At 39.8% G+C, this 126765-nt stretch overlaps 3 protein-coding genes across 7 annotated transcripts; all 3 read left to right on the forward strand.

The window, feature by feature from the left end:
* Positions 1–1175: 1175 nt before the first annotated feature.
* On the forward strand, positions 1176–60587 carry ANKRD12 (ankyrin repeat domain 12). 2 transcript variants are annotated; one of them, XM_056483653.1, is made up of 12 exons: positions 1176–2061; positions 21004–21141; positions 27441–27588; positions 34580–34726; positions 35683–35883; positions 39038–39180; positions 40802–40949; positions 43340–48027; positions 54036–54134; positions 56267–56410; positions 58903–58998; positions 59322–60587. In XM_056483653.1, exons 2-12 carry the CDS (start codon positions 21055–21057, stop codon positions 59505–59507), a joined length of 6087 nt encoding a protein of 2028 aa, XP_056339628.1. In that variant the 5' UTR covers positions 1176–2061; positions 21004–21054; the 3' UTR covers positions 59508–60587. The 2 variants fall into 2 exon arrangements, with proteins under 2 accessions (XP_056339628.1, XP_056339629.1); XM_056483654.1 differs by lacking the exons at positions 1176–2061; positions 27441–27588 and having other exon boundaries at positions 21053–21141.
* Positions 60588–62603: 2016 nt separating this feature from the next.
* Positions 62604–85131, forward strand: TWSG1 (twisted gastrulation BMP signaling modulator 1). Of its 2 annotated transcripts, none has more exons than XM_056483665.1 (5): positions 62604–62748; positions 64652–64779; positions 71624–71723; positions 74929–75195; positions 82678–85131. In XM_056483665.1, the coding sequence occupies exons 1-5, from the start codon at positions 62604–62606 to the stop codon at positions 82857–82859; spliced, it is 822 nt and encodes a 273-aa protein (XP_056339640.1). In that variant the 3' UTR covers positions 82860–85131. The 2 variants fall into 2 exon arrangements, with proteins under 2 accessions (XP_056339640.1, XP_056339641.1); XM_056483666.1 differs by lacking the exon at positions 62604–62748 and adding an exon at positions 62937–63210 and having other exon boundaries at positions 64614–64779.
* A 4208-nt stretch (positions 85132–89339) lies between these two features.
* On the forward strand, positions 89340–121956 carry RALBP1 (ralA binding protein 1). Of its 3 annotated transcripts, none has more exons than XM_056483668.1 (10): positions 89340–89507; positions 105846–106139; positions 113197–113655; positions 115457–115806; positions 117238–117399; positions 117869–118000; positions 118486–118593; positions 119315–119436; positions 119814–119937; positions 120153–121956. In XM_056483668.1, the coding sequence occupies exons 2-10, from the start codon at positions 105896–105898 to the stop codon at positions 120414–120416; spliced, it is 1965 nt and encodes a 654-aa protein (XP_056339643.1). In that variant the 5' UTR covers positions 89340–89507; positions 105846–105895; the 3' UTR covers positions 120417–121956. The 3 variants fall into 3 exon arrangements, with proteins under 3 accessions (XP_056339643.1, XP_056339644.1, XP_056339645.1); XM_056483669.1 differs by lacking the exon at positions 89340–89507 and adding an exon at positions 102203–102251; XM_056483670.1 differs by lacking the exon at positions 89340–89507 and adding an exon at positions 112841–112935 and having other exon boundaries at positions 106049–106139.
* Positions 121957–126765: the final 4809 nt, after the last annotated feature.

Below are 126765 nucleotides of genomic sequence, written 5' to 3' on the forward strand. Positions count from 1 at the left end.
ACTCCACACTACTCGTGCACAAGGACCAAAATGCAGTATCAAGAGTGCAGGCCACACCTGTAGCCTGTCACGTTTTACAGTGTGGATCCCTGTATAATACCATGAGAAGAAAAATTATTCTGCCTTTGGAAACTGGTCTTACTCCACTTATGCTGACATTCCATATGCTGTCTGCTATTCAATGAGCTTGCCACTGCTAGAGATAGTCTCTGCCATCAACCAAATACAAAATAGGAAGGCAACTCCCTTTGTTACATGGTCACTCATGCTGACAGTGCTGTTCCTGGCCTCCAGACACTAAAAGAATCAAATGGAAGTGAAGGCAAGTTGCTTTACAACACAAATTATCTGTACCAGCATTTGTACAGGAAGATTGTGAAAGCAAATGAGAGAAGTTTGTCTGAACAGTAAGCCGTGGAGCATGGGAATATGAGGGATTTTTTGATGCCATCCTTTATCCATGCTTTATCCATGCATTACTTTATCCAAAGTAATCTTTTAATTCTGGGGAAAAAAAAAAAAAAAAAAAACACAACAAAACAAAACAAAACACTTTTCCGATGAATAGGAAATATTAAGGAATTTCTACCCAGTAACAGACTAAAGTAATCCAGCAGCAGAGTGGCCACGGCAATTGTGACTATGCTAAAGGGCTTTGTTTAGCTGCCATGTTAAAATACTACACCTGGCAGCCTTTCAGCTCCTCCCAAAAGCGATCTGGAGAGCATTACTCGAAAACCCACGAGTACAGCACCAGTGTTCCTTAAGTCCTACCACATACTACTACTGTTACAAGCAGATGCAAAACCTTCCACGAGAGCAGATGAATGACCCCTTTCCAAGGCTGCCAACTAGGGCTACATCACCAGTCAATTCCGTAACCCCTCAGATGTGAGTATCTGACGTCTGGCTCATTGGTGCAATCAGGGCACCCCCAAAAAACTAGTCCGGAAACTCAGAAGCTGTCTTGTCCTGCTGCGGCGGGCGGATGGGAATTGTGTCTGAGCGGGGCGGAAGGGGGATGCAGCAAGGACCAGACCCCCAGCGCGGCGGGATCGGCATCCCACAGCCTTTCGCGAAAGCGAGTGGCCACCCCGGGCTTTCCGGCACCGCGCCACACGCACCTGCGTCCGGGGCCGTTAGCCGCAGCCCCTCCGTACCCGCTAGTGCCCGGCCATGGGATGGAAAAGGACGGGACGGAACGGGATGGGCTGCGCCCGGCGCGCACGCGCACTACGCCGGATAGTTAAAACTCACTGCGCCATCACCGCCGGAAAAACCCCTCCCCGGGGAGGGGGCGGCAGCGGCAGGACGGGGCGAGGCAAAGCGGGGCGCTCTGGTGCCTGTAGGTCGGCTCCCGTCCCGCGGCAGGGACCGGAAAAGCTCTCGTCCGCCACCTCGCCCCGTGACCAGCCGGGGCCGCCGCCGCCATTTCCAGAAGGTTCCAGCGGCCGCAGCCCAAGAGGATGCGCGGCTGCCCCGCAACCCCCCCCTCGCGCATGCGCACTGCTCGCGCCTATTCCCCGTCCCAGCCCCGTCCGTCCGTGGCGTCCCGCGAGCCTGTTATTTCCCGTCGCCCTGCGGGCGTCCGCGCCCGTCTCCTTCGGGATGGGGACGGCGCCGGGAACGGAGAGAAGCGGTGCGGTGCCCACCCCGCCCCGAGCGCTCTGTCGTTGGCAGCGGCACCGCTCGCCCGCGTCCCGAGCCGTGCGCGAGGCCCACGTGGGCGGCGCGCGGCCAATGGGAGCGCCGCTGGGAGGGGGGCGGGGGGAGCCGAGCGGCGGCGCGGGGTGTGAGGGAAGGAGGGAGGGAGAGAGGGATAGGGAGGGAGAGAAGGAAGGCGGCAGTGAAGGAAGGAAGGAAGGAAAGAAAGAAGAAGGGCGGGCGAGGTGTTTGCAATCCCCGACAGCCCCAGCGCTCGGAGCCGCGGCTGAGCCTCAGCCCCTGGGCACTGCGGGCGGCACTCGCTGCCCTGCCCGATTCCCCGCGGCCGCGCCGTCCACAGACACAGGAGCAGCAGCAGGAGGAGGACGCGTCCCGCTGCCCCGCTCCCGGCAGAAGGTAAGGACTGGAGCGCACCTTCGGGGACCCCAGCCCCACCCGGTGCCCGCGGGGTGCCGCCCCCTCGTCCCTGAGCCCGGGGAGCGCCCACCCGGTGCCCGCCTCAGCGGTGTCACCGCTGCCGCCGTGTCCCCCCGGGCAGCGGGCACCGCGCCTCACGCCCGGCTCCGTCCGGCCGCACTGTCAGCCCGTCAGCGCCGCGGCGGGAGCCATGGCCGCCGCTGTCACCGCCTGGCCCGCCGAGCCCGGCCGCTGCCCCGCCGCCCGGCGTGAGGGGCCCGCCGCCTGCGGGAGGTTCCCGCGGGAGGCCGGGCCGGGAATGTGCGGGGAAGCTGGGGAGGCGGCACGGCGAGCGGCGCGCGGTGCCGAGCGCGGCATGGCAGTGTACACACACGGGGCACACACAGCGCACAGACACACACGCACATAACACACACGCCCCGCCTCCGTGTCGGGAATTTCGGCTGCTCCCTGCAGCCTCGGGAGTTGCTCCGCCGGTGCCGGCCCCGCCGGGGCTGCCTGGCTGCTCGGCAGGAGAACGCGTTCCCTGCCTTCGCTGCCAGCGCCTGGCAGCCGCCGATGGGGATGGAGCGCGGCAACTCGCGCTGCACAGGTGACAGCAGGCAACAAAGGAAGGGCAGGGAATGAGAGGATGCCAGGCTCACTTGCTCAGTTCTTCATTCTAGTTCCTGTCAGACTCTCGAGGTACCATTGATAATGTTCAGGCTTGTTTGGTTGGGTTTTTTGTTTTAATTTGGAGGGTTTTTTGGGGTGCTTTTTTTTGGTCTTTTTTTTTTTCCCCTAAAGACTGTGTATGCAATAATAAATGAAAGGGTTTTTTTCCTTTTACTTTAAACTCCCAAATAAAATAAATATTTTGCAGAATCATAGAATCAATTAGCTTGTAAAAGACCTCTGAGGTCGTTGAGTCCAACCTGTGACCAAACACTGTCATGTCAAGTAGATTGTGGCACTTCTGTGTCCTGTCTTTCCTTAAACACCTTCAGGGGTGTTGATTCCACCACCTCCCTAAGCAGCACATTCCAATATCAGTATTATTATTTAATATCAGTATTATTAGCTAGAGCTCCTGTGGAAGTTGTGTTCCATGGCTTTCTTCCGTGGCCCATATGATATGGAAGAAAGGGAGTCTTATGTCTCTGAATTACAAGGTAGCTCATGGGATCAAACAAATCTTTAATAGAGAAAAGTGAGTGAGTGGTGATGCTTATAGGAACAAAAAGCTATTGGACAGATGTGGAGCCATCCAAACGTACTTATGTTCCAGGAAAAAACTGTCTAATCTTGGAATGCTAGGAAAGGGTGAGATCATTATGTCTATAAGAAATCATTAACTATTATTAAAATAATTGTTTATTGACAAGCCATGATTTGGGGGCACTTCTTTCTCTCTAATTTTGAAACAACAAGGGTATGGGTGTTTTTCAATATACAAGTTGATGGTAGTTTGGTTGTCCTCAAGTATTGGTTGCTGTAGTTAAGGGACATGGGTGAGCTACTGTGCAGATGCTGTGAAGCTGCAAGGAACCTGTGCTTTCTTTCCTTCTTTTGCTGTAATCCTTTGCAATAGTTTGCTGGGTAAAAGTCCCCAGAGCAACAGATCTTCAGCATTATCTGAGATGTCAAGGTATTTCAGCTGTTCTTACTGTTTGAGGTCTGTGCAGCTGTTTTTCTTCATTCTTTGAGATGGAAATTCAGACTCCCTCCTGACCTTGTGACTTGATCACCTGGGGACCTTAATCTTGCCCTCTGTGAATTTAGTAGGTTTCTGTGCAAGCTTGAGAAACAGTCTGTTCAAATAAAATTGTAGGGTTTGAGGTACAGCAGAATATTTCTTTGGGAAGATCATGGTGAAACCATTGACTGTCTGTGTCTTTTTACACTCCACCTCCCCCCTTAATAGTTCTACCTTTCTGTATGTGTTGTGCAAGCTAAAATGTCAAGGAGTACCAGTGTTTTTCTTGGCACCCAGAGGACCATGATGGCTTTCTTGTGGCAATGTCAGTTTTTCAGTGTGGTGTGTGAGTCCCTTTTCCTACTTCCTGGCTTTTCTGTAGCAATCACTGAGTGTGGGCAGTTGATCACAGAGTCTTTGATTCTTTCAGAAAGATGACAGCTCAGTCTTTCAAATATAAATATTTCTGCCTTTCTATTGCCATCACTCTGTGTGTTCTTCTCCCACCCAGAGGATTATTCAAAATCGTTTGTGAACTTGGAATACTACAGACATTAAAGCTTAGGACAGATGTTGTGTAAGAAAGCAAGCTCCATGCCACAAACTGAAGTCTGTGTGCAGTTTCTTCCAACAGGCTTGCACAATAGGTGACTTCTTAGAGGAAAAGGCCTTTTAATAAGCAGGCTGAATGAGTGCTTGTGTGAAGCTTCTGTGTTTGCTTGTCACTAGATGCAGGAGGTACTGCTATGTAGCCACTTAACCATATGATTAAAAGCATACACTGAAAGTTGAATATCTATGTTTATAAATCAGTGGTCACCAGTCATTCTCAACAAATTTGAGGGTTTCTTTGCACCCTTAGATGTCTGTTTAAATTGCTAGTAACTCCATAAGCTGTTGCAGCTTTAACTTAAGTAGGTGGAAGGTCCTGGGTATCCTTTTTAGTGCCTTTATAGGCACCTAGAAATGACAGTTATAACTTCTTCCTTGGTATTCAGAACTTCTTCCTCAGTTTTGGGCATACAGGCAGGAAAACTGATATTTGTTGAACTGATTGACCATGTTTAGACAATCTTAGGCCAATGAAATTGCCTGAGAGTCTAGTGGAGTTGGTCCTCTTTAAATCTGGAAAAAACTATTGATCACAAAATATGTAATGATTAACCTGCTCCCACACTGTTAATATAAACACTCAGAACAACCTACTTCTTATATTTTTTGGATCCTATTTACAAAGTGATGGGCTGGGCATGGCTGGTGTTTCTTCTTTTCCGTGTTCTATTGCAGATGGAATATTACAAATGTTGATTGGTCATTTAGTCTCCAAATCAAACTATTTTTTAACTACATCATTAGACTCTAGTGACAGATGGTATGAAATAAATATTAGCACAAACTAAGTCTTGCATTTTGTGTTATTACACTGAATGATTTTATTAACAGAATTCAGAGCTCTGCTAACATCTAGTTTTTTTTCTTGTCAGTTCATTATTATTCCAGAACCTAGAAAAGTCTTGAAAGTTCTTCTCTAAGCTTATGGAGACAGTTGAGGACCTTTATTGCCACCTTGCTTAAAGACTAAATATTCATAGAGACATGACACCCTTGAGAGTATGACTTTGCCTTAGTTTATTTTAGATTATTTCCCTGGATCTGGTGAAGCGTCCTTATGTCTGCTGCAACTGCTTTTGTCTTTTGCAAGCAATAGATGAATAAATACTCATCATTTTCTTGGCTTCTACATTGAGTGCTCTAGGTAGTGTTAGTGTCACAAGAGGGTTGATTTTACACTGGTTTGTGTTAAGAAAAGCCATTAGCAACATTGGAGACAGAATTACGGGCTATATTAGAGGTAAAAACTAAAAATGTACTCTGAGGAGGGAAACTTTATATATTTTCTTCTCTGGTCCTGTCATCTGCTTTCTACTCATGAGTAGCCTGCTGGAGTTAGAGAGTAGTGGAACAGCTCTTTCCTTGCATTATGTCTTACATTCATGAGGCTGGAAAGCATCAGAGGTAGAAAACACTTTTCCTTCTCCTCTCTGGGCTTCATAATGTATTCAGTGCAACAAACCCCAAATAACTCTTACATATTTCCAAGTGTTCTGTGGTAGATCTTAAAAAGTTCCATTGTTTGATGACAGCAGAAATGAGCTTGTGTATAAAGACATTTCCTATGGGTTCCTTTTCTTTCCAAGCCTTTTTTATCAGTTCTTTTAAAGAGGTATCTGGCTATCAAACCTTTCTAGCTCTGTTGGCCAGGTAACTATCTTAGCTGGTTTGTGGAAATGTCTTCCTCTTGCTTGCTTCCTTCAATGGTCTGTGCAACAAAGAGAGAAGTCAACTTTCTGTGGTGCTTTGTGCTCTTCAGCAACCTGCTAATATGGGTTCATACTACTAGTTTAATTATTAAGGAAAAATGGGCCTTTCATTTAGTGTTATTCTCTTTCATGTGTGGGTAATGCTAATCTATTAATCTTTTGACTTCAAGAAGAAACAGGTGTTTTGACACATTTTATCATTTTAAAGCAAATTTAAAAAATAATTCTGTTTTTTATCTTGAAAATAACTGGTTGTTTGCTTTCCAGTTCCTTCTATTCTCCAGATGACACAGTAAAACTTCAATGAAAGTTAACTGCAGTACTCACTGTAGTTTTACAGCCCTAAATAGTTATACTTGTCTTCAAACAGTATTCTGCTTGTTCTGTTTCCTCTCCATCTGTTCCCTCGCTATCTCTTTTTCCCCAAAGAAAGATTATTTCTATAGGAGCTGACAGATGATTTTGTTGTTATTTTTGTGAGATTTGGTGATGGCCAAGAGGTGGCAATAAAGCATGTTGAATATGTTGCATGTCTTCACAATTTAGCCCAGACAGAAACCTCTGTTATCCAGTTGGTAACCCACGAGTAAGCCAAGATTTCTTTCTGTCCTGCATCTTCTGCTTTAGATTCTTCTTATGAATGGTGGCACTCCAGCTACCTGTTTTGCCTGTCCTGAATCCTGCTATAGCTGAAGGACTGTGAGTAGGTGTTGGCAGTTCATCTGTTCTTAGCCTGTGAAGGGCTTTTTGTGTGTTTTAAATAATGCTCTTTGTGGCAGTGCTGCAGATAAGTTGTGGGTTTTCTTGGGTTTAGATTGACAAATTGTCATTAGTTTATGAAGATTTAAACAGAAATTACTGAGGTCCTAGTAATGGCATATGTCATAGTTGTGAAATCTCTTGTCTTGGAGATCTGTAGGTTTCCAGAGAGAAAGTATATTCCTGTGGCAGGAGTTGAAAATTGCTTAGCAGTCGGTTTGCTTATCTTATGTTTGTCTAAGTACTAAGTACTGATAAAAAGGCTTTTAAGTTTTATTCTGGTTGATTCTGCATATGCAATAGTCTTTCTTGATTGAAAAATACTTATTTAGCTACATCTTTAAGTAATAACCAGTAGATCAAACCTGACGTTTACAACTCCACTTCTCCAAGTAGTTTAAAGAGTGTGTCGTATTAAGCTAAACTGTGCAGGTGTTTCCTTTGAACCCATAGCTCATCCTAAAAAAGACTCAAGAGGAAGCACCTGTGAACATTCAAGTTTATAGACTTGTAGCTTTAAAGGGAGAGCTAATGGATTTTGCAATAAGTGGCTTTGGCTTCTAAGAGCCAGAGTTCTTGGGCTAGCATATTTTTATTTCCTTGGGATAGAATTCCTCTTTGTAGAATCAAGGATCTCCTTTCTTTTGAGAGACTATTGAGAATAAATGGCGATCCCTTTAGGCACTCCAGAGACTTATCCGTGTCTGGTTCTAAGAGGTGAGGTTGTTTTTCCATGTGAAAGTTTATTTTGACACCTAGGTCTTTCCCTCAGTAGGAATATAATGTTTGCATTCTACACAGTTGTCCTGATACAGTTGGAGTGTGACACCCATAGTCACATGATGCACCGGTTCTTCTGGCCACCTATGTGAGGATTTAGAATAAAATTAGAATAAAAGCTGTCCTGACTACATAGCAGAAGTTTCTGGAGAATACAGAAGGCACAGACCTTGTCCTGTGCTGAATGTGTCAGCAGGAGGAGAGAACAACCTGTAGCCATCCTGTTGCTGAGGTGAAGACCATCTGCATTTCTGATTCATGGGGCAGAATCACAGACTGGCTGAGGTCAGAAGGCCCATCTGACCCCCTCATCTATTCCCTCCCAGGCTCCCTGCAGGCTCAGCTAGAGCAATGTGCTTATGGTCATGACCAGTTGAACCTGGAATTTGGCCCAACAGTGCAAGTGAAATATTATGTTCTAATTTTACTTAGTCTTAGTTGGGATTCTTTGCTGAACTTATTGTTGAAGGCTTGATAAATTATAAAACTGTCAAACTTTTTTCTTATTCAAATATGTAATACAACTTTTTTTTCAGCTGTTGTAGTAATGTGTTTTTCGTGACTAATTTAATTTTTAATAGTCAAAGGATGCATTCTTCCTGTACTGCCTCTGTGTGGTAGTCTTGTAAAGCTGTGGTACGTTCTACTATAGTTCTGTTATACAGATTCTTAATTAAGTAATTTTTGAAAAATTATTTTAATTACTAATTAGCTGGTTGCCTAAGTAAAACTTCTTTGCACTTCATTTCTCCTGTTAAAAATGCAGTTTCTGATATTTCTTTTTGAAGAAAGACAAATCCATCTATGTCTTCTGTACATTACTTATGCTATAACTTAATGGAAAAAGTCTTTTCCGGTGCTTGACTCTGAGTAAGCTTGTGAGTGAGAAACTGAAAGTGAAACAATCTTCTGTTGCCGAAGGAGAAACATGAAAAGTAGCTGAATTATAATTAGCAATAAGAGAATTAATTCAGAAATTATTATTTGAATATTGAGGCCATCTGCAAAGGAACTTAGGCTTATTTTATGATCCTTTGGAATTCTTTAAAGAAGAAAAACATTTATTCAAGCTGTTCTGTTTGTACTGGTTCTTTCTCTTTGTTTCTTTCCAGTGATTCCTTGCAGAGCCAGACTGTGTAAGAACAATAATGCTAGTATCCTCCTTGAAAAGACAAAGGTTTAATCTGAGAATAGAGAAATGCACTTGAGAATAATACAATACTGACAAGTGTCCTTCAGATTCATCTTGAATTCTGGCACCGGTTCAGTTCCTTACTGGCTCACATGAGGGAATGCTGTAGAAATAACATAAGTGGTTCAGAAGGAATGATGCCCCTTGTCACTATGTAGGAGCCACTCCTGCCACACTGTAATGAGGGTTGATGTCTGACTTCTGAATGGAAGATTTGTCACCATTCTGGGAGAAGCAGTGCTTTTTTTTTGGTTGTTTGTTTCTGTTTGTTGATAATGCCAGGAGATTACCAGAGATAACCCTATTCCTAAACATTAATTTCTTACATCTTATCCTTCCCATTTTGTGGTAGGGTATGTGTATCTATATGCATAAAGAGAAGCTTCAACACAAGTCTCTGAATCAGGGAGGAGTTTCTGCTTAAATAGTTCCTAAGCATTCTTTAATGAAAATATCATCTGGTTTATGTTATGCAAGTTCCACAAACTTGCAGCTTTTGTGCTTTAAGCTGTTCAGTTTAAAATCAGTGTTTTCATAAAATGTAAATGCTTTCAGTGCAGCACTTTTCTTGGTTATTGAGAGGAAATTATATGAATGGATAGTGGTAGTAGAATGGTCTGCCTTTTTTTTTGCAAGATAATACTAGCTTATTGATAAAGATTATGCCATTCCTGTGCAATCTGGGATGCCATTGTGATATCAAACGTCCTACTGTTTTATGCTTTTCTAGAAAGTCTCCTTTTTCCAAGCCTGTTGCGAAAGTTATTAATTACTTAAGACTATGAGTTTGCAAGTTCACTTGTAATATGTGTCCAGTCTACATGCTTCACTATTAAGCAATCCCACAGCCCTTCAAAAACTTCTCTGAAATATTGGAGGATTCCATAATCTTAAACTGGTAGAACTGCTGTTCTGAAGGTCTGTCCTGAATATAGACATCTGTACTATTTCTGCATAAATCAGAGGGTACTTACTGTAAAGAGAGTTCCTTGGCCCTATATGTTCCTTTTACTAAACAACTAACAAACAACTAATATTTAGGATTTCAGACTTGTGACACTACTTCTGATCAAAAACTTAAAAAATAACTCATAGTATTTGATACCTGTTCCTTCAGGTACCTTCTCAACTCTGCTTATATCAAATATTTTTTAGGGATCCCTGTTGCAAAGCACCATCCTCCCTACTCACCTGTTTTCAGACTTGTGCCATTCTGCCTGTCCAGGTCATATTTGTCAACATTGTTTTTTCACCCTAAATAACATTATGTAAACAGATTAATTCCTAAGGCTTTTTTTTTTTTTTTTTTTTTCAAGTGTGGAAGAGAGAGAGCCGTCTGGGAAAAGAATTCATCTTTTCCCTCCTTCTTTTGCTTTTTACCTTTTCTCAGCACCTTACTGGGCTTTGCTGGCAGTTTCTTGGTGTCTTCTTTTGGATGGATCTTGATCCAGATGGGTTTACACGGGTTTAGGTCCATTAATCTAAATAATTATTTGAGAGTGTCTTATCCTTTAAAAATGATCTTTTTGGATACTTGGTCTTCAATAATCAGTACATTGCTGTGAGATGTTAAAGTAAAGCCTACCACACTTTGTTGGTTTTTTTAAAGTTCTTCCCTGTTCAGTTATCCATGTGGAAGAACTTTAAAGGCCATTTATAGATACCTGAGATCCTCCTTCTTTTCCTCTGTCATGCTCTGCTGGTAATTTTTAAATCTTACATGCCAAACAATATTTAATTGGTTGACATAGCACCTGCAAGGATATTTTGACAAAATGTTAGTTTTTATGCATTTTTTGCAGTGCCTTGGAAAGACATAAGCAGTAATTAATTCCATATGAGTTTACAAGTGTGATACCAACAAACTGCTTTCATTTTTTTTTTTTTTTCATAATCTTGATGTGTGGAGTGACATTTGCAGTGGGAGGATCTCAGAATCTGTTTGATACTGGAAACTTCAGAGAAAGTAGAGGAAGGAAATGGGAGGAGTGTGTTGCAAAAGAAGTGAAACAAGTGCTTCTTGTCTGTATTTGCATGACTTCTTGCTGTGTTCTACAGTGTGGCTAGCCTTCACCTTCTACTGTACCAGAAATGCTGTCTGCTCTATATTAGAGCAGCACTGCTCATTTGACCTGCTGCATACAGCAGAATTGCATGATGAGTTGATTCCACTTTAAATGATAAACTGTGTGAATCTCTGGGGTTAAATGCATTTGTGCAGTCTAGGTTACTGCTTCTAGAAGAGTCCTGTGGCAGCAGCTGGAATAAGTTCTCTAACTTAGGAGAAGGTTATGGGAATAGAGAGTCCATGTTGAAGGAAGCTGAACACTGACCCTGAAAATTACCTATTTTTTCAGTCTGTTTTGGAATTTGTGTGAACTGTGGGCTTTTTATGAGCACATGCTAAGTGCTTTCCTCACATGAAGATACCTGCTTTGAGACTGACCTTTTTCCTTCTGCAGTGGAAGGACTCGTTGCTTGCAGAAGCTGAAAATTAAGTCAATAGTAGCTATGGTCTAACCAAGTATTAACTACTGTCTAATGCAAAATAATCTGAAAAATAAAATCTTTCATGTTACAAGTGTGGCAAATTGGTCAAACTCCTCACTTAATTTTTTCTTCCCTTCATTATTCTGTCAACCTAATTTGCCATCTGTAAAATGAAGGAAGTAATGTATTTTCATCTTCCAGCAATATTGTGAAAATAATATTTGTGAAGGGAGGTGGAGTTTTGATTTATGAGTAGTAATTTCTTTGGAGTAGTCTGGGATAGGTACTGCTCTTTATTTAGGATGTTGTTGGGGTTTTTTAAAAACAAAAGGTGTGGTAGACATTTTCTTCCCTTTAAGAAGGTAGAAATCAAGACAAGCTGAAATAGCAGGAATCATGTTAAGAGTGAGAAATAGACTTTCTTTCTCTAGGAGCAGGTGAAGCCACTTGCTGCAGCTTTTTGTGGTCATTGGTTCCTCAGAATCTTCACCAGGTTGTCGGCATGTTGGTTTCATGCTGACAGGTAGATTTTGGAATTTTAGTTGAGAATTTGTGAGGCAGGAAATGTCCAACTTACTCCAGTAAAAGTTTAAGTTAAAGTTTGACTGACATTTAATGTAGTTGCAAGAAAACCTTGGAAGATGCTCAGGGGTATTTCTAATACCAAGCTGTGACATGGAAGAGGAGCTCTCTTGCTCAGCTACCGCTGTTACTGCAGCATCGTCTCTCTAATGAGCCATATGCATGAACCCATAGTATCTTTAAACTTCAAGTCATTCTATGTAACACATCTCAAAGACATACTGGGTTGTGGTGCTTTCAATCAGTGAATAGGATTTTGTAGATTAAATCTTGGGCCAAGGCTTTTTCTTCTTACACGGTGTGCTGCTTGAGAAGTGTTGCTGCATGATTTATAGGTGCCTACAGTTAGGAAGTTTTGTACTTTCCTTATTTCTTTTACTATGTTTTCCTGCTGAAGTAACAAACCCAGCCTGGTCTGTGTAAAGTTCAACTAAAGCTGAAAATGTCTAACTGGCTGTATAACTGAGAGACTTAAATGGACCTCTGAATGTCTCTTCACCTCAACTATTCTTTAATTCTATGTACAATGAAGTTCTTGTATTCTCTGATAAGCATGTGTTTAGTTAAAATAAAAGGAGAAACATCTTACTAAAGGTTAATCAGAATGCTGTAGATTCAGTCATGCTCTTTAATAGAGAATATTTGTTACAAAGAATTTGAGAAGACTAGGTGCTTCTACTACCACAGAAATCAATTGAAGAGTGTTGTGAAATCTGTGGAACTTGACACTTCAAGCACAGGTAAACTCAGGCTCTTAAAATAGGGATTATCAGTAGGAGCCCAAGTTGCTATATCGGCAAGTGCAACAAAACCACTGCAAAGGTTTTGTTTGTTTTTTGCATAGGAGAGAGTTGCATGTCCTCTCATTTTTTTCTCTTCCTAGTAGAAATTCCTAGACTATGAGATACGTTCCTTTTTTTGGTAGGAAGTAGTGGTAAGTTCCAGCTGAAGTATTGGAAAATCTCTCTTGCTGCCTGAGTGTTGGCTGTTTTTTAGGGACTTCATCCTATCCCTGTATAGTGTAGTCTGGCATGCAATGAGTCGGTACTTCAGAGTATATTAAAAGCTGTTCTGGAGATTGTGAGTAGTCAATGCCCATGCCTTTTTTACTGTTATACTTTATTTTATAAAGGATACCTTTATAAAATGGAATTCAAAGAAGTAGTTTATTTTGCTTATTGCGGAAGGATTTGTACAATTCTTACATTTGGATCTCGGTATCTGAACATTTCAAATTCAAATGTTGGAATGCTCTCTGACAGGACAATAAATCTGTTCCATATGTTAACTAGTATCTGAGGAGTCTCCAGAGTAATTATGTATATATATCCAATTTATCTCATGGTGCATATTTCTGATATGTATGTTTATTAGGCTGATGCATTGTTTTCTTCAATCTTTTTGATATATCTGCTAAAATTTGGTAGGGCAAACTGCTGCAGGGGAGAGGTAACGTACTGTTTCTGAGATTGCACAATAGGTATAGCAAAGGAGTAGAACTAATCCCAGCATTGCATGTTCTAGGCACAAAGTTTTCTCAAGTATTGTGCAAATCTTAAAGAAAAATTGTAATAAAAAAGAATTTCTCACTTCTGGACCAAGAATGTTTTGTCATATTTTTATCGTCAAATGCTGTAAAATCTGCCAAATTTGTGACTCATGTCTGTGATGGGTACTGCATTTGCACTTAATACAGCAACAGACTGTTGCCTTAGGCACATTAGTTTGAGGCTGTGTTGGAGCTTAGTTCTTTCATCATAACCCTGACACTGGAATGTGCATGCACTGAACCGTCGCGATTGTGTGAAAAGACCTTGTGAATATTTTCCAAATAAAAATGTTCTTGTCACCTTTCATCTGCAAAAGCCACTGCATGTATCATTCAGACAGTGTTCTCTCTAACATACTAAATTGCTAAATACTAAAGTCAGTAGTGGTTAGTAATTTATTTGCTGGTTACTTCCAGAGAACTGAATTGGGAGTACAATGAGACACCATGGAGTGCAGGGCAAAAAGAGTCTGGTAGATTGTTCTGTTCATTGTATTTGAAGGTATTATAGTGTGTACCACGTTGAGGAAGTGGTAATGGTAAAAAACCAATCTCAAATAGTACAGTGTACACAAATAGCCTTTTATTTAATGTTTTCTTATGCAGAGTGTGTTTTTCCCTGAGCTTGTAAAGAATAATATGGTTCTAGCCTGCAGCATGAGGCAGGCTTGCCAGAAGGGATGTACTGTGGTGTATATTTAGTCCATTATAGCTGCATATATCTAATGTATTATCAGGTTTTTAGAAAAAATGTTCTACTATCTAGATTTCATACCTTTTAAACTTTAGCACCTAGGGAGTTAAAATGTTCCCTAATCCTACTTAGCAGTAATATGTACTGGACTACAGCAGCATCCTCAGTTGCTAAATGATTGAGAGGAAGTCTTTTTTGGGGATCCATGTAATATTGCTTTCCTAGGACTTTGTGCAAGAAATCTAGAACTATTTCTGCTCAAATAAAGCCTTTAATGACCTTTTCAATGTGTTCATTGTAAAGTCAAATAAACTACTCTAATGATTATGGAATAGCTGTGTTGATAGAGTTTTCTGCAGTGAAGACCTTGGTACAAATATTTTTCTGTCTGCAGTCATTGAAATTTTGACCTTTCAGAACAGTATTTTGTATGATATTCAGATGAGATTAAGTACTTGCTCTCAGCAGATCTTTTACCATCATTTTGACATTTTCATGAGACATCAGCAATGTTTGAGACTTCATTTCTTCAAGTATGTCTGTCCAAGGAGGTGGTGGCAAATGGACCACAGGGATAAGCTGGTCATTCTCCATTTAAGCAAAAAGGATATGAAATCCTGATGCTTTTTTACAAGGGGTAGGAGTGGCAAGACTAGAGGTTTTTGTAACACAGAAAAAAAAAAGTATTCTGGGGAAAAATATTTGTGTGTTGATCATGGAGTCCCCTGTGCTTTCCTCCCAGAGACAATCCCTTCTTGGCATTGTCCTCTCAAGTCTCTCTCTCTGCTGCCTCCTTGTCACAGCTGCATTGTCATTTGGCTAATCTGAAGCTTTAGACATATTTCTGTGTGGGAGATACCCGGATAAGATACAGACAGATGTTCTTTTTGTAGATATCATGTTTAAATTGCAACCCAGAAGAGTCTGGCCCTGTACTACTGGACTTCACTGCCCTCTTACTATGTGTTGTAACCCGAATGGTCTCTTTACAAACATCCCTAGCCTCTAACTGAAATACCCTGAATAATCTCTTGTTCTGTCTCAAGCCCTTTTTTCTTACTGGACACTGTAGGTGAAAAGGTAGATGCTGGTCTGATAGCATGTTCATTTACCAGGAGGCATTTCATTGCATAGCTGTTGGCTCTGGTTGGGTAACTGTGTGTAGAAGCATTGAGTTCCATAAGAAGAAAATAATTGGCAGTGCTGTTACATCTCCCATCACACATTTCATGTAGCATTAATAATTAGTTAACCTCTCTTTTGGAAAGAAATCACTTCTCTGAGCTGTTAGCTGAAGGATGCTTTTGTTGTAAAATAAAATACTGAAGTCATTTGCACTTTCCTGATAAGAAGAAGAAAAAAGAACACAGTGTGTTAAACTTAGTTAAATGAACATCTTTTTGCTAAAGCTCTGCTTCTTACAGGATTTAAAAATACCAATTTTCTGTAGCTTTTTGGTCCTTTGTACTATACCCATTCCCTTTCTCCCAGTGTGTTAACCTCATCTGTCTTTGACACACTCCCACCAGAATGCAGATAACATTTGGTATGGCTAGGCGTGAGCTACCTACATACTTCTTAATTAGCCAATGTGTACATACGGGTTGGCCAGCTGGCTTTCTCTGAACAGAATATGTAATGTTGGCTTTTGCCTGCCTTTCCCTCACTTCAGCTGTTCTTAGACATCTCTTTTGTACTCATCCGCTAACTTTTTTTCCTTTTGGTAGACTCTTAATAGCTTTGAGATCTAGATCATACCAGTCATTTCAAGATAAACTTGGAAGAGACTTTTTTCTAGGGTTGGGAAGGAGGAGATTGCGAAGAGAAAATCAGGTCAGTCTTAGTTTAAATCACTGACTATCCTCTCTTGTCACTGTAGTTTAGTTTGCTATGTGTAGTGTTTTCAGAGTTTGATTCCTCCGGGTTTAAGCTGAGAGATGTATTTAGGAATTTGTTTAATGTGCATTTAGTACATGGAACTGCAGTAGAAATAGTCCAGAGCAAATCTGCTAAATGTGACTAGTGTATATTTGGGATTTTTGTTACCAGCTGTTCCACTCTACAGATCCGCTCTTGATAATTCTTTACTTCTTGCTAATTTAGATGTAGCCATAGTTGTGATTTTCAGTAGTTTAATTTTATTAAAACATTCTGAAGCATTCCTGTCAACTATTTATAGCAGAAACTTGGTATAATTGTTTCCCAGTCTGGAGTAAATCCTTATTGAGAGATTTTTTTTTTATTTATTTTTATTTTTGGTTGGTTTTTGGTTTTGTTTTTCTTCTTCCCTGCAGATGAAGAAATGGGAAGTACAGGAAAACAGAGGTAGTTGAGAAAATTGCTTTACTCTAGACCCCTTCTTTTTTAAATGTAAATGCTTTCTAGAGCAGGAGAGTAGATGCAGTGTCTTGGAAATCAACTCATCTCCTACTGGTATTCTCATAAAAGGTTAAAGTTTGTGCCCCCTTGCTTTGATGGAGTACTAGCAGTTAGCTAACCTTCAAGATCAGCTATACAACAGGGCTACCAAAGAAAACCTTCCAGAAGCATCCTGTAACATTTTGCAGTAGGTGTTACAGGGAAGACACTGAACCAGAAAGGAAATAAGTAATTCTGTGAGCAGCAGAACTAATGTTGCTTAATTTCTTAACAATTTGTGTCTTGGCTGACTCTAGTAATGCGCTTGTCTCAGCTGAAACTTCCCCCCCATAACTAAGAGAAAAAAGGAAAATGGTTCTCATGTAGATGAGGCAGTATGAAATGAAGCTGATATTGAAGCCTTCCCATGCAAAAAACAGTGATGGATTTTATTGTAATTCTTATTATCCATTGGCCATCTTTTCCCATGAAATTTGTGAGTGCTTAATATATTTGAAAATTTCTGCTGCTGTCAAATTCAGAGGAAATCCATCTACAGTCTTGGAAGTCTAATTAGTGAATCATACGTATGCATCTAACACAAACACATGGGCCTTAATTTTTCAGAAGACCAGGCTGAAAGATGTAAAGGGGTGAATGACAGTGACAGCAGCACCGTTGTTGTACTGCATGAATTCCCTGTTTTTTTACATAGGTAAAGATAAGCTTTTTCATCAGTGCTAGATGTAAGCTTATACAAATTAATGCAGTAACTTGTTGGCTTTAGAGATTTATTATATTGCTGTTTTTCTGTAGCTAATTATATCCGAAATTCTGGTGGTTGGTGGATTTTTTTGGGATTGGTTTTTGTGTCTAGGCTTATTTATATGAAATAATCCTGGCATTTTATGTCACTGCCCATAGATCTGTCTAAATGCTTGCTTTTGTTACTTGAAGCAGAGTTTTTAGTTCCTTAGTTGAAAAATGACTGAGAGAAGAGTTCAACAGTATTTCTAGTAGTATGCCTCATGATTGGTAGTGAATGTGCAGAAAAGATGTCCAAACATAATAATATCTGATTTTGTTACATACAGAGAAGTGTCTTTAGTAGGAAGCAGATTCTATTGTATTGGAAAGCTTGAAATCTGTTTGAGGGAAAGCACAGCTGTGCCTGTGTGTCACATGAAAAGCAAGGACACTGCTTGTTGTGACAGAGGAGAATAATTTGAATGTAAAGAGTTTAACTTTTAATTTAGGATTCTGGTGATTTAAAATGTTGCCATCAAGGTTGCCTAATAAACCAGCAATTGCATTAAGAAATGGCACTGAGGAAAGCTGGAAGACCCTGTTAATATTCTACATTTTCACTATGGATGTGAACACTTGTGTTTAGACCTTGAGTTGAAATGACATTGAACTCCAGACAAGTGGAAATAAAAGTTAAAATGTCAGTAAAATCACTTCTTCCACAGAAAATTTTATTGTTATGCATACTGTGTAATCACTGGCTAAATAGTTTGCCTAATTTCTGGGCCACCATAGTGATATTTTACTACTTTTTTAAAATCTACCCTTTATGAAAAGTATTTTTTCTCCAATATGTGAAGCATTTATGTCTGTTTTAAATTTTGCACAGAGATTGTGCAACAGCAATCAGGTACTTGAAACACTTTATGGAAATAGTGCTATTGGTTAGTCTTAGTATGGTGGTTCTGCTTTGATAATCCAGTATGTGACACTCAGTTTTAGTGAAGTTCCAAAGCAGGTTTTTTTCCAAATCATATTTGGCTTGGGTCAAGAATTTAACGAATTCACATTTACTTTTGATCACAGAATCACAGAATGGGTCAGGTTGGCAGGTACCACAGTGAGTCGTGCTCCAACCTCCTGCTCAAGCAGGGCCATCCCAGAGCCCACAGCACAGGATTGTGTCCAGAGGGTCTTTGAATGCCTCCAGTGAGGGAGATGCCATGGCCTCTCTGGGTGATCTGTCCCAGTACTCACCTGCACAGTAAAGTTCTTCTCATATTCAGGTGGAGCTTCCTGCACATCTGCTTCTGCCTGTCGATCATTCGATGAAGAAAATAGAAACATCCTATGCTTTCTGTTTTCATTTACTTCTATTTGTATTTTAAGCTAACTGTATTATTAAAAATACCTTTAATTGAAATCTATTTTGAAAGTGTTTTCATAATCCTCTTGCCCCTATGCAATACTTGAGGCTGGGTTTTTTTGGTTCTACCATTTTGAAAAATAAACTGTTGCTCTCCAGGTAAGATATGCAGGGAGACTGGGCCTTTTGTGAAGGGCAACTCTTGCTCATGTGGTGTAGCCCCTGCTGGTGAGGCAAATGAGATCAAGGGAGCCAAGCCTAAGCTAATAAATCTTACTAAGCTCATGAGGTTTGGCTTCTTGCTGTCATATACCAGGGAATGGCATATGAAGCCGGGAAAGGAAAAGAAACAAAGCAGGAATGGAGGTAGTTTCAGGGAGCCAGGTAGCAGTAAAAAAGGAAGGAAAGGGAATAGCAGCATATGCAATGTGAAATATTCTGATTAAAATAATAAAGAAAACTTTGACCTGATGATTTTTAAAAGTAGTTGTAATCATGATATATACAATGGGAATTGTTACAAATGAAACTTAATGAAGATTTGAGAGGCTAAATGAGCAAAAGCAGATTTATGACTTGTCACTTTTTAAACCCATGGAGACAGATATTTGCTGCTATGATAATACACTATGTTTGATCTAATCAGCACAGTAGTATTCTGTAAAGATAGTAATTTGTTGCTTCTTTTAGGATTAAGGAAAGTATTGGTTTTTTTAATTACAGGAAATGCAGTGTAGTGTTTCTATATCTTCTTTGAACTGATAACCATTTTTTGTTCCTGCAGCTGTTATAAAAAGCTACTAAAAACAAAAGGCTGGTAACTGTGTGCTTTGATGTTCATTAAAATTGAGCAATTACTCTCTGTATCAGTAGGACTGCATAAATTCTGTTAACACTCCATAAATGAAGGGAATATACTAATGTTTCTTTTGTCTTAGGTAAGAGCAGAACCAAGAGTTTCACAATATTGTATAATGTATCATAGTGGAGACAAGATCCTGGTTATACAATGTGAGATGGTTTCTAATTAGTCTCTTCCTGTTTTTCATAAGCTTGTGGTTAGTGTTAAACCCCAGCAAAACAAAAAAACTCCATCAAGTGTAGGGGAAAGAAAGGAAAATCAGCAGACCTTAGTGCAACATTTCCTACTTCTGTGTCTCAAGGATTTAGCCTTTTCAACTTTTCTTCCACTCCTATCTGGAAGATTAAGAAAATAGCATGTTAAATTATTGTATACAACAGTGTTAATCTTAGACAGATATTCCTATTTTCCTTAGTTTAAGCCTTGGGGGGGATGGATGTGTGGGCAGGATGTAGAAATTTGTTTGAATATCAACGTCTCATGTGTCAAGTGTAGTGTACAAAATGATTTTCTCAAAGTCATCTGCACCAGATTTGTTGTCAGTTAACTGTATCAAACCACTACAGTGGCCATGGTCCTAAAACAGCAACAAATTCTTTACATGATCATCCCAAAATCTTAATGGTAAAGCAACTGTAGAAATGTTGCACCTGAAATGATGACTTGATCAGGCATAAAATTATGACAACTCAGTAGGATTGTGATCACATAAATACTTGTAACAAAATACATCAATTCAAAAAGACCCGTAAAAAGTCACCAGCTCTAAAGTGCTGTCAAATGCAGTTTTGCCTTTTGTGTGACCTTTCCTCTCAGCCATTCTTACAAAAAGGGTGGCTTTTCCTTCTGTGGAATAGGCAAGTTGGACCTCTTCCATTATGTGAATCTGGAATGACACTTGTTTGGTATACTGTGGAGATGAAACACCACACAGCTCTTGGAGCTTTATATAGATATAAATATATATCTGTCTCTAGTGGTGGCTTATGTAATTGATTTGATAGACAGTGGAAATTAAGGTTTCTAGTTCCAAGTTTAAGCTTTAGAAGATTTTTCTTCTAGCAGGCATCTCTTGATCCAACAGAAAGCATAATAAATCACAAGACTTGATTTCTTCTCCATACTACTTTGAATATACAATATTTCAGTTTCCCAGGCTAGGAAGCTTAATTTCTTTTCTCAGTGTTGCTAGAAATCTTGTTCATTTTTCTAAGCCTTAGGACGTTTAATATGAAGTGAGATATTGAACCTATTAAAATAGCCAAAAATGTTCAGTCTTCCAAAAAGGTAAACTAGAGGGATGAGGTAGTTTAGCAACTGACTTGGTGCTTTTTTCATGGCACTGTCCCCAGCAACAGCCATGTTAGACCTTTTGGGGTTTTGCCCCAAGATTTGAGCTGCATGAGGAAGATGCATGAAGCCAGGTGTCATTATTAGTCATCTTTTTTGGGGTACTATTCAGCTGTGCTACCATCTGCAGTAACATTTGTCCTGAAATGACACTGCAGTGTATATATTTATGTAATGCTGTTTGTTTGTTTTTCAGACACAGGATGAACCCACTGATACAAGATACAACTAGCTAAACAGCTATAAAATGCCCAAATTTGGGTCTACAAAAACAGTTCAAGTTGAAAATTCTGACAGCAATAGCACCATGGTGGAAAAAACAACTGCAAGAAAGGTAAAATTATAATAATCTCCATTTAATTTCAGTAAAAGAAAGCATATTTCATGATTTTTGCTTCTCTAATTGGAAGAAATAAATATGAATCTGTGGTCTGGTATCTTCAGTATTAAAAAACATTGATTTAACTGTAAGTTCAACTGTGGGACAGAATTTGACTTTTATTGTTAACCTGCCAGTAAATTTAAAAGGAAGCTGGATACTTTGGTTTTATTTGATGTAAGTTAGCATATAGTCTCCATATCTTAGCTAATATGAAGTCTTCATATACTCACAAGACCAACAATCCATATTTTATTTTTTTTTACAGTATTACTCTAGCAAACACGCAAAATGTTTGTGAAGGCCTATGACAGAGCACAGACCAAAGAAATATACCTGTTTCCAATATTCCTTTATTACACAGGGACTTGTTCCCTCTGAATTAAAAGCTAAATGCTGTACAAAGCTTAAGAGTAGCCCCTGTACAAGGGAGGCCCATCTAAAAATTGTACAGTCCACTTTTGAGTGTTGGAGAATGAAGGAATATGGGAAGTGCAGTCATGCTGAAGGGTGGTTTGTTGTTTATGAATGTGAAGTATCCCATGATTTTCAGGGTTCTGGAGACAAGTTTCAAATCACGCAGTTCTCCAATTTGTCTGCCTAGTACACTTGTACAATAGACCACGGGTTTATCTGTGCTACTAATGAATAACAGAAGCTGGAATAATACTCTGCATTGAGAATGATGAGTGACATGTATATTGCCCTAAGGTGAGAGAGTCTGTTTGTTTCCCAGCAATCTTTAGAACAGTCTTCTCTAGAAAAGGATTTTGTGTGTGTGGTCATACTCTTTCTTTTATTGAAATTTTTATTCTCTGCAAGGCCATTTGATGAATGGATATAAGACAGGAAGAGGTTAAAAAAAGAAAGATTAGAAGATTCAGAATCTACGTGTAACTTTTTGTCTTCCTAAAACATTCATAGAAAACTTTAGACCTTTTAGTCTTTCTAGTTTGTCTCATTGGTCCCAGTAAACTGAGGCAAAGGTAATTCTTTCTGCTCACTCTGATGAACTACTTAGATAAGAAGAGGAAGATAACAGAGTAAAATGGGGAAAGGAAATTGGCTTACTAGTAAAGGGATGAAATAATGTTAGGGTTTTTTTTCCTGTTTATTCTGATCCTTGTTTGGGATAGGGTCAAGTTAATTGTAGTGTCATTCAGTAATTTAGGGAAAGAGTAGAGAATGGAAGTCTGGCAAAGGCTGTGAATGTGGAATCCCAGTGATGGACTGATTAAGCTGATACCAAAAAGTAAGCTGATAAACTGCTAGCACTGTTCTGTCCAGAGTTGCTCACTGTCCATCCTCATACAGTGTACAGTTTGAGATTAGAATAATGTAGGGTTTGGTTTGAATTGTATGATATAAAACAATGTATAATATAAGATCCTAAATAAAAATTGTGTACTACTACTACTTCTACTACTACTACTACTATTATTATTATTATTATTATTATTATTATTATTATTATTATTTATTAATTATTATTTATTTATTATTATTATTATTATTATTGGAGAGTATAAGTAGTTCAGTTAATGTTCCTGTATTCAGGTTTTAGCATAATAGATAGAGTTGTCAAATTTTGAGAAGAACTGGATATGTGGTTATGTTAAATAGTCACTTAAACTGTCACATACCTGTTCTCTAACACATGGACGATTGTCAGAAGTGTTCAGCTGGCCTAATCTGCACTCTTCAGAGTGAATTAGAAAAGATAGAGGAAATATTCCCAAAGTGTCATAATTTAGATTCAGCCAAGAAAATTGCTGTAAATTTGGCAGGCAATAGGCTAAGAGTAAAGTGTTGAGTTTGAACAACACAAGGTCATGAGGGCGAATCTGTACTACATACACAGACATAGAACTCTGAAGTAAAGATTGACCAGGCCAAATCAACAGTGATAATTTTAATGAACTACCTTTAAAAGGCAATGAAAATATCTATAAAGTAAATAAGGATTTTTCTCAATGCATAAAATGCATTAATTTTAAGGTAATAGTTCTTAAAGCATTAGAAGTATGAAAAATGTTAGTGATTCATTAGCTAATGTAATTGATGTTAGGAAGTGCTAAGCCCTGGTGTGAAATAATGTTTATAAAAAACAGTGCCTCTTACAAGTGAACAGTAATGCTAAAGGATACCACTCTATTAAAAAAAAATCATCATTATTCTTCACAAAATAAAGACTAATGATCTAAATGGCATAAGACTATTCCAATGGTTAACATAAGGTAAAAGAAAAAAACACTTGTAGGATTTTATTTCCATTTCATAGTTTTTACACTGTTTAGCTAGTTCTGATTGTGCACTCTTAGCTGTTGACAGAGAAATGTAGTGAAGTTACTATTGTTATTACTAGACATAATCTTTCATATTTGTCCAGAAATTAATGCTTATTATGCAGCTCTAACAACTAGTGAATAGCTGTGTGAATCAGCTATGTGTTCAGGTCTTCTGAGAACTCAAAAAAACCCCATTAGAAATAACATTGCTGTTAATAAGCTGAATTTATATAATGTATGCATTAGAGTACATATATTTTTACTTCAGTTGCTCATCTGGCAAGCATAAAAAAATATTACAAGTGTATACAAGAGCTAGACCATCTAATGTTTGCATGAGATATTTTGTAAACATGTGAACATAATGAAATTTTAATTTATCTGAATTTATACTTCATATGGCCAAACTCAGGAAGTAAGCTATGGATGTGTCATCCAAAGGAGAAACACATTTGGATTTTGTAAGAATTCTCGCCTTGGAAGACTCCAACAATAGTGCCCAAAACCATTTAATACCATACAGAACACGCTTCAGTATGTAATTATCTTTGATAGGCAGAAAAAGAATGCTTGTTCTTCCAGGGCTTAGTACATCTGCTAGATTATATAGCTCTCTGTTGTCTCCTTTTGTGTCTTGTCATTGATTGTAGCAGTACCAGACAATAGAGCTGGAATGGAATATCAAGAAATTGTCCAGACTGCTGTTTGTTAGCCTTCTGAGACAGTTCCCGTTGCACAGATTAAAAATGTGTTCCTCATCATAGCACACTAGTAGGGTTTTGTTGACAGAGAAAATTCTTCCTTGTTACTACATCCTCCAGTGAGGCATGCATTAAATGTCGAGACGTACAGATCCAGTTCATCCATTTGCCCCAGAGTAGAATAAGCTGTACTCAGTTCCTGACAGATGTTTGCCAGACCTTTTCTTTAAAGGCTTGCCTGCTGGAAATTCCTGTCTCCTTGGGCAGTTTATTCTGAATGTTAATTATGCTGACTGGCATAGAGTTAGATACTTAGTAAAGGATAAATAACCTTTGCTAGTCTGTTGCAGTCTAAAGCCATTAAACGTTCTCTAGCTGTAGTGGAAATGCAAAGTATGTAATGCTTTTCACTTTGCAGTAGTACTTGAGTTTTCTGAACATCAGCATGTCTTCAGTGTTTTATCTGGTTAGCAGTTTTCACTTCAGGTTAATCAACCTCTTTAAAAAGACCACAGGATTTACAGGTTATTTTATAAAAAATGTCAACTTGTTTTAGATTGCTTCCATGGGTCACGTTAAAGTAACGTAGCAGACCTGTTGATGCTGAGTTGTGAACCTTGTCTTGGACCCTAAGAAAGAGATGTTCTTGCCATTGCAGTGACCAGGAACAATTGGAACAGTGAATGCTCACTCCTTAGAATGGAATGCCTGGTCTAGCCTGCAGGGTTTCTACTTCCTGCTTCTTCCTTTACTTGAAGTTGAACCCAGAATGCCATTAAGAGTTGTCTATCTTTTAACACAGCATTTTGTAACTGTACAGTTAATTAATCCGTTTGTAGGATCTTGGTTTTATCCTGGCTTTTCCTATTCTGTTTTGTATTAATACTGCTTTTCAAATCAGTCAGTTATTTTACATTCCCGGTGCCAGGGCTCTTTGCTTCTCCCTCTCTTTCAGTTGTGATGATGTCTGCATGTCTGATTGTATCTCTGTTTCAGTATTGTCACTGAAAATAATAAATAGCATCAACTTTGTACAGACTTCTCAGACACCCTGTTCATTGCATCTTTTGTATTGGAAAGTCCACCAGTGAATGCTGAATGCTTATTTCCACAGTAGCTAAGGAACAAAATAGTCTCTTTTTTTTTTTTTTTTTTTTTTTTCAGTTTCTGTGTATTCTCTATGTAGCCTTCCTTATTTTTATTTTCAATGTGCTTTTATTTATCTGAAAGTGTGCATTTTGAAATGTCTTTCCAAATCAGATTATCACAAAATTAATTATCAGTCATTATTCAAAAACTAGTGCATCAACATTATACATATAAGCAATTTAAGAATAAATGTAAAACTATCACATTACTTAAGTAGCTTGTGCCTCTTTGTGAGCACCTACTGATGTATTTTAATAAGGAGTGCCCCCAAAAAAGGAATTACTTTTAAAGATTACCAACTGCAAAAAGTTGTGGGTTTGGGTTTTTTTTCTACAGAACAGAGATGAAACCAATGTTTTCTGTTTATTTTAGTTCCTTTCTATCGCAGTGTCCCTAATATAAGATAATATTCTAGAAAAGGAAATAAAATTTTGATGCCACTTCATCATATTATAGGAAATTCATACATAGATAGGAGGAATAATTGACTTGTTAGAAACAAGGGATGAGAAGGCTTTTGGTGAGGTTGGGCTCAAGTGGGTAACTTGTGTGTGTGTGTGGTGGAAGAGATGGGAAAAGGCTTAATGGAGTCTGGATCTGCTCTTGCCAGCTTAGAGATGCGTTTGGAAATGATGACTTGTATACTTTTGTAACTAATACCACAGGCACTGTATATTCCAAGAGCTTGGGGGAGTCTTAAGGGGTTTGGATTTTTCGATTTTCATGTTTGAGCATGAGGAGGGAAAAAAAAAAAAGGCGTTTCTTCTGGGATGTTGAAGGAGAGTTGGCTTTGGTTTTGGTATGTGGGTTTTATGCTGCATTTTGTTTTGGAATTTTGGGTTTCTAAACTTGCAGTGAGCAAGATAGGTGTTCTCTGAGGGCAGCAACTTTTAAACTTCAGGAATTTCATTGACACAGACTAATGCCTTCTTTGTAATTTCCCTTGTACAGATATTTGTCTTCTGAAGGTTGTAGGGTTTGTTTACAGGTTCTTTTTCTAATCAGTTCTGCTTAACTTTTTGTCAACATTTTAAACTCAGCATGTCAGATGCTATCTTCCTACCTGAGTTTGAATTTCTTTTAAGAAAAAGAAAAGGTGCCTTTGAGAACAGGACATTTACTGTTTTTACATTTTTTAGTTTTGCTCCAATCAATAAATCTTCAGATGTACTAAGGACCAGCCTTTTGGTTTTCAGTGATTGGCAGGGCTGTGTATGTTCTATCTTTAGGAAGTTAATCTATTAGTAATTTCATCTGATCATGTGTTAGCAATGATACAAAGCTGTGGAATTGTGATAACTGACTGAGCTGGATAATGTGTTTGTGTAGCATGCAATGAACAGAGAACATGATGTCTCTGCATTGCTTCTCAATTGGTAGGCTAATATACTGCAGTTTGCAGAGGGTTCTCTCAAGCAGTTTTTACACTGGTATCTTTTACATTCTTTCCTCCTGTATTAGAGAATAATCAAGTATAAGTTAATAGTGAGCCTGTTCAGGTTTTTCTCTGTCTATTTGAAATATGGCTTATAAGGCAAAATATCTAGATTTATACATCTCAAGAATCCAAATAGATTGTACCTGTTTTTTCTAAATTTGATATCAGTTTGAAAAGTTTCTTTATAGATTTTTCTCAAATGAAACATTGCACTGTTGAAATAGAAAGGGACTTCAATATTGATGGATTACTGGGTGGGAGTGAAAGCAGGGGAGGGTAATTAGAGGGGTTTTGGGGGGTGTACAATTTACAGTCTGAATTGCAGTGTGGGCTTTTATTGTGCTTTTAGTGGGATTGTTATGGGCAGGGAAGGAAATTGGGGTGGTCATTAAGGCTTGGCAAATTCTTGTTCGGTTTGTGTTGTTCCTTTGCTAATTAAGCCTAGAATAGTGAACAGCATTTCTACAGTGATGTATCTGAAAGTAGAAATAACATAGAAGTTAGTAATTTAAAAAAGAAATGACAATTTATTATTTTGTTTATTCAAAAAATTTTGTAATACACTTACATATACACAAGCACATACATGCTCACATATCAGTCTTCTCAGTCTGTGTACATTATAAGACTATCCTGCTTTATGCAAAAGTTACTTAGTATACTTTTTATTTATATTAGAGCAAGGACAAGATTGCATCCTACAGCAAAACTCCAAAAGTGGATAGGAGTGATGTGGGGAAGGAGATGAAAGAAAAGTCTTCCATGAAACGTAAACTTCCTTTTACTATTAGTCCATCCAGAAATGAAGATCGCAATTCAGACACAGGTAGAACCTTTTTATTTTCTTAACTAATTATTTGTTGGTAAAATATGTCCTAACTTAATTAATATTCTATGTTTTTACATTGATTTTTTTTTTCTCTCTTTAAAAAGAATACTAAGTATAAAAGTTGCTTGCTTGCTTCTGATTGTTGCATCTCAGTCTGATAGGCTTTCATCCTGTCATTAGCAATGGCCAGTGTGTCACCATAGTTGATCTGTATTCTCCAGTTGTTTCCTAACCTCATTCCTTCCTTCTGTTTCAGTAACAAATCTTTCTTTGTATTGTCATCTCTAGAGGTCCATTTGTTTAAACAAGTAAACAGATGAAAAACCATGTGAACGCCTTGATTTGAGACACAGCTGTCAGCCTTTTGTAGCCTTTTTTGGGAGGGAGCATCGGATAGATTGGTAGATACACTGTCCTTCATAGAAAAGGTTCCTAAGGTGACAGAGCTAACTAAACTAACCATGGAGAGCACACTTCCCTTTCAGTTTAAGTTCCTATGATCTCTACCTTTTCTGCACAGGCTAAGTAGTTCTTCCCAGCTTAAACTTATTTATATTGGAACTGATTTCAAGGCTTCAAACTGCCCTTCTTAACAATGTTCTTTTCAAATCAAGATGGAGGGAGCTGGATACATTCCAAGAGGTACAGTTATCTCTCGGTTTAGGTAATTAATTAATGTGTCATTGTGCAATAGTAATCCAGTAATAGTTCACTTGATAACCAAACAGTATGCATGGCCAGCTGAATGCATTGAAATTCCCCAAATTTCTCAAATGATCAGTGCTACAGTTTTTTATACATTGCTTATTTTCATGACTAGGTAGTTCTCTTAATATGCTTAGATTTAAATGCAAGGTAGAAGTGTATACCTCAGTGTGTGTTTTAATTTTTGTTCAGGATTGATTTCATGCAGGAGATATGACTCCTTGGTAATACATATTTTTATTACTGTAAAGAAACTGTAGTATGAAATCCATATTTGAAGCCGTCACATTACGAAACAATGCTCTTGGCTTTAGTTCTGTTTCCAGTGGCTTTACAGCATTCTTGAGTCTTACACTATTCAAAATACCATTTGATTCTGAACAGGCTGTGTCTAAATTAGAAGAATGTCCCACCAACTGCTTTATTAAAATTTTTGCTTGATATTAAACCATAACTGTTTTTTCATAATGGAAGTAAATTTATTTAGGTGCAATATTTGGTATTTATCAAAAGTTTTCTGTGTTGAAAATCTTTTTTCATGTCTCCCCACCCCCATCATCTTTAAGTAAGTCATAGTCCCAAGCATCTTGTAAAATAGCAGACCTTTTTGTGTGTTTTTTGCTATAGCATCTGTTGTCACAGTTGCCACAAACAAGATTGATTACTTCAGAAACTTAGACATTTACAACAAGAAAATGCTCACACTACAAAATTTTTTTGTCAGAAGTTGTAGTAGGGAGGTGAAATAGACAGTTCAAGTAGGGGCAAGAAATATTTAACATAAAAGTAGAAAGCACATGTTTTTTAACTATGGTAGCAAACATCAGAGCTTGGTGAACATTTCATCTTGCTGAGGTAAGGAGGTTAGAGCAACTGCCCTTTTGCAGGTGGGAAACTTGTACATAAACCTGCCAGAAACTTTAGAACAGGAGCATTACTAGGATGAAACAACTGTTCCTGTAATGCAGGTTCTGTGCCTAACCACTTAGATTATACCACTGGGAATTAGACACTTACAGTGGTGCCAAGTTTGACATGGATTAGGACTGACATCAGTGATCATGAAATGCAGTGCTGCTTCTGACACAGATTTGGCATTATTACATGGAAAAGGTTTGCTCTCACTGAGCTAAGTGGTTACTTCTGACAGAAGTGTCTCCCTGCTAGCTGTGTACAGAGAATGGCAAATGTTCAGAAGGAAGAAAGTAAGTTTTTGGGAATAAGAGTGTAATTGGACACAGAGGGGGGGGAAAAGAAAAGGTAATGAAAAGCTTCTTATCAGCTTCAAGGTCTTTAAAAATACAGAGTTAAAAAATGGCCAAAACGTTAAAGTAGCTAGAGGTACTTTAAAAATTTAATGGTTTCATAAATGGTTATCCCCAAGATACATTATAGGGTCACTAGCTGATTGTAGAAACTCCATGATAATTGGACTTCATCCTGTTTAGGCATGTAAATGAGTCAAAGAATGGGAATACCTAATTTTTATGAGTTTTTCATCATTAGAGCTTTCTTGGTTCTAGCTCCAGGGTCTTCTATAAACTAAAATTCTGTCATTTTTTTACTGATTTTTGTAAAGATTGATCCTTTGTTCCTTTTCCTGGTGGGCTTTTTTGTTTTTTTTCAGGTATTGTCTAAGTATTGCAAGTGATAATGAACATAGACAGTCAAAATGAATGTTGACATAACACAGAAATGTTTTGGAGGATTTTTTCATTTGATTTCTGCAACACTATACACAAAGAGCATTCTACACCCAGTTAGTTTTGGCAAGATTGAAACCAAACAACATTTGTAGAGTACTATAAGAATGTAGAACAATTATAGCCCAACTCTTTATTTAAGTTAAATCTTTTTTTTTTTCCCTTAAGATAATGCTGCAATAAATTTGTATTCAGTATTTTAGGACTGAGCCTTTTAGCTACTTTCTTAATAATTTAATATCCATGAAGATTGCATCCAGTTGCATAAAGGCAGTCCTGCAATGGCTGTTGAGATGGCTGCAGGAGCTGTAAAGATAATGTGAGTCCCAGGAGAGCTGTGGCCTTCTGAAGAGGCCCCTGGGAACAGGACACACCTGGAAGGACACTCTATCCCTGTCTTTATCAGCAGCATCCTGTTGTGTTTTTTCTGATGTTCTTCTTCAGCTGTGCCACTCCACTGGCTGTGGTGGCTTCCCGAAACTGAGGGCTCTGTTGTGACATCCCCATTCTTGGTCAGAGCAACTACAAAACAATAATACAATGCATACATTCTGCAGACAAATTCATTTATACTGCAGTGTAGCTAATTTATAAGTAAATCTTAGGGAGGAGTCTACGTGCAAGCTTTGATTCATACTGCTGGATTGGATGGCCAAAGCAGCCAAAGCAGAATGGTTTTTCATCTTTTGAAATAAATTTTAAGTCTCCCAATCCAAACCCATAATTTGATTGAAAAGCCATCAGTTATTTAGACTACTTAAATAGAATTATTTAAATTTTCTTTATTTATTTAAGTAATCTGGTTAGTTTTAAGTAACCTCTGATGTGGTTATTGCAATAAGAACAATAGACAAGTGTTGATTTTGCAGAGCTCAGATTTATTTGCTTTCTCCAGCTTATTAGTCTGAAGAGAGAAATTTGAATTTTTCATAATAATTAAATATAACTGCAGATCGGAAAAATCTTTTCATTGTAAAGAGGGTCTTGTTACAGAGTTGATTATTCAGGAACAACAGTGAGTTACGATTACACTGAATGTGGTAATTTGTTGATCTTTCTTGGAAATCACCTTCTCCAGATTTACTGTTAATAGCAAGATCTTGGTTTTGTTTTGTGACCCCTTCAATTTCAGTCTTTAAAGTTGTCCAGACATGGCACAGTCATATTTCTTTTAGCACTTAGTTGACATCCAGAAGAGAAAAACAGCTGACCTCTTCATGTTGCATGGGTACATCACAGTAACACAATTCCTGTGCTCGTGATTTCTGTAGTTAGTGAGGATGTTGGAGGGACTGTTCACACACTGCTTACTGGATTTGGGCTTATTGTTCAAATATAACAAGTTTATTTAACTGCTTGGGCTACAGGCAGGAAAGTGGAGTTGGTTTTGTGTGTTGATTTCGTTAAATAAATATGTCATAAACTTGATTAATTAGGTATCACAATAGTACCTTGAAATCTCTGCATTGTTAAATGCACTGTGGGGTCTCTACATCACATTCTAAGCTTTCTCTTTCCCTGAGGCTAGGAAACAGCCACTCATGATTTGTTTCTCTTGGAAATAACTTCAGGTTGCAGTGATAGCAGAGCTCAGTGAACTCTGCCTCTGAACTGCATCATCAGCAGAGTTGGTCTTGACCTAGCAATGAACATATCATTCTTTGGTTGTATATCATTCAATCTTATGACTTTGTAACATTCATTTCAAGCAGTTCATATTCTAATTTTGCATAGTCCTATATTTTGATCCTCTTATTCTTTAGAATTTGGACTATAATGGGAGCCTTTTGCAAGAAAACAGACTATCATGAACCCTGAAATTTGAATTTGAGGGGTTTTTTTTGCTTAATTTCCTTTATTCTGTGAGGTGATTATTTTACCAAATTAAATACTTTGTTCGTTTGGCATGATTTGTTTTGAGAAATTCACGTATTACATAACTTAGTAATTTAATTTTACAAAACATTAAAAATTACTTGAGTGGATATTTGTAAGTTATCCAATTGGACAAAAAAGCAAGCAAACAAAAAACCAGATACATTATTGGTTGCCTTGGGACAAAATCTGTCATGTGTAAATTATCCTAAATAATCACCAGTGTCTCAGATGTTCCTCTTGCCAGTAGGTTTTAAGTATTGTGAGTGGATCTCATTGATCTCTTTTACAAATAAGTGCTCAGATGCTCCTGAATTCCAGTTTCACATAACTTGACTATTTCAAAATAATTTTTTAAGTGTTTGGTAATAAGCTTGTGTTGCCGGGGGAAAATCTTAGAGATGTTGTCCTAAGGCATTGTCTACCTTCAGTCAATAAAAGTGGTTGAACGTGAAGCCACTTGAAGAGTTCTGGTTTTTATTTTTTTATTAAAAGTGAAAAAAATCTCTTGTGTTTTATTTCTAACCCTTATGTTTATTTCTAACTGCTGAAGAACAGCAGAAAGTGATGAGAATATGAATGTAAAAGAAGATATTTGTATTCCATAGAAGCTGAAAACAAAAGGCTCAAAATGTAAAAAAAACAAAAAAAAACCCCTCCAACTGATTGAGTTTAATAGTTAATTTTATACCTTAAATTCTACCTAAACTTAATATCTTAAATTTTCTTTCACCCCTCTTGTCAGAACTTGGGGAGATTATCAGGTGCACCTACTATAATTTGGGACTTTTCTAGGGTTGTTTTTCATCATACTGATTTTTGTTTATTGAACTGTTCAGATTTACTGAAAACATATATGAAGTCTAATATCCATTTTAATAAAATTGTCTCTTTTTGAGCAGTAAGTGCGTAATTACAGTATAACTTGGTGAGAACAGTTGTGTTCTTATTTGATGATTTTAATTGGTAAGATCTAGAAATGCTTTGCAAACACTGCGTTAATGAAATGTAATAGAATAATAATTTACCTCACCAGTAAAAACAGCACTGAACATGAGGCAGAAATAATTTGTGCTGATTAAAATAAAAAGATGAAACCCAAAAAATCAGAAAACCCAATGTATAAAAAAGTAAAACCTAGATAATCAAAAACTTTATTTCATTTTTTTGATATATTATTTTCTCAAGCTAAAAATAGCTATAAAATAGTAAGGAATAATTCAGAATGAAAAGAAATATGTTTTTCAAAGAAAGAACCATGAGCAGCAAACAGTATATGCTAAGAAATAGCTGATTTTGCTGGTCAATCTGAAATGTGTTATTTTGATGGAAGTACTAAATTAGTCAGTAAACAGTACGCTGTATATTATCTTTGCAGAGAAAACAGCATGCTGCAGTGAAGAGTTGAAAGTACAATTTTATTGTAAAGGGTTTTTAAAGGGTTCTTTAAATTTTCCTATGCAGATGTTTTTACCAATAGGGCACAACATAAATAGTGTTGATATGGATATTGAATTATTTTTTTTAGATATCCAAGACTGTGCTTGCCGTTTAGGAAAAAACCCATCATTATTCTGTAAAAGGGATCCTGTTTCCTTTTTAAATATGATGGATAAATTTATAGAGGTTTTTAAAATCTATACATGGGTGTAGCTTTCCATTCTTAAATACTCTTGCTGGCAATTGTTTAGCCCGTAAAATCATGCATTTCTTATGGGTCAGTATGGAATTCAAGATAGGAACTGTTGCTGTACCTTCCTGTGCCTCAAGAGCATTGCATTACTAGAGCTTGTGTCTGTAATCAGGCCTAGAAAATGAGATTTAGAGAAGGCTAGGAAGGCATAAAATGAACTGAGAGGAAACAAATGGAACAAGAAGGCAGAATTTTAGAAAGTGAAAAGATAACTAGGAACCTCAAAGGCACTTAAACTTCTAATTTTTACCTCTCTCAAAGTTCAGTGAAGTCTTCCTCAGTGTAGTCCTCTGTTTTAATTTTTTCTGCTTTTGCAGATGACAGGGTTTCGTGGTTTTGGTGGGAGTTTGTTTTGTTTTGTTTTTGATGTGTTTACTCAGATGTGTAATTTTAGCTCCTGGTTTAAAACTTGGAGATGAAATATTAAACAGCTTCCGTAAATATTGATAAAAGGAAAGAAGTTATGTATATAAAACAGCTGTATGTTTTTGAAGGATATGAATTATGGAGAAGAAATTGCTTTAAGATAACATAACAGGATGAGTTTGAGAGAAACAATCTTTTAACCAATTACTTAGCAGATACCAATATTAAATAGTCTTTTCCTAATTTTTAACATGATGTCTTGAGAGATGTAGAAGAGAGCATAATCTCAGATCTGTATTCAACATTGAAAGCTGACCAGCTGATTTTACAGAAATTTTAAGTTCCTGACTTTGAGAATTAAAGTTGTAATACAGCATTCCTTCTATGACACGGGTTTTTCATCTGTTAGAATTTTTTGTTAATCCTGCTTGCAGCTTTAAGTGCTTTATCTCAGTGGCTTATTATCCTAATGTGATTAGAACAGGTAACCAACACTAATGCAAATGCAGTAAGTTAGAGGTGTAATTTCTGGTTTTCATCATCTACCACTAATCACGAGTTTACAGACCTTAAGAGGATGGTTTTATTTTTAGAAAAATATATTGATGGAACTGCAGTATGAGTCTTGAAATGTTCCTATTTCTAGAGAAGGAAGGTCCAGAGAAAAAGAAAATGAAGAAGGATGCTGGGAATAAGAAGTCAGCACCTGTTAGCATTCTTTTTGGTTACCCTCTGTCAGAGCGCAAACAGATGGCACTTCTCATGCAGATGACAGCAAGAGACAACAGTCCAGGTGATCTTAGAGTTAACGGTTTTGTTCCTTCTGCCTGTTTAATTCTGTCCTAGTCAGAATATTCTGAACACTGATGTTTTTCAACAGTCTTTGATTTTTTTTTCCCCCCATATTTTAAATCATTCATACTTCTGTTAAAATTTATTTCATGTGGATGATTAATCTTGTGAAAATTTCTTGATTTTCTATATTTATGTGCAAAGCTCTGCACTGTTACATCTGTAAAAATTAAAAGTTTAATTTCTTCCTTTGTTTATTTTTGCCTCTCAGACGCTGTTCTGTATGGATTATTTAAAGCCTGAAATACTTTCTTTTTTTTTTTTTTTTTTGTTCTTATTGAAGCTTAACTGTTATCTCATTGTCTTACTTTGGAGCAGGATTTTAATTTAGAGGAAATGGGACCATTTCCTTCTGATTTAATGGGAGAGGGAAGACATCTTGTTTTTAATTTACCATTTCAAACTGTTCTATGTCCAGCTGCATTTAAAAAAAGCTTTATGTATGTGTATGTTCTACAGGTGTAAAGTTTTTACAAAATTGCTATTTAGAAGCAAATGACTGGGTTTCCTAAAGGAACCATCCAGTCCACCCAGCTGTGTTGGTACAGCTGAGGATTTGTATGTAGTACAATACAGAGACTGTCATTCATTAAACTAGCATCCCACTACATAAAAATATAGTGGAATTTTGCTGGAGGAAGGGGAAGCAGGGTAGATACTGATCTGCATGATCTCACCTTGTCATGATTCGGGTGAATTTATACGAGAGTATATAGACTTTATAGTTTGGGTAGACTTCATCTGTCCTAGAAACTTGCTTAAAATAGTAAGATTTTGCGAAGTGTCCCTTTTCACATTGAAAATCAGCATTGTGCTGACATGTGTGAGAGGTGAAATGTCTTTTATTTAAATATAATTATTCACTGGTCAGTGATAATTTAAAAACTTGTTTTGTAGATGGTACCTTAAATCATTCCTTACAAACAACACCAACACAAAAGAAAACTCCAACCTCTTCTTCAAGACAAAAAGACAAAGTTAACAAGAGAAATGAACGAGGGGAAACTCCTCTACATATGGCAGCAATTCGAGGGGATGTTAAACAGGTCAAGGAGCTAATCAGATTAGGTGCAAATGTAAATGTAAAAGATTTTGCAGGTAAGTTAATTGAAGTACTCTTTACTTTATAAACTAAAAGTAATACTGAAGTTGTTAACAGGTTTCCTTTCAGTCATGTTGTATGCAAATGAAAAAGTATAGCTTCATAGGAATTCCCAAAATTGTGTTTTTCATTTCCAGTGGCAGTGGTAGTACTGGGATGCTGGTGTACATAGCATGTTATTATACCAGTGTTTTAATACCTGGAGGTTTCAGTTGTATCCAGGGCCTTTGTGCAGTAGGTATTTACAGAAATCAGTGCACACTTGCTGAACTTGATAGGGTTGTGCTGGGTAGAGTTAAATGGTGAGCCTGTGAGCTGTGTGAGGAGATGCAGAGTTCAGTAATGGTGGAGGTGGTGATGTGCACTGTCTTCACTGGGACAGCTGATAAGCACCAAGGCAGATGAGAGTGGTATGGTTGCAGTTGTCATCTAGTCCTGCTGGATTAATGACAGCTTTGACATGTCAGTATTTGCTGTGATTTAAGCAATGATTGATGAGCTTTGTTAAGTTGTAACATATACGATATTTTTAGGTTTATGGGTTTTCGTTTATGGGTGTGAATTGTGTTGTCAGTGGGAATGTCAGAGAGGAGTTGAGGTAGCAGGCCCCTGTGGGAGAAACTAAGAACTATATAGCACAGTAAGTTGTCAGTTCAAACTTGACATCAAGAGAATATATTAATGAGATTAACTGAAATCTTGACTTTAGGTAAGAAATAGATTGGTAATTTCTTGGTTTGAAGAGGGTAGCTGAATTTGTATTTGAACGTGAAGCTGCCCTGGACTGGCATGTAGAGGAAGAGAAGACAAGCAGAAGTAGAACACTCTGAGATCTTCAAAGAAGTTGAGAGGGGAGATGAGAAGAACTTGTTGACAAGAGCAATTTTAGAAAAAGAGGGGGAGGTTCAGGGGAAGACAGGCCCATAGAAATCACTGGGAGAATAATAGAAACACTTGAAGAAGAGATGTAGTGGGTTGACCTTGGCAGGCTGCCAGACATCCACCCAGCTGCTCTCTTACTTCCCTTTCTCAATGAGGTATGGGGAGAAAATAAGATAGAAAAAAGGCCTTATGGGTCATGTTAAAGACCATTTAATAAGAATAGCAGAAGCTGTATGTGCAAGCAAAGGAAAAGAGGAATTCATTCCCTGCTTCCCATCGTCAGGCAAATGTTCAGTCCCTTCCCAGGAAGCAGGATCTCAGCTTGGAAAGACAAATGCCATTATGTACAAACTACCCTCGTTCCTTCTTCTTTCAATAAGCTCTTAGTGCATGGCATGCTATGGTACATTTTGGTCAGCTGTCGTGGGTGTGTCCTCTCCCAGTCTCTTGTGAAGTAGGAGGGAAAGAGAAGACCATGACACTTCACGAGCCCTGTTCAACAGCAGCCAAACACCAGTATGCTGTGAGTACTGGTGTAGCTCCAAATGCAATGCATATTACTATATGGGTTGCCCTGAAGGAAGTTAACTTGACAGCTTCATCCCAGTCTGACCTAGGGCAGATACTTAGTTTTAAAGGCAGATGAAAGGAAAAGGACAATGGATGAGAGCAGATTCTGAGAATCAATTGGAAACAAGTATGTTGGAGACTTCATTCAAAATTCTGGAGGAGATGTTTGGGATCAAGAGAGATTTTTTTTATTGGTAATCTGAAGTGAGAAGCAGACATGGCTGAACTTCAAAACACTGTGCAAAAGGAGAAGTCAAGAAGAAGGGGAGGATTGAAGCCGTGAGTCAAGAGTGGAAAAAAGTAGGAATTTAGGATGCAGTGTAGTTTAGAGAATTAGAGGTTTTTTAGCTAAGGATTTGGCAGAACTAAAGGAGCAGAAAATGAATTAGTAATGGAGGAAGTAACCCTGCTCATGGGATATATGCCAGAATGATACTGCCATGTGAGAACAAGAGTAAAGGAAACAGACATTGACAGCAAGCCAACTCTAGAGTTGAAGCAAAGCAGCACAACATGGAGAAAAATAAATTGTGGAGATAATACAGAGAATAAAAGACAGGGATCAGAGGGCTAAGAGCAGAAGAGTGCTATTATGTTGGGTGAGTGTGAAAAGGGCAAATGGCAAGAAAATTGAAAGAAGGAGGTGGTAGCCAGACAGTGCCGGAAGTGAGTAACTCAAGCAATGATTGAAGAGGAAATTTAGTGTATGAAGAACAGAAAGAAGTGTTTTGCTTTAGAGTAACTTAGATGTTTTTTTCTTTTTTTCCCTTTTTTTCTTTCTTAAAATATTTTTTAACTTATTTTAAAATTTAAATGAGTGGCAGCTTAGAATTTGAGTGAAAGATGAAGGTGAGAAATCCCATAACTGATGGATTAGATAAGTTAGGGGTTTCTTGTACCTCCTCTTCATGGATGTACAAGGCTGCTACTTATTAGACACAGAGTTCATGTGATTAAACTCTTTTACTGTTTATGTTGGAAACAAAAGTTGAATGCCTCCCCAGAACTGGGCTTTGAGAAGGCATCAACAGCAGTTCAGGTCAGGTATGAAGTGGAAGTCATCAAGCTGGAGAGAGGAAATTGAGGTAAGGAATATAGCGTGTGGGTTGCCATCTTCAGTTGGCACTCTGCTACAGAAAATGAGCAGGGAGCTTGTGGAAATCAAAATTGCAAACAATAACTAGTGGTCTTGGAAATACCAGAATAAATTCTCTGCCATTATTAATAGCTTATTATCAAGCTGCTAATGTTGTTAATGATTGCTTGTACATGTTCAGTAACTTAAAAGGAGCACTGGTTATGGTAATTTGCCACACTTACTGTTTCCAATAATGTGGTTTTCAAATGGTTTCCATATATTATAATATTATTTATATCTACACCTAACATGGTTCAAATGTTTACTAGTCAAAGAATCTCTAGCATGTTTAGCCTGGGGATTTTTTGCCAGAAATTGTCTTCAACTATTTGATTTGTGATCCCAGCGTTCAGTTTAATCTCAGAAAAACTTGGAATTTCCTGGGAGGTTTGAAGTTGATTAAGCACGTGTTGTTTATCAGACAGGTGGCATTGCTGTTCTGCCAAATACTTTGTGTGAGAGCATGTTTTGAAATGTTTGGAGGCAATAGAGATCTATAGCACAGGAATGAAGAACCAAATCTTTGCTCTTTGCCGTAAACCTACCATTCTTCATTCTAGGTTGGACACCACTGCATGAAGCTTGTAATGTTGGTTACTACGATGTTGCTAAAGTTCTGATAGCAGCGGGAGCAGATGTGAACACGCAGGGCTTGGATGATGATACCCCACTTCATGATTCTGCTAGTAGTGGACATAGAAACGTGAGTGTTCTGGGAGAGTGGGAGGGGGATAAATATGTGGTTTGAAAAGCTGAAGCTTCAGAGCAAATCCTGTCTTCATTGCAGTTGTATGGTCTTGTAGTTCTGCTTCAGCTGTTTCAGGAGCATCTTAATTTTTCTGATTGTCTTTGTTTCATCTGACTTCTATTGCCAAATGCTTTCTACCAATATCTGTTTTCTTAAATATTTTAAAGTTTCACCTTTTCTTTCTTAGTAAATAATCACTTAAGTGACTTTTTTTGAGAAACTTTTACTGTATAGAATTCTCAAAAGAAAATTGTCTCCTAACAGTATACTATGACTTTGTATATATTATGCATTTATGTTTATAAATATTTAATGTTATATATCCTCTATTTCTTTTTAAAGATTATTTATGGCATTGAAATAGAGAATATATATATATATATATATATATATATATATATATATATATATTCTAATTATTTTTTTAATTTACCAATCAATACTTAGTGGAGAAGATAAATGGAGCTCTGTAGGTACTTTATATTAACTTATAAATTTGTTCTTGATTACAAGTAAGATGCAGAAATAACTCTGGTTTCCCTTTATGTCTTTTATTTAATTACTCTGTGTGTGGTCTGTTGTATAAAGCAGAAGATAGAATGAATGCATCCTTAAATCAAGTACACCTTGCAAGCAAGATGTTGAGTTTGAAAGGGTGTTTTTTGGAAAAACTAGAGAAATTAGTTATGATAAGTCTGTTGGGAATTTTTTTTAGCTGTTTGCTAACTGCTTTTTATAGGTATGTGGACAAAGATCCTAGGTCTTTAGGTCAAGCTTTCATAGAGTTGTAGTAGAGTCTTGGAGAACGGGACCTCTTGCTTATCTGGTATCAGTACAGGTACCTGTGGCCATCTCAATGACATTATGTACCAGAATAATTCTGAAGCTTCCTTCAGGAATTAAGGAATCACTGTCTGCTGAATTTCCACATTCTTTACACATAGGGGAAAAAAGTAATTAATACTGGACACTGTGCTGAAAATGCAGTGGCCTTCGTATCACTATAACATTAGCAAATTATTGACCTTGATGATGGAGAAGTTGATGATTTTGATTTATTGTGTGCAGTTGCAGGTGGGGCTGGTTTATTCCTCCTGTAAGATACTTGGATCTCTCTCAGGGCTTTTTGGAACTGCTGGGGAAACCAGTAATACTGTGACTTGTAAAACTTGAGCTGTTCCTTATTTAAGGGTAATAAAATTTGGAGCAAGAGGGTAGATAAAGTGCAGAGGAGTAGAGAGCCTGGTAGGTGGAGAACTAGATAAATTGTGTGAAGAAATGCTAGAACAGCAAGAACAAAAGGCCCCTGTTTCTTTCTTATATAATGGTGCTGTGTCTGTGTAGCAGAGAGCAGCTGTCTCTAGTCTTCCCCTTCGCTTCCTTTACAGAACAGACTATGTGTATACAACCTGGACGTTGCGTTTTAGTTGCTGAAGTCTTGCTTTCCAGTCTCAGTATCATAGATAGGATTTAGAATTGCATATCATGTTACTCATATTTCGTATGCAGCAGCAGATTTTTATGCTGGTCAATTATGTTGTGGATAAACTAAAAGTTACTTTATTTAATGCTGCAGATTGTGAAGCTGTTGCTTCGACACGGTGGAAATCCATTTCAAGCTAATAAACACGGGGAAAGACCTGTTGATGTTGCTGAAACTGAAGAACTAGAAATGCTGTTGAAAAGAGAGGTGCCCATCTCTGATGATGAGGACAGTTGCTCAGGTAAAAGTAGCTATTTAACTGCATACTTAAATGCATCATTTCATCTAAGGTTAAGTGGTCTTAATCTTTTGTGGAGTGTTAGCTATTAAGACTTCCTGCAGGTAACAATTGATACTGCTAAGGTTGTTTTCCACTTTTATTTTTAGAGGTAGTTTGTTAAATTTTCAATTGAATTATCTGAAATGTGAATTTATTTATTTTTTATTTTTCTCTCTGTCTTTAATAAGCCATTCCCACTTTGCAAATCAGCTTTATATTGGAAGGATGGTTTTACCAGAGACAGATATAGAGGAAAACACTTTATTTGTTATGATACAGCATGTTTCTGAGATGGTTTGTTTCATGGTGAAAATTATCTCCAAAGTCACTTACTTCCCACCTTTAGTAGATGAATCAGGAGTCAGTGTTTCACATGGGTGTAACTTAGTTACTTAGTGTAGAAAATTTCCTGCCAGTGGGGGAACCACTGGTTTCTGTAGGTGACCAGGTGAGTAACTTGCTGAAGTGGAGGCAGTAATTCTTGGTTCCTCCTGTGTTTCTGCTGATTGATGAGTATGTAACACCTCTTGGAGCAGAGAAAGAATTGTTGCCTCCTCAGAAGCAAAAGATTCTTGACCATGAGTAACTTACTTGAGTGCCAGGCAAGAACTTTTCATTTGGCTTCATTTGACAGAATCTTCAACAATTCAGAATCTTTTAGGTAAAAGAAATGAGGTGGATTGAAAACAGGCTGAACACCTAGGCCAGAAGGGTGGTGGTTAGTGGCACAGAGTTTATTTGGAGGCCAGTAACTGCCTGTGTAGCTTGGATCAATACTGCATCCACTCCTGTTTAACACCTTCATTAATAATTGGGGTGGAGTGTACCATCGAGAAGTTTCCTAATAGCACAGAACTGGGGGTTCTGAGGAGGAGTGAGTAGTGCATCAGAGTTGTGCTGCCATCCAGAGGAACCTCACTGTGTTGGAGAAATGGGCTTGTGGGAATCTCATGTAGTTCAACAAGGAGAAGTGCGAAGTCCTGCAGCGGGGGAGGAACAACCATGCAAGCAGCAGTGCAGGCTGGGATCTGTCCAGCTGGGAAAATAGCTTTGCCGAAAGGACCCTGGGTCATGGTGAGCAACACGAGCTTAACCATGAGCTGGTAACGTGCCCTTGCTACAAAGGCCAGTGGTGTCCCAGGCTGCATTAGGAGGAATGTTGTCAGCAGGCTGAGGGAGGTGATCCTTTGCCTCTGCTCAGCACTGGTGAGGCCACAGCTGGAGTGCTGGGTCCAGTTCTGGGCTCCCCAGTGCAGGAGAGACATTGACATAATGGAAAGAGTCCAGAAAAGGGCCAGGAAGATGATAAAAAGCCTGGAAAAGCTAAGGCGTGGGGGAATCTTGTTGATGTGTAAAAATACTCAAGGGGAGGTTGTGAAGAGGACAGAGCTGGGCTCTTGTCAATTGTACACAGTGACAGGACCAGAGGCAATGGGCATACAGTGAAACACAGGAAGTTCCCTCTGAACAGCAGGAAACATTTTTTTCACTGTGAGAATGACCAAGCAGTGGCATAGGTTGGCCAGGGAGGCTGTGGAGTCTCCCACCTTGGAGATAATTTTAAAGCTTTCTGAGCAGAGTCCGGGGCAGCTGGCTCTTGGTGTCCCTGCTTGAGCAGGGCAGGTTGAACTAGATTATCTCCAAAGATCCCTTCCAGCCTCAACCATTCTGTGATCAGCACATGAAAAAGACCATCATGTCACATGATTATAAAAATTGGTTTCTCTTTTCCAAACAAATAAATAAAACCCATCCCCCAGGAATGTTTTCTATTCAAAATTTCACTATACTTCAAGGAAAAAAAGTCATATTGCTATATGTTCTGATATAATGTAACTCTTCTGGCATTAGAATAACCTGAGATACATTGTGTGGCCCTTCTGTTCTAAGGGTCAGTTGTGGCATCACTTCACAGAATCACCTTCAGCTTAGTTGAAAACACTAATCTTAAGACAAATATTTTTACATATGTGTAATAGAAACTTGTTGCTATTTAGTAATTGATTCCTCAACAGTCTCTCTGTACAGGTATTTTAAGAGTCAGGTTATACAGGAATTATGTACAATAGGTGAGATTTTCAATGTTTAAAGTGTGTTAGTTTTATTAGATATAAATGTTAATTGGTATTTATACATGCCTAAGTAAGAGCTGTAAAGGGAGGGGAAAACTTTGATTTCATTACCATTTTTCTGTTTTCTCTTAAAAGGTTAATTCAAGTGAGAAGTTTTGTTGTGTATTTAAAGTAGGTTTTATTATTTTTTCATTTGTTAAGAGGTGACAGCTCTTTTGTCCTGAAGTGTGACAAGTGTCCCATGGGTCTTCAATTAATTTTTGGTTTTCCTTACTCTAGATTCTGAAGAAGCTCCATCTGTAAATCCTTCCAGTGTAGATGGGAATGTTGATTCAGAAGCAGAAAAGGACTCTGTAGCCAACAAGAGCAAACAAACAGTCTCTAGCAAGGCACCACTTCCATCTGCTCTAGATGAGTATGAGTTCAAAGATGATGATGAAGACGAAATGAAAAAAATGATTGATGACAAGCATATTCTTAGAAAAGACCCAAGGAAAGAAGAGGAGACTGAAGTGGAAAAGACCAGCTTATTTGTGAAACAAGAAAAAGTTGTCCTTTCAAAATCATTCAAAAACAAAAAGCAGAAACCCTCTAGAGTTCTGTATTCAAGTTCTGAAAGTTCAGATGAAGAAATACTTCAGGACAAGAAAATGGTCTCTCCTTGCTCTGTTTCAGACACACCAAATTCTGATGTCAGAGTGAAGAAAGAATATATGGTTACAAATGAACACAAGCAAAAGGGCAAAGTTAAAAGGAAAGTAAAAAATCAAAGCAAAAATAAAGAGAATCAAGAAGTAAAGCAAGAAAAAGAAAATGCTAGAGTAACAAATATAGCTACTTCTGGGTTAGATTCTTTAGATAAAGCTAGAGAGGAAGAAACCTTTAAGAAGTCTTTCACCTCAAAAGAGGATTCTTCTTTACAGCTGTTTCATATCACTGCTGGAAAATCTCCAAAGCATCCCTGTGGGTTAAGTGAAAAGCAGTCAACACCATTAAAGCAAGAAAACACCAAAACTTGCTTATCACCAGGAGGTTCTGAAGTAACATTGCAGCCCGAATTAGTTCGGTATGATCACAACACTGACTCTGATTATCTGGTAGAAAGTTCTAGTGGCAAATCGTGCAAGCACAAAGAAAAAAGTAAGCATCATCAAAAGGATTTTCACTTGGAATTTGGTGAAAAATCTAGTCCTAAAATTAAGGAGGAAGATAATAGCTCAGCATTTGAGAATTCAGAATATTCTTTGAGAAAAATTGACAAGGAAGGTAAAACACTTAAAAAGCATAAATTAAAGCACAAAGAAAGAGAAAAGGAAAAGCACAAAAAGGAACAGGATGGGGAGAGGGAGAAACACAAACATAAAGATAATGTTAAAGAGGTTCAAAGAAGTATTGAGTTTGACAGAGAATTTTGGAAAGAAAACTTTTTCAAAAGTGATGAAAATGATGATACATTGATAAATACAGAACATGAATCTCTTTCTTCAGACAGAAAATCAAAGCTAGAAAAAACTGTGGCAAAAGAAGATAAGTTAGTTAAGGAGAAACAGTTCCAGAAAGAGAGAAGTATTAAAGATGAGAGAGAAAAAGAGAAGAACAAAAAGGAAAATGAGAAGCTTCTCAAGGATGAAAAAACAAAAGATACAAAAGAAGAAAAAGAAGTTACCCTTGCAGATAAAGAAATAGAATTGTTCTGTTTTGGTGTTAAAGATGAGGCAGCCACCGTTCATATAGTAGAAACAGATACTGAAAAGCAGGAAAAGAATTTAAAGGAAAATAAAGAAAAGACAGAAAAGCGATTCTCAATTAAAGAAAAAGATGTTGAAAAGGTAGAAAGAAAACATGGAGAAAAAGAGAAAAAGTTAAAGCATGAATACAAAGTGGAGAAAGAAAAAGCAGAAGTAAATGGAAATACAGAGAAAGTAAAGGAGAAGTCCAGTTTTCAGCAAGCAGAAAGGTGCCATAAGGAAAATGATAAAGTAAAAAGCATGAGTGCTCTTAAAAAAGTTGATGACAAGGAAAGAAATAAAGAAAAAACTGATAAAAAGCATGATAAAGAAAAGGCCGATAAAGACAGACATTGGGCTGAAAGCAAAGAAAAACACTGTACTGAAAGAAAAGTCAAACAGTCTGAGAAAGAATCTGAATATACTAAATCAGAAAAAAATAGAAATAAAGAAAAGGAATTTGAAAAAAAAGACAAATCCAAAGACAAGGAGACCTCATCATTAGCAAGCTCAAAACATGTGCAAGAGGAAAGGAGATGCACTATTACTGAAAGTAATAAAACAGTTCATGACAAACTGTCATCTTTGAAAGAAAAACCAAAAGATGATTTGTTGAAAATTCCAGATGGTAGAGAGAAAGATAAAAAAGATAAAGATATAGACAGATACAAAGAGAGAGACAAGCACAAAGATAAACTGCATCAGAGTGGTTTGCTTAAACTAAAACTTGAACATGAAAAACTAAAGCCTAAACCAGCTCCTGCACTGAAGGATGCTCGGCCTAAAGAAAAAAGATTAGTCAACGATGATTTAATGCAAACTAGTTTCGAAAGAATGCTTAGCCTTAAAGATCTGGAAATAGAGCAGTGGCATAGAAAGCATAAAGAAAAAATAAAACAGAAAGAGAAGGAACGTTTGAGAAACCGCACTTGTTCAGAGCATAACAAAATGAAGGAAAAACCCAAACACTCAATAGCTGAAGTAAAAGGCAAAGAACTGATTCGTTCAAAAAGTTCAGAGTTGCCAGATGTTTGTATGAAGGAAAAACAGCAGAAAGAAGCTACAAGTAATAGATCACAGTCAGTAGATACGAGAAGTGTCAGTGTTCCAAAGCCTTCCTTGGCTCTAGATAATTCAAATAGATCCCCCAAATCTGAAAGTGAAAAGATAGGGCTGAGCTCCAGGTCAGTGTCTATGGTTTCTGTTGCGAGCTCTGAGGATTCTTGCCATACCACAGTAACTACTCCAAGGCCTGTAATCGAATATGATTCAGACTTTATGCCAGAAGGTTCTGATTCCCAAATGTCTTTTTCACAGTCACCATTTTTGGCAAGTGCCAAATCACCAGCCCTTGTGGAAAAAGAGGCCGATGGTCTTGCTGAGTTGCCAGATCGCATTAAGCCACCTTTCATCAACAGGCTCCCACAAATGTATGTTAGATCAGCATCTGCTGAAGATGTTAAGTTGGTTTTAAATGAGTGTAGGCCTGTCATAGAGGTTCGAAGATGCAGCATGCCTGCTGCAGTTTCTGAACACAGCAAACAGCCTCAAACATCAGAAGAAAACAGCCAGAACGCTCTGCCATCAGCTCAGACTCATGGTAGCACTTCTCCTAAACCAGAACTACTGTGCAGCACACTTGAAAGAGATTTTCAAAGCAGTGTGACTGTTCTGCAGTCAAACTTCACATCATCTCCAAATAGAGCTGTTAGCAACAAGCAGGCAACAATGGGGATAAGTACCATTAAAGATGCTGCTCAGATGAGCCCTTCAGATGACTCTGACATGCATTTAGAGCCATGTAGTCAAAGTGGTGTGACTCAGCAAACCAAACCATGGGATGTGCCTTTTGACAGACTTAATTCGTTAAACAGTGACTTTAACAGCTCAGGTTGTGGTGTATCAGAGCAAGATCCTAAAAGCATTATAGCAGTGCATAGTTCTGAGAGCAGGACATTAAATGAGCAGCAAGTATCTGAATTTTTGCCTCAGCACCCTGAAATTAAGGGAGGTTCCAGTTCTCAAGACTCTGCATCATTTTTGCCTTCACAGTCGCCTTGTTCTTTATCTGTCCAGCCACTTCCAGTTGTGTCAAAACACGTTTCTTTACCAGGCATGGTGAGTCAAGATTCAGCATTGGTACAGCAGCAAAATGTTATTCAGACTGCAACTTCTGCTTTGGATACAGATGCTGTTAGTACCAGAGAGCTGGAAAATGCTTTCTTCCCTTCAAACATTAAGACAACTGATGCATCCATGGCTGTATATTCTGAGAGCTCTGTAAAAGATATTTCACAGAGCTATGAAAGAGTGAATGATTTTCCAGTGGTACCATTAGAGAAAGATAGTCCTGAAAGTGATAGCAGTTCACAGTTAAATGTGAATTCATACTCATCCAGTAAAGTTTGTAAGAATGCCGTGGGTGAAGTGGATGGTAACACAGCAGATACTTCAGATATTAGGAATGAAAAAGACCAACGAGAAAAGTTGGTCTCTGTGCATGTTGTTGATAGTAGAGCCAATGCTGATCTTTGTGAGCCTAGTTCAGGAATGTCAAAGGGAATTACAAATGAATTGGTTAATAAAAGCCCCTGTACTGCAGACAGAGAAAATGTGTTGGCAGGTGATCCACCGCAGTACTCCTCTCTGTCCAATTTGGAAAATAGTTCACAGAAGATTGCACAGGAAGAGGTGCATAAATACAGCCAGATAGTTAAAGTAGAAGAAGAAGTTGCTGAGGATCAGAAGATGGAACAGCAAGAAGTACCTCAAAGAATCACGAGGAACAGAGCAAATTTGCTTGCTAACCAGGGCAAGCAGAATCCTCTTGGCTGTACACAAACATCAGAAAAAGAGTCTGAATCATCAGCATCTATGAAAGCAAGAATTAGATTAACTGAAGATGATGATGCTCAGGTTCATCATCCACGTAAAAGGAAGGTGTCACGAGTGCCTCAGCCTGTGCAAGCGAACCCTTCTTTGCTGCAGGCCAAGGAGAAGACCCAGCAGTCACTGGCAGCTATTGTTGATTCTTTGAAACTTGAAGAGATTCAGCCATACAGTTCTGAGAGAGCAAACCCCTATTTTGAATACTTGCACATAAGGAAGAAAATAGAAGAGAAGCGTAAATTGCTGTGCAGTGTTATTCCTCAGGCACCTCAATATTATGATGAGTATGTGACCTTCAATGGTTCCTACCTGCTGGATGGCAATCCCCTGAGCAAGATATGCATCCCAACTGTAAGTAACATGGTCTTTCAATATGCAGTGCAATGAAGGGCATGTTTTGGTTTTATTTTTGTGACTTCCATATTCTTACTAACTTATCTGAATATTCTGCTTTAAGCAGTAAGTTGACATATGTCAAATTAATATTGGTTAATAGCATCGTGTTTAAAAGCCCCATTGACTGGAAATACAAACAGTGATTTCACAGTCACTATAAGACAAACCAAGTATGACACCTGTCAAGGGCATACAGACAAACACTATATTTCAAAGTATGTAAAGCCTACTCTTTCAGAAGTGAAGTCAATTATTGAGAGCTTCTCTGAATTTCTGCTGTCAGTAATTTCATTAAAACTATGTACTCAAAGCTGTTTCATTTGCAGGGGGGTAAAAGTGCAGTGCTTCAAAATACTAAGTCCATTGCCAAATGTTCTAAGGAGGAGAGTGCCTCCCAGCTATCTCAAAAGCAGCAAATACAATCTGCCGTGTCCTGGCATTTATAATCCATCCATCTCAAGTGTTCATAATTTCATTAAATAATGTCAAGATTTTTCTCCTTTTTACTGAAGCACGTCTGTAGTTCAGAGACATTAGTTTAGGTCTAAGTTCTATATTTCTGAATAGATAAATTATTATGTCAGCTCATCTAAGATAACTCACTCACCCTTACTTGAGAGTAAAAAAGCTTTAGCTTTTTCCATTAGTTGAGGATTTTTTTGATGAAGCAATGAATAGAAGTTTAATGTGTAAATTAAAACTGCTTTGTTACGCAGCTAGTCTTAGTTCCCTGTACAAGCTGTTTATTCTCAGTTTTTTAGAAATAGTAGGCCAGTTATAGTCTGAGGAAAGATTGACCCTTTTACAAGGTCTGTAAGTGAACCAGGGTGTATGGTAAGCTTGACCACAGTGTATCAGGCTGTCAGTCTTCCCAAGTCTACAAATCTTTCTCAGTAGCTGTTGCAGCTTCTGTAACATCTTTATCACTGGAGGCATTTTTTTTTTTATTTTTTTTTTTTTAAGCTGCTGCTAGTCAAGTACATACTGTTTCCAAGCTACAGCTTACTGCTTTGGCATCACACTTCAGTGCTTAATGTGGGATAAGTGGAAAGTAGAGAAGCATGGCATATATTTTTCCCTGGCCCATCTCCTACCTGAGCAATAGAATTCAATTCCCAATCATAAATGGCAATGTGTGTAGACACCATAAGGAGGGCAGAGTTTTTGACTTGATATTAAACACTGCCTTAGAATTCCTTCCTGTCTCTGTTGCTTTTTATAATAGGGTCTCTGCAGTTAATGAAAATAAATGTAGGTGTTGGAGAACAAAATCTCAGGGAACAGGTTCAGAAAATGCCAGAGATGAATGTGCGGTTCCTGTTCTCAATGATTTTTAATTAATTATTGAGAAGAAAAATTGATAAAAATGTAAATATGTAATCGAAGGATTACAGTTACTGATTTTGTCTAATTTAGATTTCTGGTTTGCTTCCTTATGCATACATGTTCTGATGGTAATGATGTTTCAAACAGTTGATTGTTTTGTGTATATACTTGGGTGGTCCTGGTAGTACTCCACAGATGTAGAGAGAACAGATGGAATTTCTTATTTCAAGCTCCTAGAAGCAAAAAGGAAGAATATAAATTTTGAGAACCCGAAGTGAATTATTAAGAAATTGGTGGCTCTTTTCATCAGAGCTAAAGTGTAAGAAAAAGCACGAGTTTTGTTCTAAATAAGAAGATACTCTAAGCAACTCAGTTTTGTTTGTGTGAAAAATCTCCCATGTGGCTAAGTGCTTTATTTAATTACTATCACTTGTGTAGGTGTAAAATTTTGATTAAACTTTTCATGTTTCCTTTCAGAAAAAAAATAAATGGTTAAAAAAATTGGCAATAGTTCAGATTTAATATATCGGCAGAATTTGCTTGTGTACACAGTTTAATAATTTTATTTTGTCACCATCGAAAAATCACAATCATAATAATTCCTTTTAGAAATATCATAAAAAGGAGTATTGCTAAACCAAGGATCATTTCATTCTCAGAAAGGAGTGTTTGTTTATTGTAGACATTGTCCAACAAAGTGAAAATAAAGGCTAAGCCTAGTCTGTCTGGAATAGAGAAATATTAATAGCATGTTGTTATGCCTATAATGCAGAATTTAGTAAGCAATTATAAAATTATGTTTTTGTCGAGTTTGTTTTACCTTTTTTTTCCTTTGATTTTCTAGTGATTCTCTGTTAACCAAATTTTTGCCTCATCAATTTACATAGAGGGAAAGTAGATACTCTTTCTTTAATTATTGCTGTGTTACAGATATCCTTTGTGTAGGCCTATGTGAAGACCATATATTTAGCTCTGATACTCAGACTCAGAATGGTTGGTGTAACATACTGTTCTCTGCATTGGAATTTTAATGATGCACTGTAGTTTATCTGATGAACTTCAAATGTGCTGTAGGTGGGAACCAGGAGATGGTGTGCTAAAACCTTTTTTCCACTCCCTTGTTTATATATTGTAATTTACAGCCCTGATCACCTAAGGCTGTGAGAGTATTCACATATGAATTATGGCTTCCCTCTCACCAGTACAAATACAAAACATAAGGTACGAGACATCAGGTCAGTTCAAAATAGAAGGAAACAAATCTGAATCTTCTAACAGAGTAAATTTCAATTGTACTTGGCTCTGTTGCCTTTCAGATTGTTCTATGTTCTACAGGGTTCAGTCACCTTTATCTGTATTGTTTCCTGAGAGGAGATACCAGAATGATTCACTGCCAGCCTCCAGTGGCTGTCTAGCAGATGTGTTTCTAATAAAGTCTAGTCTCCCTGGCATTGCTGTAGAAACTCAAGTGGTAAAATCTAATTTTAGGGTTATTACCAGAAACTTGATTTCAAAATGCATGAAATAGAGCATTAGAGCAGGCCAGTTGTTTGGATGACATAGAAGAGTAGAGGTTTGTAGCAGGCACAAATGGGGATTGAAGTTTTATAGAGTGAAGAGTTGATGCTGTTACTGCAGTTGTTTTGAAGCATGAAAGGCCTGCAGGAAAGTTGCTGATGGATTTTGGAGATGGGGAGGGCATGTCTTGAATATGAGCTCTTGCCAATCAAACCTGCTCTAATGGCTGGCTCCAGGTGAGGTGGAGCAGAGGCACAAGGCCAAGTTATGTCTGGCTTTTCTGGGTCGTTTCTCAGACTGGGAACAGAAAATTCTCTGAAGCAGGCAGGGCCCCTTTATTTCCCTCTCTTCTGTATGGAGTGTGGGCCCTTAAGAAAACAGCTTGATGTTTTGTTTATGCAAAAAAAGAGGGCACCTTTTTTTGTGGTGTTTAGTTTCATGCTCTGTTCTCGCAAGTCCCACCTATGTGTTTGTATTTTCCCTACGCAATTTTTTTGTATTCTCTTTAGCAGCGGTTTCCTTGACTAGAAGGTCCCAGAGGCTCCTCTGGCTGTTGCTCTCTCAAAACCTTTAAGTTAGACTTTCTCAGAGAAACCAATTTCCTTTGTCTGAGTCCAGTGCTGGTTCACAAGCTGGGATTTCCAGCAGGTGGTGTGCGCCTGCCTGAATCCTGTGTTCAGGCCCTTAAGGATCTGAGGCTCACTCTTCCCAAGTTTCCAAGAAGAGAGGAAAAACCAGATCATTCCATAAATTACTGTAACCAAATCTAGTATTTAGCTGTACGTTTTGGCAGGTGGTGCTGGGCTGGGCGAAAGTCAAGAGTTTATGGATGTATCCACTGGCAATAGGGATTCTGGGGTCATGGAGACTTGTCAGTGTCACACAAGTCTGAACATGATCTGTGTTCAGGGCTGAACATAATCTGCTAAAACAGAGTTCTACATATTTAAATAAAAGTCCACACAGTTCTGCTGTCTAGGTGATCAGCTCCTTGTCAGGTTATTTCTATGGTGTTGATCCTCATTTTTCTTGTGCAATTAAACTGTAAATTTAAGGGAATAACATTTTACAATATTTGTCACAGGACAAGGGTGAATGGTGTCAGACTGAGAGCAGATTTAGATTACATACTAGGAAAAAATTCACCACTGTGAGAGTGGTGAGACACTGGAGCAGGTTGCCATGAGAAACTGGATGCCTCATCCCTGGAAGTGTTCAGTGGATGGGGCCTTGAGTAACCTGGTCTAGTGGGTGGCATCCCTGCACATGGCAGGGGGCTTGGAACTCGATGACCCATAAGGTCCCTTCCTACCCAGACCATTCTGTGATTCTGTGAAATTGTTCAGATGATATGGATGCTTGCCAGCTCTGAAATTTTTATTTCCAGAAAATTTAGGTCCATAAACCCAAAGCTTATCTATAGACAGTGTCTTAATCTTGCTTCTTATCTGTGTGTTTTTCTGTAAGCAAAGGAACAGAGATTTTTGGAGATGTTTTGGGTTTATTAAAATTAAAGCTTGATATTACTTACAAGCATCTTGACTTTTTCAATTGAAAGATTGTGACAGCACTACTGTACTGTACCATGAATGCAAAGTTTTCAGGTAAAACTAGACTATATGGGGTATATTTGTTTTAATACTGATGTTTTACACAAAATGGTATATGCCATAAACATTACTGTTTAGAGCCAGACTGTTTTTACTGAGAAAAATTAAGTGTATCTTATTCTGTAGTTTGAAATGTGAAGGAGTTGAATGTCATTTTATACCATATAACAATTTAATAAAAGAAATGCAATTGGTTATTCATATTTATGTTCTATAATTCCAGAGACACTGGCTAACTTCCAGTTGGGGAAAAAAATTGTCCCGAAATAATTTTCCAATGTAATAATAATTCAAGCATTTCTGGTAGATAAATCACTACTGGAATGTATAGGTGCAAGATTGATACCAATAATCTAGTTTAATCTAAATGTGTCTGTATTTCCATAATGGATTTATTACTTCTTGACAGTTGAAGGATCTGTTTTGTTGAAAAGAGTTATTTATCTTCCTGTTTGTGTTAGGTACGAGGTAGAGTATAGTTACTGTAGTTACCTATAGCAGGTATGTATTTGAGCTGTAGTTTTTGAGTGTCAGACATAGTAGGTACTGTTTCACCTAGTTTGAATGGGTCTTTCCAAAGCAGTGCCAGTTGTTAAAATCCATGCTGAACTGTCGGATAAAGCTGGCATAAAGGAAAGTAAACTTTGGATGGAGCCTTAAAACTCCCAAGATGTTGATTAGGTGCTTCTCAAAAAGCATCTGATTTCTGCAGTTGCCAGGAGGGTTCCAGGTCAGCCTTGTCAGTGTTTTTCATACAGCTCAGACCAGACTAATTCTGGTTCCTTGCTATAATTGACTGAAGATGCAGAATGTTTATAGTATAGCAACTCAGCAACAACGTTGGTATGTCACTCAAGTCTATTTGATTTTTTAAAATTATTTTCTTTCTTAAGGAGTAAGCTTTTTTAAAAACTTATTTGAATAACTGACAGGAAGAAACACTTTTTCAAGCTACTGTCTGGGTCTCTAGTCTACTTTTTTGTGCTTGCCTGTGTTCTGCATGATTGCAAGATCAGGAGTATGGTTGATTATCTTTTGTGCAGTATAAAATGCTCTTGCCGTTGTATGAATATATCGAGTATTTTGGGGGTTTTTTAAGCAATTTTTTTTTTTGCTTTGCTCTTGCATTTTGCTAATTAGTTTTTATCTTCTCACAATGAACAGCTGTGCTTTAAAAAGTCTTTAAAACTGAAAGCAAGTTGTATTCTTACTATATTCTACAGTATAGTGTTTTAAAAAGAACAGCTATGGAATGCTCTTAATGACTGGTTAAAAACACTGAACAGCTTGAAGCGCCATTTTCACTTGGGTTTATTAATTTTATGGTATGGAATCCTTAAAACATTTTACTGCAAACACATTGAATTCACATAATTAATGGAAAGTGAAAAGGTCATATTTTTCTTTTTTGCTTTTTGTTTCTTGGGATTTTTTTCGATAGATCACATAAGTAACGCTAAATACGTTACATACATATTCACTATACTATTTTTAAAACTTTTCCCACAGATTACACCACCTCCATCACTGTCAGACCCACTTAAGGAACTATTTAAACAACAGGAGGTTGTAAGGATGAAACTACGTTTACAGCACAGTATTGAAAGGGTAAGACTAATTAAATTTTATGTCCTGGATATAAGCTTTAGGAGTCTTTGCCTTTTCACTGAACAGACTACATTTTTATCAGTTAAGCAATGTTTAGAAGTAATCTTCTTTCTATCCAAGTTTATTAATTTGAGAAACTTCTAAGCAGAGGGGGTTTGAACAGCTGTTAGCAGAACCCTCAAGTTAGTAAGAGAGCAGCTTTTTCCTGTTAATTGCTCTTGTTGTCCCTTAATAGTTGTGTCCTAGAGGCAATGGGAAGGAAGCTTCACACTATAGTTTTGAAAGCTAATGATAGTTGTAGACTTCAGAACCAAATTGACTGAGTTAGAAGAATTGAAGACATAGTAAATTCTGTATTGAGAGGATACACGTGTGGCTATAAGACTAAAATATGTTTGGCAATATTCTGCTTAGAAACTGCCTAAAATTATACTAGAACTGTATCTGTAGGCACCACTGATTTTTTGAGCACAGAAATACAGAAAATATTCCTGGTTTAGGCGTATTCTTTATTTTTAGGTTGCCCTTTTTCCTTGGTAACCTAGCTTTAGATGCCATATAGCTTGTTGGGCACAGGCAGAACCCCTTTCTGGGACAGATGTATAAGGATTTCCACATAGTTATACAAGGAGCTGCCACATCAAACCTAGTGTGATGCTTTTTCAATTGACAGTTTCAATGTGGCTTAACAAACCCAGCTGAGGGAGGGCTTTTACTTGAATTTAGTATTTCAGTGAGAAGTATAAAATAAGAAGCACCAAGACTGTAAACATGGTTCAAGTTTTGACTGAAATCAGTTGCAACTAAAAACATTGTGGCCAGCAGAGCAAGGGAGGTGATTCTGTCCCTCTACTCTGCTCTGGTGAGAGCCCTTGTCCCCCAGAGTGCTGCATCCTAGCTCTGGGATCCCCAGTAGAAGGAGGACATGGAGCTGTTGGAGAGAGTCCAGAGAAGAGCAATGAAACTGATGAGAGGGCTGGAGCACTTCTCCTATGGGAAACAGACTGAGAGAGCTGGGGGTGTTCAGCCTGGAAAAGAGAAGGGTCCAGGGAAACTCCATTGGGGCATTTCAGTATGTAAAGGGGCTTATATAAAAGAGGGAAAGTGACTTTTAACACAGTTAAAAGTGATAAGTGATAAGACATGGTGAGATAGTTGTAAATCAAAAGAAGAGATTTAGATTAGAATATTAAGAAGAAATTCTTCATTGTGAGGGTGGTGAGGCACTGGAACAGGTTGCCCAGAGAAGCTGTGGATGCCCCATTCCTGGCAGTGTTCAAGGCCAGGCTGTGTGGAGCCCTGAGCAAACTGGTCTAGTGGAAGGTTCTTGCCCATGGCTGAGGGGTTGTAACTAGATAATCTTTAAGATCCCTTCCAACCCAGATTCTATGGTTCTAATCAAAGGAAAGGTGCTTCTTTTCCTGTTTTCTGAAAAATGGGAAATACATTATAATATTATGATCCACCTTATTTTATTTTGATAAAAATTAGAGCCATTTTATTGTAGAGCAGTAAACACATACAAACATTCTTCTATGTCTTAAAAAATTGTGCATATTCATAGTTATTTTGCTCATATGGGCTGTTCTTCAAATGAAATCCACTTTATACCACTGTAAGTCAAGCTTTGTCAAGTGAGTTGTATTTTTCTTATCTCAGTTTAGGAAAGAATATTTATGCAGCTGTGAATTTGGGGAGTTAATTTTTTTAAACAACATGCAGTATCCTGCAAATTATATTTTTGCTTCAGTTTGCTTGGCCACTGTGCCTGGAGTAAAAGGCTTCACACAGTTAACATTCACAAATCTGTATCCCAACCCTATGCTCCTCCTACCTTTCATCTTTCATCACCCTCATTGACCAGAACTTGCCTCAGTAAGTGGAAACATTCAGCCATCAGTGGAGGCTGGGGCTAAGGAGAAGGTGTTTTCAGTTCTGACATCAGGGACACTCTTTGCATCATTAAATTGAAATTTTGCATTTGATTAGAAGAACAACCCCTCCTACCTTAGCTGGCCATTTCTCACACTGTTCAAAAGCATGAGCCCTAAAAAGAAATGTTTAAATTAGTGGACATTTTTATAAATGCTTAACTTACTCAATGTATATTTATATGTTGGTATCTTACTTAGGAAAAGCTTATTGTCTCTAATGAGCAAGAGGTTCTACGTGTTCACTACCGAGCAGCCAGGACCTTGGCTAATCAAACTCTGCCCTTCAGTGCCTGCACTGTGCTGCTGGATGCTGAGGTGTACAACGTGCCTCTGGATGCTCAGGTAAAGATTTGTCCTCCACAGCTTCAGACAAAAAGGTCTGGCTAGCCTGGCTCAAGCACTTGGTGACAGTTCTGTACCCATAGAAAAATTGTCATTGATTTGCCTGGAGTTAAAATTATGCCCACTGCAGGTTGTTACTTATATTGGGACTCAATTTGGTGTACAGTAATAGGAAGATACGGGTGTGTGTACATGGTTTTTCTGTTTTGTACCATGTCTGGTTTTGTTTTACCTCCTGGAATTATGGGATGGATAGAATAAGAAAATTCCTCTGCTGATTTTTTTATAGAAAACAGATTTCAGTCATAAACAGAACATGTTTTTGAAGCTTACAAATACAGTTTAAACAAGAGCAAAGAAATTATCAGCATCGAAGATCACATCGATCAGTAATCCAGATAACTGGAATGCAGTAGTGTGTGAAGTGATGAAATTTGTTTATGAAACTTGGAAATGTTTTCTGGACGTATCTACATTATACTTTCCTCTTCTGTACAAGGCAGTCACTAGAACTGTACCATAAAAAAAAAGATGACCAACAGTGAAATGTTGAATGCTACTAGATTAAATAACCTCTTTCAAAATTATGTCAGGCTGCATATGACTGACTTGTGCTATGTTATTTACATGTTCAGTGTGGGTATTTAGTCCTGATTAAAACATAATATAAGCAGTGTGCTTCACAGTCTATGTGTGTTTTATGCACTGCCACTCAAAGTTGGCTGCAGCTGTATCTTTAAGAGAAAATAATATTGTGGGATTGGTATTTTGTAGACAGTTTTTTCAACTAACAAACATGGAACCAGCATTTGACACCTGTCACAGTGACTGTAAGAAGCACATCATGCAAGGAGGAAATGTTGATGTTTTGGGTGGAGTAAAAGTATTGATGCATTGATTGTTGGGCATTTTAAAATGAAACACATACATTTCCAACATATGGGAGATTTTTGCATTAGTTTTGGAGCCCTTTTTAGAATTATTACAGCTTCCAGTGTTTCTTCAGTCTGTTACTATGTTTTCCCCCAATCTTTAAAGAACTAGAGCTATGCCCAACAAGGTGATTCAGCAGGAGATAGCAGTTTATGGAGACTATATTGTTATCTCATTTTAAGCTTCATATTGATAAATTTTTAAAACATCATTTACTTAGTACTTCTAACTGATAGGGCAAAAATTCTTCTCTTCCAAAATTCTGAATATCCTTTGCTTTATTTCTGCTCCAATTCATAGGCCTTCAGCTTTTTAGAGATAAAGAACACATGAGTTGTGTACATAACTGCATTTTTGTAGTTAATATTTTACAGTTCTTTTTAGGTGAGATGATTCTGTATTTAAATTTTGTGAAGCAAAAGGAATCTTTGTTCAGGGAAAAGTTGAGGTGTTGTGTGTGCCCCCCAAGTATTGCCATTTTTTTTACCATCTATAAAATAAAAAGAGCAGTAATAAAATGCCTCTCCTTCCCCCTCACTGCTTCAACAGCTTTCTATTTCAGTCTGTGGTAATTTTTCATAGAAAATTACTTTGCATATAATGTTCAGCAAATTATGAAATATTTTATGTAATGGAAATAAATGTTTTATAGTACCAACTTGATGGTTTGATTTAAATTTGTTTAATGAGAAGAATGTAGATACATAAGAAAACATTGTCTTGTAATGCATTTTTCTGTTTTCCTGTTAGCCCATTAGCAAATACTAATTTTCTTCTCTAGAAAGGTCAGTCTTTGCACATTTGGTTGGACTTCTTTTTGTTCTTGTGCTGCAGTGTACAAATTCCTGCAGTGTCTTCTTCCAGAACAGCAGCTTGTTATATTTAGTGGTTATTGTTTAAATGTTAGATTGGCATAGTCTGGCTTTAGCACTATGTATAGGGTATATCTAGTTTCTCACAGTGGGCAGATGTGACATTCTAATCCTTATGAAATAATTTGAATTAAAAAAAACCAAAAAGACAACTATTTCATTAAGCATGATGTAAGACAGGTCTGCTCAATTTTTTTAATCTCCTTTTGGGGATTGTAATGGCAAAAATATTTTTTAAATTGCATTCAATACTTGTGTAGTCAGTTAAATCAGGCTGTTTAAGTTTTCCTTTATTAAAGTTTTTGCTGTTCCCTGAGGGATATTGATTTGATTTTTTATAGAATTTTAAAGAGAAGAAAGAGACACAGTAGTTTTTGTGGAAGGATCTGCCTTTTATTAGTTAAGACTTTAGGGTATAAATCTTTATGCCTCCCACTCTAAATTTCAAAACCAGAGCACAGTAAATAGCTTGAGGGAATCTGAAAACACCCATTTTTAGTGAGTAGCTGGCTTACAGTGGAAGTGTTGGTCAACATTTATATGCCTTTATACTTTGAATCTTTTTTTTCCATGGGAAGCAGTATTTGTGGGATTGTTTATTGTTTATGTCCCACAGAGTAGGTTCTGTGTTTTAAAGTATGTTTAAGATTGAATCATTATGTTTGATTAATTTTTTTTTTTTTGCAGACTGATGACAGCAAAACATCGGTGAGGGATCGATTTAATGCAAGACAGTTCATGTCATGGCTGCAGGATGTTGATGACAAGTTTGACAAATTAAAGGTACACTCCTTGGTTTTTCCACTTGAAATAAAAAAACAAACGAAAATTAATGTCATTATGAAGATGAGATGAATAAACAGCAGATTTTTGTGCAGTATCATGGGCTTTTGTGGAGGCAGCACGAAGGAAGGTCTATCAGTATAGAAAAAACTAACTTTTGTTGCTGTGTAGTGTAATGGAATATTTTGTAAATTTCTAAATACATACTGAGGGAATTATTTACAATCACCAGAGAGGCTCCTAGAGATATTTCCTGTGTTCAAACTTGTTGCAGTTGTATTTTTTCAAATATTTCAATAACTTGTTTCTTGATTTTAAACCAGACGTGCCTTTTGATGAGGCAGCAGCACGAAGCAGCAGCACTGAACGCAGTGCAGAGACTGGAGTGGCAGCTGAAACTGCAAGAGCTTGATCCTGCTACATACAAATCTATCAGCATTTATGAAATTCAGGAGTTTTATGTTCCTCTTGTTGATGTTAATGATGACTTTGAATTGACACCCATATGACAACCAGTCTGGCTTGCCCCTCCCCGTGGACAGCTAGAGACTGAGGTGCAGTGATGCACAAAGGTATTTTTCTTTTGAGACAGAGCACTTAATTCTGTGGAATACTACCTTTCTCAGTAATTCAGGTGTTTCTACAGAGAAGTGTGGCACAGACACTTGTTCAGACACAGAAGATGGATGCTAACTTCAAATTCAGATTCCCTGTAACTGCTGTTATCTGTATTTTAAAATTGCCTGTAGCTTTAGAGCTTGTTGCTGAAAAGTATGACAAAAACCTGGTGAGTTTACAGCGCTGGAAGCTGTTAATAACTAAAACATCCACCAAAAAGCAAATGATACTTAAAATCTGCTATAAAGCTTTGTATTATGAAACTTCAGTAACAGTTGAACTCCCACAGAAAAATGAAGAAAGCCTGTGGAAGAAAGTGGAAGACTTGGAGGAAAATAATCAGTCTTATTATGTTTTGTAAATTACTGTACAGATTTCTTTTTGGAAAAAGATGTAATATTGTCTTCATTTTTAAATAATTTATTTTATACATATTGTGCAAATGTAAATAGTCTTGTAATTAATGTTCAAACCTGTATAAAATAGATATTTTAACTGTAAAACTGTTTTTGTCTAATGTTTTATTGGACCAAAGTTGTCGTTTTTATTAAGTGTAGTGTGTTCCTGGTTGGCAGTTCCTCTTTGTATGGCATGCGTTTGATTTAGCTGCTTGTTTCATCACCATAACTGTAAAAGGATTGAACTGTATTGCATGCTCCACAGGACTCTGAACTCCTTCCCTTCAATAACTGATACCTAAACTGTTGTAATATGTACAAAATCATACTTCATGTTAGTCTGCTGTTGTAATGCCATACCTATGACTTCCTATACTGAAAATATTTTTGTGTAAAACAAAAAAACCCTTTTGCTCTTATATGGTGGTCTCGTAATAGAGCCTATTTTTTCCAACAAAATGCCTTTGAATTAAAATTCTTAAATTGTATATTGTCTATTTTAATATTAATCTATGGAAGGGATATGTAAATAGTTGTAAATATAATACTTAATAAATTTTATTGGTCATGTTATTAGTTGAATTTCTTAATATCAGAACACTTGATACATCAAACCTTAGCATTCCTGGAATATATAAGAAGACTCAGTGGAAAAGTTAAACTATCCATGTTGTGAAATTTAATGCTTTTTTATTCTTAGTACTGTTAATGAGCAGACATTTAATTATTTATTAGTAGGAGGTTACAGATATTCATGAAAAAGATTTGTTACCCTCCGGGCCATAAATTATTCAAGAGTGCTTGGGATCTGATGTCTGTGAAATTATTTCTGAAGGAAATGAGGCTTGGACAGGACAGCTGGTTACTCAGAATAAGAGATTTAAAATCCTTGGTTTGAACTGATTTTTAATGACTAGGTGAGCTACCACAGAGAATTTATTCCTTGTGCTTGTGTGAATGTCCAGGGGGCATTTCCTGGGGCAGAGGGCAAACAGGCAGTGAACAAGACTCTCTGGATAGCAGGCTCCTTCCATCTGCACATCACTGCTAGTAGAACAAATAGTAATTCAAGCACAGTAAACCCAATTAATATGCAGTTCCTGCCCTATAACTTTTTTTTTTCACTTTTGTGAGGTACCTGTGGAAGGAGAAGTTGTTCCTGCTTTTATTACAGGAATATCTTCCTGGCCTCATTCAGAATTGAAACTATTGAGGAAGAAGCAAATTTCTTCTCAAAGTTAAATAATCTTCTGAACATAGCTGTAAAATCTTAACATACTGCAGAAATCTGTATTATCTGCTTGAAAAGATGAGGAAAAATGGACAAAGCTGCAAGGTGTTAACTAGTAAGTGGGTACAAGTTACTTCTATGAGATACTACAGTAGTAAAAAGTAACAGACATGACTGGAAGTGGCAGAAATATGAGACCGGAGTAATTAAGAGGCTAGCAAAAAGAACAGAAAAGAAACTGGGTTGCAGGAATCTTGGCTGTGTTAGAAAAGAAGTGTGTGACAAAAATACTTGGTATGCAGGAGACAAGAAAAAATATTTTGGCACTATCTTGTAAAAAGATCTGAAGACAGATGTTTCTTAGCATTAGCCTGTGTCTTCTTTATAATGAGAAACGATTTCCTAGTATCAGGGTCTGTGCAATAGTTTTTACAATCGCGGCTTCTTCCTAAGTTTTATTGCTCCAAATGTTTCAATCGGATAGATAATGATCTCTTGGCTTCTCTGATTTGAATCCAGGGTTAGTTCCGGTGTTTTTCTTTTTCCGCGAGCTTACTTTGTGGGACGATACCTCATGTGTTGTTTAAGGACACCGGGTTTGGATTTCCCTCAACAGAGTGGCAGGAACTGGGAAGAAAGGATGAGACGAAATACGGTATTAACTCGATGGCGTGATGGCCCTATTTCCCCTCGCCAGGGTCTAGCTGCCTCCTGCGAAGCCCGAGTAAGTTTCTGGGTACCCAGTCAGGATCCTCTTGTTTTTCTTCTAGGGACCAAACTTGTTCCCTTGGTCTCCCGGAGCCTGGCACGTGGGAGGATAAAGCCGCCGCCCAGCAGTGTTTAGGGGTCCTGGGAGAGGCGGTCCGGAAGGCTAGGATCCCTTTCCCGTGCAGGCGGCCCCTGCCCTCCCCGGGCACCTGCAGCTCCTCAGCCTTCGGGGAAGCTCATCGCGTTCCCCGCTGGCTCTTCCAGCGGCGCTGCCCCCCGGTTCCTTTTCTCCCAGCTCTCCCGGCACGGCATTGCTGGGCCGGCCGCCCTGTGCTCCCCGCAGCCCCGCTCCTCCCGCCCCGGCTTCCCCGGGCTGCCCTTCCTGCCCGCAGAACCCCCGAGTGTCTCCCTGCTCGCACTCGGGCTGAGGGGGATATTCCCTCTTCCTCCCCTGAGGAAGCCCCTCTGGAGGCAGTGGCCCGGCCGTGTCCCGTCCCGTCCCGCTAGGCACGGTCCGGCGGCAGCTCCCACCCCTCAGCCCTTCCTCCTCCTTCTCCTCCTCGCGGCCCGCTCCGCGCAGCCGCCGCCCGCCGGGGCGGAGGGTCCCGGGGGGAGGGTCCCGGCGCCTGACGGTGCCCCGAGGCGGGGCGATGATGCGAGGCCGCCGCCTCCGCGCTGCCTGCGGCCGAGGGGGGAGCAGTGGGACGAGGCGCGGGGTTGCTGCCGCCGCCGTCGCCGCCTCCGGAGCAGCGAGAGCCGCCGGCGGAGCGCGGGGTGCCCGGCCCGGGGCCGCCGGTGAGCGCCGCGGGGAGAGCGGGTGGGGGGCGCAGGGATGGAGCCGGTGCCCGGCCAGGAGGAGGCGGCGGAGCCGCGGCTGCTTCTTTGTGGCAAGAAAGTTTCGGTGCGGCTCGGCTCGGCGCGGCCGCCCCGCTGCCTGCGTGCCTGCCGGGGGAGGAGGAGGAGGAGACCCGCTCCCCGTGCGGGCCCCGCCTGCCCCGGGCCACTTCGGCGAGGGGTGTTCTCCCACATCGCCCTCCCTGTCACCGGCCTCCCGGCCCCTGGCAGTGCCATCTTTGGGGCCCGGGCCTCTCGGGAGCTGCGGCGGGTCGATCGGCCGGAGCGGGTTTTGGGGTGTTTTCCCCCGCGGGAGCGATGCTGAGCCGGTGCCGCCGGCGTGGGCTGTGGGAGAGGAGAGCGGCGGGCCGGGGTCCTGCTCCGGGGGGACGCCACGCCGGATAAAAGCCTGGGAAAGCAGCGGTCGGTGGCTATGAACGGGAGTGGCGGGGGGAGGCCGGGAGGGGCGCCCCCTCATGAGGGGCAGCCCCGCGGCCGGGCCGGGCCGCAGGGAGCCCGGATCGCTCCCCTCGCAGGCACCGTGCTCGCCTCGGCTCCCGGCCCGGGATGCGGCTCCCGCCGGGTCCGGCCGGCAGCCGGGGCTCTGAGGGGAGCGCTCCGGGCTCCGGAGAGCGGGGAGGGGGAGCGCTGAGGGAAGGGATCCCGCGTTCTCCGTGCGTGCCCCCGGGCCGTGCAGAGGGGTCTCCCCAGCCCTGCTGGGTACCGATGGCGGCGTGCCCAGCACAGCCAGATTCCGAGGCATTTAACAACCATTGTGAGAAGGACTAATCGGTCGCAGACTTTCCATGTCCAGATCGTGCCTTCTTTACCACTTTGCTCATTGAGGGTGTTGGGTTTTGTAGTTCATAAAACAGAAAAACATTTCTAGATACCAAAAGAAAGCAATCTACTGCTCCATTAGCATTCTTTCTCTCTTAGGAGAACAATACAGGCTCACTGTAAGCTTGCCCAAACATGGGCTGCCTTTTATTATATATTGGTACAGTGCCTGGTGCAATAGATCCTCTTTTGGCCGGGTTCATACGCAAACACCAGTAAAAACTGAGCGGCACCCTGCTAATCGTGATATATTTATTGCAAATACCACCTGCCGACAGGCTGGGTTTTCACAAAGGGAGAAAGGTGGAATGCTTTGAACAAACCCGGATCCCCTGTGTGTTTGATGTAGCAGATGCTTGTCGTCTCTGGTTGACCTCAGACACTTGCTTGGCTCTTGGAAGTTCTGTTGTTCAAAGTGTCTGGTGCTATTTTTTTTTTTTTTTAATGTTGTTGTCTATATATTTTTAAAAAGAAGTTAAGAACTTTGTGTTTGGGTTGAAAGCTTGTGTGACATCTAAGAGTCCATGCGAAACAGCTGCTTGTCTGCATTAAAGATTAAAGGACAACTTATCTTGTTGTCAAACGCTGCTGTATGACCTTGGTCCTACAGACCTGTGTGTACCTTAGCCTGAGGAGATACTACACAAAACCCATGTGTCTACTTTGGGCGTTTACAAGACTAGATCTCCTTTGGTGCGTTTTCTCATCCGAGGCATTTTTTTATCATCGCTGCTTATAGGATGTCATATTTGATACTGCAAACTTGAGATTGCTCATCTCAAGTTTATTGCAGCTTTAATCCAAAGGTGCAATAGCAGAAGGCTTTGTATAAACATGTTAGCTGGAGGAGGAGGGGTTGGGTTTTTGAATTTTGAATTTGAATTTTTTAAAAAATGTTTGTATTATTGAAGGAATTGCAAGAGAGGAATGGAATAGAATTTAACTTGTGTTCCAATAGCCTGTTCAGTCGCTGGTTCTTGTTTCAGTGCTGGTTGAAGTCCTTGTGAAAATTGCTCACCTGCAGGAAACATGAGGTCACAGTACATCACAGCTCCCACGTTGACTGTCCTTCTGTTCCTGCTGTGGATCCCACCATCAACAGGCTGCAACAAGGCTCTCTGTGCCAGCGACGTCAGCAAGTGCCTGATACAGGTACGAGTCCTGTGCCCTCTGTCTGCTTTGCAGTGTTCAAAAACCTTGAAACGATACAAATAATAATACTGGTATTTTGTGTTAAGTAGTGTCCCTTTAGATAGGTTGATTTGGTCTCCTACCCGTGTAAGTGCAGATTAGCAACCGTTTTCTAGACAAAGAAGACCAGGTGCATATTTATATGGGCATGTTTCTTTTTTTTTAATTGAAACTTTTTCAAGCCAAAGATTATGTCTGTCTGAGATGTCCCCCTTAACTTTTAATTTGTCCAGTTCCTTAAATCTCAAGCAGAGGATCGGAAGTTGACACCTGATGCTCTCTGTTATACTGGGTTTGTACAGTAAATTAAAAGATGCCTAAAAACCAGCCCAAGTACTTATGAGCTGAACTGGTGGGAAATGGATGTTAAATTCAGATGTTTTTACTTACTCCCTGTCTGTACAGTGAAAGATACAGAGTGAGACCACTCTCTTAGTGAAACTTCTTAGAGCAGGAGTTAAGAGGTGTGGTGTGCAGCAGAATGAAAGCAAAATTTCTAGCAAAACAACATGCAGTTCTGGTAGCTTGTATTTTTTTTCATAATGGTAAACAGAGCATGCTTCTTGTCTCCAGACTGAAAAAGGAGGCATCATGTGGTCAGCTGCAGCTTCTTTAAAAGTAACTGTTTCCTGCTGACTCTTTGTAGATTGCAAATGCAATAACAGAGAGCACCAACATCATAAGGCAGTAACATGCGTGCTTACTGTAAATGCATGGTCACTGCCTGAAAGAGTCATCTCTTTCAGAGAAGTGGCCTCAAGCATTTCCATGTTTACTTCATTTTGTTGCCTTCTGTTTAAAATTTGTCTGGGTTGCAAATAAAAACACTTGCCAGATTCACAAATCCATCCTGTGGAAGGAAGACTGACTGTAGGCTGAACCATCTTCTTTCTGGGTTCTGCATTACCTTTGCTTTAAATGTAAAAAAAAGAAATTGCTGCTTCTTCCAGCCCCACCACAGTCTTTGGAGTTGTTAAATAGGGGTGCAAGAATGAGGTTTCTGATTTTTACCTTTTCAAACAGAACTCCAGTAGTTTTGCTGGCACGTTGGACATTGTGCACTGTGACAAACTGATGCACTTATAAGCCCCTTCTCTAATTGTGGCATTGGATGTACGTGGCACTTAAATAGTAAATCCAGTGGTACAGATTTGTTCATTCAGCAGAAAGTTGTTGGTCCGGGTGCTGGATTTGAGTCCAGGAAGCTGTTGGTCTGCTGCTTGTTTTTCTGTAAGCAAAGGGGAGAACAGGGAAGATGTCTCCTTTTCTGGTGCCACTGATAGAATCCACCATCTATGAAAGAACAGATATCTCCTCCTTGAGTAATCATCTCTTATCGAGTCAAGCTGGAGACAGCAAGCATTTAAACTTTATTTTTGTGGGCTAGTCTGAATAGAGCACAGCCCAGTAGGGGTGGAGTTAATGCTACTGGAGTCCTTACTCAGCTGGCAATAAATGGCTGAGGTTCAGCAGTGGGAAATGGCTCATACAGCTGTGCTTTCCTTGGACTATGTTGGCATCTCTGTAGCAAGACAGCCCTGTGCATGCAGAGAAGCCACTGAACTGCTTTGCTTGTGGTAGGTATGTTCTCTCTCTCTTTGTACAGGTGATGTGGAGTCCCTTTTTAATTCATTTCCTGAAATCAAAATCATATGCAATTCTCTGAGACCCTAAAGTAGCTTAGGCTGTGAGTTGTGTGCAGTTGCAGGGGAATTACACTGTTCGTTTCCACCATCTGGCTGCTGCCTTCCTGCACATGGGCCTGACTTACCAGTCAGTATTCATTCTTTATAGAAGAACAGATCAGGTCAGACTAGTCTGATTGTGGATAGGAAGTATCCTAAAACTTTGACTTAAAGCAATTGTCATCTTTCTTTTTGGCTTTTTCGTTTGTTGTGGCAGAAGTGCTGCACTGGTGTATGAAATGCATATTCTTTCCTGGATAGGTATGCAAGTAGAGTATATCCATGTAGTTTTTTTCCCCTCTAAACTCTTCTGGAGAATTCTGAATTTAAAAATAAAATACCATGTTGAGGGAGGTTGCTTGACTATCGCATGACATTTTTCCCTCACCGACTCTTACTGCTGTTCAAGTTTGGTGAAATCTGTATCTTGAAGCCAAGATAATGTCACTGGGAGACAACTGAGGGAGCAAACAGATTGTGAATGTTTGTCATCTGCATCTGTGTGCAGAAAGCGAGGCTGCCTGTCCTGAAGGCAAAGAGACAAGAGACCTGCTCTCTCAAAAAGCATATGGTTAACATAAATATTTTTGCCAGCATGGCTAGAAGTCAGTACAGTCATTGCTGCCACTCCTTAGGAGCTGCTCTGCTTAAGGGTGGTCCCTGCATAAATATTTATTTTGTTAGATCCAGAACAGTGCATGAGATCAACAACTCACATGGATTCAGCTTTCCCTTTGCATCTTGAGCTCTAGCTTCATTGGTGCTCCTCTTTTTTCCATAAGCAAAGGCCTGTAAGAAAATAGCTTGAGGCATCTCTACATAATCTCAGCCTTTGCTAAGAAGCTTTGTGACTTCCTGTAGTTGTTGAGAGAGTTGTGGGTAAGACTTGGGAGTGTAGAGAGTGAGTCCACAAAATTAGTCCCCTCCAAGGCTCTGGCCATAGCTCCTCCCCCTGTCCCTGGGACTGGGGAATAGGAGTCCATGAGCCGTGCATTCCAGGTGGAGCCCTGGGTGCACACAGAGCATGTGCTGCAGTGTTTATTGCAGCACATCTGCTGTCGACTTGGCCGTGTGGGTTGTTTTGATGTTTCCATGTGTGGAGGAGATGAAAAGGCCAGGCTGGGTGGAGGGGAGGCACATATTGTGTCCTTGCAGCATGGAGGAAATCCTTGAAGGCAGAAACCTCGAGGATGAGACATTCCCACAATTGTTCCTAGCAAACGGGTTTGAGGCAAGTCCCAGGTTGGCTCTTGAGGTGCAGCGCTCCCGGCAGGAATCAGGCTTGGGAGGAATGTTGGTGTTGAGCTGGAAGCTGAGCTTTGCTGCCTCATCTGCAACACTGCTTTAAACTGTTGCTCTGCATAGGAAATAAATGCTGTTACAATTCAGGCATGGTTTTATAATCCTTCTAAAGAGAGATTGTTTTGTGAATAAAACAGGATTTTCTCTTCCGACCTTTACAGACCTGCAGCCACCTCAGCTGGTGTGATATCATTCCAATTAAAATATCTTTTCATGTCTTTTTTTGCCTCCTGTTCATCTTGTGTACAAGCTTGTCAGCCTGAAAGGATTTCCAAGACATTTTAGCCCTGTGGTATGAAATAAATGCCACTCCTTAACTTCAGGGCTTCAGCATCTAAAAATTACTTCCAGTCTGTGTGTTGTAGCTGCAGTACATAACCCAGTTGGGTTAACAAAACAGTTCTGGTTGGTTCACTTCCAGGAGATTTTCTGTTATTAAACTGTTCTAGGAAAAAAGCTCTCTTTCTTTCACTCCCCCTTCCAGTTTGCAGAGAGGTTTCCAATGCCTTCAGGTCCTGCTTCTTCCTGCACCAAGAAAATACTTTCTGGAATTTCAAGAAAACTTTGGAAAAAACTCAGATATTAAATATCTTCCAAACATTTTTGTTTGCTCTCTGGAGCAGGAGTATCTTTATTGTACAAACATGCCTACTTCCTATTTAATACTGTATTTTTAAACTGTGAGGCTTATTTCTTGCCTAGCAAAATACATTCTCCAATTCACCTTCAGTAGTTCAGCTTGGGAAGTTGCCAAGTTGACTTATGAGTAATATTTTCTTCCACTGACGCCTCACCACCCCCAGCTATCAACAAGGAACGTTCCTTATTCTGCCTTCCTTCACCCACGTCTCATGTAAGCATTCTTTTAAAAAGATGTATCCTGTACCAGTATCCAGTGTGGATGAGTCAGGCAGGAGAACTAAAAACATGGTTAAGGAAACCATGGATGTGCAAAGAGATATATGGGAAAAAAATGCAGTTATTGTCCTGAAGTGGCAGAAGACCAATTAATTAGGTTGTTCTTCCTTCCTTCTTCCTCCAACTTTAAAATAAAGAAATAATAATTCAAACAAACAAACAAAAAACCAAACAGCAACCAAAAGAACCCCTAAAATATTGCATTGCTCATAAGCCCTTCCTGTAAAAACAGACTTGTTACAATACAGATGGGTGTAATGATGCTGTCCCCAAGTCAGTGCTTACACACATAGATGCTAAGCAGAATTTTTTTAACAGATTGCAAGTGTAGAATTTAAGGTTACATTTAATTCTATGAGAATACTCGTCCATAAAACTGAAACAGCTTTAGTTTAGTGAACTTTCTGGCTTCTATTCATGTATTACATGTAATAGTTTAGTGAGAATTGCCTCCTTCCACATGATGGCCTGTTGGTGGCTTTAAAATGTAGAAGTTTTTTACCTGGTTTTACTGTTGAAGAATAAATTGGATATTTTTAATGCTAATATGTGTTAATATTATTCTCTGGCCAAATAACAGTACTCGTAGTTATTTTTAAAATTGTTTTTTTCAGGCTTTTTTTATTCTAAAGGCTGACAAAATCTGTTTATCAAATGGTAAGATAAATATTTTAGAAATGCATCATTAATTCAAATAAGTCATCTTTCTAAGTTTGTGGTGTCTCCTCTTATGGAAAAATTTACATATTTTGTTAATCAGCCTGTTTTTCATCTTTTACTTGGAAAGAGCACAGTTTGTATGGAAACAGTGATAGGTGCCATTCATAAGTTTTGAGGATGTAAAAGTAATAAATCTTAGTAGTTTTCCACTGTGTAAGTAAAAATTCATTACTTATGAGGGCTGCCTATTGCAGAAATGTGTGTGGAGCAGGGGTTCCCTCTCAATCAGTCAGCAGGCCAAACAGGTCACAGTAAACTCTGCAGGCCACAGTATCTCTCACCATTTTGTATCACAAGCAGTAGTTGGTGAATTTTGTTTCTTTGCTGGATTCAAGACGACTTGTGATCTGGGATGATGTGGATGGAAAAAATAAGGAATCACTGGATTTATACTGCATTAGTACATTGTAGCTTGTCTGCAGCACATTCAAGGGTTTCTTCAGTGTTAGTCCAGATCGGGAGCCTTGCAGCTCCCGTCCCCAAACAGATTTTGATCTGGCCTCCATATATGAGGTGCACTCCTTGATCTTCTGTGTGCCCACGTGAGTTGGTGTGAGTGAGGGGTGGCCTCTGTGCAGCTCAGCAGGCTGTGGATATTTGCAGTTGCCACTTTTGCAGAGTAAAGAGAGAACAGGAGTCATACACAATCAGGTGCAAAACTGTACCTTGCCTTGCCTTGCAAACGTGCTCCTGACATTTGGTATAAAAATGCCTCCTTTCTCCCCTACCTTGTGCTTCTTAACAATAGCAAGCAAAGAATTATTTAAAAAGTGGAATTTTACCCCATGAGCTTCTTCCCAGGGTGCTTCAGAAAGAAACCTCTCTTTGCAGGTGACATTGGTGCCTGCCTGTAAAGAGAGGTGTCCCTGACCCAGCTGGGCTGGAACCATGGGTGGAGACTCCAGGATAGGAGAATTTCAAACCAAACCACCTTCCTGCCCTTCTCTCCTGTCCATGAGCATCTCCTGCAGTGTGTGTCCTCTCTGCCTCTGGATAATGGGATCAAAGAGATGGGATGGGCATCATCTTCTCCCTGTCTGGTGTGTAACAGCTTTGCCAGGGGTGGAAAGATCCAGTGGTCAGTGTTTCCAGTAATGGGATTTTGTTTTCTCCCCAGTTGTGTGTAATGTGATAGTTAGACAGACGTCATCAAAACCAAATTCTTAGACTGGACAACCAAAGGGACTTCCTGGCTTGTCTGTGTTTTGCTCAAGGCTGTGAATTATTGTCATGTAGCCACAGTCTTTTGGCCAAACCGGAATTACTAGTATGGATTTGAGTTAGAGGGAAGGAGACCGCCTGGTCTCCTTCATCCATGTAGGCTTTTTCCATGCTTTGAGGTCTGCAAGTGTGTATCTCCAGCAGGACTGCTAAACCAGTGCTTTTGAGTTCAGGTAGTAAGAAAAGAAATATTTGTCTTCACGCTTCAATGCCTTTTCCATCTTTTTAGGTTATTAATGGCTAAAGAAAAATATGTATATAGAAGTCTTGTAGGCATCCCAAGGTGTCAGTTTGGAAGGACGAAGCATAGGGTTCTTTTCATAATAGCAAAAATGAATCATCTACACCTGTGGCAGGTGGGAGTGGGGGGAAATCTGGTCACTAATGTTGCAAACAGAGAGCAACGTGTAACAAATGCTTGGAGATGCAGAAAATCTTGCAGTCAGAGGACTTAAATAGGCAAGTTCCTCTTAGAATCCAGAGATAGGTGTGATGGCAGACATCATGCATGTCTTGAGTGGGCACATGTGGCTTTTAGTAGCTTTCTTTTTTAGCTAAATTATAATGTACAGTCACTATTTCTATATAAAGAAGCATCCTTCTCCAAGTTTCCAGTTGTGATGGGAAAAACATTCAAAGAACTTGTAGATTTAGGCTTGCACATGCACAGAAGTGCACACACCTTTCCCATGAATAGGTTTTTTTGTCTTTTAAATGGTTGCTTCAGATTTCTCTTCAGAATGTCACCTTTAAGAAAAAAAAAGCAAACTTTCAAAAGATGATTTTGTAAACTTGGATCAGTTTTTGGCTGGAGTTGTTTCACCGTTTACTCACTGTATAAGTGTACTAAGCTTTTTTAATGCCCTAATTTGAGTTGTGGCTTGAGGAAAAATCACTCTGCTGTGTAGTTATTTTACATCTGGGATTGCTGCAGTGTAATGAGTGTCTGTTGATTCTAGGAGCTGTGTCAGTGCCGCCCTGGGGAAGGGAACTGTTCCTGCTGTAAGGAGTGTATGCTCTGCCTGGGCACACTTTGGGATGAGTGCTGTGACTGTGTTGGTAAGTTTTCATTTTTGGGGGGACTTCTGGCTTTTTTTACATTGCTTTCTCCTGCCACATGATGAGTTCACAGTCTTAAAATAGAAGTAAAACACTGGGACAGAATCTGTGCTTTAAGCATCTTACAGTTCATTGTGTGGATACGGAATAAATTACTGTGGAGACCCAAACATCTGAAGGCTGTGTCTGCTCTTTGGAGCTGGGGATGGCAGTAGTCCAGGTATTGCTTGTTAAATGTCATCATAGCTGATTATTAATTTTGTCTCTCAAACACAAAACTCCTGTTTGAATTACCACATTGGAGAAACTCCACAGTGGGGGTTTTTGTGGGTTTGGATGCTGTGTGAAGGCTTCTGTCTGTAAAGGGTGCATTGACAGGTACAGCACGGGGACACCTTTAGGATTGAGTTGGGACTACTACTAAATATGCATGTCCCAGTGCTTCCACTGTTCTTTTATTTACAAAAAGAGCTCTTTGTGAAGAGTAAGAAAGAAGCAGACAAGGTCTTACTGTAGGACTAGATGACAGTCTTAAAAAGAACCCATTGCTGCTGACAGGTGGTGTTCAGAATGCCCAGGTCTTTGTGAGCAAGTGCTGTAAGCTGAACCTGCTTAAGGAGGTTGCATTCTCGTTCTGTTTCTTGTTTTATATGTAACAAAAGCTTCATCTTCCTGTGGTTGTTGTAAGTCTCCCTGTGCTGCCATCCAAAATCCTGGCGTCCGTGAAGGGGGATGCATCTTGAGTGTTGTGCCTGCTCTCAGCTTTTCTAGGTCAGTTTTCTCTGAATTCATGAAGGTGATTAGTGTCAAAATGCCAATTTTCAGTGCGGGTTATTTCCATAGCTTAGAATCATTATCTGCTGTAGGAAGCAAGGCATAGTGTACTGATCTCTATGGAGAGGAAGAATCTACCTCTTGGGATTGTGAAGTCCACACATGAGCTTCTTTTCATAAATCTGCAGGTGACTCACTGTTCTGCAGGTTTTTCCCATAGTGTTTTCCAGGAGAGGAGTTAAAAATGTTTCAGATTCAGTTTCCCAGTACTGAGCTAAAACTTCTAAACTTCTAAAACTTCTACTGATGGTTCTTTGGGTGCCTCAGACGTTTTTGGATTCTATGGCATGGTCCTATTCTCTTCAGTGTAGGATCATCCTTGCTGTAGCCTTATTCAAATGAGGAAACAGGAATACATGCCATACCTGACTCCCTAGACAGTTCTTTGCTGATACCTGAGCTGATATTTAAGTTTCTTTATAAATTGATCACATCTAATGTAAAAGCAGACAGATTGTTGTGTCTTACAGATCATGTCTGCCTTGAGGTCAGGAATATACCTCCTGTCCTCCACCACTAACTGTACTGGTGCATTTTCTTTTTAACCAAAGCAGTTATTTTGTAATATTTACTATATAAAAATATTATTATAATTCAAATGCTTTTAAAAACAGTAAGAGTGAAGGATCTTTGTGGATGAGCATTTACCCATTAGAGGCCCACTGGTTTCTGTTTCACAACGTTAATGCAATGACATCAACTAAAACATACGTCCCTTGATGTATCTGTACAAAACTCTTTGTACAGATACTCCTGGTTTGTTATCTTCCTAGCTGATTTTCATGTGGTCATCCTTTATTGCAATTGTATGGTTAATTCAGTGCTTGTTAAAGTATCATTAATATTAGTGCTTTTTAAATTGTGGTAAGAAAGGTATAGAAATTTAATTAAAGCTGTGAATGTAAAAAGGTCCATGATGAACAAACCTAATTGAGAGAAAAAATCAAAAATCATTTACAGTAGGATGTTTGTGTAAGTGGAATTAATTTTTAGTATGACCCAATGCTGTTTGGAAAAGAAGCTTTTTTTTTTTTCCTACTCTGTACTTGGCTCACCTTTTTATAGGAGCAGACTGTCGTGGAGTGTTCCTATTACCAAATGCTGGTAATGCTAACCACTTGCTTAAGATTTTCTAGATCTCATACTAATCACCATGGACAAACTTCCCTCTGCTTTGTTCACTATGGAAATCCATCTATTTAGGTTGAGAAGATTATGGGTTTGTATAAGGCTCTAGTTAAACACAATTATTTGTGAAGCTGGAGTCCTAGTGGATCTACAGGGCAGGTAGTACTTTTCTGGTTGTGTGAGGCAGGTAGACTTTCATGTCTCATATCACTTTTATACTTCGGGAATTGGTGTGCTTTGCAGCTGTAGCTGTCTAAACCTGTGTCTGTGAAACTACCCAAAATTATATCCAGATGTACATGAGGAAAATGGATTTGCCTTTCTCTTGGCAGGTGACTTCTAACAGTGTTTTATGGCTCCTGAGTTTAAAATACCTATGCAGATACAAATTTTCTTTTTAATCTTGGTAGTTTCCATGGATTTGACTTAAATTGAAATGCCCTTCATTGTTAGTAATAAATGTTAGTGTTTAAATGGTTAACAAAAAACTGGCACCGGCATTGCATATCACAAAAATATTTTGTAGGAATTGGCAGAGTGAAAACAGATTACAGGGTTTCGAAAAAGATACTGCCAAAGATGTTGAAAAATAAGGAAGAGCAAACCTAGAAATGAGGATTTTGCCTGTTGTGGCCCCTCCAGCTAAGTAGCAAAATGAGGTTCATCTTGGCTGTCTTTACACAAGTAAAGTAATTCAGACTCATGCTCTGTCCTGATAGTGATCTTTCCATCTCTGGCAAATGACTAAAAAGATCTAGTGCTCTGCTGCAGCAGGTGAGATGGAATACTTGAATTGTGATCAAAAGTTTCACGTTCCTCAGACTTATGAAGATACTCCCTTTGTTCAGTCCTAATCTTGCATTCCAGGTTTATGCTCCTATTGATTATATTGTGCTTTCTCTCTTCTCCCAGGGAAAACAAATCTTCCACTTAACCTTTCATTTTCTAAGCTGTAATGCTAATACTGAAAGGGAAGCAAAGTTCTCTTTAGATGAAGGTTTTCTTCAGTCACAGGTGTGTTTTGTAGGAGACTGAGCTATCCAAAACCTGCTGTTATAGAAAGCTTGTCCTGCTATATTTGATAGCACTTCTGCTATTGGGCTGAGGAGTGGGATCGATATGAAAGAGTTCTGCTCTGTTCAGCAAAAAAAAGAAGCCATTTTAATTTTCTAAATATTCTTGTCGGTGTCAAGAAGAAGGGCTTAGGGAGTTCTGTATAATTTTCTGTTTCCTTCCTCTGCAGGTATGTGCAATCCTCGCAATTACAGTGACACACCTCCAACATCCAAGAGCACTGTCGAGGAGTTGCATGAACCAATTCCTTCTCTTTTTCGGGCACTGACAGAAGGGGATACTCAGCTGAACTGGAATATTGTTTCCTTCCCTGTGGCAGAAGAACTGTCACACCATGAGAACCTTGTCTCCTTTTTAGAAACAGTGAACCAGCCACAGCATCAGAATGTCTCTGTTCCAAACAACAATGTCCACACGCCTTACTCCAGTGACAAAGGTAATGAATGTAGTGTCTAAATCCCTAGCATTTCCTCTTGTCTCTTCCAGGAGCCTTCTTGGTGCATAGACTATGCTTCTCTGTGCTTGCTTCTTCTTTTCCTGTAAGAATGTATGAAAGGTTCAGCCTAATTTTGAGCATGACATAACAGAAGGAGTGAGGCAAAGGTGTTGAGGAACATGGAAGATGGTGTTAAAATGACTGATGTTCTTAGGAGACACTGAACCACGTGAGTTTATCTCTATAATTACTCCTGTGGCATGAAGCAGTTTGTTCATGTTGTTTCATGTGCACTGGCATGGTGTGCTCTCTGACCTAGAAACAGTTACCTGTAGCTTAGGAGACAGGAGAGACCAGAAACTGAATCCAAATCATGTATCTGTGCAGAGGAAGGCAACTGAAAAATGGCTTAAGAGGTCTGAGAAAACCATGTGCCATAAGCACTTATATCTGTAACAGTTGTTTATTTCTTTCATCTGAGCTGGAGTAACTTGAAATCTTTAGAGGTTTTATATGAAATCCAGGATTAATAGTAAATCTAAGCAAGATTAGAAGGATTGATGAAGGAAGGATATGTGACAGACTGTCTTCAAAATAAATAACTTGGTGGTAGGGGTTCAATTACAGGTTAATTCCTCCTATTTTATATTAAATTTTTTATATTCTTACCTTAGTTTAGACGAGAGACTTCAGCATACTGTTTGCTGTGGGGGGAGGGAGGATGAGATGTTGGAGGTAATGTTAATAGTGGTATAAAGAAAATATTCTGTTTCTTGGTTTCCATACTGAACCTGAAACATTTTTCCCTGCAAATCATTACGTCAGACTTTAAAGAATCTCATAAACAGTTCATCATGAAATTGCTGCTTAATATGGGAAAAAGAGCATCTGATTTATTTTATTAGTGCAATTAATGCTTTGCTTCCCTCCCAACATACACTTTAAATATTCTCACCCCATATGTTGCTGTTGTGATGGCCCTTTTATCTTATCAATAAAAGATACCCTAATTGATGGACATGCTGCTTTTCCATACCAGTGTGAACCATTGACCTAGTTGTGTTTCTGAGTAGGACTGCTGCTGATTAAATGGAATCGTAATGGCAACTTTTCTAATTTCCTTTGGCTAAGGCACATTAGAAAAATAAATTAATTCCAGAACTAGGAAACCAGATGGGCAGAAAACATCTCATTCATATGTCTTTGATGTTATTAAAATGCTTGCTTGCTGTTATGAGAATAATGTACAAAGCCATGTAAAATGGAAAGCCACAAAAAGCCCTGTGTGCAAAGACTACAGTACTTACAGTTATAAATTAAACTCAGGGAAAAAAAAATTATGTTTAGTGCAGCCTTGAATATATCCCACTGTACCTAGGTACTGCAACCCAGATGGCTGTTCCCTGACAGTCCTTTACTACCGTACCAACAGGATGGGCTAATGATAGTTTTGGATTAAACTTGGAATTTCAATTGCATCTCAAGGGTGTGGAGCAGTTTTGAGTTCAACAACACAGACAAATACATAACACTGCCATTTTTTCTTAGTCAAAAGTCTCCTTAATTTCTTTTACTAGGAACATATTAGAGATTAGGTTGAGAGAGCTCTTACTGGAATGATGACAGTCCAAAAACAACAGTTTTATTTGGAAATAGTTACTAAATGCCACTGGCTTTCAGGCCTCAGCAGACACTTAAAGCAGAAATAAATGTCAGAACTGTTCTTGTAATCACTGGCTATGCCTTCTTCATCTTAGCGACCAGTGAAGAACTGGAAAAGATAGAAAATTACTTTCCACATCCTATTCCTATACTTTTAAGTATCTAAATACGTAAGCCAGCCAAAGAGTCTTTTTTCTCGGACATAATATAGATAACTTTGTAGTGCTCTGCTTTCTCAAAAGTCATATTAAATTTTGCTTATAATAAACATTGATGATTTGAGCATTGAGAACAGAGGAGGTGGAAAGAAAAATTAGCGTCTGGGCTTGGTCAGTTGATTTTTATTGTGGTGGAAGCTGGGGAATAGTGTTGGATGTTGTGTGAGCCATGGGTAGCACTGTTTCTAATACTGTTTTGCTGAGCTCATTGGGGAAGCCATAATCAAAAGGTGGAGGGGTAGTAGGCTGGGACTGAAGAGCCTTGTGAGCATGGGCACAGTGAGGTAGCTGAGGAAGTTCCTGATGGCTTCTGCCCATATACAGTTCAGTCACACAATCAGGTCACTGCTTTAACAAGCTGGCAAATGTTAGAGCCACTGAAAGAGAGAAGGTCTGTGACTGTGAATGTGTGTGCTCAGTGGCAGTGAACACAAGCATAGCCTGCAGTGGGAAAAACAGACCATGTCTTTACCCTTTCCTTCTCCCCAAAAATGCTGCTAGGCTTGAGGGCAGGTCTTGCAAGTGCAGGTATCCCTAAGATGACTCGCTAAGTAGTTGTCTTCGGGACTGTGACAATCAGGGATTTTGAAAGACTATTCATGTGAGCAGGAACAGATGACTTTTTTGTTTTTTTTACATGCTGTGCCTCCTCCATTTTGTGGTTCTTCTGTGGTTCCTTGCATGCTTCCCTGCAACATGGTGTGCTGGCAGCAGCCGATGGCATGGCCCGTAATGGGAGAGGGGCTAATGAGAAGTAGGTTTCGTAGGGGGCAGTGGTCTCTGTGCTGTCTTCTGGAATACATTCCAAAATTTGGAAATGCTCTGTTTACAAATACCCCTTGTCACGCAGTGTAACACAGCTCTGATTTTAGCTTTGCTGCGCGTTCTCGCAGGGATCGCCGTTAAGCTGGCCCAGGGTGCCAGACTTGCTTGATGCAGTTCTGGGTGGGTGCCAGGAAAAGCAGCACCAGCCACGGGAGCTACGAGCTTTGTGCCTGAGTGGCGTGGAGCCACCGCCAGGGAGGGCGTCTCTGGATCCGGGAGGAGGTGGGGTGCGGTGGGATAACGCATTCCTTTCTCGCCCCAGCCTACTCTGAACCCAGCCGCCAGACCTTGGACTTGCCCGTTATTTTGCTAATGAGTGTCTTCCCTTTCCTCCTGTGAAATGACTTGTAATGTTTTAGCTGCCAAAGTTATGCATGCGCTGCTGGAGCTGCTGTAGTTCTTTGTATCAGTTGTTTCTGGCACTTGATCCTCTACTTCAGAAAGGATTGCGATGGTTATTAATCTGGACCTACATTTGTACTTCATTCTCTTTGCTTTACTTCTAGCTGATACCCTCAGAACTCTGAACTGTGAGTTCAGAGGTTTAAATAAGCTTAGTTGTTTCAGATGATGACAGGATGTTGGCGAGAGGGTGAGGGGAACTAGATAATTTTTTGGCAATTGATAAAACAAAATCTTGTTGTAGTTAAGGGTTTCTGACTTGCACTGCTTGGTGACACAGGGGATGGTGTCTGCTCTGCAATTCTGCTCCCCTCCAGTGCAACAGGGAGAGGAGAGTTAGAATTCCACTGAAGAGACATCTATCTCTGTAGGTAGTCTAGGAAGGTTTTTTTTAAAAACATTTCTTTTTATAAATAGATTGACATAAAATTGACTTGTCTAAAAGTAGTAGATTATGCAAAATTGATTGTCCATAGTCAGTTGCAGATTAATCTCCTTGTTCTTGTTTTCCCCTCTTCTCACTACTGCACTAGGCTAGTGTTTTTCCAACAGAAGGGGGTTGGAACTAGATAATCTTTAAGGTCCCTTCCAACACAGGCCATTCTGTGATAAAATGGTATGACTGTTGGATGGACAGTTACCTTTTTAAAGAACTTTTGGAGCTACCAATAAACTGGCCAGCAGACAGCTGAAGTTACATAGCACATTTAACTTCAAAGATCCCGTACAGCAAATTATCATTAACTGGGAAGATTCTCTGAGTTGCTAAATTATTTCATATTACACCAATACAGATAGTTTTATAGCAAAGCCTGGTAGTTTCTTCTGTTCATTTCTAATTTAGAATTGGTTGTTGTTTCTCCTGCTTTTTCACTGAGTATGAAGTGTGAGGGGGAAAAAGGTGAGAAATTAGTGTTCCAGGAGAAAAAGTTTACTGCTGCATCCTTCTCTCTCCCTGCATCTGCAGTCTGTGGTCCTTAGTGTGTGAAAATTGTCAAAATGCAAATGAGAAAGCTGTTACTGCACTAAGTAATATTTTTTTATCTACACTGAGGAAGCCAAGTGATGACTCTGTAATTCGGTTTGTGAAACAGTTTAAGTACTCTCCCAGATCCCAGCTGAGCCTGTAGGTATGTGTTTTGTTCCCCTATGTAACTCTCTCTCTGCAGTCTATAGAGCAGGATTTAGTGCTTGAGTGGAGGAAGGAACTTTCCTGCTTTCAGTAATTCAGCCTCTACATGAGCACAGAGACATTGCTGAGGAGGGGACCAGGAGTGCCCTGTAACATACAAAAAGTGCACCCTGGACAATCTGACTTGTTCGGGCCTGGCAAGTCTTTCAGTGAGCAAGACATCGGAAACAATTTAGTAACATCTACATGAAGCATGTCCTCCAGCTGCTTACAAGAGCTACTTGGGACCAGATGGATCTACTGCTGGCTCTGGCCTGCCACATGCAGTCTGCTCTCTACCCTTTGCAGTATTTTTGTGCTAATCATCAAGAACCTAATCCTCTTGACTTGTGTGCAGGTAGAAGTAAACTTTCTTCTCCACTCTCCAGTCAGTCAAGATTAATGTCTGTGGTTGTTGCTGCCACCATAATAAGGTTGAATTTTGGCTTTGGTCCTGGGAGAGTGATTCAGGAGACCAGTCTCTGCAGTCTCAGAGGAGCTGACTGATACTGCCTAGTTTTGCCAGAGTTACAGGCACCTTTACTGGGAGAGGTGTCTCCCTGTTCAATGTCATCCATCTTTACATCCTATAAATCACAGGCTCTCCTTTCTGAGGAAGTTTATTTCATTTCTGCAGGCATTAGCTGATGAACTGGTGGCTTCACCAGGACTTGTGAAGCAGTACAAATGCTGCTGAGGCTGTCAGAGTTGAGGTTAACATGAAGGTGAGCACAGATGTCTCCTTACACAGAAGGGACTGGAAATTCTCTGGTGTGAAGACAGTCTGTAAGTGCTGGGAGCAGTTAGCACACCTCAGCCTTCCCATCAACTTCCCTGAGCTACCTTAGGCTTTCCTTCGTGTGTTGACAGTTGGAGTGCCATGATTAGCAGTTAGTGGGCACTTCTGGCAACCCCTTGAATGGTTGCTTCCTTTAAAGAGCTTTTTCACTCCAATCTGGAGATAGTCATGAATCATTTTGTGTTCTCAGGCTTATCCAGAGACTAAGTCAGTTGGCTGAAGATGGCCTCCCAAAAGGTGATTTTGCAGGAAAAAATCTTTCTAGATTAGGTAGGATTGCCTGTTTTGATGCAGAGGCTCTGTGCCTCCAGCTAACACCTTCTAAGACTATGTATGGAATTTAAGATCAAAATGAATGTAGTAACACTTCAGTAGAAAACTACTAAAAAGGTATCAAAGGACTGAATAGAGATTAAGCAAAAGGATATAAAGAGTTCAACAGAGGTTTCTGTAAGGTTCTTGTCCTTGAACCCCAGCACTGACTTGGTTGACTGATGGGACATGAGAATACTGCCTGGAGACTTGCTTCTACTTTCTCATCCCTACCCTTCCACTAAAAACTTCCTGGAGGAGTGAAGGTCTATCTCGGCCTTCTGGGAATGGATGGTGTGTGCTTCTTCTTGAGACTATGACAATCTGAGCTTTCTGTCACTGGTGATGAAATGTTGCCAAGTCCTTGTGAATTCCCCATAAAAGTTGGAGGTGCTGTCTGGCCTCTGAATGCCTTCTTGCCTTTGAGGCTGTGGTGGCTGCATCTCCCTACTGCTTCTCAGCTTTGGCTGAGCACTTTAGGGGTATACCTATTACTCTGCACATGGTACCATAGCATACACTTCTGTTCAGCTCTTTCCTCTTCCTCTCTGTGAATCAAACATCCTTACTGAAGCTGTAGATGTGTTGGTTGTTTTCAGGTAGAGGTTTTGTTCTTTAAGAACTCTATTCCTCTGCTTTCTGTGCCTCAGGATATATTATAAAGGCTTATAGAAGTGCTAAGAATGGGACAGGACTTACACAGCCACAGTGCAGTTTTTTGATGTTCCCAGTAGTACTTCAGGTACTGCAACATATTTTGGACAATAGCAGCTTTACTTGCAGCACAGCTTTTCTGGCAGCAGAAACAGCTTCTGCTCTGAGTCTGCCTCTCCTGCCCAAGATCCCTGTTGCCTGTTGCGCTGTATATGGTGTCTGCAAGGCACGTACATCAGTTTGGAGCCTGATCAATGCAATGAATGCTCTGTTGCTTTCAGTGGGCTGGCAGCACATCCTCTGACCTTCTTGCAGCTGTTTTGGTAGTAGCAAAATAATTTGACAGTGGTCAAAATTGGTCATTAAAAAAAAACCAAACCAATCCCACTGTCTTGATTTACTATTTAAATTTGGATTAGTTTTTTCTAAGCCACATTGAAATGTAGACCAGTGGTTTTCTCTTAGGTGCACCATGACTAGTAACAGGCTAGAAAGCCCTTTGACATCTCCTGCTCACAAGTTGGTCTGATGTGCATAAGGGAGACACTGCTGTTTGCAGACAGCTGCCAGTTGTGCATTCCCCAGAGTGTGTCAGGTTATGCTCTGGGTAAATGTCGTGTAATCATGGTCCTTTGGAGGATGAACAAAGTTTTAAGGTATCATCACTTGGTCAGTACAGAAGAAAGATGGTGGAATCTGCCAGCTTGGAGAATTGGAAGTGGACAGTGGAAGGGGGGTGGGGTGGGGGGGATGGTTTTATTTTATAGCTGTCATAAATGCCTTAGCTCCATTTTGATAGACACCAAACTTCATGGCATTTCAAGTAATTGCATGGGTACTTGAAGCATGAAATCAACACTTAGGCAGAAGGGGTTTCTTAAGATTAGTAGTAAAGCTGGTGATTGTTAAAGAAAAGGAAGAAAAAAGTGTGTAGTTTTGTCCTGATGAAAAAAGCATTCTCTAGGTGTGTGATTTAATCTGGTTGAAGATTATTGTGGAGTTTGGGGTGGGGGGGAGAAAGAAACATTTACATCCAAATAAGTGGGTTTTCATGGTTTTTTAAAGTAACTTCTCTAACCTGAAGTTTTTTGTGGTAGCATATTACCTTCAGAGGACACATTCCTGCTTGCAATTTTGGCATAGCTCATCCTTACACTCTCATAACTGGGGGACAAAACTCAAAAACATTCTTGCCTGTGAATATAGAAGTAAATTAATCCAGAAGGAAATCAGACAACAGGTTGAGTTGTAGATGCTGAAAAATTGAAGTTCCTAGATTTTGCCTTGGCTCTCTGCTTCTACTGTCACCTTTTTTTCTTATGCCTCATAGTCCTGTCGGTTTGCAATCATACTTCTAAAGCTGCTCATGTAATTAATTTCTAACTAAAGTTTAAAAACTTTAAGACCTTTTAAACCAATTTTTCCCCCTCTTGGTTTAGAACACATGTGTACTGTGGTGTATTTTGATGACTGCATGTCAATACATCAGTGCAAGATCTCTTGCGAGTCCATGGGAGCTTCCAAATACCGATGGTTTCACAACGCCTGCTGCGAGTGTATTGGGCCAGAATGCATCGACTACGGCAGTAAAACTGTCAAATGCATGAACTGCATGTTCTGAAGCAGGAAAACTGTAATCAGCAATTCTGAGGCCAAAGTAATCTCTCTCGGTTAAAGAGACTGGGATTGCAAATACTGCATTTTGGTGGAGTGCCTGCTGGTTGCAATTAAATGTACCTGGAAAAGAGGATGTATAAAATCAGAGAACTTTTTTTGGGTTTTTTTTTTTTCATTTTTGTTTAAATTCATGTAAGCAAGGCTAACTAGTAGATGTTTAAACACTATGTTTTAAACTTATTTTTCTTTATTTCTGCTCAGATGGTACAGTCATGTTCATTGCTATTCTGATTGTTTTCCTTTGATTTGAAAGTATTGGCTATACTGGTTTTCAAAACATAATACTCTATCTTGTAGTTTAGAGTAGGGAAACTTTTAGAATATGTAATGAGATTTCCATTATCTAAATTCAACAAATAAATAAATGGCTGCTAGGTTGGAGGAAGGGTGTATATTGTTTAGGGGCTGGGTTTTTAGGATTTTGCTTCTGGTTTTGTTTTTTAACTTTATTACCTTCCAGGTTTTGAGGTTAGCTTTTTGTTGTGGAAGTGTATTTGGAGAAAAATAAAAATTCATGCTTCCTCTTCAGGTTCAAACTATGGGCTGTCATGGATGAAATCCTAACTTCTTAGAAGGGCTGCCCAGCAAAACACAATGAATGGGACACTTTTCCTCCAAGTTTCATTTGCCCTGCTCTCTTTTCATTAGGGCCTATGATGTATAATTTATGTGTTACACAGAATAATCTTTTCAATCTTCTCTTAGATCCCAAAATAAAGCTGTTAAGTGCAGTTGCATTTCCCACCTTTTGCACTGTTCTCTAGGGTTATTACACCCTGTACATTTAGTCTAGTAAAGGGAACATGAAAGGCTATGATGGATTTAATGACTAAAGGAATAAGGAATGAAATTACAGGAACAAGCAAGCGGTACAGGTCTGAGCAGCTGGCAGCAAACATGTTCCCATTTAGTAATTTCCTGTGAATATTTATTCCAAAACATTTTTCTTATTATTAAATTTCTTTTTTTCCCCCCTCATAAATTTTTATCAATGAAGAAGGGAATATGTGTCTGCAAAGGCAAAGTTAAAGTGTTTTGAGTTTGGAACATTGTCCATTTTTCTAAGTAAGAGTTTTTATGTGTTGACAGTTACATAGCAGTTACTATGACCCATTTAAGGGCTCCACAGATAATGGTACTAAGTACAAGAATAAAGTGTATGAGTAGTTAATGATCCACTTTTTGTATTTATAATAATGTGGGTTTTAACTCCTTGAAACTCCTCAGTCTAGAGGGATTAAACTGTTTTCTAGTTACACCTGTCTATCTGTACCATGTACAAATGAAAGCAGTCATATTACATTTATTTTGTTGAAAAATTTGCCTGAATGTTTTTAATTTTTTTTTCTCATGATACAGTTCTTTCAATAAGATGAAATAATAATAATAATAATAATGATAATAATAAAAGAAAAAGCTACTCTTGTTAAATAATGTTACTTTCTTCACTGTCCCTTTCAGCTAAAAAGATGTTCTTGAAAGATGAATGTTATTATTTTGAACTAGTGGTTAATGGAATGTCTTCATACTTTAAACTTACAGTTAAATGATAAAAGATCATAGACAAGAATAGAAAAACTTAGGTCATAATGGAGGAGTTCTTCTTCCTATATTTTACAATTCATGTTACATTTTCTTCTGCTAGAATTTCTTAAAATGAATGGAGGGGAAGAATAAGTTAGAGTATCTGTGACTGTTTGTAGCTGGAGGATGATGCATCAACGTTCCTGACCGAGACAGGAGACACATAGCAATCAAGCAAGCAGGAGGTCACTAGCATCCTCGGATTTTTGCAGTCTTAAATTATTGGAAATACGAGGGTAGCCCAGAATCTTCTTGGGGGAGGAACAGGGCTGATGTTTCTGGTCAGACACCTGCTGCCCCATGGATCTGTGACACTGTCTCCATTTACATCCTCAGAATTTCACTGTGAGGTCAAATCAAAGGGGGGAGGGAGGGATGGGGGAGTGGCCTAACAGGTGTCCAGGAAATGCTGTGGGGAATGGCATAAAAATGTAAACACATTATTGTCTGTAGTGGCCTGAGAGAAGGTAGTGCACACCTTCTGGGGCTTGCCTTACTTTTTGTAATTCCTGATGCTGTCTAGAGTTTGCTGAAAGTGTTGTGTGTACACAAATGTCATGCAGCAACACCCATTGTATTTTATGATGATGAGTGTTTTAAGAGGTATTTTAATAAAAAGACATTACTGGTTCTTGTGTTTTTCTTTCTCAAGAGTTTCTCAGGGAAACGTTACCAGGAAGCATATTATAAAAGTTAATGATCTAGATGGACACAATAATACAGAGAATTAACTCTCCAGCAATTTTTTTCTTACCTAAAAGTGTTGCTTTGAAGTATTTTTCTGTACATAAATGATTAGTACTCAGAATGTTCTTTCTGCAAAACCTAACCATTTTAGAAAGTTTTTTATTTAGTCTTATTAATTTTGCAGGAATTTATTTTGGGATCTCTTATTTCACCCTACATCTGGATAAGCAGCAAACCATCACCTACAGAAAAACATGTTTTTATAACTCCTTTTAGTTAGGAATGTAACAGGTAAAGCATTGGCCACTTTTATCACTGTCCTTTGGGACAGAATTGTAAATCTCTGAAGGTAAAGAGAAGCAAAGAGAGAATTCATACAGTAAAAAATTATATAAATACCTAGTGTGTTTGGGATCTGACTGAAAAGGGGTGGAAGGCTTTTGTTATTCTTTCTTTAAAAGTAAAAAAAGTTCTTGGTTTAATTTTTTTGGGGTTTGGGTTTGTTTTGGGTTTTTTTGGTTTTTTTTCCTTACAGGCACTTGAGTATAAAGGTCATAATGTGACATTGATTTCCTGTTGTGTCTTAAGATTCCTGGCTTGCTTTTAGTATGCTTCATGGATTTCACATCTAATTCCCAAAAAGTAAATATAAGAACACCTGCTTGTATCTTTAATAATATATCTATGATCACTCCAGTGTCCCTCCCAAAATTACTCTGATACCTGGCTCCCAAGCCCCTCATCCTGCTGGCTGGAGTGCCTTGAAGTTTGCTGGTGATTGCACAGTGACACAGAGCCCCACACAACACAGATACACTCCAGCCTCTCCAGCCCTGTGACCTATGGTGCCCTGTCCCACGGCTGCATGGGCAAAGCATGGAGACTCGAAGAGAGGACAGACCGTGCTGATGAGGCACCTGCAGAGCACAGCCAAAGAGCAACCTCACATTTTGCTGTTAGATGGTAATGTCTGTTGGGCTTGGCAAAAGGAACACTTTTACCAAGATTTGACACATTCCCTTGGCACAACAACTTTCACCAAATCACCAGTACATCATTAAAATTTGTGCTACTCGTATGTGAAAACACACCTAGATACAAAATCTTCCTAGAAGCAGAGCAAACCTGATTCAGACAAATACATCTAGGATGTAAGCATGGCCAAGGCTCAAGTTTTCTTAAACCCTTTTCATTGCTTAAGCATTTATAAATTTTCTTCCTACCGCAGAGAACTTGGAATTATTTGGCTTCGAGCAACCTGTTCTAGGGGAAGATGTTCCTGCCCAGGGCAGAGGAGTTGGAAATAGATGGTCTTAAAGGGCCCTTCCATCCCAAACCATTCTGTGATTCTACAGCTCCATAATACTGCTAGTGGGAGTTGCTTAGACAGAGTTCAGCATCATACACCTTTTTTGGCTTTGTTCTCCTGCTCTGTGGTAATTTCTATGAACAACGTACATTTTCCCCCAAAGGCATTACCTAATTTACTACTTCTAGGTTTTCCTGTTATATCTTCAGGCTGTCATTGTTTCACTTGTTTGTTTCAGTATGTGGCCTTTCTTAGGCTAAAACTTTGTGTCTACTGTGCATTCTTTTCTTGCTACGGAGAATTACACAGCATATCTAAAGTTATCCCAGAGTGGTACAGCCCGTGTAGACTCCCATCTTTCCAAGACAAAACTCAACCCCAGAGCTGGCTTTCCTGGAGTAGTAGTAGGAGGAAGGAATTATTCATTAGCACAGCTTTGACTTTACCCTTTTCTTTCCCTGACCAAATGTTTTCTGAAGCTCCTCTCCATTATTATTTTATTATTTTTATGAAGGTACATCAGGTACATCAGTGAGACTAATTTTCAAAACAGAGATCAGAATCCTTGCTTCACTTTGTCTTTAAGGGGTAAAAATTTACTGAGTGAATGTGGGGCAAGCTGAGGGTGTAAGAAGGTGCCTCTGTCTGTGTAAGTTTGCCCCAGGCCACTGAATTTTGCAAGTCAGAAATCATCTAAATGTGTTTCACATGGGAGTAAATTGGTACAGTCAGCACTGCACACAATCACTTGTTTGTCCTCAAAATCTGGGAGAAGATTCATTCTGGGTTCATTAGCTGATGGACCCATTGTGCATGAACTTTTGTTGGCAGTGGCCTCTAATAATACACATTCTTCAGAGCTGAGAGCCTCTGGCCACTGTCACTTCGAGTGGAGATCCTCATGGGCAACCATCTCCAATTACTGCGGGATGTTACAGAACTAACCCTTGTCTCTTCTTTTGCCAGGAGTGAGGCGGCCTTTATATACAGCGAAAAAAGAAACACATTAGCTGTGATGTTAAATTAAATAGGCTGGTGAGCCCTTGCTGTTACACTGTTTCTTCTGGAGAGGAGCAGGAAGACTGGAAGTTGCGAGGTTATGTAATACGTGGTGAAGACAATATCCCTGTGCTCCAACACAAATCGGAGTGTTTACAACCCTCTCTTTTGTAGCTGCCACTGAATAGCACGAATTCCTGTGGGGGACCTTTTACATTACCGCAGGAGGTGGCACAAAGAGCTCATTCGACAGGGACTAAGCAGCATTGAGTCTCAAGTGAATAAATGGAGCAGGTGGCACGCTGCCACAGTATTAATGTGTCCAATAGGCCGGGGATTATGCTTGAGGCTGTGGGAATGAATCGGCCCTGCTTCTGACTGAAACAAATTCCCCTGTTGATGAGCAATCCTGAAAGGGATTCAAATTGCGCAGGTGCTCGACGTAACAGAAACTTGCATTGTAAGAGGCAAAAAACCCCCACAAAATTCCTTATAACATCACTGTAAACAGGATGCATCTTGAGATGGGGATGTGTTCCTTGGCACAGGTCATCTCAAGCAGCATCCAGAGCATTTCTCCATTTCCCTCGCATTCCAGAAAGTGCTAGATAGGAATGGGTAACTCCTCTCAGGAGGTCAGGTTTGTATGTGGAATAAAGCTGAAGACAGTGGCAGTTCTCATGTGAACTGAGGGCGTGGAATTCTGTCAGCAGTAATATCACATGGAAGGTAGCCCAGGTAGAGTCCTGTGGGGCTATGTCAGCTCCTACACTGAAACTGATGGCTTGTGGTTTCTGCTGACCTCCCACTCTAAGTGTAATCTCACAACTCATTCGGCCATACCCATCTTTAATCACTGCCAAAAGAATCTCAGAATCACACAATGGATCAGGCTGGAAGGGACCACAGTGTGTTACCTGGTCCAGCCTCTGCTCAAGAAGGATCATCCCAGAGCACACAGCACTAGACTGTGTCCAGATGCTGCTGGAGTACCTCCAGCAAGGGATACTCCACAACCTCTCTGGGCAATCTGTTCCAGTGCATAGTCACTCGCATGGTGAAGTTCTTCCACATGTCCACGTGGAACTTCCTGTCAATCTGTTTCTACCTGTTGCCTCTTACCTTATTGCTTAACACCACTGAGAAAAGCCTGGCTTCATCCTCTTGGCATTCTCCCTCCTTCAGATACTTATAGACATTGATGAGGTCCCCTCCCAGCTGTCCCTTGTCAAGGCTGAACAGCTCCCTCAGCCTTGTCTTGTAACAGAGATGCTCCAGCCCCTTAATTATCTTTGTTGCCTTCCACTGGAGCTGCTCCAGGAGCTTCATGTCTCTTTTGTACTGAGGAGCCCAAAACTGGACACAGCACTCCAGATCCGCTCTCATCAGGCCTGAATAGAGGGGCACGGTCACCTCCCTCGACCTGCTGGCAACTCTCTTCCTACTGCAGCCCAGGATGGCATCGGCCTTCTTGGCCACAAAAGCCACTGCCTGATCATGGCTTAGGGAGGCTTACGTTCCTTGAGCTCCCAGAGCAGCGATGGACCTACTGCCGGCCGGCTCTCGGCGGCTGCTGAGGGAACTTCACATCCGTATCTCGCCGGGGTCCCCTCAGCAGCCGGACTCGGCTCCCGCGGGCCTGGGGGCTTCTACAGCGATGAGGGGCAGAGGAGCTGCAACCCCCCGGTGGCGCGCTGGCCGCTGGGAGCTGTAGTGCGGCGGCCGGCAGCGACATGTAGTACCCTTGCCGGTAGCGTTGCCCGGGGAGAACTACAGCTCCCGTCGTGCTCCGCGCGCGGGGACACCGGGCCCGCCCTCCCCACCTCCCCCGCCCTCGCGGCGCGCGGAGGGAGGCAGCGGCGCGTGCGCGGTGGCGTGAGCTCGCGCCGCTCCCCGCCCGTCCCTGCGAGCGCCGGGCGGCGGCGGCGGCGGGATGGGGCGCGAGGCGGGGCGTGCCCGCCGCGCGTGAGGCCGAGGCGGAGCCGCTGCGCGGGCGAGCGGGACCCCCCGACGGTCAGTGCGGGGGCGCGGGGGGCGAGCGGGCGGCCCGGCCCGACACCCCGGTGAGGGCGCGGGGCCGTTCCGGGTTCGGGCGGGCGGGGGCGGAGGAAGGAGTGGGGGGGCACACAAGTGGCGGCGCGAGGCGCCACCGCCCCGCGGCGCGCGCGGCTGCCGGGTGGGGGAGGGGCCGGCGCGGGCTGCTCGAGCGGGAGGGGCGGGGCCCGGGGCGGCTCCGCCCATTTCCCCTCAGGTCGCTGCTCGCCCTCCTTCCCTCTGCGCTGCCTTCCCTGCCTCCTTCCTCCCTCTCTCCTCTGCTCCCTCTTTCCTTGCCTCTTTCCTCCCTTCCTTTTCATTCCGTTCTTTCCTCCCTTCCTTTCCGTTCCGTTCTTTCCTCCTCCCCGTTCCCCGCTCGGGCCGCTGTCCGGCCCGTGTGCCATACTTAGGAACTGTGTTGTCCCTCCGCCCTTACGGGGACAGGCACCGGCACCTTGTGCGCCGTTTCCTTAGGCGTTCACTCCCTTTGGATCGTGCGGGGTTCGCTGTAGCTCGCTCTGGGCTGTGGGTTGGCTCTTTGCAAGGTCAAAGGGTTGGTTTTCGGTTTTTTTGTGGGGATGGAGAGCTCAGGGATTTTTATTCATTTACCTTCACCTAGAGGTCTCATCTTAAAACCCAGAAAATGTTATTGTAATTTTTCTGCATCTAGTGTGATTATCAGGTTCTGAGGATGTCGTGTTTCCTACCTGATAATGCTGTTTAGAAAGTGTGTGTTAGTGTTCATCGTAGAATGGTTTGGAAGGGACCTCAGGGACCATGTAGTTCTAACCCTTCTGCCATGAGCAGGACACCTTTCACCAGACCAGGCTGCTCAGAGCCCCATCCAGGATGGCCTTGAACACTTCCAAGGATGTGTTAGTGGGTGATGTATGAGCAAATGCATCTTACTTTTAAGTGCTAGCAGATGTTCAAGCAAGTGATAAAGAAAATGCCAGCAATCCACACCAAAAGTATCTGTTCATGAGAATGGTGTGGTTTGGATTTTTCCCACCCCGATGTTCCTGAGATTAATGATAATTGTTGATGGGAAATAATCATTTAAAAAAACGGGCTCAGGCCTTTTTGCCAGCTGCATAAACCAGGGTGATTTGTAAAGTCCCTTGTTCCAGTACAGGAAGACAGTCCTAATTGTGTCCTTAAATGAGTGTTTGATCTGGAAACAGCTTGAAGTTCTTACCATGTGTGCTCTGCATTGCCATAACCCACGCTTTCAGGGGTGATGTTAAGGCTCCGTTGGATAAGACACAGGATGGTAATAGATGTAAATTTATTAATGAGCTTACAGGAGAATGGCAGAGAGATACATTTGGTCCCTTGGGTTTGGGTTTTGATGTTACTTGAGGTGTTGCATAGAGCTCGTGGTGAATAGTGCTGTGCTTCAGTTCATTTCGGTGCAGTCTGTGTATAATCCATGCAGTCAGTGTGACAAGCTCTTGGGGTGCTCTTTTCTACAGAGAAATAAATAGGAATTTAAAAAAGCCCTTCCAAACTTTTGTAGTTGTGGGCATTTAGGACTTCCAAGTGTGTGAAATTTATTAACCCCCTTGCTGTAATGTTCTAGCTAACTACATCAAGAATAGAGTGTCTATTATGTCGAAGTAGGGAACTCTACATCCCTGTCCTAGGGATCTCATTTCTAACTTGAAGACAATAAGTTTTCTTCAGTCTTCCCACATCTGAAATGGAACATAGGAATAGCTGCCTTCAAATCTTAATACTCCACGTGCAACTTTGGCATTGTTCTATCTTAGTTAAGATATATTCAGGGATAGGAGGGCATATTTTGTTGTTTGGATTGGTGGTTTTTATTCCCAAAGTAAGGATTTCACAGTGAAATCCCTGGTGTGATTGTAGTTATGTGGGGAAGAAAGTTCTTTTTCTGTAGGGCAGATTATTTCCATTTCTGTATGTGCACATCTACACTGGAATATATTGTCCTGGAATTGCAATAACTGCGCTCCTGCTTCAGAGCTTCATGACTCGGTTCTGCAGATGTCCTTGAGGCAAAGCTGATGTGCACAGGCACTACATCTAGCTCTTTGGGCTTCTCATCTTCACTGTACCCTTCAGGCATTCCTCCCAGTAAGTTATAGCTGTATTTTCTTACAGAAAAGGTTTGCATATTTCCTGAGTAAACAGTGCTGTTTCTTAATGGCAGTTTTTAGACTAATATGGAAGATGCTGCTGTTGAGCAATAAGTGTTACCAAGTGCTAATTTACTTTGGTGTCTTGTAGCTAGCCTCAAAAGGCCAAAATATAGTATGGTATTTATCTTCAGTTTATAGCAGTATAGTGTAGCATAATCTACCAAGCTTGTCTCTGAACCAGTGTGTCTGATCATGTTGAATCAGTGCATGATTCACTACCCTTACAACTAGTCATGGTTTGCTATGTGCATGGTTTACTATCCTTCATCGACTCCTCCTGCTGTTCCCCAGAGCCTCATGGATCATAGTTTTCAAATTGTTGCTCAAAAAAAAAGTTAAAAATTTATTAAATGGGCCCACAGTTGGGCTGGAAGTACATTATGGAGTAGGAAGTTTTACTTAGGCTGCATCCCCAGGGGTGGTGGTGTTGAGGGGTGACTGCTGTGCAGATAAGGTTTACATCTTCTGCTGACCATGGCCAAAACCAGAAGGGTAAGGATTCAGGCTGAGTTTAGAAAAAGGAAGGGTATGACTCCTTTCCTGTCTATACTTGCCCTTCTCATCCCAACCATCCCTCACTTTTTGGACTTGACGTCAGGGAATTCAAACTTGGTTGAGGGTGTGGAGGTAGAGTGAAACAGACTTTAATGGTGGCAGCAACAGCAAGTCTGCAAAGCTGAATAGCGGCAGGGATCCAGTGCTCCTGCTTCCAGTTTTTCTTTAGGCTGCAGTAAAAACTGGGAAATGACTGCTTACTTGGGGCAGCTGCTGGGAATGATTTATATGGTATTACCCAAGTAAGGAGTGGTGATCCAGTAAGTTGGCTCAAATATGTCCAAGGAGTTTCTAGTTTATTCTGTCCTGTTACTAGTGGATAATGTACTAGGAAAAAATTTATTTAGTTTTCATCAGGAAAGTGCTGTGACAATTTTGAACTAGTAGGGAAGAATTTGTGAAAATTATAAATATGAGGTACAGTGACTTCAGTGGATAGTAAGGTAAAAAAAACCCACTTAATACCTGAATTAAGTACATCTGGCCAAAAATATTTGGAACGTATAAGCTCAGAAAGCATCTCTTTTTCTTATCTAATGATGAATTCCACATATACATCAGAGACTGAAATCTGCAAATTAAAAACCATGAGATCACAGCGTTTAGAGCAATCAGTTCACTACCTATGAGCAGTATTTCCTTTGATAATTAATTAAGGTGTGTTTAAATAGAGAACCTGATTTGGTATTTTTTCCCTGTCTAGTTCCTGTGATACTAAGTGAAGAAAAGTACAGATAATGAAGATGTCCTAGTTTCTTTCAGAAGCAGCTTGGTGCGGGATCCTGACTAAAAAATAGCAACTGATTATTTACTAAACACATAATTTTATAATAATAATGGAAACCTGCTTGCCAGATGCTGAAACAGTAATGATGTAACATATAGTGAATTGTTAATGTGTGTTAATAGTAATGTGATATTTAGCCCAGTTTAAAAAATATTTGTAGAGAAAATGTTATATTTTAAATAAGCAAATTTAGTATTGTTTAAACAGAAATAGGAACTAGTATAGAATAAAATAATGCAATTATTCTGATAAAATACTAACTGTAATGCAAGTCACTTCATCTGTGCTGCTGTGCTCTTAATTGTTAATAGTTTGCTATCTGTCCCTTTGTTTTAAGTGCTAGGAAGATGGGCAGAAATACAGACCTTGTGCAGTCAATGCAAAAAGTAAATTTCTTTAAAAGAGGGATTATGATCCTTAGTGTTACACATTAATTTGTGATGTGACCTTGTAGGTGATCCCTGCCTTGCTTCCACCCAGGCTCTGTCTTCCCTGGAGGCAGCAGGGAATGGTTAATGATTCTCGCCAGCTGCAGCCCAACAGGAGTGCAGTGCTGGGGCAGACCCTGTGTGAAGATGCAGAGGTGCCCTGTTTTGGCTGCTGGGAGCTATACTTTTTCATAGGAATAGGTCCACCCTTCAGTGCAGTGGAAGGGTCAGCTTGCCAAACAGTAGGAGCAGATTCCTCGTATCCACTCTGCCATCTTTATTCTCTTTCTCACCCACAAGGAGCAGAGCTTTTTTAGGCTGGCTATTCTGGTCTCTTGGAGCACACAAGAAAAGCAGGGGATGAGTGATGACTGTTTGCATGAGGTGGGAACGGCCAGATGGTTGCTGGAGAGGAAGAAAGAGGAGTGAGTGCTGGGTGGTAACGTTTGACATTTCAAATCAGAATGCAAGTTTGGACCAAATTGAAAATTATTTTAAGGAATATAAATTTAGTTTCATGTTCTTTGTTTTGTACATTTCTTAGCAGTGACTAGCTCTTGAGTCAATTCCTATAGTTATGTATAGATAAAATGTATTTTTGTACATTTTTGTCCTCTCTAGTATGAAACTTTTGCAGGTTTCTGTTATTTAGGTGAAGGCAGCTCATGAAGTTTGCTTCCTGTTTCACAGTTCAGTAGGATCTCTGGGCTTTTTCTATTACTAGAGGACAAGACATCTGGCAGAAAGGAGCTCTTGGAACTGATGATAGAACTCTACTACCAGAGGTCTAAGAATGATTTTTGAAAACACAATATATGGTGATAATTCTGCTAACTTGACACTAGTGCAAAAAAGGATATCACAGTGACAAAAATTGTGGCTTCTCTTTCTCATTAAAAAATAAGTAAGAATTCTTCAAAGGTTTTATTTCTCTTTAAATCATACCTAACTTTGGAAAATAGGAGTTACACCTATGAGTTTGAAGCTATGATTTAATGTTTATCCTCTAATGGCTTTTGTGACATTTAACATTTAGCTTACCCTGGTGGTGAGGCTAGTTTAACATTTCTAGCCTGCCCAGTTGTGTTTTGTAAATATGAGGATCAGCAGTCAGGTGCAGAATTTTTCTGGATGTTGCCGTGAAAATAAATTTTCAGTGAGTTTTATTAGCATGACTTAAATTGAGTGCTAAAAGTAAATTTTAGTGCTAAACATGCCAGCAATTAAACTTTCTCATTTCATGGTAGTAATAGTGGTTTTCTACCATGAATACTATGGAAGTTCTTAATTCTCAGTTATTATTTTCCTATATCCAATATACTGCTTTTGCATACTTAATACTGAGTGTATTAATGTAGTGTGTAATTTCTGATAGAAGGTAATTAAGTTGGCAGATATTTTACTGTATTTGTACTACTCCAGTAGATTTTAATATTGTGAACCAAATGCTGTATATAAAAGTGTAATGCTAATCTGTGCAAAACCCAAAACACAATTTTTTTTTTTAACTGGATTCACAGAAAAATGTCATTTTTTCTTAAAAGTTTCAATTGTGGTGGCTTCAAAGGAGATACCATTCTTTTAAGATATCCTAAAGAGCTTTTCATATTTTATGGGATATTTTTAATCAATTGAACGGACTAAAAATGTTAGAGCTTGGAAGGGAAAATGCCAAGTGATTGAACAGATTTACCCAGAAACTCCTTGGATTATTTCAGTCCAGTTTTTAGCTTTCCTTGTTCTTTAGATGTTTTAATCTTTACAAATTCTCTAAGTTTTCTTTGTGCTGACCACTTGTAAATTCTAGATGCAAAGATCTTTCAGAGGTCATGTTTCTGGAGTTTTCATCCTGAAATTTGGGGTTGCAGTTCTCCAAAATTCATGCACTGTGTACCGCTGGTGAGCAGATGCGTTTTAAGCAGTCAGGTTTTGAATCATTGTTGGAGGAAACAAATTTCATCTTTCCAGCTGAAAGAGGAAGTGATGAACCTGTAGAGTTCTTTGCTGGTACTGTGACTGATGTACTAGGATGTATATTTAAATGCATCTTCCTTGACAAAGATAATTAAGAACTAATTTTCTGGCAATGACTTTCACAAATGTGCCTTTGAATATGCCAGAACCTGTATACACCACCAAAAAGCAGTGGAGAAGGCACATCAGTTTTACCTGTGTCCCTCATTTTGTGTGCTGTAATTTTATGATATTTTATTTGATCTATGATCAAATTTGTGTGCAGTTTTCTATGGGCTTCTTTTGCTATGCTGTGTAAGTCGTGCTATATATAGGAAGTAAGTTTTTTATGTTATTTCAGTCAAACTTCAAAGACATCTAAAAGATACATGTCAAAGAAGTTTGCAGTTAGTGTGCATTATTAGAACAGTCAGTTCTTGGTGGATATTTCGACAGGGTAATTCCATTTGATGGGTTTTAGTACTTATGTGGAAGGATTTCACCACTCTTAAAATTGCCTTAGACTGATGGAGGCAGTTTATCTTCTTTTGAGGGAGGGATCAGACAAAGGCCATCTTTGGTCTTATGTTGTTGTGGCTGCCATTAAACTATCTGCTCTAATTTTAATTAAAACAGCATGACTTAGGTTTAGACAAGGCAACACTACCGATTTGGGAATGGCAGTCAGAACTTGTTTGGTCCTGTGGTATCAAATGCCAAACTTTTCCTCCATGTGTGAAGCATACAGTATTTTTAATGTTGTATTTCTGTTATCATTCCATTAATTTTTATTATATTTGGCAAGTAAGTTGAAAACATCAATGTATTTCTTAAGGTGTGGGGGTTTTTTTGTGATATTCTCAAGACATAGGATTGCTGAAAATTGCTGTAGTAGATTCTACAGACTGAGCTAAATGAAGCCTGTTTAAGGAAATATACGTGAATTTAATTTTAAATTTTAAGGATGTTTATACATTTTTCTGGAAGGCTGGTGTTTCATGTAAGCTTTCTTCTAAGGCTGTTTGACTTGGTAAATTGGCGTAGAAGACAAGTCAAATACTGTGAATTTGTCCTTCTGCTGTTCCAGTAATTGGCATTTTAATGGATGACAGATTCCTGCTTTCTCTGCAGAGACCAACAGCTGCCCCATGGTGGGTGGTGCCACACCTTGCCTTGAATGTATTTGTGAATATTTTCTGTGTTCACATTCGTGACATTTTGCAACATCTGAGCCCTGGAGGTGGTGATGTTAATCATAATTAATAATCTGCTGAGCTTGTAAATATTTAAATTGACTTTCCCCTTGGGTATTGAGTGAATCTGGGGCAGACATGGAAAACAGAACTTGTTAATTCCATATCTACATATGGTACTGAAAAAAAACCCTAAAAATTCAGATATTTGCTGAAAGGCTAAATCCTTCATGTGGTGTTGATGATGAATTGTCACTGGCATTAATGGGAATATGTCTGGGAAGAAGAGATGGTACAGCCCTACTCTTGTAGTAGGAAACTTAACATACCGTGCTAAAAATAAAAATTTTCTTTTTCATATAACATGAGTTTGAAAAACACTGACATCTATTCCCGCAGGTTCCTGCTGCAGACATAACATGGATCAGCAAAACAATTATTTTGTTGGCATGTCTCAAAACAGATCTCAAAATAAAACAAGCTACATCAGAAAAAACATTTTGGTGGGTAGAACTGCATCTACAATAAGGCTGTGCTAAGAACTGCTGTGCTGGGAGCACAGAAATGTTACACATCAATCCATTATTGTTAAGTTGGGAAAACATTTGCGTGCAGCCCAGTCTGTGCTTGATTTTACTCAAATTGGGCTCAATAAAGCAACCAGTGGAGGCTGATTTCCAGGTCAATAGCCATTGATGTTAGCTTGATAATAAACAGGACTCTTAAACCAAAAGCTAATCACTAAGAATAATCAGCTGATAGACATAGTTTTTCAATAATCACTAAAAATAATCTGAGAAGCTGTTATATAAACAGTGTTTCTGGATCAAAGTATTTTTTTACTTTTCCTTCTTGCTGTTATGGTAAAATGGATTGTATCTCAACCACTATAGTTCCATTTAATATTCATTAGAAGCTCAACATGTTTTGCCATTGTTGCACAGGAATATGCAGGGTTTTAAACATGAAAAGAATCATACATGAAATTGATCATCTGTGTCATGTATCACACTATGAAGAGATCAAGCAAAGCTTTTTTTTGCTTCCTCTTATGTTACAGAGTTGTCAGTTCAACTGACATCCTGTAATTGATAGATCTTTTCATCTGTTTTCAATACATGGTGGCAAAAATTCAATGTAAGGCATAAGAAAGTTAATTTTCACAGTTCAAGCCCTAAAGGTTTGTGTATCACTCATACACTTTCAGAAATTGCTTTTTTCTGGGAATGATAAGGCCATAGAATTGAATATTCTTTGCTTTTGGTAAGGTAAACCGGATTGTTTGTACCAACTTCCCAGTTAGCGGATTATGAAGTGACTTCTGCAAAGTTAATGCTGTTTGAAAATTTTATGAATAAAATAATGATCACAGTTCACCCAATTCAGTGAAGAAGCATGTTGCTTCTAATTGATTTTTTTCTGTATCCAGTGTTAAAGATGATATCTCAATACTGGGTTAAAAAGCCACGCTGTCTGGATTCAGCATGCAGTTTTCTGTGCAGCACCTGTGCTCTGCAGTTCCCTCTACGTGTTAAGCAGGTTTATGCAGTTGCCTGAGTGTGGCAAGGCTCTGCCCCTGTGGCACTTTGTGTTTGAGGGTGGCAGGAGGTGGCTCTCGAAGGGCAAACCAGCAAACACCATTGAAGTGATGTTTGTAGAGGGGCACACACTGCTCCTGGTTTCGTTGTAATTTGCACGGGTACAAAGAGAATGGTGGTGCAGCAGCAGTGACACCTGCCTGCACATGGCAGCTGAGTGTGTTCCCAAGAGTTCCACAGTTTACTGCTGGCAGGAGCCTCAAAGTGCCTTACTGTATCTCCACTGCTGCTATTTAATTTGCCAGGTGAATTACTGCTGTTACAGAAAGGCCAGTGCATTATATTTCATGTTTCTGGGGTGTGGGCATTCCCAGATTTGTTGCCACTGTTAAATGCCATTTCTAGTATTTTAGCATGTGTTAGCTAAGACACTCTTAAAAACACCCCACAAAACCCAAAATTAGAGTTTTTATAGGCTTAGTTTTTTTTTACTGGGTGTTGGAACTGAGTGTGCAGATCTCTAGGAAAAAAAAAAAAAAAAAAAACTAAAAAAACCCCTAGATTCTTTGATCTGTTTGATCTGTCACAGGAAGTCTGCAGATGCTCTTGAAAGAACAGCAGAAATGCTTAAAATTCCTGTAAAATATTTTATGCCAAATCCATTGGTTTTTTTCTACTTCATTTTGCATTTTTTACTCTGAATAGCACTTGCTTTTTTAACAGCATTTGTAGTACATTCAGCTCAACCAGTCATGGGTTTAGGATGTTTGGGTTTTTTCCCCTGACTCCACTAAATTGACAGCTGTTCTCAAGCTGGCTGCATTCAGGTAGAGGAGTGTTACTGAACGGTGCTGTAGTTTAAATCTCTGATTAGGGAATTTGTCATTAAATAGATCCAGCCCAGGAACTGATTTAAGTATAGCAATCAATATTAATTTGCTAAATCATAATTGTACAACTTACTGCATACCTTTGGGGACTAGGCAACTCTTTAAAGGACTTACCACAAAATGTGAATTGTAAAAAAACTTATATACTTATGAGGGCAAACAAAACCAGTGGTGATAATATGTTTATAGTGATTGTTAAGAAAGTAAACTGCACTTTTTGTTGTATTTTCCTGCCTTCTGTTAAGTAGTAAAACTTCCTGTTCTGTTTTACAAGCATTAGTGCTGGTACAAGTGAGAATTTGGAGAGGTGGACAAGAGAGAAGGGGCAGGGTTGTCACACCAGGAATAATTCTAAGGCCAGTCTAAGCATTAGTGGCTATTATATATGTTGCACAATGTGGTGGTTTTAAGAAGTATAGGGTGGTTCAGTATGTTAGCAAGACAGTTGTAGTATTCAATTCAACTCTTAGTAATTCAGCTCTTATCCAAAACTACTATATTTTAATTTGGACTGAAAAGTTTTGTTTCAGAGGCTGGCACTTAACTTTTTTTTTTTTTTTTTTTTTTTTTTTTTTAAAGCACTAACCAAATTCTTAAAACTGTTTCTGAGAATTCAACTAGCAAGAAAAAAAAATCTCTTTTCTGTACTAATGAGTATTTTGGTAATCAGGCAAACCTTTTTAGTGCTACTTTTAATTTAGAGGGAAAACCTAAATTTGGCTGGAGAAGACCTCCCAGATTGCCTTGCTTATGTGTGGACCATAATTTCCAGAATTTTTAATGAGAACTGAGTGTGGGAGAAATAGAAGGTGGTGAGGGAAACCTGGGAAACAGTGAGCAGCCAAGAGGCGAGGTTAGATGAGACACTGGGTGTGGAGAACAGGAATGGTGAAACTGGGGTTGCACAGATCTAGGTTGTGAGCACCTGCTTGGTGAGGAAAACGTGAGATAGACGACATGCAGTCCTGATTGTGGAGGAACTGGACTGCAGGAAAGAGAATGAGGAAGCAAATGGAGAGAGCTTGGGGAAGAGTGTGACTAAAACATGTACGGGGCTTGAGTACTGTTGCTGGAGGTGTTGGATTACTTTGTGCTGACAAGACCATGGGAACCAAGAGCAGGATTTTCTGGGGGTAAAAACAGAGAATCCTGAACAGTGGAGTTGAAGTTTGAACATTGCCAATAAGTTTGGAGAATCAGAAATTTTTCTCAGGGTGGGCAGTAGCAGCTGCAATGCAGGGGGCTAATTACTCAAGATACTCCTGCAGAAGGCTGCTCTGGGTCCAGTGTCTGCCTTGTGGTGCAGAGTTCAGCCTTCTGCTTGTTACTTGAAAAAGCTGCCATGCAAAGCAATTAAACAGCTTGTTAGCTGGACAGTTATTTGCAAGAATGCCTTTTATATATTTGGTTGTGATCATAATGTAGTGCACTGCTTTGAAACTGCTTCCATGGCAGTTGATTCAGCTCGGGAAAGACAGGTGGGAGGACTTGCTGGGATATCCCTGAAGGATGGAATGAGCCACGTGTGGGGCATAGTTAGTGTACCCTCTGTATAGGGCTTTGGTAACAAAGATTTGTGCCCAGACTTTTCTTGTAGACTACTTGCTTTGGAGAGTTAGTGGGATGTAAATGATCACAGTCTGCCTCTCCAGGGAAGTAGGATGTTACAGCAAAACAGGAGTGTGATGGTATAGTCAGAACAGGCGGCAGCTCCATGAGACGGGCTTTTCCTAGGCAGTTCTGGTCCATCTGTTTTCCGTGTGCTCTTTCCTGGAGCAAAGCATTCAACCATCCATCTCCTTCCAGGGATCCAAATTTTGTTTATCCCAAAATGTGTCTCTTGGAAACAGTCTCTGAATTGCATCGTGATGGAGCTCTACAGAACTTTGTAGGCATGGGGCTGTAATAGTGTTTCCCCTGAAGTGAACCAAACTGGAAAGCATGTGCTGCCACATATCTGGAGATTTTATCTTCATGCAATTGCAAGACTTTGTTATAATGGGATTGGAAACCTTGTTTTTGATATTTCTAAAATGTCTAGGGTATTACTTAATTATTTATTTTAAGACTGGCTCCCTACTGATTAGATTATTGAAGAGCTGGAATACCCTCAATTATAGGGTGTATTCTGGATGGAGCTGCATATTCTAACTGTGAGCTGGCTCCTCCAAGAGCCCACTCAGATATGGATGTGGTCTGTAGGTCACTGATTGTTGAGAGCTGAGTAGTTTTGTCTGTTTGTATATCACTCCTGAGCTGGAACGGACTCTCAGAGCAGAACTTGAAATGCTTTGGATGCTGCTGTACCTGGCAGACTTTATCCATGTACAGGTAAATGAGAGACCACACCAAAACTGGTTTTGTTGCTTTTACAGGTGATTTGATGCTGGCATTATTTGAAAAATGTACAGCTTGGTCCAATGTGACTTCAGCTGTACACCCTCCTTTGAAATAATTTTTCCAGCATTCTCATGGCATCACATATCTTGTAAAGTAATCTGAGGTTTAGGAGCTGAATTCCACTAAACAATTTGTATTTTATTCTTTTTATCAAAAAGATTCTGTGAAGTCCGTTCTTGAGGCTTTAATTTTTGCCAGTTATGAAGAGTGTGTGACTCACAGGGGAGTTACTTAATGCTGTGTTTGTGTGATTACTCGTGACTTGTGAAATTTTAAACTTGCTTTGCCTGTCTACATGAAGTACTTCCCTATTCCTTCTCCTTTCATGGCTGTGTTGCCTTATTAAGAAAGGAAAGGGCACTGATTTTATACCTGGCACTGCTTATTAAATGAAACAGACTGAAATGCTGCCATGCAGTCAAATTCAAAATTACATCAGAGTCCATCTAATAAGTATTCAAATGAAAAGAGTGATCTTTTCAATATGTTGTAAAAAATGCAATAGATACAGAACTTAGATGTGACACAGACCTTGTATAGTCTTGGTAAATAAATTCTAACTCAATCTTCTCATCTTATTCAAAAGTCTCAACAGTTATGTGAGTGAGTACTACTCACGGTTTTTGAAGTGTTTTGACATACTTAGCCCACAAGTGATAGTTTTATTTTTTCTTCTTATGGTTCATTACTTACCAAAATGGAGCTGTGTTTGTTACTAGGGTATTTTTTGTCCAAAAATGGTGTGCCTCATTTCTGCAAGAATCAGGTCCTTCATGCACGTCCAGATCTTTTGGACTGAAGGTCTATGATGGTGAGCGAGGTACTGTGTGCTCTCTCTTGCTTTTGGATAATTGTGATAGAGCAGGTACTGGTAGCTGAGTGAGTGTCCTCACTGTGCCTCCATCCTTTGATTGGTGATCTCTTGGGGCTATTTTCAGTGTAACATCCAGGTATTCAGAAGGTGTCTGTTTGTGGCCAGATGGAATGACCAGGGGACACCCACTGTGCTTCAGATGTGGTCTTACATAATACTTGTTGCAGAAAAATTCCACATCCTTCATTCCACCCAGAAGCTTTACAAAATAACATCTGTGCATGCAGTCACCTGCTCTAATTTGCTTCTGCTGTTGCAATTTGTTACAAAGCACAAAGTCACAGTACAGACTCAGTGCAAAACAGAAATAATGGAGCCTTCTGTACTGAATGAAAGAGCTGTGAATTTGGTCTTTCAGACTGTGCCTCTCTTTAATGTGTTCGTGCCCACTTAGATGATACACTGTTGAAAGTGAGATCTATTAAATCTGGCTGTCATGTCTCTCTGTCTTCCCTTTTCTATAGTTTTTCTAAACTTCATCTTTATTTATTAAATATGCAGCTCAGACTGATTTTTTTAGGAAAGAGTTCAGTTATTTTCAAAAATGAGGCTTGAAAAACTGCTTTATTTTGCCTGTGCAGGCATCTTCCTTTCTTTCTCCAACCCACTTTCCTGTGCTTCGTCTATGGTCTAGAAAGGTGATGATAGCATGATGGCTAGGAGATTTTGTGATAATTATGTACCTTCTTTCTATGTTTAAAATATCTTATAAAGAAATTTCTTATAAAAATCTCTTATAGTCTTTCCTTGGGGAATAGAGGAAAGGTCACAATTCTGCCCATGTTCAGTGAAGGCTTCTATTTGACATTCAGTTATTCTGAAGGCTTGACTGAGTGGTAAGCAGGAAGATGGTTCAAGAAACTCCATTTTGGGAGTACTGAAAAAAGTAGCTAGGTCTAAGAAGGTGCTTGAACTGTGAGAAGCTCTGATGCTGTCATGTAACAGCATTTGTGGCTCCTGTGGAAGAAGAGTCAAATGTCAAGTGAACGAGAAGTGGTGGGAGTGAAGGAGCCTGCTGTTGGCAGGGAGGTAAGAAGGAACTTCTTGTGATACTGGGGAGAGGCTGAAAGCCAGTGGGAGCAATGGGGACAAGGTGAAAAGATGAGGTAGATAATCATGAGGTAAGAAAAACAGCAGCAGAGAACATTCAGGAAAAAGTGGGAAATGGTAACTAATCAGATAGAAGAAACAGAGAAAGAAGAGAGAGACCTTTGTCTGCAGGGAATTGGTGTGCAGCAGGAAAGTCAGAGCTGCCCAAATAAAAAAACAACATGAGGGGAAAGTGGGAAACTGAGCTTGAGTCACAGAGACCAAAGCAGATGAAGATCAGATTGTCTATGATACACTGAGGGTGAAATAGAATAGTAAGTCACAACAAGAGCTATGGGAGTACTGACACTGGGTGGTAAAGAAATTAAAACTTGAAGTTATAAACACTAAGAAATAATTAAAATCTGGGGAGATGAAGCTGTGTGTGTGGTATGACAGAACAGAGGTGCCCAAAGAGAGAGGTTGCACTCCTGTCATCGTGGTTCTGCCACTTCTCTGCTTTTCATTGTTAGTGCTTGTTGAGCTCTTCCACAAGTCAGCTCAGCAGCAGAAGCCTGTTGGAGCAGCTAGCAACTTGAATCGTCTCAAAAAGAGCAAACTGTTGTAATTGGAGGCAGAGCAGAGTTAATGGGGGGAGTAGTGTGACCTTCCTCATGTAGCCACAGTGAGTTCTTGAATCTCCTGACAAATGTGAACTGCACAGGTGAAGAGAAGCAGTTTGAGGGGAGGGACTTGCTGCAGAAGAGAAGCAGGACCGAAGCAGTAACAGACTGCTAAGAAAAAGTCGGAGAGGGAGAAGTTGGCAGAAGAGCAAGTCTGTTAGAAATATTCCTTCTCAAAATGCCTAGAAGGTCCATGATTCTTTCAGTCTTGCCTTTTATTGCTGTCAGAAGAAAATGATAAAAGCCAGAGGAAATGTAAAGATTTATATGGTAGTAGAACATTAACATCCATTAGCAAAAGTGGAAAAGGTCTTTTAGTAGGCTTAAAAGCTTTCTTATGCTGATAGGTCTTGATATAATTTGAGCATCATAGAATTTCTCCCTTATTTAAAGGACTAGGAAATGATACATATAGGAAAGTAATGCTTTCTTGAAGTTGTAAAATAAAAAAATAAGAAACATAAGTATAGTCTTAATTTGTTGCATTTGCAAATATACCCCATTGTTTTAATTTTTAGCCAGTGACTCTGCTTTAGCCAGAATAAGAAATGAACAGTATTAAATAAAGATTTCACTAATATTTTCTCATCATAATTCTATGTCTTACTGTGCCCTATTCAAATTCTGATCTGAGTAACTGGTAATTTCCATAAGGACTGTGAGTGATCTCCTGTAGGGAGCTACTGTTGAATACATTCTCTAAAATTTCACTCTCATCTGCATACAGAGAGCTGAAGGATGAGAATTAAAAAAAAATTAAAATTCCAACCCCCAAGAAAGTGAACAAACCGCCCTCCCCAAAACCCACTTAGCTCATCTATAATTATTAAATGGGCAGAATGAAATACCATGTCATATTTTATCTGTATGCTACCAGTCTGTAAATAAAAACCCAGGAGTTGAGTGATACTGCTGAAGAGTGTTGTGGAATGTATCCTTTGTGACCATTTAGACACAAGGGGCCAAATCTAGCCAAGTGGACTCCAGAGGTGTGATGTCCCATACAGCGTATCCATTCTGTGGAATTTCTGAAATTTATTTGTGCTAGGAAGAGTGTTTTGCTTGTGAGTTCCACTGCTGAGAATTTATGCATAGGCTTCCTTTAGCAATTTTTGTATAAGCTTTTATTTGACCATAACTCTCAAGTAAACAATGTACCAGCATCTGGGTGCAGATGACCTGATACAGCCTCTTCACAGGGGAAATTGTTGTATACCAGAAAAGCACAATCACTATTTTTTTACCTTCTTTAATTTGCAGTAGCATAATTAAAAGATAGATTTGCTTTAGCTGTATTTATTTTATTTTTCCCCCTTACTGCAACAGGCTAGGCAAGTTCTTATTTGCATCTATAAAATGTGCTTGGGAAAGAAGAAAATGATCTTTGCCTTAAGGGCAGAGCTCACAAACTCTCTAAACTTCCAGGCAAATCTATTTGATGCCAAAAAAATTTAAAGTTGGCAAAACTAATTTGTAGTAAATACTACCAATCAGTATATGCAAGCTGTCTATGAATTTTATAAGAATTATTTCAACAGTTAAAATATTCAGATACTTTATATACATGTTTTATATATCATAAAGTAGAAATGGCTAAAATGGCACATCTCATGTTAGTATGACTCAAGAATTAGTGACCAAATTCTACAAACACTGAGCTTAAGACCTGATGTTATGTTACTGTATCTTGACTGAAGTTGGAACTCTCATTGTAGAAAGTATTGCTGTTTATGATTTCAGGGTAAAGCTCTAAACAAGGTGTTCTGAAACCCGTTGCTTAAAATTGTGTGGGTTTTCTTTTTGTTTTCTTCTGATACAGGTGTGATGGACAGGTAGCAGAAGATTTCACTTTGATATCCAGGTGTCAGAATGACCGAGTGCTTCCTGCCTCCCACGAGCAGCCCCAGTGAACACCGTCGGGTAGAGCACAGTGGGGGACTTGCTCGTACTCCCAGCTCTGAAGAAATCAGTCCTACAAAATTCCCTGGATTGTACCGCACCGGTGAGCCTTCACCACCTCATGACAGCTTACATGAGCCTCCAGATATAGTATCTGATGATGAAAAGGAGCATGGGAAGAAGAAAGGAAAATTTAAGAAAAAAGAAAAAAGAAGTGAGTAGACAACTTGTCTTTTTAATTCAATGCTTTCAAGTTCTCTTTCCTTTTTTCTCTCTCAAAATTGCTAAGTATTCCCAGTGGGTTCTTTTAAATTTGTTTCCATAACTTGCTACAAATAGACTTTGTTCCACTCCTGTTTCTTCTGCAAAAAAACTCCACACCTTAACTTCCTTTTGTTGTACAGGTACAGGTGCCAATCATGTGCCCAGAATTACTAATAAACACATTTATCCAAAATCTTTCATGATGCATTGGTAAATCCTGGCATGGGGTTCTTCTTCACATTCAAAGTGGAGGTTTTCAAATGTGTTAACCAAATGCATCCATTTTTAATCATAGCTGAGATGCTAGCTAGAATAAAACGGTATGTCTGATCTGAATTGTACATTTGTGTATTTGGAAGAAGCAGTTTCAACAACTGTAGCCATTTTCCCACGTGTCTCCCTTATTCAGTGTTTGCTTTTGTGTACCGTCCCAAGTTTTCATGTGCACACTGCACCATTCTTCAAGCAGTCAAAATCTCTGTCCCTTTTTTTCCTCTAGCTTTTCAGTTTAGTCTGATCATGCATTTTCCTCCAGCAGTGCCAAAGTATTATTGCAGAGGTCAAAAATGTGCAAACCAACACTGAGATCTGAATTTTCCAGAACTCACAGAGCAAAGGTTAGAAGAAAGTAAAGCTTTGACTATAGAATCCTTTGTCAGTGTAACAGTGTCTGGAGTGGAAATTTCATTTTAAAAAACCTACCCCTCCTCCAAAATAACAGAACTATTACTTTCCACCTTTAGATTTCTGCAGAAGATTTTTGAAACATGAAATAGTTTTTATTCAATGAAGTTTTTCTGTATGTTCTGAGAGAGCAAAGGACTTGGAAATACTAGGCTGGTACTGAGACCTCTCTGTGCCAGAAAGACCTTTCCTGTCCAGGTCTCTGAAACCTAAATATCACAGCCCAAGTGCTAGTACATTGTAAGTGACATTTGTTCTAGCAAAATTTCAAAATGCCAGTGTATCCTGCTGCTTCTTACATGTGGAATTTGGAAGATCAGAAACAGTGAGACAGCACACAGTACTCTGTTAGAATTAATGTGGTGACTATTTGTAATATGCATGCACATATTTAAATAATCACTCCTTAAGAATCTGCTGTCACTGCACTGCTTTTAATCAAACCAGTTTCCTGGAATGCAAGAATTGTTTCTACCACAGTTAAGAAGGACTGTTGCTATTTTAACTAAAAACAGTGTGCCTAAAGAATACTGTAACTCAAAAATGAATCCTCAAGTTAAAACCAACAGTTGAAATATCTTCAGGTTTTAAGAAGAGTGATTCCTTAGTGATTTTCTGTAATGTAAACAACATTGACCTAATACAGATTGCTGGATTGGCAATGAAAGTTTGGTATTGATTGGATAAGTCTAAATTCAGGCTATCAGTAGTGACTTTTTTAGCTTTCTGTTAGAGCTCTGCATTGCACACCTCTAAATCTGGAACTGGTAGATGCCAACATTTTGCATTGTGTGGATTTCTTTGTATGGAATTCAGGATGTCTCATGGTGATAATGTCACTGAAGGCTGTTGTTTAGGAGGAAAAATGCTACTTCAGCAAATCGACACAGGTCTGTTCACACTGGCACTGCAACTGTTTTGTCCCACAAGAGATTGCAACACATTTTATAGCTGATGTAAAGCAATTTCTGGTTTTTAAAAGAAACTTTGAAGGTATTAAAAAATCCTTGAAGAACACAAAAATGCAAAACATGGGAAGAGCAAAATAATCTCTTGCAGCACTAAAGTAAAAAGCATTCAGCATTTTTTGGCCCTAATACATGTCTGTCATATAACTGCCAGTTAGATAGAAGAGTAAGTTACATACCAAGCTTTCAGTACATCTCATACACTCCAAAAATAATCAATATTGTAAATATACCCTCAACAGACATTTTACCTGTCTAAATTGCAAGTGTTCTGTACAGTTGCTTATCGTGGTTGATTTTAAAAGAGTTTTCCTTCCAGAGTTGGCCTTTGTTATTCCTCCCATCCTTTTGATTCATCATTTTATTTTGTCTTTTCAATTCTGTTGTATGTCTTCAGATTGTTTCTTTTCATTTTTTCTGGCTACCTCCTTTGGATTTGAACAGTGCACAACTTGCCATGATCATGCAGTTTGGGGTATAAACAAATATAACCAAACATGTCAGTCAAAAAAAGAGACAAGTTAACATTACATTATGACAGAGTGAGTGTTTGGTGAACTTGCAATATTAGTGAATTAATGACAAGGTCATTCTAACACCTAAAACTGTATCTAAATTTAATCCCACAAAAATATTGAGCTATTTTGATAATTCTCTAAATTTAACTTCAGAAGTGCTTGAAGAGCAGCGGGGAAGGGAAGGATAAATATCCCAAAGTTACTCAGTTTGGTTTTTCAGGTAAATCATTTCTGCAAAGTACTCTTAGCTTCATTATTATTACCTATACCAAAAAAGCATTTTTGTATGCTAGCAAAATATCCTTTTCCATTTTTTTATATAGATATAGTTATTTAATGATTTGATTTTTTTTAGGTTAGTGTCAGTAATCTCATAATACACAGCAATTATTGTGGGGGGAAAGTGCTAAAAATGGTTTGGAGCTAATAGAAAATTTGATGGAATATTGTTTTTTATGTGGAATATCAGCTACTGGAAAAATGTTTCAGGCACTAATTTCTCCCTTTTCTGTGATAGACTGGGTGTTGGTTGGCTGTAGAGGGAGTTAGATTAGGGGATTTACTAGGGATTAAAAGGAATTTTCTTTTTACTGGCATAGTTTTAAATTAGATCTACTCCCTCACTCAAACAGAACTTGTCCTGTGGCAGCAGGAGAACAAAAATGGATCTGTGTTAAGCAGTAATGGATTATCTGAGACAACAACCACTGTAATTGATTTTTGAAAATGTTTAACCACCTGTCACTAATCATGTGTTGATAAAGCCATAAAATATGCAGTTCCTTGCAGAAGAAAAATGTGATGATAAAATACTTCTGAAGAAACTCTTCTACCCATTAGAATTTCTGTAGATAAAGAGTCTGTATGTAGTAGATCTTACTCTGCTTATTCATTTTACTTCTGAGATTGATGCTGGTGGGCAGGATGGGTTCAATATGCAGCTAAGATTTTTTTGTTTAGAGTCTTGGTTTTCTTTGTACAATTCTCAGGAAAATGGAGAATTGTTTGAATTTTACCAAACTATTACAAGAAAGGTTAATAGGAACATTGGCATGAACTCTTTGAAATTTCAGGAAATATTTTTGAAGACCAGATCCTCAGTGTGTTGGACAGGGGGACCTGTATATTCCTTTGGAATGTAGATGAGGACTGAAACCAAACCACTTGCAAACAAAACATTATTTTACTGTCTGGTGTATGGAGAAGCTCTGAATACAGTTTTCAGATCTACAGACTAAGAAGTTATTAGAATTTTCTACACCTGATAAAGGTTAAAGGCTTTTCCTATCAGGGTTTATCTTTGGGATAAATAGGGTACGTTGCTACATCCTGTTCTGCTGATAAATCACTGTGTATCTCTATATACCACTGTGTGTTTATCTAGTAAAGCACTATTTGCAGATAGTTTAAAAGTCTGCCTTTCAATGCCAGTGATTATTTTAACTCAAAATAAAGTGAGACAAATTTCTTTTTTCAGCTTCATTTGCTCTGCTGGCACTGTGCTGTGGGGTAATCTGAATGCAGAATTTGTTTAAGAGTGCTGTGCTGACATCAGTGAGTCAAGTGAATATTAAAGACAAACTGATCTCATTGAAAGTTGGATAGTGAATGTTGATAGTGTCTGTAAGGTGGAAGTTTCTGTTGATAATAAAAATGCATCTTGTGGGCAAGGAGAGGAAGTAGAAACCATCTATTGAAGCTCATTGTGCATTTGTTTGTCTTAGTTTTACTTAGAAATGCTGTACAATCTGATGGCAATCCCTCTGACAGACTGACATCAGGTAACTAATGCTTGCATTGCACTTCAGTCATATTTGACCTACTAATTCTTTCATATGTAAAAGCCATCCATGTTTTCTTTCAGTGAATTAATTACAGATGCTGCAGATTTCCCTGGGGAGCCAAATCAGCTGTAGACTTATAAATTACTTAACAACCCATCAGAGACCTGATGGACAAAATGTCTCTTGCAGTAGGTTTGATAAGTGGCAGTTCTGAATAATGCTACCCTTGGAGTTAATAAATACTAAAGCATTACTTTAGTGCTTTGTTGTGAGAACACAGGAGAAATATTCCCAAGTATGCAGACTGATAGAGACAGTGGACTCGCTGCATGACAAAGATTATACTCCTAAACTAGATTTTTCCAGAGTAACACTGGATTTTTTAGAGGGTTTTTCATAATTTTCAGTAAGATAAGGGCTGTACTTGAAGCAATACATTTAAAATAACTGCAATGAAAGCATGCTTATGGAAGGAAGGTCTAACAAAAGGAACTGGCAGATTATGCCATGTCATTATGCTGGTGAAATTGGAGTATTTATTACATTAGTACTATTGTCATAGATGGAGGAAAATGTCGGTGACATAGAGTAGAGTGATGGGAAAATGGGAACTGTTAGTATTGGAAGTCTTGAGGAAACAGTGAACAGAAATACCAGTTTACTATACTCTAGGTAATACTATTTCCATATTTAAAACTACCTGATTTGTCAAGCACTTTTGGTAATTTTTCTTCTGTATAAATTTAAGTTGTTTATATTTCAATATATTATATCACTGGTGAAAGGGATACAGCAATTTTATAAACAAAAGCAGAGTAAAGAAAATTGGGCTGTTCTGGAGAGACATGCAAACCCCCTCTTGGTATGGGTGGGATATTCTGTGTGAATCTGTATTAGTATATATTTCTAAACTTTGTTGACTTATGTAGCTGAGATTTTAAAAGGCTGGGTTTGTATTTAACTTGCTCCTTCATGCCTTCTCGTGAATTCAAGAAATACCAGTTTCAGTAATGTTCTCTTGCTGGTGTTACATTAGCACAGATTTAGGAAGGCATCGGGGCTTGTGTTGCAGTGTGGAGTGTTGGGACATGTGAGCAGTGGTGGCACCGACCTCCCAGCTTGGGTCCCAGTGCTGACACGTCCTGATGTGCTTGTGGGAACCCCACGCTGTGTGACTGGGAGCTGTCACAGCTACCCAGGAGGAAAGACTGAGGGCAGATTGTTGTGGGCTCTATCTGGGGAACATCTGGCTTCCTGTTTGGAAATTACATCTCTGAAGTTCATCTTGAACCTTGGTGCCAGCCCCATCTTATTCTCATAAAACACAGTGTGCTCTGCTTTGTCCTGTAGCTGGTTGATCTGCATTGTTTCTGTACCAGAGTGAGATTTGAATCCTTACCCATTTCTGGGTTTCTTTTACAAAAACCAGTAAATTACATAGCCAGTAAGGGAGGAGATGACCTGACTGCTGTTTGTCCTTCAGTTAATGTTTGCACTTTTGTGTTAAAATCTACATGGACAGGAGCAGTTCTACAGTCTTTCTCAGTCTTCTGGGAAAGTGTGTGTTTGGCAGTCCTAGGGAAGAGTATCAGCTGCAAAAACTGAGCTGATCCAGCAATTGTAACTATTTTATACTAGTTCCATGCTTTAATAAATTTCTTATATTTGTTTGACTATTACAAGCTATCTTCTACAGAGCAGTCAAGGAGACTTCAAAATAGAGACGGTTCTTTGATATGCTGAAATAATGCTGAGAAGCTCTGCAGTCTGGTATAGTTTGGAATTGGAAGGATGAAAGACTGAATGCCCCCTGGTTCTTCTGCTGATATTTCACTTGAAAAAAATTACAGCGTATAGTCTCTAGCATGATGTGTTCACGTTATCTAAGGGGGTAATTTTCCTCTATCCAAAACTATTCAGGCAGCAAAAGCACTTGGCTGTCAGTGCTGCCTCACTCGAGCAGAGGCTCTGCCTGTAGGTAGTGGAAGAGCCTCGAAGGGTCTCTATAATGGGGGCCTGCTGCCCACTGCCTTGGGCAACCTGGCTGGTGCAGATGGCGTGTCAAATGTCACCTTTGTTGACCAGGTTTCAGGCTTACTTTTCTTATATGGGGTACTGTGTATGCAAAATTAAAATTAGTGGACTTGAAAGTTGTGTTGGATTGCATGTTGCTGGGTTTGTTTGTGGGTTGTTTTTTTTGTTGGTGTGTTTGTTGGGGGTTTTTTTGTAATCCACCTTTGAAGACTTTTGTGTTCTTGCCTGAAGGTGAGGCAGGGCCAGCTGCAGAGGCGTAGTGACTTAAAAGCACCTGATGCATGTTTTAGACGGCACTTGGACTTTTGCTGCTGGAATGGTGTGCTCAGCCCAGGGACTTGTTTGAATCTCTCCCATGAGCTTTTTAAGGCAAATCTGCACTTTCATGGGCAGGTATTGTTCTAGCGTTACAGGAATTGTGTTATTCATCTAGTGAAAAGTAAGTGCTAGTGCTTTTTTGATTTTGGTTTGGGGTGGGTTTTTTGTATTTTATTTGAGGCTGAAACTTTATTAACTTCATACTCATCTTTAAATTCATAATATTCTGGAAAAGGATTGGGGCTTTAAGTGGCTGAGTTTAGTTTGTTATTAATTGAAGTTTGTTAGACTTCTGTGTATGCAGTAGATGATCCTTAACAGCAACTCTTATACTGTTGATTACAGGAACATAGAGAAGTTGCCAGACAGTTGTTTTTATTTTGCATTTCCTTGACTATTAGATGGGAATCTAACCCATAAGATGGACATTGCCATTATGAGTAAGTATATAAAGTATTCATTGTTTAGATCGTTCAGGAGCTCTGTGGCTTATCTTTGATGTAATTATACAACTTGATTTAATCCTCGACCCTTGAGTGCATAACAACTAAAGAAAACCTTCTGAGGAGTCAAATGGGAAGTATTTTTTAATTCATGTGGCTTCTTCCCTCTCCTCCTTACGTGCAACTTCTTGTTGTTTCTGTCTGGAAAGTAAACAGACTCACAGCTGTCCCCTTCCCTTGTCCTGCTTTGCCCAACAGCGGAAGGTTACGCTGCGTTTCAAGAGGACAGTTCCGGTGATGAGGCGGAAAGTCCTTCCAAGTTGAAGCGGTCCAAGGGAATACATGTCTTCAAGAAACCCAGCTTTTCCAAAAAGAAGGAGAAGGATTTCAAAATAAAAGAGAAGCCCAAAGATGAAAAACACAAGGAAGAAAAACATAAGGAAGACAAACACAAAGAGAAGAAGTCAAAAGACTTAACTGCAGCAGATGTTGTAAAACAGTGGAAAGAGAAGAAGAAAAAGAAAAAGCCAATTCAAGAGACAGAGATACCTCAAGTGGATGTTCCAAGTCACAGACCCGTGTTTGGCATTCCTTTGTCTGATGCAGTAGACAGGACCATGATGTACGATGGCATCCGCCTGCCAGCAGTTTTCCGTGAATGTATAGATTACGTAGAGAAGTATGGCATGAAATGTGAAGGCATCTACAGAGTTTCAGGTACTCTGAGCACACTGACATGCAGGTTCCTAAGGTCTTTACTTGCAATTTTTGTACTATTTTATCGCTTCCAACATCTAGATACACTGTTTATAGCTCCATTAATTATCCAAAAGATAATCAGGCAGCCAAAGTTAAACCAACTTGTAGGTCTGAAGTACCAGAAAAAATTAGTAATGTGAAGGTACAGCTTAATGGCAGTAAAAACACACCTCTTTTGGTCTTTTGTCATGGGATGGTGGCAATGAATAAAACATGTTAGTATTGCCAACTTACATTCTTTTTCTTCTGCTTTAGAAATACAATGGTAGCTGATTGCAAAAGCAAAGATAAGCTATAATTATTTTATTGGTTGTGCTTCCCACTAAGTTGCTTTTCCCAGTTACTCCTGTTGTATATTTTTCCTTGAAAACTTCTTTCAACAAGTTTGCTAATAAGCAGAAAACGCAAGCTTCACAGTTTAAGCTTAGCAAGAGCAGCTAATTAAGTGTGGTAGTTGTGTAATACCAGCTTACATAAGTGAAACCTCAGTTTTAGTTATGTTAGACAAAACAGCCCCTTTATTTGTCAGCTGCACCAGAAATGCAGCTCCTGTAAGTACTTCTGTGGGTACATTGGAGGAGACAAGAGCAAGCAAGGAAAGGAATTTCAGGAAAAGCATTTTGAATCAAGTTACCCAGCACTGTAAACCAGTAATGAAATATTCTAAAGGCTTCATTAGCTGTCTTCATGCTGTCCATCTGCATGGTGTTTGGCAGGCACACAGAAATACTGCAGCACCTTAAGCAGTTGCTTAGTCCTGCCTAGTGAAACATTCTGGTTGCTTTTTTTTTCACACACAATGTGTTGAATGTTGGGAGTTTTCCAGGTGTGTTTTCCTTAATTTCTGCTGTGCCCTTTGTAGGTGTTGTCCAGTGCAACAGCTCCCTCTTGTGTGTGTAGGATTGTTTAAATTGGGAGCTCAGAGAGAGCATTGCCATGCCTCAGCAGGCTGCAGCTGTTGTGATGGCTCCTTTTGGCCATGAAACTGAGCATGTTTTCCTGGCATTTTCCGGGGGCTGAGTGTGCCCAGTTGTGCTCATTGAGTATGAGCCAAGCCAGGGCAGTGCACCAAGTTGATGTAACCCAAGTGTGGATGTTTGAGCTGCAAGAATGAAATTTCCCCAAGCTTAGGAAGATTGCAATGTCACTAAATTTATACAAACACCTTGTAGAAAATCTTGGCTGGATTAAATAATTATGTGAACACATTTTTATTCATGTGGTGCCTCAAATCAATGATCCTGTGTGAGATTCCTCCACTGAAGAGGCCCAGCTGGAAATTTGGAAACTAAAAAGTGTGGGGTTTGTTTTGACAAAGGAAAGCTGTTACAGGTAGAGCTGTTGCACAGCATCTCAACTAAAATAATATTTGTTGCCTGACTTAGGGATGGATAATTGAACAGACAGAAAGAAGCTTAATACAAATATGCAATTGATCTTGAGTTCCCCAATCTTTCCTCACCCTGGTTTATGTTCCTTGACGACAGGGAATGCTGGCACCAGTTCTGATTCAGAGCTCTGTCAGTGCTTTGGTTTTGCTTCATAGGAGTCAATAATCAGTGCTTTTAGAACCAGTGATCATGTAATTTTGAGTCACAATTTTCACTTTGTTACATGTGGATAAATTTTAAAAGGTGTTTCTCAATTATGTTCAGTTGTAAGGAAAGGTGAAATGCATCTCAAAAAAAAAAAGTTTCATTATAACTGTTAGACATTTACAGACAAAATTTCTCCTAATTCTTGATCTAACTATTTTAAGGAATTAAATCAAAAGTTGACGAGCTGAAGGCAGCCTATGATCGCGAAGAATCTCCAAACCTGGAAGAATATGAGCCCAATACAGTCGCCAGCTTGCTCAAACAGTACCTACGGGAACTGCCCGAAAATCTGCTTACCAAAGAGCTCATGCCCCGCTTTGAAGATGCTTGTGGAAAGAGCACAGAAGCTGAGAAAGTTCAGGAGTGCCAGAGGCTGCTGAAAGAGCTGCCAGAGTGTAACCATCTCCTGATTTCTTGGCTGATTGTGCATATGGACCATGTTATTGCAAAGGAACTGGAAACAAAGATGAACATCCAGAATATTTCTATAGTGCTCAGCCCTACTGTCCAGGTACGTGCACCACACAGCAAGGCTTAGAACAGAACTGCAGCCCAAAAAAGACTTCTTTGTAGGAATTCTTTTGCAGGTGGGAATTGGGTATTGTCTGATACACTTTAGCTAAATTACAGCTCCTCTTTATGCCTCAGGAGCCCACAATGCTGGGAAAGGGGGAACAAAAGACTTTCTGCATGTGGGCTTGCATACTGTGGGTCTGATATTTGGATTATCATCAGAGTATTACAAAGACTGCTATCTTTCAATTCTGTCATGAGGAGATGTCATTTAATGTTGAATTTGTTCAATAACTCATGCAGATACACAGTTTCTGTGGGATTTTGATTCAGTGATAGTTTAGTGAAAATATAGTTGCTTAATTTTAATATCAAGCTAATGAACACTGTCCTGCACATAGATCTTCCTGGTGCAGTAGTGACTTAAGTAAAATGGGTTTGTTGTCTGCAGCCAAATGGCTGGGGAATAACAACTGACTTGGTTTTCCAGTAAGATTTTGTGGTTTCTGGATTGCTTGATTCCTTAATAGACATCTTGGAAATATTTAATTAAATACAGCTCAGAATTAGTCCTGTGCATGATGAAAACATGGCATTATTGGGTGTGGGTCTTTTAGAGCAAACCCCACAAGTTAGAAAAGCCTGACTTTATAATTATAGAGTCCAGGTGGAGCCCCAATAGCAAAAGGGCCGGGTGTTATTCCTGGCTCTTTTGCTGTGCCAGACACCTCTCTAGCTAGGAAAAGAAGTAACAATTAGGGTAAAACAATACAGGCCAGATCATGTTTTGTTGGTAACTAGATCTTAACAATTGAAGTGCAGGTAGTGACAGAACTCTAATATTTTTTTCAGGATAATTTAAAAAATTTTAATGGAAGATAAAGTATCAAAATAAATATGCTTCTTCTGTCTCAGGTTAAAACTGGGAATGTAGTGAAAGATGCTTTCATACTACTTTTTTTCTGCTATATTGTGTCATCTGAGAGAGAAGCTATAGAGAATACTTAAAGGTTGGGGGAAGAGAGAGAAGTTGTAGCCAGCCACCAGGTATAACACAGTAGGGTTGATGTTCCCTCTTACTAACTGCCTTGACCTGGGTTCAAAGAGATTTAAAGTATTTTTACGTCTACTGGTGGTGGAAACAATTCTGGTGGGTTAAGAGATGTGAAGATGCTGAGTTTAGTCTGAAAATGCCTCAGATGCACAGGTAAGAGAAACAGTGAAGTGATCCCTTGAGGCCAGCACTACATTGTTGAAAGTAAAGGTAATTTTCAATCCAGATTTTAATTTCTAAAGACAAACTCACGTGACTGTGGCTCACAGAAAAGTTTACTAAAGGCTGCTGTTTCTGGAGGACCCTGTGCTTTGCAGATAAAAATGATGTGAATAAATCATCTTAACCAATATCCTGTCTGTCTGTCCTTTGCAGATCAGCAACCGTGTCCTGTATGTGTTTTTTACACATGTTCAAGAGTTCTTTGGAAATGTGACCCTCAAGCAGGTGACAAAACCTCTTCGCTGGTCAAATATGGCAACAATGCCAGCACTTCCAGAAACACAGGAGAGCATCAAAGAAGAAATCAGACGACAGGTTGGCAATTACTTGAGTGTTTTTCTATTTATCTTTGCCCTGGCTTTTATACTTTCAGTAGAAAATTCTCCTAAGTTTGTAACATATTCTTTAATTCCATCACAATATCGTATCAGTGGAGACCACTGGGAAGAGCTTGATGATTTCCTTTCCTTTTTCATGTGTGGAAAGTTGTTAAGGTCTTGTGACATTCATAGTTGTGTCATCCATGGAGTGCTTTGCTATGTAGGTCAATACTTTTGTTGTGGGAGGAAGGTCAGGAGAGCCCATTAGGGAGGGTGGTTTCTTTAGTACTGCTCTTCAGCTGGCTCTGAATCTGTGCTGGGTGTGTGTTAACACTTGTTCATGGACATGTCAAGGTTTGAAAGCCAGAACTCCCAGCCCATTGCTACAAAACATGAAAGATCTTCCTTTTCAATCTGACCTGGTACAATATATTTAAAGACAATTTCTTTGGCAATCTTTCTAGGAGTTCCTTCTGAACTGTTTACACAGAGACTTGCAGGCAGGGATAAAAGACTTATCCAAAGAAGAGAGACTCTGGGAGGTGCAGAGAATCTTAACAGCTCTTAAGAGGAAACTAAGAGAAGCTAAGAGACAGGTGGGTAACTTTCCTGTTTATAGGCCAGACAGCTAAATCATAGATCCTAATTTGTAACAGTGCAGAGGCACCCAGATCAAAACACCTTTCAATCTTCTTTGCTGCAGATTTTCTCATTTTAACTTTACATGCCTGACAACCAATTGTGTTTTCTGTCCCTAAGGACAGGGAGATCTTCACAGCTGTTCACAAAAAGATGTGTGTGTGATGAAGACCTTAGTGTTTGCTAGGGCACATGCTTATTACTCGCTTAAAACATCCAAGTCCTAGAGTACCAAGAGGACTTTCTGGAAGACTCAAGGTTAACAAATCTGAGACGTGTAAACTATTTTATGTCCCACAGATGGACAGACCATGCTCAAAATTTGGAAGACAACTGTGATGGTGGTTCTAAATTTGGAAAATATTGCATTCAAAGAAATCTTTTTTAGAGTAAATACAGTGACCAGGAAAGCTGTCCTTTAAATGTTTTCTTTCTCTGGCAGGAGTGTGAAACAAAGATTGCACAAGAAATTGCTAGCCTTTCAAAGGAGGATGTCTCCAAAGAAGAAATGAATGAGAATGAAGAAGTCATAAATATTCTGCTTGCACAGGTAGCTGGCAGGCACTTACCTGTTTGCCTGATGGTATTTTATATTTCAGATCTATTAAACACTCCTTTGTCCTTCTGATGCAGAGGGGACATTGCAGGCTCAAAGGGGTCTCTGTGTCCATTAAAACCACAAGGCAGTTGTGAAGCAGGGAATGAATGCTGACTGCAGGAGTGAGCCCAGAGCTGAGGAGACTCTTGTTAGCAGTAGAAAGGAGACAACGCGAAAGAAAAAAAATGGCCCTTGTTGTTCATGTACATAGAAATCACCACTTCCCAATGTAGCCAGGTTCAGTACTGTTAACTGCTTTCCTGCTGATCAAAGGAAATAAGGCTTTTTTGCTTTCTGTAGCTTTAAAAATGAATGTAAGGAGGAAAGTACAGAAGGGAGAAGATGAAAGACATATAATTCCGTTTTTCTAGTTGTTTTACTGGTTGGCCAGAGCTTTCCCCTGTGATTTAAGGAAAAGCAGCCAAACATACCAGAATTTGGTGTGTCATCTCCACAACTATTCCGTATGGTGATTATCTTGAGGATTTTGAACAGACATTGTTGGGTTTGAACTTTTTATTTGCTTTGAGGTCTTGATGGATCAAAGTTCAAAGCAGACATGCTAAGCACTGCCACTGAAAGTATTTCAGAGAAGAGCATCATTGCATACTTACTATTATGCTCCTGTAAGAAATAAAGTCAGGAGTTTAAGTGAACTAACTGATCATTGCAGGAGAACGAGATTTTAACAGAACAAGAGGAGCTGCTGGCCATGGAGCAGTTTCTGAGGAGACAGATTGCCTCCGAGAAGGAAGAAATAGATCGGCTCCGAGCAGAAATAGCTGAAATACAAAGGTAAAGGGGACAGCACACTGTGATTAAAAGTACATAAATGTTTTGCTGAAAGACCACTCTTAAAAGTTCACCCAGTGAACATCACAGTAGAAAGCCACTTGTTTTTATTGAAGTCTCGACAAATTCAAATCTTGCAGGATATTTTCTCTTGTTTTAACAACAGAATTATGATCTAAAAGAAACTTGACCCTGTGCACTAAAAGAATGCCCCTAGGAAATCACTAGGAAATTAAATTAAGCTTTGAAAGGAAAGTCTGATTTTGCTTTTTAAACCATTGGCAGATGATTGAGGGGATGCAAGTTAAGTCTCTTATGTTGCCACAGTCTTGGCAGACTCATGGAAGTGTTTAAAGCAGAACTTGCCCTTGGTCTTTCAGTCGCCAGCAGCACGGCCGCAGTGAAACTGAGGAATACTCTTCTGAGAGTGAAAGTGAGAGCGAAGATGAGGAGGAGCTGCAGGTCATCCTGGAGGATTTGCAGAGACAGAACGAGGAACTGGAGGTAAGATTTGGTTCTTAGCATTCACTAGTCCTCTCCCGTGGTGGTTACGTGATTGCACAGGTGCAAACTGGTTGGGTGCATCAGTTTTGCCCCCAGGCTTGTGACCCACACACAGTTTTTAAATCGCTGCTGTGTGCAAGTCCCTGTTGCTATCTGGGCCAGCAGTGCTAAACACCCCTGAGCCACCCCTGACATTTGTTTCCCTTCCTTAAAAGATCAAGAACAATCACCTGAACCAGGCGATTCACGAGGAGCGCGAGGCCATCATCGAGCTGCGGGTGCAGCTCCGCCTGCTGCAGCGCGCGAAATGCGAGCAGCAGGGGCAGGAGGAGGAGGAGCCGGAGAAGCGCGGGGGCGTTTCCCAGCAGCAGAGAGACACTGTCCTGGAGACAAAAGCAGCCAAAGAGCAGCCAAAAGCAAGCAAGGAGCAGCAGGTCAAGCCATCGCCAAGTAAAGACAGGAAAGAAACTCCAATTTGATCCGGCTCCTTGGCTATGCATAAAATCAACCGAACTGTGCAAATTACTGTAATTTGAGTCAAACTGCACAAATTATTGGTGGCTGTGTACATTCTGTAAAGAAACTTTTCTTTTAAGCCCTGGAGACTTTTGTCTCTAATACTTGTGGCTTCTACTCATCAGACTCAGGTGAGTTTGGAGAGGCCAGAAGAGTTTTCCAGTTAGTATCAGATTATTTCAAGACTGGTTTCCTTCAGGTGATTCAAAATAATTCAGTAACAGTTTTATTTCAAACCAAAATCATTATTTACGTTCACTGGAGCAGAATTGGAAGATCTCATTTTCAGTAAACAAACAAAACCCACCCACACTTACTAATGATTTGCCTTGTGGATCTGTTCATCCTCATTCACCATTATTTCTGCTTATTAACCTAGTCACTTCTTGCTTGTGCCTTTGATACCTTTCTGATGCAGATTATATACAAGGGAGCTTTAAATTTATTCTGGGTTGGCTGAAACGGTGGGAGACTGTGGGGTATCGTGTTTACCTAACATGCCCTTAAGCTTCATTTCTGTGCTGAGATGTACTGAATAAGTGTAAAAACTTGAGAGATGTTATTTATGTCCCTGTGTGATGGAAATGTCCATGTCCTTTAGCAGTGTAGGTAACCCACTGACTCATCATTAACCACCCTCATCACACCTGTTTGAGACAGGCCCTGTTCACATTGCTGCCATGTAGCCAAGAGCTTTGTCTTCATCCATTTTAAATGTCTCCATCTCTTGGAAAAAGCCACTGCTTGTAGGCAGGGATGCGAGTGTCTGTCTTTAGGACGTATCTGCCTGACCAAGCAATACAGAATTTCCCTGCACAAATCCAGTCACTTGTGATTCCAAAAGAGCCCGAAGAGCGACACCAGCAAGAGGCACAGGGGTTCAGCAAGAGCCTCTTTCTGTTGGTGTTTAACAAACCAACCACCTCTGCCTGGGACTTGGTTTGGTTTGGCTGTTCCTAATGCTTCTGCCCTGCAAAATCCTCCACCCACACTGGCATTTAAGGGCCCTTTAATGTTTCGGATATGCTCATTGGACTCAGCCCTTAATCCATATATAGACAGAAACTCCACAGAGTGCATATAGGCTATCTTATTTTTTAATCTGGATATTTATTTTCAGCACCTGTTGGATGTGGTTGTATTCTTTATCTATTGCACTGTTGTGAATCATTGGCCATGATTTGATTTTTGTACAAATAATGCTTTGATATGTTATAGAAAAAAACAGCATAGTATTTTTTTAAAATTTGGAAAAAAGTTTATAAACACAGAAAATGTGATCAGATTACAAATGTAAACTAAAGCATTCTCCCTTGCCTTCGTTACATACATTTTATATTTGCTGGCAATATTTAAACTTTTTGTTTGTTTAATTCACACTAATTCCTATTGAATTGTCATGAATTTTTCTAATGTTCTTCAGACAAATCTCTTAATATTGGTTAACTTTTATTTTGTTAGGATTGTATTTATCAAACAAATAAATTCAACAGCCATTTGAAAGTAGTTTCTCCTTCATCTACTTCATAACGCAGATCACAGTTACTCTTCTTGGGTGGGTGCCTGCAGTTGAGAAGTTTCTATGAAAAATTACTCAAAGTAAGATCTGAAACAGAGGTTACTGTTTCAGTAACCCTGCAGCAGCACAGCTCCTGCAAGCAGAAACTTGGTGTCAAAGCACCTGAGAGATGTTTCTTTGAATTGTTGGTGGGGCTGGGGCTGGGCACCTGCTCTTACTCTGCACAGGGGCCTGACAGCCCCAAGCACGGAAGCAGCTTGCTCACCCCAGTGCCTGCAGCGAAAAAGCCAGAGAGCAGCAGCCCTTTGAGAGCCTGCGTGTGGAGTTGTGAATCATTAGCCAAACAAAGACAAAGCTAGCTTCAAATAAAGGGGAAATTAATTTCAGCACAATAATCTGAGTGTGCTGTTCAGAGCACATTATAAATTTCTCAAGCCCAAGGGACACAGAACAAAATCTGAGCAACCTGGCCACTTGCACGAAGCACATACATGTCCTGAAGGACCAGGTTAACTAAATCAAAGTATCGTTTCAGCTCACCTAAAGGAAGCCTCTTTCCAACACCTCAGCGCCTGTATGTGCCAAGTGCAGCAGCAGAGTCTCTGTCAAACCCTCTGAACAAAATACCAGACTGATTTACATTTACTGAAAAGGGGAAGAACAGGCTCACAACGTTAATTCCACTGTTCTGGACTTAACATTTGTGACAGTGATTGGCCCGTTGGCTTCCTTCTTGAAACTCTGAGCCCTTCCACTAATGAAGGGGTGACAGTGACACACCTTGCTTGTTTTGACAGCCCCTTCCAGCCCAGGCCTGGAACAGATCACTCACATCAGACAGTCAGAAGCCCAAGGGATCAGGAGGCACCATATGAACAAATCACTGGGACTCCTGTGCCAACGTGAGCTAGAACACAAAGCAGGTTACTGAAATCATGACAGCTTTTATACTCATTGCAATACTGCAGCTATGCTTGGAACAGACATTTGGCACACCAAGCAGGATTCTTCCCTCCCAATAACTTTTTACCCTGAAAAACAGCAGCCTGAAGTGAATTGATACTGTCTGAACAGCTGAAAAGAACTGAGATTGTCTAATTTTCTGAAAGATCAGAAAAAATAAACAATGAGCAGTGCTGCTCTCAAATCACATCCCCACCACAAGTCTAAAAGCAAGAGCCCTGATGGCTAACACAGGGAACCATAGGTGAGCCTCCAGAAATTCACTTTCCTTTAGCAGGGACATTAAAGACTCCTGTACAGAAGGTTTTCCACCTCTATTCACCATTCCTACACCATTTTTATTCTGTCCCCTAGGATTAATGAGTTAAGTAGTAACTTTTAAAATCTATGTACTGAAGCCAAGAATTCGACACCTGACCATGTAAAGCTAATTTCTTTCAATTAAAAAAATAGATAACAGTTAAAGCCTCAACCTGAACCTCTGCCAGAAAGGTCTGATCAAGCTTCATCTGTCAAGGTTTTAATTTCTCAGCTCTTACTCCCCCAATGCTTCATATGCACAGGGAAAAATGCCTCATCCAGACCAAACATGGCTTAAATCCAACAGCACAAGTTCTCCACTGTGCTCTTTAAAACACACTCCGACAGCAGAAGCCAGAGCATGGCTGTCTGTCCTTCTGTCCCTCGGACCGAGCCCTCTGCTGCTGCCCCGCCCTCTCACGGAGCTGGAGATCCACAGAACTGTCAGCACAGGCCCCTCCCAGGGCACTCAGCGTTGGCACCGTCACTGCCGACACGAAGGACTCGCTGCCACGTTTCCTCTGGAGTTTCTTGTGTTGCTGCCTCAACAGAGTGAGCTGGAAGGTCTGCCAAAGGATCACACTGCACAAACCTGATTTTAAACCAGACAACCCCACTCCCACACCCTGGAAGAATTCTCCATCCAAACCACAGGAGTTCTCAGTCTGGTCATGAGCGATGCACTGACACCACTGGAGGCAGAGCAACCCTACAAACTGGGCTACTCAGCGTGGACCTTCCCCTTCCCAAATCCCTCTTCTCCCTGAACTCTCTAGTCCAGGAGAGGAAGCACAGCTGGTCTTAAGGCTCCCTGTTGGAGGGGGAAGGGAGCCTTGAGCACAGCCGTAGCCCTGTTCATCTACAGCTCAGCAGATCACCATGGAAGTCTGCAATGCCAGCACTTTGATTTGAGAGGTGGGAATACTGCATCCCAGATCTCTGCACCAATGAACACCACTTGCTGACACGCAGGAGATGTGCCTGGGACTCCTGATGAGCTCCTGCTGCTGCACACTCCCACTCTGAGAGCCACTGCCTGGTGTTAGCCCAGTGCAGAGCCTTGAGGAAGATGGGGAAAGACATTTTTGCTGACAGCACCGCCTACAGGAAACAGCGTCAGGCACAAAGATCCAGAAGGTGACTGGAAAAAACTAAAGAAAAAAAACCAAACCCAAAACCCTCAGTAAAAGAGACCAGAAGAAGAAACCAGAGATAATGACCAGTACAAGAGAAATGACCTGGCCCCTACTCAAATTGAGTTTATTTGCGTTTTTCTTACACTACAAACCCAGAACGACTTGAAAAATAATTGAAATTCCTTTTGATGTTCAAACAGTGCATCTCTCCTCCTCTCAGCCTTGCTAGAAAACATGCAGAGAAGTGAGCTCAGTACCTTCACTTGTCACAGGCACAATCCCAAAGCACCTGCAGGTAATCCCTTTTAAAGCATTTCCCACACAGAGACATTACTACATGTCTGCAGAAATGGGTCATGGAATTTCAAGCAGACAATGATCAGAGAGCTGTAAGATATTTAAACATTTGGTTGTTTATCTCTGCTAAGGGTATTGCTTAACAGTAACTGAACCCTAAAATAATCCCATTAACTTGGGCTCTTTATTTTTCCAATCTAAACAGAACATTAATTAAAACTAACAGGCAGAATTTGAAGGCACTCAGGTGGGGGGAGATGATCATGCACACTTTAAATGAGGTTTTCTGTCATACTTTCATATTTTAAAGCAGTCTATCAGTAAGTCATAACTCTGCACATAAAGAAGTGATTCATCACTTTAAATATCCTTTCCATGCTGGCACAGACAGGGAGGCCTTTCCCATCAGTATCAGGGAGGGCAGAGTAAGTGCAATACCAAACCCCTGCCCACTTGCCTGCCTCATCCGCTTCCCATCCCTCACAACAGAGCTGAAACCAGGTCAGAAAATGTGAGCTGCACATCAGCTTCCCCAGCAAAAGACAAGGGACCAACAGGAGACTTGGCCAGCAGGAGGGAACTCAATCAGAGAGTGCCTGAACCATGGGACAGACCTTGCCCTCTGCCCCCTCCACTACCAATTCCAATCAGGCACCTCTGCAGCCCGGCCCTGTGGCAGTGCAGGGACAAAGGGGTGAGCACTAACAAGGCTGGAACAAGTACCCTGCTGTTCTGCTGTCCTAATGAACCCACAGGGCCAGGAACTCGTGCAGCAGCCATCTGGGACATTCAGAGCAATAAAAAAAACCAAACAGTCTCCAAGCCTTGCTCATGCTCATAAACAAACCTCCCCTCTACAGAGTGCCAGACATTTGCCAGTTTTATTGGCATGGAATCTGCAGGAAAGTGTGGTGAGGAAATTGCCCTACCAAATCCTGTGGAAAACAGCAAGTGGGAATAAGGCAGTGCTGCAACCAAGACATAGGAATAAAAGGGATTTCCTGTGAAGAATTCTCATGAAGAAGATGCAAGATGAGTGAGCCAAAAGATTAAATGGCAAACAATGAAATTGCCTGCAAGAACCAATCTGGTATTCTAGCAAGCAGGTGGAGGTTGAGTGATGATAAAGCTTTTGAAAACCATGAACCAACAGACGACAACTCAGGAGCCACCTCCCTTTCTGCTCAGGAAATCCTTACCAAAAGAGAAATGAACTGAGGTGCAGAGCTCAAATCTTTCCTCAGGCAAGGCACCCAAGAGGTAATTCAGCAGGGTCTCTGGCAGCATCCCCAGACACTGCCCCACAGAAGGAACAGCGCCCTTTAGAAGCACTCAGAACAAGGATGCACATTTCCCCCAAGCCCACATCCTTAGAGACACAAAGAAAATTGAATTATTAACACTGCTGGCATGAGAAAATCCCCTATCAGAGTTCAGCAATACAGTCCACATCCCTCAGGCTGTAGCTCAAATGCTCTTGGGAAATGCTGAGAATAATGCAAGTCTTTCCTTCCCCTCTGCTTCTTGGGAATCATCAAATGGAGCAGAAAAGGGGATGGATCCATGACACAAAGCCATTTCTCCCCTTCATTGAAGATGATCCTCAGTTGTTACATGAAAGGGGAATCCAAGCACTCTGAAACTGATAACATTTGAGACTTCCTTAGGAAAAGCTTCAAATTCTACCTCAAATTCCTAGCCTGCACCACTGCATAAATAAAGAACCCTGAAGTTCTGTCTTATTTTTCAACATAGAAGTGTTTTACCTTTAAGTAACTAGAAATACCTAAAGGGATCAGATATAATCTTAATTTTACTGGACTAGTGGAAGAGTACATGAGTACAGTGATGGAATTAGGCTGGACCATGTTAATTCCAGACTCCAAACACTGGGATTTAATCCCCAGTACTCCTCCAGCAAATACTGTGCTCCATTCAGTCAAGAGGATGACCTGAACCATCCTCTGGTCTCAGCAGGTCCTGTTCACCTCAGGAACTGCACACACGATTCAACTGCAATTTAACCATCATGACACTCAGGCAAAAAATCCCTCAGATGAAGGGATTTATGTGCTCTGAACATTCCCATTGCTAAAA

This window comes from Oenanthe melanoleuca, chromosome 2 (genome assembly GCF_029582105.1).
Source record: "Oenanthe melanoleuca isolate GR-GAL-2019-014 chromosome 2, OMel1.0, whole genome shotgun sequence".
NCBI classification, from domain to species: Eukaryota; Metazoa; Chordata; class Aves; order Passeriformes; family Muscicapidae; genus Oenanthe; species Oenanthe melanoleuca.

Coding starts and splice junctions, on each gene's coding strand:
- ANKRD12 (XM_056483653.1), top strand. CDS start 21,055: ATGCCCAAATTTGGGTCTACAAAAACAGTTCAAGTTGAAAATTCTGAC. Junction 27,589..34,579: donor AGATCGCAATTCAGACACAG/GTAGAACCTTTT, acceptor TCCTATTTCTAG/AGAAGGAAGGTCCAGAGAAA. Junction 56,411..58,902: donor ACGTGCCTCTGGATGCTCAG/GTAAAGATTTGT, acceptor TTTTTTTTGCAG/ACTGATGACAGCAAAACATC.
- TWSG1 (XM_056483665.1), top strand. CDS start 62,604: ATGATGCGAGGCCGCCGCCTCCGCGCTGCCTGCGGCCGAGGGGGGAGC. Junction 64,780..71,623: donor TCAGCAAGTGCCTGATACAG/GTACGAGTCCTG, acceptor TGTTGATTCTAG/GAGCTGTGTCAGTGCCGCCC. Junction 71,724..74,928: donor TGAGTGCTGTGACTGTGTTG/GTAAGTTTTCAT, acceptor CTTCCTCTGCAG/GTATGTGCAATCCTCGCAAT.
- RALBP1 (XM_056483668.1), top strand. CDS start 105,896: ATGACCGAGTGCTTCCTGCCTCCCACGAGCAGCCCCAGTGAACACCGT. Junction 106,140..113,196: donor TAAGAAAAAAGAAAAAAGAA/GTGAGTAGACAA, acceptor TTTGCCCAACAG/CGGAAGGTTACGCTGCGTTT. Junction 119,938..120,152: donor GACAGAACGAGGAACTGGAG/GTAAGATTTGGT, acceptor CTTCCTTAAAAG/ATCAAGAACAATCACCTGAA.